The following is a 144179-nucleotide window of genomic DNA, read 5'->3' on the forward strand; positions in this document are numbered from 1 at the left end:
TATGCCAGCATGATTGTTGGGAAATCTGAAGCTCACACTCTCTCAAACTTGCTAGCCAAGCTACGCCCCTGGGTGCAATCAACGATGTGCCCACCATGAGTTGAGACCTGATGGGTGCAGCTATGTGGCAGGAGCATAATCTGAGCCAGAATATTCAACTTCTAACTGTCCCGAACCACATCCTATAGCATCACATGTGTGTGCCATGTGTGTTCAAACTCCACATCTAGGGTGGCGCAAGATGGCTTTAAACACTGACTGCAGCAGTGCTCGTTCAGCTGTGCCTTCCATGGGCAAGTATCATCTGCTTTCAGCTCTGAGTGGATCATCTCCAGCTGCAGCACATGTAAGGTGGGAAGCGGCCTCCTTGGAGGCCTCTTTTTACTCCATCCCTGTTTCCACTCAGTCTGATCCAGTTGTCCTTAGGAGGGGTCGGTCATCTGGCCTGGTTGTGAACAACAGCACGCAAGCTTCCACGAAAAGAGGAAAAAAATGGTGTACTAATTTGAGCATCTGGACAAATACTAAGGTAAGTTCTGTTTTCTTATAAATTTTCAAAGATAAGCAAATACAAGCCATGCACTCCCATGGGAGGAAAAAGCAGGTAGAAAAGCTCACAGTGTACTTGCATGCACGTCCAAGAGCTCCCACATAGATGCTGGAGTCACCAGGCCTTAGGGATATGGGGCACAGCCAGTTCGTCACTACGCCGGGTGTTGGTACTGCATAGCTCTGAATGGTCCTGATGCCTACACAGTCAATTGGCAAGTAGATCTGACCTCCCATAACACAGGTACCTCTTCCTGGTTGATAACTGTGCCGGTTGGGCTGGGGAGCTGCAAGTCGGTGTACCGGACTATGCAGTGTTGGTGCCTGTGAACTGCAGGGCAGTAGCTCCTCTACTTCAAGGGAATTCTTGGGAGAAAGGTGAAGGCTGGCAGTCCTCTTGGTTTCTTTGAGCCCACACAGCAGCAGGACGAGACAGTTCACCTCACTGTCAAGTTTTAAAGCGGAAAGCAGGGTTTCACGCCACAAGTCTGCAGCAAACACTCAGTTCTCAGGTTCAGCAGCTCTTCTTTGCTCTCTTCTTCTTTAGGTCCATTGAATCCAAAGTGCTGGGTTGAGGGGTGCCACCTAAATACTCAATTTAGTGGTGTTAAGGGGAGTACCAGGTACTAGACAATGGGCTACCTACCTTTAAGGTGATTACACTCTCTATGAGACGACTTTCTGTGGAAAGTGGTCATAACCCTGACCTTAATAGGCTAATTCTCTCCTACACAAGATGGATGATTCTGAAAACTGGGATCGACATCAGCTGCCCCACCTTAGGGTTTGTGCTGGCTGGGTGTGGACACACCTCCAAATCTTAATAATTTACCTGCTTATCCTCCTGCCAAAAAATGGGGTTAGGACAGGGGGTTGGCATGTTCCACTAACTTGAGAGTCCTAAGCCGCGTTTCAGAGGCAGCATGGCATTTAAAGTGTCCTGTCCTGGAAGTCAATTCTTGCTTGGAAGAGTTGTGAACACCTCAGCCGAGAGCAGGCTTTGTAACTGGCTTCTGAGAGCTAAGGATCTCACCCCAGGAGGGACCAGAAACATGTCTAGGGGTGTCAGGTTGCTGACACCAGTCGATAACCACACTAATAGTCAGTATGTTTTCAGGGGGCACCTTGTAGTTGCTCTCTGGGTGCATTTATTAATAAATCCTACACTGTAAGTTGGCAGGGTATGCCCCCCAGACATGGGTCCCGGGCTCACTTTGCCACTGGATTCAAGCTAGCCTGCCTGATGAGGGGTGTTACCCCGAAACCGGTCCCAGGATTCTTCTTTCCGGTCTAGGGAAGACCTGGCTTGGCAGTTCAGGCTGGACTGTTCCTATGAGGCACAGGGTCAAGACTGATTTGTGATAGAATTGAAATGTAACATTGTCATCTTACTCATATTTTACTCAATATTATGTTAGCATTTATATGGCTAATACATTATATTTGCATATTGTGTGTAGACGCAACCAGTAGATGCAGATGTTGCGCTAGTTAGGTTGACATCTGTGCCACCATTTTAGTTCTCGGAGATGCCATTTTGTATTATAATCGAAACTGTTACTTGCTCATTTACGAGAAATTGCCCTCTGTAAGTTTCATTTCTTCAATATTGAAACTTGCTCATTAACAATGCCTTTCCTGATACATATAGTCCTTCTCCCACCTGTCTAGAAGAGAGGATAGGCCAGACAACCTTGGCTAGTAGATAGCTTGTACTAGGCCGCGGAATCGAAACTTATGTTCTGTGCGCCCATTGTATTACGACAGCTACGAGTACTTTTTCATAATAGGTGGGTCTTTGTGGGCTCCGCCACCTACATAATGTAACTTTATGCTTTTTAGAGTCAGTCCCTCGTCAGCCATCATGGGAGGCTGGTCAGACTGGACTCCACTGCAGTGTACTTTGTGAATAAACAAGTTTGGTTGTATTCTCTACTGCGTCATTGATTCTTCATTACTGTAAGGCGAGAGGAGGTCGAGAGTGACCCGGGTGACCCTAGTTGGGTAATTGCCTTCAGTTAGCGCACAAACAGGGAATCCACCGGTTGACCCATCCTGCCCGTCATCGGGTCGAGGGGGTCGGGATTGCGTCCAGTCGGATAGGCGGTTCGGGGATCCCCATATAATAAAGCTTAGTTCTCGTGGCTGCCCCGCCTGTGTGATCGAGTGGCTCCTCGTCTGGTGGTTATCTCGGCTGGGGTCCTAAAAGGCAAAACCCTTGGATCTGACCGTTTGGTCCGAAGAGTCAGCAGTGGAGAATAATCTTGTTTGACCTGTGTACACTGGGTGAGTTTATTTTGATTTTTTGGTAAGTGCAGCACTGTCTTAATTAACCTGGTGGGTCTGTGGACCCTTGTGATACGGAGCATTTTTGAACATTCTGCCAGGCCACTTGTTGAATTTGGTTTGACATTGAAAGGCCTGGGGATAGAGCCTATCTTGTCTTCGTGCAGTCTGAGGACTGACTTGTAGAGCTGTTTTGTTTGTGTGTTCCTATTGTGTATGTGTGTGTTGATTTAGGTAGAGAGTGAATGTGTCTGATGCTAGAATGCCTTGTTGGAGTAAAGTATTGTGCTTGGGGTGCCTATGTTGTTCTGCTGAGCATCGGCAGGAGGAAAGGCAGCCTGCGCCACCAGAAGGCACTCTGAGTTTTGAGATGTATGTGAAACACAGTATTGGCCCTATTATGTTTCGTACATTGTGGTACAAGTATACGAGGGACAATACCGAGCCTTTGTGGCCACTGGATGGTACCTTTGATGAACAAAAATTGAAATATTTACAGGCTGCATTATTTCCTAGAAGAAGTAGGCCGTCGATGTTTGATACTTTGCACGTATGGCCGAAGAAAGCTAAGCAGAGGCGTATATGTGCAGAGAGGGAGTCTAGGAAAAAGGCAATGCAAACAGTGGTTTAGAAAGCAGTCGTTTATGATAAGGAGCCAACTGGAAAAGGTATTGAGTGTGCAGATAGGAAGTTTTGATTGGAATGTAATGAGTCCTATGTTGTTTGGGAGGATGAGAGTGCCTTTGTGGAGGATTTGTTGGATACTAGTCCGCCACCTCCCTATGCCCGCAGAGAATATATACTGCTGTCCCATCGTCTCAGTCTTCTGTTGCTTCACTGCTTTCCTCTGATTTTTCTGCAGATTCAACAGCTTTGGCTCCAGTCCTATCTGTCTCCCCTCCAGTTTTGCAACCTGCGTGTGTGGTGACTGCAGGCACCCCGCATTGTCTGTTGTTTCCCCTCATGTTTCTCCTCCTTCCCTTACACAGTCATTGTTGAAACTGTCTCCTGCGTCCGTACCTTTTGTGTCTTTCCTGGGCACTTCATCAGTGATGTTGGATAGTGTTAGATTACCGATATGGGGGTCGGATGTAGGGGATTGGGCGGCGGCACAAGAGTAAATGGGGCAGGCAATGATTCGGTCTGATGTGGGTGAAGAGGAGAAGAAGATGGTTGCAAATCAGGCAACACAATGTGTTTGGAATCCGATTTATAGTGTGGAAGATATTTGGAGTGTGATGAAAGATTTTGACCCGTTTATACAACAGCATGCCCTTCAGCATATGTCGGCTACATTGATTGACTTGTGGGAACAGTGTATTGGAGGTATAGCTCCTCAAGTTATTTATGATATTCAAGAATGTGTATATTCAGTTGGTATGGCCCCTACAGTAGTTTTTGGTAATGTTGGGATGCTCCTCGGTTTTTAAGAAAGATTACATCACCGTATTCTAACTAAAGTGGCCCATGCTCCAATGAGAGAGGTGCATCCTATTTTTAACCCTGAGATCCCAGAACACCGTAACCAGAGTGGAGATGTGGTTCAGCAGCGGGTAGAGGCTCATTTTCAGGAACAGTGGGTCCATACCCCATGGAAGAGAAGTGAGGGGCATGCTCTTAAGAGTCAATTACCAGACCCTAGGAAAAATCCTACCTCATACTATAAAGAATTAACATAGGCTGTCTCCTCATCAGTTATGACTTTAGCAGACATTGAGATGTTTTTTGATCTTTTAGTTCCAGTGGACATTTGGCGGCAGGTGCATATTGAAGATCATGTAGCGGAGCTGGGTGGTACTTGGAATGAGATTAGGGCAAGGGACAATGAGAGAAAGGCTATTGAAAAGCCCAAAGCTGAAATTTTGGATTTGCCAAGCCGCATTATTACCTATATGCATTCTCTTATCCCACCTAGACGGTTGGATTGGAACAAGTTAAAGGCATGTCACCAGAAGAAAGAGAAGACTGTGTCAGATTTTTTCACTCGTTTTGAAGGGGTGTTTTTAGATTTCAGTGGGCAGTATTTGTCAGTTGAAGGTGGGGTTCGTTTGTTTGTTAATAGGTTTGTTACAAATTTGCTTCCTGAAATTACGGCTTGGCTGCAAGCTTCTGAGAGTACTTGGACTACTTCCTCCCCTTCAGCGATATTGAGTATGGCTCAGTATTATGAGCATTGAGAAAATGAGGAAAAAGATAAGGTGGAGAAAAAGAGTAAGTATTTGGACAGAAGGGTGTTGCTACAGCAAGCTGCAAGGGGGTCCGGGAAGGGTTGAGGCACTGGTCCAGCTCAAACGTCACTGGGTGCTGGTTGAGGTGGTGTGCCCTTGTGGCCAAATCAGTGTGCATATTGTAAAAAGGAGGGACATTGGCAAATCAATTGTCCAGAATTGTTACAGAAACTTGTAGGACCCAGGGGTCGGGGGCCAGGTGGATGGGGCTGTGGACAGGTTGGTCAGAATGAGGATCAAGTCGATACAGGAGGTTGTACAGATCAGAATTATTTTGATGACCTCCCAGGGAAGGCTGTACCATCATGACAATTATGATATGGATGAAGTTACAGGGATGTCCTATAGCTAGGACAGCAAGGGACAGGGTGAAAAACATAAACAATTCATGTAGATCAGTGTGGTCCTTATGTCACGGCAGATTTGCATGGTTCGGCACAGAAATTTTGGGTGGATACAGGTGCAATGAATAACTATGTTTCTCATTCACTGGTCCCCAGAGCAGCCCTGTCTGGCCGTAATAATATATCAGTAGGTTTATTTCCAGGGGTACCGGTTCTGTGCCCCATTTCCCAACCTCTTGCTTATGCTGTTGGTCCTTTTACCGTGTTTGTTGATGGCAAATTGTGGGGAACATTTTATTAGGATTGGATTTGTTGAAGAAGTTACATGCTACCATTTATTGTTCCCGGATTGTGTTTATCTGACTTTCGGACCTAATGTGGTAGTGCAAAACAGTGTTTGGCGAAAGATGCACCGCTTCCTGTTGAATTTAAAGATGTGCCGTCCTCCTTGTGGGCCACAGAGGATACAGATGTGGAGTTGTTGCAGATACAGCCGGTTTCAATTGAAGTCAAGGATAATCTTGTGCTCCCTCGTATTCCCCCAAACAAAATACCACAGCCTGGTGAACAGGCTTTTATGCAGCTCATACAGGACCTGATTAAATTGGGGGTGGTTGAGGAGACAGTAGTAAACGTGTGTAATAGCCCCATTCTCCCTATTCTTAAAAAGGTACCTGTGGATTCCCCTGATGCACATCCTGATGTTTATCTTTTTGTGATTGATCCGCAGGAAATAAACAAAATAGTTATCCCTCAGTTTCCAATAGTCCCTGATATTACCGTCTTTTAACAATGATTCCTTCCACAGCTAAATCCTTTTCTGTTATTGATTTCAAAAATGTTTTTTAGCATTCCTGTCCATCCTGACAGCTGATATTTATTTGGCTTTGCTTTAGCCGGCAGAACTTTTCAATTCAGTAGAGTTCCTCAGGGGTATACTGAAATTCCTAGTATTTATAGCCAAGCTTTGAAACTTCAATTGAACTCTCTCTTTCCGCAGGTAATGTATTATTGCAGAACGTGGATGATCTTTTAACAGCCTCGGATACCGAAGAATGTTATTGGGATGCCATGGTACAATTGTTAATGCATTTGGTGAAAAATGGACATAAAGTGTCTCTTTCTAAATTCCAATATTGTCAATAGGAGGTTACTTATTTAGATCAATATAAACAAAGAATGTTGAGGGGGGCCTAAGGGAAATTTAAAGACCATGCAAAGACACGTCCCCTACACTGGAATACAAAACACAAGTGTCGATGGGTCTAGAGGGGGGAGTCTATGTGTGAAACATTAAACCTGTGCTGTCTATATCATCCTACAATTAATTAAATACACAGTAAAAATTACTAAGAGGTACCTTAAATTATAATGTGATAAACAAGGGATACCCATCAGTCACCACACGGAACCGCCCTTCATCATTTGGGATACCTTGTAGACCAATTGCTTGGAACACTACCGGTAGACATGGAAGGTTAGATGTTATAACCTCCAAACCTGGTAGTGACCAGAGTGGTCTCAGTATAGGTAGTATTATTATATAAATACATGTGTGACTGGGTTGCATTGCAAAAAATAATAGTGAATAATAGTGGGGATAAAGATAAAATTGGGTGAGGGAGCAAATATGAAGTTTTATTCTGTGTATTGCTCGCTCCACCAATGTTAAAAGAGCAGCAAAAGTAGTTTTAACAAATAACTACCTAGATCGATAAAGTGGTCAACATGTTTTGGCAAAGTTGGACCATTGTGTCCATTGCCTTCATCAGGACCTAAACATATAGAGTGCTACTGCAATTCGGAGGTGAGACACAAAAAGTGAAGAATTTTAAATAATGACTGTGTATGTGACATCTTGTAACAAGGAAAAAAGTTCACCAGATGATATAGGTGTAGTCTAGACCCGTTGTGGTCGTCCTTGTGATGTCTCCTAGTCATAGGAGTTCGAGACCTCGCCTCGCCTGGCAACGGCTCAGGGTACAAGGGAAGCACCGCTCTCTCCGTCGGTACTTCTCTGCCGGCTTCTGAGTCACTGAGCTCTTACTTAATGTGCGTATGTAGCGTAAATGGTTCCCATCTGTAGAAGAGCTGTTGGGGTGTCGCATGTGTAAGCATCTGGTGTTCCGGTAAATACAGATCGCCTATTTCGGGTGTAGGTTGCAGATGTTATCTAATGTTATGTTATGTTATGTTACATCTGCTTATATAGCGCGGCGGCTGCCCCAGCGAAGGGGCGTCCCGGCGCTTGACTAGACAGGAGAGTACACAACATACAGACAGGTTATCAGGTCAGTTTAGCAGAACAGGTGGGTTTTTAATGCCTTTCTAAAGGTAAGAAGGTCATTTATACTCCGAATCCGCAGAGGTAGTGCGTTCCATAGTTTGGCAGCCATGTATTGAAAGGAACGCCCTCCTGTGCGGGCTAGCCTAAAACGGGGAATTGTGACCAGGTTTTTTCCTTCGGATCTGAGCGCTCTATTGGGAGTATACTGCGTCATAAGATGACATAGCATGGGAGGTAGAGATTTTTTTTGGATCTTAAAGGCCAAGCACAGGGCCTTAAAAGCGATTCTCTTTTCCACCGGCAACCAGTGCAGTTTTACCAGGGTCTTGGTTGCAGACTCGAATCGGGGTAGCCCTGTTAGGGCCCGCGCTGCCGCGTTTTGGACGCGCTGAAAACGTTTTTTTTCCGCTTGATTGGCTCCCAGGAGTAAGGAGTTAGCATAATCTAAGCGGGAAAGAATTGTGGCTTGGATGATTACCTGACGTGTGGAGGGGTCGAAGAATTTTAGTATCGGTCGTAAATTGCGCAGGATACCGAAGCTTGTGGCAGCTACTTTTTTTGTGTGGCTAGTAAAACTCAAAGTTGAGTCGAACCACACCCCCAGGTTTTTTACCTCTGTATTGGGGTTGGGGGGGGGCCAAGATTGTCTGGCCACCAGTCTTTTCCCCAGGTTTCGGTATTTTTTCCTACTATTAACACCTCCGTTTTACCGGCGTTGAGTTGTAGGTAATTGGCCGTCAGCCACTCAGTTACTGCAGTGAGGCCATGTTTAAAATTCGGTGCTCCTGATCCGTTGTCATCACTCAATGTTACCACTAGCTGAGTGTCGTCAGCGTATGATACGATGGAAAGGTCCCACCTTTTGGCGACCTCAGCTAGTGGTTGAACATATAGGTTAAAGAGTGTTGGGCTAAGCGCTGAACCCTGAGGTACTCCCTGCCTTATGTTGCACTTTTTAGAGACAAAAGGAGGAGTAGCTACCTGGAAAGATCTGTCTGATAGAAATGCTTTAAACCAAGCCAGAGCTGTGTTCTTCACTCCTGCTGCCTCCAGTCTGTACAGAAGCACCTCATGAGAGACCGTATCAAAGGCAGCGCTGAGATCGAGCAGGATCAGCGCTGCCGTTTGACCGGAATCTCTGATGGATCTGAGATGTTCTGTGACACTAAGAAGTGCCGTCTCCGTGCTGTGGTCTGCACGGAAACCATGCTGGGAGGCGTCCAAGATATTGTTGGCATGGAGGTGTGCCGTAAGGGTGGTATTCACGTGGGATTCCACAATCTTGGCAGGCCATGGCAGTAAGGATATGGGCCTATAGTTATCAGGTTTTGTCGGATCTAAGTGAGGTTTTTTAATTATGGGATTAACCCATGCCTGCTTCCATTCTAAGGGGATTTCTGATGTTGCCAGTGAAGTATTAATGATGTCTTTTAGTGGATCAAGTACTGTGGTGCCTGCTTTCCTGAATTGCTCGGGCTTTAAAGGGTCGAGGGGAGAGCCTGACTTAATTTTTTGACAGAGTCCGACAAAAACCTCCTGATTTAGCTCCGGGATGCTGGTAAGTTCGGATATAATTTCTATTTTAGAGGGGGTGAGCACAGGCTTTGCGGGAAAGACATTGTAGATTTTTTCAATTTTATCCACAAAGTGCAGAGCCAATTTATCGCAGAACACCTGTGATGTAGAGATGTTAGCTTCTGCTTTTTTTGTGCTCAGATCTTTTAGAATTTTAAAGATTATCTTGGAAGGATTGGAACTTACATTGATTTCATTGGCATAAAAGGTTGCACGGGTTTTACAGATCTGTCTATGATATTTTTTCTGAATTATATTATATTGAGCTTTTAGCTCGGAGTCATAGTGTTTCCTCCATTTTCGCTCTGCTTTTTTACAGCTTTTTTTCAAAGCTAATAGCTCTTCGTCAAACCAAGGGCTTGACTCCTTGGCCCGTGTTTGAACCCAGGAGGTAGGAATCAGTATATCCAGGGCCTGGGTTATCCAGTTACAGTAGTTTTCGTAACATAGGTTAGAGTTGTCAGAGTGGGATAGCGGTAGTTCTTTGAGCAAGTCTACAGTGGCAGCTTTACGGGACATCACCACTCAGTTGGAAAGTATGTGCATATACTACGAACAGACGAGATATGCAGTCGATTTTGGTTTAGCCAAGAAAAGAATGGTAGTGCATGAGCAATAATAAGAGAGCACTGTGTGGTCGGTATCATGAATATGGAAAAGAATATTACACAACACACTTTAGACTTTTTGGGAAATGTTAAAGGGATGGAGAGCGGAAAATGAAGGCGGATATAGCTGGGTCTGAACTGGGGTGGTGAAGTGAGATAAATAACAATGATGGATTTAACTGTGATCTGTGACTGAGAGTGAGTGTCTGAAACGTTTCAGCACTCTGTACCTCATCTTCTTCTGTTTGCTTTGTATCTCATGGATATGGTGAATTCCTGCTCTTTTCTTTTACCATAGGGCAGGGCAGTAGGGACACGCTGCCCTACGGTAAAACCTCATAAATGAGGCCTGGAGTGTCCTTATTAATTTGTATCTTATTAACATTTCTCCTCACTTAGAATAGTCAGATTGCTCATTAGAAACACTAAATCCGCATGTAGGAAAGTAGAATCATTGTTTAAGCGTGTTTGTCACTTTATCTTTGTTACTCTGGTTACTTAGGGATGTGGGGGCATATTATCAAGAAAGGCATTAAAAATTATCGGTGGTTTAGCAGCATAAAACTGCTGCTAAAGCGGCGATAATGGGCTTGCTAATATGCTCTTGAGAATTCCAATAGAAGTCCATGTTCTGGTGTGAACATGGGCTTCTATTCGAATTCCCCAGGGCATATTACCAAGCTCATTAGCGTCGCTCTAGCGACATCTTTCTGCCGCTAAACTGGTTCTTGATAATATGCCCCCCCTGTTTCCAATTTCAGGTCAGTGATGCACAGAGAGATCTAGCAGATTGATGTCCAGTCTTCCACTTGGGGACGAATGGTCTATAGATCTGTTTGTGCCTTTATCTGTATTTTTGATACACAAATCCAGATAGCACATTTTTGTGTCTAGAGATGAATAATGGCTGAACACATTTCTGCTCAGGTACAAACCTCTGCATTCCTTCCTTTTAGAGACAGACTACGGTCAAGGCTACATTATTGTAGATTTTTTACAGAGTAGTGCCACCCTTCCATAACCTCTGTGCTTTAATATTCTATTTACTGACAGTGAAATGCTCTTCTCTTTGAACCCAGTGTTTGGGTTCAGGAGAAGCCACATCTGTGCCAAGTGCTTTGCTTCTCAGCTGATACTGCTTGCAAGTGACAGTGCAACACTACAACCATGCATGCGTTTACTTCTACATCCGTACACTCACCCATTTACATTTTCACCCCATTCACCCCTTCTTCCACTCAGCACTCGACACTGCCTTTTCATTCATGCACTCATCAGTCAATCAATACATCCATCCATCCCCTCATTCACTATTCACTATCTATCATTAATTTATCCAAACATTCATTAATAACTCTACTGCTTCCACACAGGTCCCCACTTGCTGGAAGCATGCCTTAGATGTGCTGCTCTTGAAGACAACTTCTCTGGCCCCTTCTATACCTGAGAACTTCAGGCCCATTTCATTGCTTTCTTTATTTCACAAAAGTTACAGAAAAATTGTTAACCAGAAACTTTCAATGTTCTTTGAGACTAAGGGTCTACTGTATAGAGCACAGTCTGGCTTTCGCCCTCGGTACAACATAGAATCGGTTCTGTTGCTTGCCTCTGAGACTGTGCACCAGATTCTGGACAGAGGTGACACAGCAGTGTTATTGCTGCTGGACCTGAATGGTGCCTTTGACACCATGTCCCGCAACATTCTATTAGAGCGGTTGTGGAGCTACAGTGTCAGTAACAAGGACCTGCAGTGGCTTGTGCCCTTTCTGCAGGGCTGCACTTTTCAGGTCCTGCTGAAACCTTTTCAATCTGAGGTTTTGCCACTAAAGCAGAGAGTAACATATGGCTCATCCTTGAGCCTTACCTCATTCAATATCTATATTCGCCCTCTGGTGGATATCATCAAGCGGCACGGGTTTGACATCATATCATATGCCAGTGATACTTAGATCACTCGCCTTGTCGCAGAACTCGGAGGTGGCTACGGCCTCTCTGAGGATTTGCCTGTCTGCGGTGGCACTCTGGATGGACATTAACTGCCTAAAAATAAATGCAGGCAAGTCTGAGGTCCTCATCCTGCGAGGGCAGATCTCTATATGGACCCCGAATAGTGGACACCATCACTTGGTCCCCTCCCGGTACCAAAGCCCAAGGTCAAATATCTAGGTACCCTGTTTGATAGCCAGATCAATGCCTAAGCATGCAGGTGCTTTGGGATGCTAAAATCCCTCAAAAAGATAATCAGGCTTCTGTCTGAAGCTGCTAGGAAAACAGTAGTCTAGGCTTTAGTCATCTCGTGGATAGAATGCTGCAGCATCCTATATATGGGAGTCTCTCAGTTTTGGCTGAAGAGGCTTCAACCCATATAGAACACTGCGGCTCTCCTACTGCTGAACCTTCCCAGATGGGGTTTGATGGGCTCTGAAGAAATTCCACTGGCTTCTCTAAAGAAGTGTCTTTCCTTCAAGACTTTCTGCTATTATTGCAGGGCCTTTAACAAATTAGGTTCCAGCTATCTTCTCAGTTTCATCAAACCCTACGTCTCTTCGGGGTGCTTGAGCTCTTCAGGGGCTCTGTTAATTGAAGTCCCATAGTTAAGAAAGCCAGTATTGGGGGCTGTTTAGCTTTCCACTCCCTAGCTATGGAACTCCCTTTGGCTGGCCAGAATGTCCGCACCCGGACCATACTCTCCGGCTAAGGCCTCACTCTCCGGCTCAAGCCGCAATCTCTGGCTCGGGCAGGATAAAGTGTAATCAATGGGCTGGAATGCAATTTTTACAAAAGGGAACATTAGGATTATGTGATAATTGGTAGAAGAGGTCATGAAAAACAGTTTCGGCAGGGAAAAGAATATTTACAGACACTACATTATAACCCAGAATAGTTTGCTCCTTTGTATCTCGGTACCATTTGCTCCCCCTTCATTGTTGACTGCAGTATCAACACTATAGTCAACACTAAGGGCACTCCCCTTAGTGTTGACTGTAGTGTTGATACCACAGTCAACACTGTGGGGAGTGCAAATTGTGCACTAACTGTACCATGATGCAAAGAAGAAAATGTTTCACCCCTTTTCCAGCCCAAACTTATTTTCATGTCCTCCTCTACCACTTATTACATGTTCCTAATGTTTCCTTATGTAAAAATAGCATTCTGGACCATTGATTACAATTTATCTGACCCAAGCCGGAGATTACGGCTCGAGCTGGAGAGTACAGCCCTAGCGGATGAGTACGGCCCGGGTTCGGAGAGTACGGTCCAGGTGAGGAAATACCAGCATGAGTGCAGACATAAAGATATGACTCGTACATGACCTCTGTGAATATTAAAAGCCGTAATGACTTCTGTGAATACCAGAAGTTGTAAAGTTAGACTTTTGTCTCAGGTTACCTTTGTGATCAGGCCCAGGGATTTTATTCCGGAATAATCTCAAAAAGTGGTTGTTTAGATAGTTCCCCGGTTGCCTTCAGGCTTTCTGCGTCTCTTTTCAGTAGCAAAACCTTTCCAGCGCTGGGGCACTTCTTCTGAAGTGACCATGTGCTTTATAAATTGTTGTATTATTATTATTAAGCACTTGCTCATCGTTCATCTGCACTCGCCATAGAGGTGTCAAATATACTGGTCCTGCCAAAGCTTGTTTATATGTTAATATCACAAAGACATATGACCTTCAATAAAGTTCATATATTCATTCTTTCAAAGAATACATCTCACAGTAGAATATAATTGATAAGGCTGAAGAAACTAGAATGAAGTGACAAAATAGGGAAAAGAAAGGCAATTGTGGTACTCTTGACACCAGGTAATATTATCATTCTGTAACCTGAATATAGATATGAATATTATTTAAAAAATTGAGAAAATTATAGGGATATGCTCTATAATCTTCACCTTACAGAAAATAATGTACATTGGTATTATCTAAATTATGGTTATTATCCAACAGCTGAAGGCGTGCATAACTGTTCACTGCTTCCCTCCTGCTCATCCCCATGGACTCTCTAGCTCTATAAAACACTGAAATTACTTCAGCAGAGTAGAAAAATTAAGAAAAAGGAATGATTGACCACTCAATACACCACATGACCTACAACAGATTATGCCTCCTCTACACTAAACAAAATGTGGAAAAGATGGCGCTGTTAAAAACAGCTAACAATCTGAATGTTAGAGACTGCCCCTTCAATCCATCAGTAGATTTGCAAAGCGTTTCTTGTCACCCATGAGGGCATCCAGGTTCCTTACTCTCAGTTCCATGCTTCGGTTTCTTGTTTGGGTTCGAGAGGCACGGTGTATGGCCGATGCTGAAAAGGGTGAATTCTACATCTGTGTTATGTCTGGCTGGTCTCGTTGGTGAATTAGGAATCCACTTGATCATCTATGGCTCTGTGGATCTGGCCAGCTTTTCTCCTGACCTCTATTATTGGAGGAGGGTGGGGCTTGCAGTCGGGGTGTAGAGTCCAAGGCTGGACACTGGACTCCTACTCCTCGGACGGAGACATTCTGATTGGGGCAGTCTGTGTGGTGCACTCAGGATTCGCTGTACCTCAACAGACCCTCGAAGACGAGCCGAAGCAGATCACATGTGAAGGGTAGGTGTGCTACTTGTTACTTTAGATCAAAGGCAACTGTCAGTTATCTGCCAAGGTAGGAAAAACTGTGTCAATAATTAAAGAACACTCAAAAATGGGAAACAACAGCTTATTATAGGACTCACATGTTACTGTTATCGTTTGTTGATATGTATAATTAACCGTAGTATGTTCTTTTCCTTCTCCTTTTTGTTATCCTAGTTTTCACCTTTCTCTGCTCTTGAGTTTGTGACACTCTGTAATAGCATTGGTGTCTGTGTCCACCTTTCATAGTTTCCATGTTTGTATCTCCTTGTCCAACTGCCTACTAGGTTTGCATCATAGAAAGACCCAGATGAATACATGCATATATACGTGCATACATACATACTATACACATACATACATACCCACATACATACAAACCCACATACATACATACCCACATACCTACATAGATACATACATGCATAGATACTACATTAAAACATGCATGCACACATACCAACATACATACATTCCCACATACATACATAGATACCCACATGCATACAGGGCTCATTAGCAGTTCTGCTTTCCTTCCTGGTCCCCAGGATCACCGCCTTCTAAGCACATTTCTCCTCCTCGCCCCTGGTGCCAGCATTACTCCCTCCTAAGCACATCTCTCCTCCCCGCCCCTGGCCCCCAGCATCACACCCTTCTAAGCACATCTCTCCTTCTGGCCCCTGGCCCCCTGCATTACTCCCTCTTAAGCACATCTGTTCTTCTCGCCCCTGGCCCCAACATTACACCCTTCTGAGCACATCTCTCCTTCCTCACCCCTGCCCCAGCATTACTCTCTCCTAAGCACATCTCTCCTCCTGGCCACAGCATTACTCCCTCTCAAGCACAACTCTCCTCCTCGCCCCTGGCCCCCAGCATCACACCCTTCTAAGCACATCTCTCCTCCTCGCCCCTGACCTCCAGCATTACTCCCTTCTAAGCACATCTCTCCTCCTAGCCCGTGACCCCTAGCATCACACCCTTCTAAGCACATCTCTCTTCCTTACCCCTGGCCCACAGCATCACACCCTTCTAAGCACATCTCTCTTCCTTACCCCTGGCCCCCTGCATCACACCCTTCTAAGCACATCTCTCTTCCTTACCCCTGGCCCCCAGCATCACTCCCTTCTAAGCACATCTCTCCGCCTCACCCCTGACCTCCAGCATTACTCCCTTCTAAGCACATCTCTCCTCCTAGCCCGTGACCCCTAGCATCACACCCTTCTAAGCACATCTCTCCTCCTTACCCCTGGCCCCCAGCATCACTCCCTTCTAAGCACATCTCTTCGCCTCACCCCTGGCCCCCAGCATCACACCCTTCTAAGCACATCTCTCCTCCTCGCCCCTGACCTCCAGCATCACACCCTTCTAAGCACATCTCTCCTCCTAGCCCGTGACCCCTAGCATCACACCCTTCTAAGCACATCTCTCTTCCTTACCCCTGGCCCACAGCATCACACCCTTCTAAGCACATCTCTTCGCCTCACCCCTGACCTCCAGCATTACTCCCTTCTAAGCACATCTCTCCTCCTCACCCCTGGCCCCCAGCATCACACCCTTCTATGCACGTCTCTCCTACTGGCCCCTGGCTCCTAGCATCACTCCCTTCTAAGCACATCTCTCCTCCTTACCCCTGTCCCCCAGCATCACATCCTTCTAAGCACATCTCTCTTCCTTACCCCTGGCCCCCAGCATCACTCCCTTCTAAGCACATCTCTCCTCCTTACCCCTGGCCCCCAGCATCACACCCTTCTAAGCACATCTCTCCTTCTGGCCCCTGGCCCCCTGCATTACTCCCTCTTAAGCACATCTGTTCTTCTCGCCCCTGGCCCCAACATTACACCCTTCTGAGCACATCTCTCCGCCTCACCCCTGACCTCCAGCATTACTCCCTTCTGAGCACATCTCTCCTCCTAGCCCGTGACCCCTAGCATCACTCCCTTCTTAGCACATCTCTCCGCCTCACCCCTGACCTCCAGCATTACTCCCTTCTGAGCACATCTCTCCTCCTTACCCCTGGCCCCCAGCATTACTCCCTCCTAAGCACATCTCTCCTCCTTGCCCCTGGCTCCCAGCATTGCTCCCTCATAAGCACCTCTCTTTGAACCTTAAATCCCTGTTTTGATGCAGCCACAAGGTCCTGCTGGGGACAGTCACACCTGGAGTAGAGACCAGTGAAATGTGTGCAGCTCAAGCATACTCAGTCTCTTTCCTTTACAATAATCAGCTGCTCAATGACACCGCCCTGGTTACCATCCCTTGCTATTATATGTATATTAATATCACCAGCCCTCCCGTCCTTACTCACGGTGTGCAGAGCTGTTCAAGGGTTTGTGGGAGGGTTTCTGATTCCAGGAATGGATGCATTTCTGGGCTCCCTCACACTCAAGTGAACTAAAACAAAGGAACTGACCCGAAGCAAGGCTCAGTCATCTGAGGTCTAGAGATCTAAAGACCCCCATGGGCCATACTCAATACATAAGTATAATATCCTGATATTCGCGATATACTGTGTTTACCATTTTACAGGCTCTTGCTGTCCGTCAAGCATCTTTAGTATAGTACATAAATGTCTGAGCCGCTACCAGCCGACACGTGTTTCGCCCTCTGCAGGGCACAACTCTGGTGACTTTTTCAGGGCTGTGTATACAATATGTGCAATGATATGCACAAATCAATTTCTGATTAATGAACCACGTATTCAATGATTGAACCAAAAATAGATATTTTAACATACATAATACATCCACATTGTTAAAATACAGACCAAGAAAAAAAGATAAAGAAAAAAACAAAAGGCCTAAGAAATTTTACATAGAAAATAAAATCCCAGGTAGTTAGTGACGTTCCAGGTCAGCCATACAATAGATAAACAAGTACATTTTTTAAAGAAAATGAAAAAAAAAAAAAATTTGCAAGCATAGAATGCCTACAAAATCTTATTTTTCTTTTACATTTATAGAAAGTATTGAGTCTAGTGGGTATATTCAATTGATGTCAAAGTATGTCACAAAAATGTGGGCACTACACACATGTGAATGGTCTTACCAGTGTAATGGTGCAAATGGACGTGAGGCCATAGAACACATGCATGTGGGGCCACAGAAGACATACAAGCAGGGCATAGGAAACATGCATGTGAAGTCACAGAAAACATTCATGTGGGGCTACCGAAAACAGGTGTGTGGGCCATAGAAAACATGCATGCAAACCTTTTATTGAAAAGAAATGCCATGAGGTGCTGGAAGCAGCTATGCTTAAAATGGATTGGTATCCGGGTGATAAAGAAGGGTTAGAGATAAAAAATGGATAAGTGTGAGGTAATGCTAAAATACTTGTCTCTACAGTGCATAAACACGTGGTCAAGTTAAGGCAGCCAACGAGAAATCGGTCTTGTTAGAAGCCAAATTACCGTCTGAAATGCAAATAAGAATAATAGTGGTCCCCTAATTTTACTACTCCCAAATGCCCTTTGTGAATACCGAAAGTTGTAAAGTTTGGATTTTGTCTGAGATTACTTTTGTGAATCGGGCCATAGACTGCGAATTTAAGGACTGTAATACGGAGGTTCAAATGTCAGTGGAATACCTCACTCAGAAGATGACACTGTCCCCAAGGCCTTGTAGTGAATGGTGGTGTAAAGTAAAAGAATGGAGGCTTTACTTTATTTGTGACCAGACACGAAAGGAGGAGGAGCCCGGGCTCATCTTATGCACAAGTGCCGAGCAGCTCATACATCTCTGTACAATACTAATGATGCCTGAAAGACACCAAGAGTCTGCAAAACAATAAACGCAATATAAAACAAATATCAGTATATTACATTTATGTACGAAATAACCCATTTGGATCTTAACCACTTATGACTAACCTTTATTTCTGGTCACTTCATATTGTTGCATTGTGGGCTTTCAGGAGTGCACATCTGAACCATGAGCAGGTCTCCCCATGCCTGGACCACGAGCAGCTCTCCCCATGCCTGGACCACGAGCAGCTCTCCCCATGCCTTGACCATGAGCAGCTCTCCTCATGTCTGGACCATGAGCAGCTCTCTTCATGTCTGGACCACAGGCAGTTCTCCCCATGCCTGGACCATGAGCAGCTCTCCCCATGCCTGGACCACAGGCAGCTCTCCCCATGTCCGAACAATGAGCAGCATTGTACAATTGTTCGCTTCTAGGGAGAGACTGAGGTTTTTAAAGTAGGGCCTCTATCCTATTGTGCCATAATTGATACCAATCTGATTTTGAGGTTTGACCAACAGCCATCTCTTTGTCCCACAGGTTCAATAATCGGTATTATCGGGATGTGTTGGTCATGGTTTTTGCCATAAGAGAAATCAACGAGACCCCAGATCTGTTGTCAAACACCACCCTGGGCTTCCGGATTCTTGATTCCTGCACGTCAGAGATCAGAGCCCTTCAAGGGGTGCTGGATCTACTCTCTGGGGAACAGAGCCAGGTTCCGGGGTACCAGTGTCCCCCACGCCCTCTGTTGGCTGGCATCATTGGCGACCAGTTGTCATCACTGAGTGTCCCAATGGCCCGGATCATGGGAGTTCTTCACTACCCGCAGGTAAGGTACAGAAAAGACCACAAAACAGATCTTACTTAGATTTCAGATAGATCTTTAGTACCGAGAATCTGTGGCAAAACTATTGAACCTTCCTCATGTAGTAATGTAGCTCATTTTGTTTCAAGCTGTTGGAAATGCCCCTTTCTGCTGGGTCACCCCTAACCTTTTCCTTCCTCCTCCCCTTTTTGCTGAATTTGTTTTTGTTGGCACTTTACTAATGCAACCAGTGCTAAAGTGCATGTGCTCTCTCCTTTAAACATGGTGACATTGGTTTATCCACAATTGGCATATTTAAGTTAATTATAGGTCCTAGTAGAGTGTTTTTCATCTGCCCAGGGCCTGCAAATTAAATGCTACTAGTGGGCCTGCAGCACTGAATATGCCTCCCACTTAAGTAGCCCTTTAAACATGTCTCAGGCCTGACACTGCAGAGCCTATGTGATCAGTTTTACTCCCACATGAGCTTGCCATTTAAAAACCGATGCCAATCCTTTCATTGCATATAAGTCACCCCTACGGTAGGCCCTCAGTAGCCCCTGGGGCAGGGAGCTGTGTAATCAAAAGGTAGGACATTTACTTTTAAGTTTTGCATGTCCTGGTAATGAAACATAACCAAATTCGTTTTTCACTACTGTGAGACAAACCTCTCCTGTAGGTTAACATTGGAGATTCCTTGTTACATCTAATAATCTAAAAGCACTGTCATGTTTTGGAATTGTCATGATAAATCCTCGTAAAGTTGAATTTATCATTAAGCTTCAAAAAATGTCACTTTTGGAAAGTTGGCATTTTTCTTCTCTATGTTCAGTGTGTCTGCTGACCACCTCAAATATAGATCTGGGGTGGGTGGCAGCTGGGCTTGGTGCATTCTCTCTAGAAAGTCACACACAATGGATAATCAGGTGTGACTTGATAGGCATTAATGGGCCTTAATGGGCCATTAACTGGCTTAATAGGGGCAGAGGTGAGCACTGACTCACTTACACCTGAATAGGCTGCGCCTTTCCCCACACAAAGGGTTGCATGCCCCCTTGTAGTGAGTTTGGAGCCATAGCAGGAAGTCTCCCCCACTTCAAAGTTACAACTGGGCATAGGTACTGGACCTCTGACACCACCAACTCAGTACACTTCTGGACCTGTGAAGATTCTGCCAGGAAGAAGGATTGCCATGCTGCTAAAGAACTGCCACCCTGCTGGACTTCTGCTGTGGTAGAACTGATGTTTAGCTGTGCTGTGGATTTTCTCCACTTGCCTGATTGGACAGGACCTATGTCACTTGAATACTGAGTTGTTTAAAGGGTTGGTCTGCTTGCCTCCTATTGGAAGTTTCAGGGACATCAAAGACTTCACTCTACTACCAACAGCGCCTGGACTCTGCTATAATTGAGTTCTGTCCTGCCAAGTTGAATCCATCAAGCTAAAATACTGGAAGTGGGCCTAAAGTGCTGCATCTGTCAAAATCCACGCATTAATGACGTAGCGCAGGTCAGATTAACACATCTCCCTCGACGCAATGTATTGCTGCTACCACAAGGTCTGAGGACCGTTTGCATGCCTCTTTGCCTCCAGACCCGATGCTACAGTCTACGACTTGACGATGACACATCCCTGCTTTGCATAGCTCAATGTTGACATATTGCCTCCGAATCCTGTACTGCAGCATAGATTCATCCCCTCCTGCTTCACGCATCTCAGCTCCGTTAACAGTGCAACCAAGGTACAGTTAAGCGGGTCCAACTTGGCTCCTGCATCCGACCCGCGCTTCATCGCAGTCGGCATGAACTTTTGGAGTTGACCGAGGCTAGGACTACCAGATAGCCTCGGTTCGCACTTTATTCTTTTAAGCACCGTATTTTGAAATATTTCTTAAAAATGTATAACTCGGATTCTACTTATTGTTTTTTTTTTTCATTTTTGGTCTTGTTTTGTTACTAAAAATATACTGTAGAGTCTTTTTTTGGTGATTTCATTGTGTTACTGTTTGAAGTGTTTTACAAATAATTTAAACATTGCCTCTCAAGTTAAGCCTGACTGTTCTGTGCCAAGGTACCAGAGGGTGAGCACAGGTTAATTTAAGGTGTGCATCTGACTTACCGTGACTAGGAATGTGGTTCATGCTTGGACAAGGTGCATACCTCTGCCAGCCAAAACTCAATTTCTAACTGAAGCTCAAACACAACAACAGCATTTTAGCCACACAAAAATGTTATTTAAAAATTAGAGGCTTCCTGGGACCCTTCACTGCTGTTAAAATGACACAAATACACAAATCAGACATGGGTTCTCAGTGCTCACATTGAGCTTTGGCCAGCAAACTCCTTACTAAGTCTGTATGATGGTTGTTGTCAAGAGAAAGTAATAGACAAAAGTACAAAATACATACACAAAATGATCCCTACAGCGCAGATTTGGTCTGGACACCGGGGCAGAAGCAGGACCCAGAGCAATGGAGGCAAGTGTTGAGGATACAGCTAGAGCTGCAGTCATACATGAAGATCATGACATGTTCAGGATACAGCTAGAGCTGCAGTCACACATGAAGATCATGACATGTTCAGGATACAGCTAGAGCTGCAGTCATACATGAAGATCATGACATGTTCAGGATACAGCTAGAGCTGCAGTCAGACATGAAGATCATGACATGTTCAGGATACAGCTAGAGCTGCAGTCATACATGAAGATCATGACATGTTTAGGATACAGCTAGAGCTGCAGTCACACATGAAGATCATGACATGTTCAGGATACAGCTAGAGCTGCAGTCATACATGAAGATCATGACATGTTCAGGATACAGCTAGAGCTGCAGTCACACATGAAGATCATGACATGTTCAGGATACAGCTAGAGCTGCAGTCACACATGAAGATCATGACATGTTCAGGATACAGCTAGAGCTGCAGTCATACATGAAGATCATGACATGTTCAGGATACAGCTAGAGCTGCAGTCACACATGAAGATCATGACATGTTCAGGATACAGCTAGAGCTGCAGTCATACATGAAGATCATGACATGTTCAGGATACAGCTAGAGGGGCATATATAGATGAAGCTGTTTGTAATATCACAGCATGTTGGTACCACACATCCAATCAGAACTGGGAATGGCATAAGTGCCACCCTAGGAAGGGTTGGCAGGGGTTGTGACACTGATATGGCCTTAGCACTCAAAATTACCAATGTATTGAATTAACGTGCTGGACGCTTTACATTGATGGTCCAATCTATGTACCCATACTCCAAATACATGCTCTGCTGGGGGCGGCGAACCTACAGACAATCCCGTTACCTTCTAAAGGAGAGAAAATGATGTCCACAGCTCCACCCACCTCAACACAAGCATGGGCAGCGGGGGGTGGGAACCAGGGACCAGATTTGAAGAGCGTCTCTTTAAGACCTGGCAGGTCAGGAATGAAGAGAACAGCAGCCCCCGTCCACGGCTCTGCGGAATATCATGAACAAAATGGGCCCCTTCTTTTCATTTTTATCGACAAAATTGAGTAACTCTCTTACCCTATATAGCATTGGGGATTTACTATTAATTCACAAACTATGTTTACTATTAATTCACGAGCACCTTGTGCTACTATGCATTTAGGAAACCATGCAAAGCCTTGCATAAAATGCCAACTATTATGTTGTGTCAGAGCTGTGCCACAAAACTGATACAGCCCTGACGCATAATCATGGTAAATGTGGGCCTGAAGGAGCAGCACTGTGCCGCTTAAAACGGGCCACCTGGGGATGCAGGATACGAGAGGAAGCTAGTTAACCCAAGGGCTGGAAAAGTAATAGACTATTGGGGAGCACCCTGTGTCGGGGAGCGAGAACAGGGATGGTATTGCTTAGGTAAACGTTTACAGCACCTTGCCAGTTTGAGGAGTTAGGCGAGATCATGTATCTACTACACAAATGTAACAAACATTTCAAGATGAGCAACACAGGCCAAACTTGAAAGATCAACTGTAACATTTTCTTCCAAATATTGCTTTTTCTACCCACAAATGAAGAGTAGTTTGCACATTTCCAGTTCCAATAAGGAATATTAGAATATTGTGGGTCAGGGAGATATCATTTACTAAAAAGACACAACAGAAGTCTTTAGAAAAGTCCATCAAGGATGTTGCTTCAGTTCCCACATCCTACTCTCGCCCTGCTGTGCTCGCTGTTATGTCCTGCGAGACACGTTCTAGTGTCTTGGCAGGCATGGAGTTTATAGCCACTCCCCTATGAGAGTGGGCACACTGGCACCCCCACAAGTCATCCCTCACAGGCATCACGAGTGATGTAAGCATGTTAATAAAAGGGGCGGGTGCACATGCTTGTGGCCAGTTCCATTAACCATATACACTGTGTGCATCTGTGTCCTCCTTCGTTATCATGTGGGCCTAGGGCCCACGACACAACACTCGCCTTAGGGGTTCTCGCCTTAGGGGTGCTCGCCTCAGCTCCACCCAGTATCAGGGGTTGTTGGATCCTGAAAGGACCCGTCAAAGAAGAGAAGGGAAGCCTTGATCCCCAGAGAAGCCTTGTTGAAAAAACTTCAGTCAGCGACACCACGGTCGTCCACATCCGAGAACTGCTCCAAAGAATGCGCATTATAGAAGCGTAAACTGGAATTATGGAAATAGTGCTCAGATCTATCAAGATTTGATCTAAAGCAGCATGAAAACTTGCTGCGCTAAACTGCATCACAGGGATAGAGCATGAATGTGCCATATTTACTAAGCTGTAAGGCAATGCTGCTCTCTGCACTGGCACATTTGTGGCTGCCAAGCACCAACGCGCATCCACTACCCTTGGCATCGGGGGACACTCTTTGACACAGGGAGAGGTACACTGTGAGGTGGTGAATGCCCTGTGTGAGGGTGGCCTATGTCAGTGGCATTACACTCACTGACCCGAGGTCCTGAATGACCTGTGAGTGGCACCCCTCATGGTGACCCACCACACCTGTGAACTCTGTAAACCAATCAAATCTGCCTTTGTGAGGTGGGATGTCTGCAATCGACTGTGACCACCACAGTCTGCAAGAAGGCCCCATGCCCTCCTGCCTGTGACTGTCCTCGTGGTTAGTGCGACTCCGACTGTAGCCTTCTTATGTGACCATACCCTCCACCCTATTCAGCTCATGCGTCTTCCACACACCAACACAGGCCATCTGACACCGAACTATCCACTTTTAACCGCTGACATATGCATCTCCTGCCTCTGAAGACCCAGAGAACTTCAAACACCACAGACAGCTTGAACATCTGGGAGGTCGCCAAAGTTCTGCAAGAGATTACAAACAGTGAGAGATGCACCAACAGTGCAACCTGAGACTGAGCACTTGGCTAATCAAACATTGCATTTTTTAAATTATAACTTTACATCCTTACAAGTCTTCTCCACACTGCTTAGTAAAAAATGTAGTAGTTCCTTTTTGTGTATAACTACCGTGGGGTCTCTGTCCTCCATAGTCTTTATATCAGGAGTTCTTATATTGCAGGTAAGTTCCAAGTCCTTTACTACATTTGTATTTACTTCACAGGTTAAATTAGTTGTATGTCTGAAACTTAGCAATATGTCTATAGACACTGATGTTCAAGTGACATTATATATTTAGGTGAAAATATCAATTAAAGAAAACCATTTTAACCTAAAAACACCGAGATTTGCCAGATACTGAGCTCAGCAAACTATAAATTTCACCCCTGACATGCACTGCTTATGACCTCACACATTATATCCCTCATGACATATTGAATGACATCCCTGATGACATGTCAAATGATATCATTGATGACATAGCTGATGACATCATTCAATGAGTGGGACAGTTTCTATACACTGTTGACACTGAAAGTTATTTAGTGAGCTACATCTAGAGCAATTTTTATATAGATCTTGTACTGTTCTATATGTTCTAAAGATCCTGTTTCTGCAACTTCTGTACTGCTAATGAGTACTGGATTTTGCACTGTGCTCGGCCTCCCAAGGCGGTACGATTGTGTGGAAAGTGTGACCGCTCCCTGAAAAGATGTTCACAGGATAAACTCTGTGGGCCTGATTCAGAAAGGACCTCCACATTCATGGAGGAGACCCTGCAAGCGTGGTGGGGGCCTGGCACTATTTGGGGAGGCCCCGCAATTGTTGCGGAGGCCGAGCTCTCGTGGTGGCGGATTGCACTCATAGTGGGGGCCTCTCACTCATGGTGGAATCACAGCACTGCAGTTTCTCATTGTAGAGGCCCTGCCACAAGTGCAGGCCCCCCACCATGACTACGGGGCAGACTCCACAAGTGTGGAGGCTCTTTGTGAATTGGGCCCTGTGTGCAGTAGAACATTCAGCATCTAACGGTTTGAGAGTCTGTAGTCAGTCGACTCTCTGAGAAACATTATGTCCAGGGCTGAGGCTGTGCCTAGTAGGAGTTTGCAACTAAATTGGGCTTGGGTGGCTGGAAGGAGTGGTCTGGTCTCTCCACAATGAGATGCGCACAGGGTGAAGGCTATGTGTAGTTGGGGTTTGGCAACCTAACAGGCGTGGGTGTTTTTGGAGGGAGTGGTCTCTTCATGAAGAGCTGCGCCCAGCCTGAAGGCTGTGTGTAGTAGTGGTTTGGCAACCTAATGGGGATGTATGACGTTTCAACGCATGCTTTTACAACGCATGCCATTACGATACACAGGTTTTACAACGCAAGTCGTTACAACGACTTGCGTTGGGGTCGCTGGATAGTGAATAGTTTAATTTACTATTCCAACTCCAGTCCCTGTGGATAGTAGGGAAGGAGTTGGATAGTAATGAAACTATTCCCTATCCTAGAGCGCCCCCCAGCGCAAGGCATTGTAATAACTTGCGTTGTAAAAGTTGCGTCGTAATGGTAGTGCGTTGTAAAAGTTGCGTTGTAAAGGATGTTCCCCACCTAATGGGCGTGCGTGTTTTTGGAGGGAGTGGGCTCTCCATGAAGAGCTGTGCCCAGCCTGAAGGCTGTGAGTAACAGGGGTTTGCCAACTTAACTGGGCATGGGTGGTCTGAGGGAGTGGGCTCTCCATGAAGAGGTGTGCACAGGCTGAAAGCTGTGTGTAGTAGGGTCTGGATGTGCATGGTAAGGGGTTTGTGTGTCAAGAGGGACATATATGTATGCTTTACATTATTTTCAGCCATTTAGCTAACATTTTCACCTATCTGTAATCCCACTTTAATGTGTGTGATTCTTTTTTACTGAATCGTAGTTTTTTACTTTGTTGAGGGGGACATTTTTACATATTTTTTAGGTGAAGATTATGACCTCTGACAGTTCTGTTTATATGTGGATTTAAGTCAAAGTTCTGACTGCACTTTTTCAGAATATACAAACATTTTGTTGCACTTTAAACTCTTCTTTTGATTGATTCATGGAAAAAAAATCCATTCCTCCATGGAGACACCCATTCCCAAATTGCAACACATTTTGGGGGAGTTTCCCTCCCCGTTCCCTTCCTGGTATGGACCTACACCTCCCATGATCACAAGCAAACCTTTAACATCACTAGGTTGGGCTTTTCCCTGTCAGAGATTTGGGTTTTCACCGACTTAGCTCCCTGCACTGGTGGATTTTCAAGCATGAGCTTATCCATTCAAGAGCATTAATCCACATTTTGTGAATGCCTAGTGTGAATTTGTATATGTAAGTTATAGTATTTTACTCCTAAGTAAAAGTTGTAGGTGCACATGCACCTGTGAACCATAGTAAGAGACAAGAGATGTTTGTGGTGATACATTTACTCCACTTCAATTGTCGTCTTCAATATTTTCTGTCCCAAACAAGTGCTTGCAAGGGCTGGAAAATATGTGAGACTCTTGGACAATCTGTTTTTACCCCCTCCTGTCCTTCCCTTCCAGTTCCTCCTCCCCAAAAACTTATCACAGACTTTTTTGCCCCCTGTCCTAGTATCCCTGTACCAAATTATTGTATCCTTGGCTCTGGAAACCAGTCACGTGATTATAATAGTAACTACAAAACTGCCTCGCCAGTAATATGTATATGAACTTAAATTTGATGGTTTTCATTGTTTCTGCTTTTAACGTGGTAACAGTGCTATGATTACATTTTACGGCAATGGTTTTAATTAACTGTGCTAATTTAATAAATAAACTGTCCCAAACAGATCAGCCAGGGCTCGGTGCTCTCCGCCCTCAGCGACAAGATCCAGTTCCCATCGTTCCTGCGGACGGTGCCAGCCTCTACCTTCCAGAACGTGGTCCTAGGTCAGCTAGTAAGGCACTTCAATTGGACTTGGGTGGGGATGGTCGTGACCAACGATGAGTTGGGATTACAGGGAGGACAGGGTATAAAGAGAGGGATCGAAGACGTAGGCGGCTGCGTGGCCTTCATGGAGCAGGTCAACCTTCGGTTCTCCAAGGAGAAGGTCCTCCTTCTGGCTGAAATGATCCAGAGACACACAGTGAAGGTGGTCATTTTTCACAGCCCATCAGTGCATCTTAAGGCCCTTCTACAAACCCTTTACACACTTAACGTCAGCAGAAAGGTCTGGGTCTTCTCTGCCTCCTTTGAAATAACCCCAGGATTGCTGGGCAGCCAGGCCTGGAGAATACTCAACGGAGCTCTGGGAATTGTACCTCACTCGGATCGCATGCTGGACTTTGCAGAGTTCTTGAGCAATTTGCAGCCATCAAGGTATCCTAAAGATATATTTATAAAACTCCTGTGGGAGAAGGCCTTTCATTGTCATTTTCTTCTCACCAATGGGACAGAAGATGTGTCTGTGGATGGTCAAGTCGGCAGAGGGCTGCCTTGTTCAGGAGCAGAGACACTGCATGAACAGGCCATGACTTTATTTGAGCTGAATGACCTGAGCTACACTTACCACGGTTACACCGCAATGTACGCCTTCGCTCACGCCTTGAACAGCCTAGTAACCTGCACTCCGGGCCAAGGACCCTTCGTAAATGACTCTTGTGCTGATATCAAGGACATCCGGCCCTGGCAGGTAAGTGGGTCCTTGCTTATTCTGTAGCATCAGAGCCGAACAAGTCATGCCCCTTAGGGACCAGATCACATACACCACATGGTATCCCCCTTGGGGACCAGATTACAAACACCACATGGTATCCCCCTTGGAGACCAGATTACAAACACCACATGGTGATGTGCCCCCTGGGGACCAGATCACATACACCACATGGTGACGTGCCCCGTAGGGACCAGATCACACACACCACAAGATGATGTGCCCCCTAGAGAGCAGATCACATTCACCATATGGTGATGTGTCCCTTTGGGACCAGATCACATCCACCAGATGGGATAGTAGTATTGTTCATTTTGTGGTTCTCAGTGTTATGTTGCTATATTTCATTTGTCAATAGTATTGTTTTGAGGAAGTAAATACTAATGTTAATTCAGTCTGGCTTGGCAATGCAGATGTTGTCAGACCTTATATGTAAAAGAAAAAAAACTTTCAAGAGTTCCACAGGAGGGACTGTGGCCCTGCACAGATCTTAGCTCATCTGAGGACCGCTTTTGATTTGAAAAAGCAGTGTGTTCCACAGAAAGAGGGCCTTCCCTACAAACTGCTGTGGTCATGTGCTTATCAGGGTGTTTGAGCAAGGCTCTTAAGCACGCAACACTTTTTCCCTTGACACTTTCATCACGCATGTCACTGTGATGGATGGAGGTTCATGAAATTAACTGTATTTTATCCCCTGTCTTCTGATGGGCTGTGAACCCTGTAATGCTGCTACATTTATGAAATATTTTTATCATTTGTACATTTACGGCCATAATTGGCCGAAAAAAGTTTTGTGATTGACTCAAAATAAATATAATGCCCAAGTAGTGTATTATTTGTGCATGGGAATTTAGGCAGTGATTCTCACCAGACTATGTTCCGAGGAAAAGTAACAATCAGGTGGAATAGACTTATTCGCAGGTCATGTTAAATAAAAGCTGAGGTTTCCATTTGGAAACCAGGTGAGGTAAGGCTCACGCCCATGTGTCAGACTAACTGGAAAGTAAGAGCGGTTTACAAGCAGATTATCAAGGGCCGTCTGGTGGGCTCTGCCTTGTCTGTACCAAAAATCCTCCTTTACCCATGAGATAGCCCTGGAGTCAATACTTGCAAGGATTATTGGCGTAATCCTGCAGACACAGCTCTAGCTATTCTTTCATTATATTTCTGATCCTTGGTATGGTGAGAGCATTGTCCAGAGAAAGACAATCCTTCAGTGCATCTTTTGAGAGTTGGGTGTCAGGATTCCCCAAATCCTCATGCATAAGAGTAGTAGTGCCAGCTTAATTTTGTCACCTACAGATGTTAAGCCCAGCTCTGATAGGCACATAAAAGCAGGGCATGATGGGGGAGCTGCCAGCGGCCAATGAACATACGTATTTTCTACCTGCTGAATTGACCCGGGCCTTTATAGCCACTGAACCCTGCACCATACATAGGTCGCCACACAGGCACATTTACTCCAATAAATCACCATCAGTTGTTTGACCTGTTTGTGACCGAAACTTCAGCAGCCCTGCATTGAAGTAGGCTCTGCCAGGCTAGGGTTTGATCAAAAGAGAGACCCATATAATTAAAACACTTTACAATATGGATTTCTGTTCCCCCCAAAATAAAACTTTCTTTTTTGTATTTCTATGGCCTAAGCCTATTACAAATGATGTTTGTAAGTTTGTGTTAAGATTGAGATCCCCATAAAATTATAAAATCCATCTAAGAGAAGCTGGAGACCATTAGTGGTCCTTGCCATTAATACAGCGTCGTCTGCATACAACAGCAAGGGCAGGGCCCTTGTTTTAATGCTAGGGAGATCCTTCCCTATCCTTGTTAGGAGGGGTTCAAAATCATTGATGTAGATGAGAAACAGGAGCAAGGCCAAGACACACCCATGTGTCACCTCTAAGTGTGACCTAATGTCTCCTTTAAGTCCCAGATTTTTACCAAATCTAACTGAAATTTGCGGCCCAATGCATTCTTTGTAGGAGCATCCACCTTGGGAATCCCAGTGTGTGGCTCTTCCATCCCCTCCCCCTCCGAGGCGATGTAGCAACTTCTCTTTTGGAGAGAGAGCTGCTATCACGCTGCCGTTTTTGTTTTTGCCAGTGTGCTCCTTGAAGGTGAATTTGGTTTAGGGAGAATAACAGTGACTTTGCATTCAAGGAAATTTGGAGTTTGAAGCCATCAATTGTCATGTCATTGAGCCCGGTTTGCACTGTATCTTCTCTATTGTTCTTGGCAAATCTTGGTTTTGTTTAGCTTCAGACAGGCGCTGATCACCAAGGTCTGTATGTTGTGCAGCAGGCGTTTGAAGTGTGGGTACTTGATACAGAGGAAACTTTCAACTAGAATTGTGTATCATCAACATATTTCTGGATCTTGATGCTGTTCTCTCTGAATAGAGCAGTACACAGCTCTACCTAGAGGCTGAAGATGATAGGAGAATGAACAGAACGCTGGGGGACTCCGCAGGTGATAGGGATCTTTTGTGACCTGAAGGTGCTCATGCCAACAAATTGACGTTGGTTGGAAAAGTAGAAGGAGAACCAGTGAAGGACATTGCCCGCCAATCTCATTTGAGATTCCAGGGTGAGTATCAGGGTGGAATGTCTGACTTTGTCGGAGGCAGCTGAGAGGTCCAGCAGCATCAGTAGGTAGATATCATCTTCATCTGTGTTCAGGTGTCTACTGTGTGTAAGGTGGCAGTATACGTGCAGCAACGGGGACTGAAGTAGGGCTGGACGTAGTTTGCGAAGTAGTGCTACGCGAAGCTACACAAAGTGCACTTCGTACTACGTGTGGTACGCGTGGCACTACACGAACTGCGTAGTACCCTGTTCGCACTGTGCAAGATGCCGTTTTCAATGAGTGCACAGTGCGGACAAGCATCCGGCACTGTGCAATCATTGAAAACGGCATCTTGCACAGTGCGAGCTGTAGTTTTCTGCCGCTCGAGTATAATTGTACTCGAGCGGCAGCTTTCTCAACGCGGACTGGTAGTTTCTCATCTCGAGCGGTCGTGAGCATACGTGACCACTCACAATGAGAAACCTGACCTCCCCGCGTTGAGAATCTCGCCGGGAGTTTTATTTTCCACGCTCGCAATCGGCAACTTGATGTTGCTGATCGCGAACGAGGAAAAAGTCTCGCCAGGATGTCATTTTGCTTGCTCGCGGTCGCCAACTTGACATTGAGGACCGCGAGAAAGCAAAAAATGACCGCTGCACTACGCTACGCGTGCTTTCGCTGTGCTACGTGCAGTTCGCATAGTGCGAAGCAGCGCAAACTTCTCAAACTACGCGAGCGTAGCGTAGTGCTTTGCCCAGGATTAGTCTGAAGCCAAACTGGTAGTCATGTAAAATATCTCCTTGGACATAAGGTGATAGTGACATGACACAGCTCTTTTTACTAACTTGCATTGTGTGCTTTGTAGCTGTTGTAGAAAGCATAGATGGTGGTGCATTCACCCCTGTTGCAATTCTGTGCACCTGCTGTTATTCGTTCTTGTGCTACAGGTCCCAGGAGTGGTTTCTAAAATGCAATTATAATCATTAGAAACTATGAAAAGTAGAAAATAAATTGAATGTAACCAACTAAGAGTTTATATTCTATTTACTAAGAGTATTGTTGGGGTCATCCTTTGCATTGTATTGCTATATGTGATTATTTTATTGATGATTTTAATTGAATACATCTATCTAAATGGAGTCCCTTGGTGAAACACAGGAAAGGAAACAAGTATGTGGAACTGAGGATCTCAGGGGCGGAGCCTGTGTCCTTTCTGCTGATATTCTATGGATTCATAAGATAGTTTAGATGTCAACTCCTGGGTCTAATAATATTTTCTCATTCCAGATCCTTCACTACCTGAAAAACCTTCGCTTTAAGACTCGCACTGGGGAAGAAATATTCTTCGATGCAAATGGAGATGCCCCCGCCACCTACGACATCCTGAATGTGCAGATATTCCAGGACGAGGAATTTCGGGTAGTAAAAGTGGGCAGGGTAGACCCAACAGCAGCTGAAGGCAGAGACATCATTGTTGATGCTGGTGCGATCCTGTGGAGTAGTGGGCAGTCTCAGGTACGAGGAGGTTTAGTAAACTAAACAGAACAAAGGCAGCACTTGTTCATTATAGGCTTATTTTTTATGACCTGTAAAAATCCCCACAGGACAGCACAGCGTCCTTTCATCAGTTGAAAGAACAGAGAGTTGCATCCTCTTAGGATTCTCAGTAAAAGAAAAGTGGTGGGTGGAATGCTTGACTGCATCTTTGCTACTCGTGCTTCTTTCCCATTCAAGTTTTGTGCTTACTCTGGGATCAAGCATGTTCAAATCAGTTTTGTTATCACACAGAAATGGCTCGGTCCAGTCTGAACATTAGGCTATGTCCACCCTAGAAGGGAACACACATTACACAAGCGTCAGCTCTGTTAGGGCCTCATTTGGGAGGTGAAGCTTGAGGTCTATATTAAGTGACCACAAGGTAGATTGTGTTCCCTACGTTGGATGTAGGGGGTGAGGGTTAGAGAAAGGGAAGTGGAGTGGAGGTGTCTGCTGGGCTGATGGAAATTCAGGTGCTGTTCAAGAAGATGGATCCACAGTTGCGTAGTGCCTTAAATGTGTGGGTCGCAAGCTTGACTGGAATAGTTTCTGTACAATGAGTCAGTGGAGTTCCCTGAGATAGGGGGTGATGTGGGTTCCTCGAGGGAGATCCAGGACGATGCTGGATTTGGCATTCTGTATGGTCTGTAGTCTTTGGAAGAGATGAGCTGCGATCCCTGCAATGAGAGCATTGCCATAGTCCAATGGGCTAGAGATGAGGGTGTGGGTGATGGTATGTCTCGAGTGTTGGGATAGCCATATGAATATAATAGGAATCATGTGGAGGATGAAGAAGCAGAAGAAGGAGACAGAGTTGACCTGAGTCATGATGTTTAACTTGTTGTCCAGAATGCTGCCTAGGTTTCTAGCATGATCAGTGGGGATAGGAGTAGGTTCAAGTTCTGAGGGCCACCAGGATGCATTCAATGGGGAGCTTTTGTTTCTGAAAATCAGTACCTCTGTCTTGTCTGAGTTGAGCTTTAGGCAGTTGTCTTACATCCAGTTGGCAATGTCTGTCATGCAGTTATGGAATCTTGTCTTGGTGTTGGGCGTGTCTTTAAAGAGTGAGAGGGTGAGTTGTTTGCCATCGTAGTAGGGAAAGAGGATGAGTTTGTGGGTTTTGGCAATGCTGGCCAGAGGTGTCATATGAGAGTTGAAGAGGGTGGGGCTGAGTGAGGAACCTTGGGGTACTACATACATTATTTCCTTGGGTTTGGAGGTGAATGGGAAAGGCACACCTTTTGCATTCAGCAAGTGAGGAAATATGTGATTTTTCTGAGAGTGGCTCCTTGGATGCCTATTTTGTGCAGCTTTGTGAGAAATGTGTGGGGGGAGACCGTATTGAAGCCAAGGCTGCCAAGAGTTCTAGGAGGATCAGTCCTTCAGTCTCTCCTCAGGCAAGTAGGGTTTAGCTGTCAGCGGTAGCTGTAATGAGGGCTGTCTCGGTGCTGTGGTTGGCGCAGAATCCGGGTTATGAGGATTCGAGTAAGAGGTCCATTCTAGATGTGAGGATAGTTGTTGGTTAATTAAGTTTTCTAATCCTTTGGCCGGTAATGGGAGCAGGGATATTGCTCAATAGTTGTTGAGTTTGCTTAGGTCTCCCGATGGTTTCTTTAGTTTGTGCTGAATTCTGCATGTTTTCAGTGTCGTATACTTTCCCTAAATCAGTCCAAACTGCGCATCTGCGGACAACATAAACTTAGAATGGTGCCAGACTGATTCCATGGACCCCTGCTGGAAATGTTGTCCCTTGGACCAGCTAGCTCACAGTGTCACCGTTAGCCCCCATAGAACTGGACAGGGAGCGTACAGTTCTGGCGATTACGAACATGACAAACCTGTTCTCTTAGGAATCGTGGTGACAGACTAAGGATGTTTGGCTCAGTTGCTCATGCTCTCCTTTGTTCAGAAAATATACAAAGAATGCAGAAAGGGATATTTTCAATATATTTTTAACCATAGTGATTCTTGTATAGTATAGTATAGTATAGTATTCTTGTATATGTGCTGCAATGATTAATAGGCAGAAGCAGACAAAGGTTAAGATGAGTGTCAAAACTGTGAATAAAACAATGAGGTTCACCATCTTGTTGAGACAGCTTATATATGCATACATATACAGTATTATAACAATGTAACATACTCCTACGATGCAAACCCTAACCTACATGTCTAGGGTGTGAATGTATTGTCAGCTAAGAAATCCCCCTTTGGATGATCGAACCCCTTTACCTGGTGGGTAAGAATGTAGGACCCCGACTTGGTTACGAACTGGACACTCCTCCTGGAGATGACAGTCAAGTGCTTAGGCGAAAGCTTCAACATGCACGTACCCTTCACAGTCAGCAAAAGTGTCTCCTCCGATTGTATTCAGAAACAAAAGGTTATATATAGAAAAGGGCATCCTTGCCTTGGGCCGTGATTGTGATCAAGCTGCCTATTGTTTGTTTTCCACAGATATCTGCGCCACCATAACGTAATAATACACATATTTGTATCAAGCATGTGAAGATCTTGCAAATAATGGCAAGGCCATATGATAGTGTTCTCATAAAGTTATAGCAAGGTTGGTGTTTCTTAGAACCTTACCCAAGCATAGTAAATGCAAATGTGTGTCAAAGGTCGATGTGACAAAGGAAAGGCAACTTTAGGAAAGAGCCATGTACACGTAAATTGGCATTATTTCCTACCAGGCCTAACTCTGGCACATGACACCAGTCCTCAGGAAAGGTGGTCATGGCAATTGAGTTGTTGGACAAGGTGGTGAATACGTGGTTGATTCGGACATTTTCTAGGTTGAGGATGTGGTGGCGGCATGGGTCATTTGAGGCCACGTTCATGATGGAGGCAGTGTTCGGTTAGTCAGATGTCTATGGTAGTAGTGGGATCATGTTGCTTGAGGAAGTCGGTGGTCTTGGGCTGAGGTTTGAAGTTTCTGTAGATGTTGGTGATCTTGCCCTGAAAGAAGTTTGCGAGGTTTTCACAAAGTTCCTGTGAGGGGGAAATGTTGTTTGTTGCAGCTGAGGGGTTGGAGAATTCTTTGACAATGTTGAAGAGTTCTTTGCTGTTAATGAAGCATGATTCGATGCATGAGGCTGAAGCCTGTTTCTTTGATTCTCTCAACTGTATGTGGTAGAGGTCGAGGGTTGTCTTCAAGGCGATCTTGCCGATCATGTACTTGCTGGCACACTACCTTGTTTCCAGTTGTTTTGAGTGTCGTTTAGCAGTTCTGAGGTCTTCAGTGTACCAGCTAGACTGCTTGGTGGAGCTTCTGTGGGTGTTGTTGCCGATGGGAGCTACTCTGTTGCACAGTTGCTGATCAAGCTGTTAAAGTTTCTTACAATCTGGTCTAGGTTGTTGGTACAGATGGGGTAGGAGATGTTGAGGGCATTTATCCATGTGTCCTTTGAGTCTTCGGTCCAGTTGTGGTGGGGGGTTTAGAGCAAACTGGGGGCAGAGGTCCGTGAGTTGGTAATGTAGTAGTTGACGAAGGAGGCATCAGTCCAGGTGAGTCACATGGTTTGGCTGTACCTGATGCATTCGCTGGAGGTGATGGTTGGGTCTAGCATTGGGCCTGTGGTGTGTGTGGGCACGTGGATGAGTTGGATGAGTCCGATTTTCTTCATGATGTTGAGGAGGTTAAGTACTGATGTCATTGTGGTCGTCGAGATGGAATTTGAGTTCGCCGAGGTAAATCTAGTTGTTGGAGTCTAGGGCAATGGAGGGGGGGCGATGAAGTCAGCAATGAAGTTGCAGAAGGCTGGTTGTGGCCCTGGACGATGGTATGTGAGGGTGCCCCTGATGGGGATTTTGCTATCTGTTTGAAGCCGGATGTTGAAGTGTTCCATGACTAGGGGGATGTTGTCATTTATGGTGGTGCTTGGATGTATTCTTTGTGTACTATGGGGATTCCTCCGCCAGGCTTGTTGATGCGGTCACGATGGGTGATCTTGTATCCTTCGGGTATAACAGCGGTAATGTCACACCACTTGCTATGGATTGAATGGTGGGATGCACCGTTAAAAATTATACATTGTATGTGAAAAAAACAACACTGTTCCACTCTTAAAATTCGGAAAAAAGTTAAAGGCAATTTCTTTAATATTTACCATATCACCCTCTTATGAGACTCTCTAATGGTCTGTGGCCTTCAAACTATCAAAGAGAGAAGCCTCTCATTATCCCTTTCCTTCCGTTGAATAGTTCACAGACTCTCTTTAAGGACAACCATTTATGCATTTCATGCTTGCGAGTCACCACCTAAATGCCCCTCCAAGGACTTTGGAATTAAAGGAGTGGTCCTTTACCGTTCCCATCTCTCCCAGCCCCTTACCCCTGCAGGTGCGGGTTCTGCTATTTCCTAATCTGTGTTGACTTTTGTGAGACACCGGGTATTGATGACATGAATGGTCTTCTTATTTCGTAGCTATCACCATCCCACATACTGAGGCATTGAAGAAACAAGGGCATATAATCTCCACAGGAACATCAATTAAATAAGATAATAATGCACATTCTACCCTATCACTGTGCCCTCACCTTCTGACTAATGCTAACCAGAAGCCCTGAACCTAACCATGTTATGAACCTCAAGCCTAAGGCCAATCCTAGACCTGAGTCTGAGACCAATGATAACCCTAACTGTAACCCAACTGCAGTGCCATGGCCTTATGACTGAAGCTAACTCTATGCCCTAAACCTAAGCATAATATAAACCTCATGCCTAAGGCCATCTTCAGACCTGAGTCTAATACTAAATCTACACTTGAAACTATCTGTGTGCCATGACCTTATGACTTTCACTAACCATGAGCTCTGGACCTAGCATAATACAAAACTCAGCCTAAGGCCAATCCTAGACCTGAGTCTGAGACCAATGATAACCCTAACTGTAACCCTATGACTGTGCCATGACCTTATGACTAACGCTAACCCTGAGCCCTGAACCTAGCATAATACAAAACTCAGCCTAAGGCAAACCCTAGACCTGAGCCTAACACTAATGCAAACACTAAATGTAACAATGTGTCCGTGGCCTGAACTTATGACTAAAATGTACACGAATCCCTATACCTAAGCATAATATTACCCTCAAGCATGAGAACAACCCGACTTGAGCCTAAATTAAACTCTATCCCTGTGCTATGCCCTTATAGCTAAAGCTAATCGCAAGCCTTGAACAAAAATCTAACCCAAAACGTAGGCCTAAACTCCACACTAGACCTGAGCCTACAACTAATGTTAAGCTTAAAATTATTACTAGCCCTTGAACTTACCTTCAAAATGACTGTAAATCAAAAACCTAAACATAAGGTTAATCTTCTCTGTAGGTTCTGTCCTCTCTCTTTACATTAATATTTACACTTTGCTCCTCCTGCAGTGACAGCACGCTACCTTACTTTAATAGTGTCTTGCTGATTCTCCTGCAGCTTCCCTGCTCACTTCTTTCATTAACCCATTTGGTGCTCAGGACTGCCCCCGGCCTTCATGCATCACGGTGGGCATGTGCTAATGACGGCCGGGGGCGTCCGAATCCCGCCCACTCGTTAATTCTCCTGCACAGCGGGAGAATTAACACCACGCTAAGGGGTTAATATTCACAATTGGCTTCTTCTGCAGGTTCCATTTTGTACCTCCTGAAGGTTGTGTGCCCTCTCTTCTATTCATAGTTTATTTGTGCTCCCCCTGCAGGTGCCACGCTTCATCTTCTATTAATAGTGGCATATTTTTAAGAAAGTCACGCAGTGCAGCAAGTCACCTTGCTGTGCTACGTGACAGGAACAGGGCAGGAATATGCTGTAATTAAAAGAATACAGCACATTACAGCCTTTGTCCCTGGGTTGGTGCTGTTTTGGCTGCCTAGCACCAAGGCAGCCACCATTGCACCATGGTACAAGGGTACCTGTTTTGCCTTCAGCATTGTTTTTGTGCAGGAAAGAGAACCTTCCAGCACAAAAACAATCCCCTGAGGTATACTCCTCCGCAGCACACATAGAAAGAGGAAGGAGCAAGGAGAAATAAAGATATATCTCCTTGTTAAGCTTCCTCTGAGAAGGCTTATCTTTCTCTCAGTAGGTTGCTTCCTACACCCCACAGCAATGCCTGGTAGCTGTTGCTCCCTAACTCTTCCATATCCTGAGTAACCACAGGCAGACAACTCCCCTCCGCCAGCTAAGTGTGCAGAGATTTGCCTTCTCTGCGTACCACGAAGGCAAATCTCTGCACACTCCACAGGGGAGCGGAGTTGGTCAGCCCCCGCATCCACCCCCCATCACCAAGTAATTAAACATTAATTAAAAATACATTTAAAACCACTTGCCTGTACTGAGGCATCCCCTGGCTGCCCTCCTTCTCTTCCTTGCCGTCTCGCTAATCCGTCAGAGAACTTGCGCTGTGTTGCATTACTCTGTATTTGATTTGGCCTTGCATGGCTTCATAAATTGTGTTTTGGGCTTGCATCTCACATGCACCGCCTTGCATGGTGCAAGGGTCATCCAACCTCACTCATAAACATGCCCCTTAATTTTTGTTCCACATACAGGTTCTCCGCTGTGTTCCATTGCCAGTTTATTTTTGCTCTTCCTGCAGGTTCTGTGTGCTGTCTTCCATTAGTTAATTTTCGCTTCCCCAGCAGGTTCGACGCTCTGTCTTCCAATAATAGTTTCTTTTTGCTCCTCCCACAGGTATTGCGCTCTGTCTTCCATTATTAGTGTCTTTTTGCTCCTCCTGGAGTTTCTACGCTATGTGTTCTATTTGCTCCTCGTACAGGTTCCAAGCACCGTCTTCCTTTAGTAGATTCTTTTTGCTCCTCCCACAGGTTCCTCAATCTGACTTCTATTAATAGTTTATTTTTTCTCTTCCTGCTTGTTCCACACTTTGCCTTCCATTAATAGTCTATTTTTGCTCCTCCCACAAGTTCCGCATCCTATCTTCCATTAATAGCTCTTTGTGCTCCCCTCGCAGGTTCCGCCCTCCATATGCAGTGAGAGTTGCCGTCCTGGGTACAGAAGGGCCACCAGAGAAGGGGAGCCCGTGTGCTGCTTTGACTGTATTCCCTGTTCACAAGGAGAGGTCAGCAATGACACAGGTAAGGGCTGCTGCTGGAAATTTCTTCAGATGTCTAATATCCAATTTCAAGAAGGACACACGCATGTAAAATACCTTATAAGCTATAATATATAACAAAAATAACTCCCTTTGGGTTAAACTCAATTGAACACTCTCAAACCTAGACATTCAATGTCAGCCAAATGTGATATAGTAACCTAAACCCCGGTCTCACTTATAGTAAGTATCACAAAACAAAGTATATTATAAAAAAAAGATTTGTTAAAATGGATGACAATAGTGATTTTCTTAACCAATTAGAGAACAAACAATAAATATAAGTGTATTGTCGTATGTCTTTTCGCTCTCTTTTTCTTTTGTATTCCTTCATCTTTCACCTAGGAATTATTACTGTTACAATGTTGTAAGAAACCTATTGATGATTTATTTAAAAGTGGTTGAGTCATTGTAAGGGGGATGTGTTATTTCTTCTCTTTATTATGTTCTCCCCACAAATATGCCGGTTACTAAAGAAGCCTCTTGAATATCACATTTTCTGATATGTTTTGCTCTCTTTTATACATGGTGTTTTTTAGGTGAAACCTAGCGGCAGCATTCATTCACTGCTCGCTCTGCGAGACTGCTGTAGTAGTGTATGGGAGAGAACCCAGTGCCGATATTTTTTATTGACTTGTGTCATTGTCTTTCGTAAATTCTGCAGTCGGATTCGTTAATAGTCTTGTTAGTTCCTTCTTAGTACAGCCTTGTCTTCATTTGTAACCTCCCATGGCTACTGGGCCCTTTACTTCGTTTGGTACATGGGATCTGTTAGTTAGTCTGTAAGCACTATTTACTTTATTGAGTTTCTCTTACTGCAGGTCGGACATATGCAGCTTCAGCTGAAACCGCTTGTGTTTTTTAAGAAACACGGCCGCCCCATAACACGGGCACCTGCTTTAAATCACTTTAACCCAGCATTATCTTGTGTCTCTTTCAACCCCACAAGTAAAATGGGTTTGGAAATGATTAGAAAAGTAATTCATGTGAATTCCAGGTAGCACATAATCCTGTGCTAATGGGCTGAAGCTGACAACAGCACATCTGTGTTACATGTCATCTGTACTAAAGCCAACTGACAGGTTGTTTTGAAAAGCCGGTTTATTAACAACAACCCCACCACTACCAATACCACCACCACCAATACCACCACCACCAATACCACCACCACCAATACCACCACCACCACCAATACCACCATCGCCACCACCAATACCATCACCACCAATACCAATACCACTACAACCATCACAATACCTCCACCACCAATACCACCAATGCATTCACCACCACCAATACCACCACCACCAATACCATCACCACCAATAACACCACCACCACCAATACCATCACCACCACCAATACCACTGCCAGTAATAATACCACAACCAATACCCCCACCACTAATACCACCACCCCCACCAATACCACCAATACAACCACCACCTCCAATCACACCACCACCAATACCACCACCACCTCCATCTCCACCAATACCACCCCCACCACCACCAACCCCACCAATGCCTCCACCACCAATACCAATACCACCACCACCAATACCAATACCACCACCGCAAATACCAATACCACCAATACCAATACCACCACCAACACCACCACCGATGCCACAACCACCACCAGCAATACCTGCACCACCAAAATCTGCACCACCAATACCACCACCACCACCAATACCACCAACAATACCAATACCAATACCAATGCCACCACCACCAATACCACCAAGACCACCACCAATACTAATACCACCCCCACCAATACCACCACCACAACCAATATCACCACCACCAACACCACGGCCACCAATACCACCACCACCACCAATACCGCCACCACCAATACCACCACCACCAATACCACCACCTTCACCACCAATACCACCACCAATACCACCACCAATACCACCACCATCACCACCACCACCAATACCACCACCCCACCAATACTACTACCACCAATACCACCAACAATACCAATACCACCACCACAACCAACGCTACCATCACAAATACAACCAAAACCAATACCACCACCACTAATTCCACCACCAATACCACCACCACCTATACCACCACCAATACTACCACCACTACCACCACCACCAACATCACCACCACCTATAGCATCAATACCACCATCACCAATACCACCACCACCAATACCACCATCACCACCAAAGCAACCACCATCACCCCCAATACCACCACCAATACCACCATCACCACCACCAATACAATCACCACCAATACCACTACCACCATCACCAATACCACCACCACCACAAATACCACCAATGCATCCACCACCACCAATACCACAACCACCAATACCATCACCACCAATAACACCACCACCACCAATACCACCACCACCAATAGGACCACCACCAATCCCATCACCACCAACAATACCAATACCACCGCCAATACTAATACCACCACAAATACCACCACCACCAATACCACCACCCACAACAATACCACCAATACAACCATCACCGCCAATCGCATCACCACCAATACCACCACCTCCACGAATACCACCACCACCACCAACCCCACCAATGCCACCAACACCACAATACCACCACCAATACCACCACTGCAAATACCAGTACCACCAATACCATCACCACCAACACTACCGATGCCACAACCACCACCAGCAATACCCGCTCCAGCACTACCCGCACCACGAATACCACCACCACCAATACCACCACCAATACCAATGCCACCACCACCAATACCACCACCACAGCCAATACCACCACCACCAATACCACCAACACCACATCCACCAATACCACCACCAATACCCTCACCACCAATACCACCACCACCAATACAACCACCACCACCAATACAAACACCACCACCAATACCACCACCTTCAGCACCAATACAACCACCAATACCATCACCAATACCACCACCAATACCACCACCATCACCACCACCACCGCCAGTACCACAACCACCAACACCACCACCCCACCAATACTACCACCACCAATACCACCAACAAAAATACCAATACCACACCAATACCAATACCACCACCAATACCACCACCACCAAAACCACCACCACCAATACAACCAAAACCAATACCACCAGCACTAATTCCACCACCAATATCCCCACCACCTATACCACCACCAATAATACCACCACTACCACCACCACCACAAACACCACCACCACCAATAGTATCAATACCACCATCACCAATACCACCACCAATACCACCATCACCACCAAAACAACCACCATCACCACCAATGCCACCACCACCACCACCAATACTATCTCCAATACCACCACCAATGACACCAGCACCATTACCACCACCACCATCACCACCACCAATACCACCACCACCAATACCACCACTCCACCAATACCATCAATACTACCACCACCAATACCACAGCCACCACCAATACCAATGCCAATATCACCACCAATAATACCACCACAGCCAATACCACCACCACCAAAACCAATAACACCACCACTAAAACCACCACCAATATCACCATTACCACCACAACTACCAAATCTCACCACCAATACCGCCACCACTACCACCACCGCCACCAATACCACCAATACCACCACCAAGACAATACCACCACCACCAATACCACCACCAATACCACTAATACCAATACCACCACTAATACCAATACCACCACCACCAATACCACCGCCACCAATACCAGTACCACCACCACCAATACCAATACCAATGCCTATACCACCACCAATACCACCACCACAGCCAATACCACCACTATATTGGTGGTATTGGTGACTATCATCACCAATACCACCAATGCCACCAACCCTGCCACTAATACCACTGCAATCACCAAAACCACCACCATCACCACCAATACCACTACCGATCCCACCAATACCACCAACAGCATCAATACAATCAATACCACCACCACCATCACCACCACCACCAATACCACCACCTCCACCAATGCCACTAATACTACCACCACCAATACCATGACCACCACCAATACCACCCCCAATGCCACCACCACCAATACCACCACCACCACTAATACCACCACCAATATCACCAATCGTACCATCACCATACCACCATCACCAATACCACCAATACTGCTACCAACACAATACCACTAATACCAATAGCCCCACTACCAATACTAATACCATCATCACTAATACCACCACCGCCAATATACCACCACCACCAATACCAATACCTCCACCAATACCACCACCACCACCACCAATACCAGCACCACGAATACCAGCACCACCAATACCACCACCACCAATACCAATACCTCCACCAATACCACCACCACCACCAATACCACCACCACCAATACCAGCACCACCAATACCAGCACCACCAATACAACCACCACCAATACCCATACCACCACCAATACCACCACCACCACCAATACAAATACCACCACCACCAATACCAATATCAACACCACCAATACCAATACCACCACCTCAGCGCCTCTCGCTCACTAGTAATAGGAGCACTGTCCGAGGCCGGAGCTGCAGCCGAGACCATCTTTTCCTCCCTCCATGCCTGACAAAAGCACAGCCTGCCATGCACCAGGAGGTGAAGCCAGGGCACTACTACAGCTGGAGTGTTTTTTATTAGGCCAAAGGTAGCAAGGACATTACGCAATGCCACACTGCACAAACAAATAATGGAGCGGGCAGGAAATAGCCCCCCGCCATCTCTTCCTACTTATCTGCAACAGTGTAATCATAAAGCAAAGGGTGTTGGAGGGCGTTGTTAGTGTTTATAGCTCAGTTTATATGTAACTCTCACTTCACACTTTGTGTCTGTGTAATTTACAACACTGAGACATCTTCTTCATGGCACTATTTATCACTACCTTGAAGACGTCACAGGCTGGCTCTTTCTCTAAAATGTACCACCACCACCTATACCACCACCAATACTACCACCACTACCACCAACATCACCAATAGTATCAATACCACCATCACCAATACCACCACCAATACCACCATCACCACCAAAACAACCACCATCACCACCAATACCTCCACCGCCACCACCAATACTATCACCAATACCAGCACCAATGATACCAGCACCAATACCACCACCACCAATACCACCACCACCAATACCACCACTCCACCAATACCATCAATACTACCACGACCAATACCACAGCCATCACCAATACCAATGCCAATACCACCACCAATACCACCACCACAGCCAATACCACCACCACCACAGCCAATACCACCACCACCAAAACCAATAACACCACCACTAAAACCACCACCAATATCACCAATACCACCACAACTACCAAATCTCACCAACAATACCGCCACCACTACCACCACCACCAATACCACCACCACCATACCACCACCACCAATACCACCAATATCACCACCAACACAATACCACCACCACCAATACCATCACCATTACCACCACCACCAATACCACTAATACCAATACCACCACTAATACCAATACCACCACCACCAATACCAGTACCACCACCACCAATACCAATACCAATGCCTATACCACCACCAATACCAACACCACAGCCAATACCACCACTATATTGGTGATATTGGTGACTATCATCACCAATACCACCAATGCCACCATCACTGCCACTAATACCACTGCAATCACCAATACCACCACCATCACCACCAATACCACTACCAATCCCACCAATACCACCACCAGCACCAATACAATCAATACCACCACCACCATCACCACCGCCAATACCACCACCTCCACCAATGCCACTAATACTACTACCACCAATACCATGACCACCACCAATACCACCCCCAATACCACCACCAATACCACCACCAATACCACCACCACAACTAATACCACCACTAATATCACCAATCTTACCACCACCATACCACCACCACCAATACCACCAATACTGCCACCAACACAATACCACCAATACCACTAATACCAATACCCCCACTACCAATACTAATACCAGCATCACTAATACCACCACCGCCAATATACCACCACCACCAATACCAATACCTCCACCAATACCACCACCACCACCAATACCACCACCACCAATACCAGCACCACCAATACCAGCACCGCCAATACAACCACCACCAATACCCATACCACCACCAATACCATCACAATACAAATACCACCGCCACCAATACCAACACCACCAATACCAATACCACCACCTCAGCGCCTCTCGCTCACTAGTAATAGGAGCACTGTATGAGGCCGGAGCTGCAGCCAAGACCATCTTTTCCTCCCTTCATGCCTGACAAAAGCACAGCCTGCCATGCACCAGGAGGTGAAGCCAGGGCACTACTACAGCTGGAGTGTTTTTTATTAGGCCAAAGGTAGCAAGGACATTACGCAATGCCACACTGCACAAACAAATAATTGAGAGGGCAGGAAATAGCCCCCCTCCTTCTCTTCCTACTTATCTGCAACAGTGTAATCATAAAGCAAAGGTTGTTGGAGGGCTTTGGTAGTGTTTATAGCTCAGATTATATGTAACTCTCACTTCACGCTTTGTGTCTGTATAATTTACAACACTTAGACATCTTCTTCATGGCTCTATTTATCACTACTTTGAAGACGTCACAGGCTGACTCTTTCCCTAAAATTTACAATCTAACAAGTGGTAGAGAAAGCCCTTTTTTGCAATGCAATAGGTCTCGCATTTGCAGGAGTTTAAGCTATTAGCATTGTAAATGACAATGACTTTGATTTATGTTTTAAAAACCAAAACATAAATAAAAGCCATTGTCATTTACAATGGCAATAACTCACGTGAATGCGAGACCTAGTGAACTGCAAATGCTTGTTGTGAGTTGACGTGCTTTCGTATTGCTGATGACCGTCTCACTTCTCTTAGTCTGGGCTGGTTTTGGAACTGTACGAGTTTTTGAGAGAGAACGGGTTTGCGTTGAGAGAGAAGGAAGCAGTGGCGCTCTGAGCAGTGTGATCTTGCTGCTGAGATGGTTGTGCGGTAGGCACGCGGTGCAGAACAGGACAGGGGAACACAAACCCAATAGGAAAAAACAACCCCTGAGAACATGTAGGGAGGCCTACACCAAAGGGAAATAGAACAAATCCTGTGCACACGCAAATGAAGAGGCCTATTAGGATGGCGGACGGAAACGTGTTCCGTCCTCCATGGTTGCGGCAAAAATACTCCCGACCGCACCGCGGATAATCCGCGGTTGAGATTATGATATTACTGTCAACAAACACCGACCGCGGCGGACGGATCACATGAAACACCGTCCGCGGCGGACGGATCACACCAAAGACCGCCGTAAGCGGATGGTACCACTGAAACACCCTCCGCCGCGGACGAATTGACCGCAGAAACAGGCCCAACTGCCGCAATACCTGTGGAGGTTCCGGCCGCACGATTAGGATAACCCCGCCATCTCAACGGAACTCACCACCTTCCTCGACCGCCGCGGAAACAATGCTTCGACAAGCGGAGCATGACTGCGGAAGGACCAAACGAACATCATCCCTGCCGTCAAACCGATTCCAAAATGGCGGACGGAAGTAAATAGAAAACACACTAAACAGGACACACACACACCTGAAACACCCACCCCCAATACCTACACGCCCCAATGACACCCCCCCAGCACAAATAAAAGCACCCAAGTCACCACACCCACAGAACACCTGACTGCCAACAACCATTGGGACCCAACAACTACACACATTATAAAAAGAATCCCTCCCATTACCACAATCCTTTGCATCACAGCATAGCTGCAAGAAAGAGGCAGAATAGCACCAACAGCAGACACACACAAACACACATACAACCTGCACCCCAACACACCCACCACACAAACCCCCACAACACCATCCCTACATACCACACGCCTGCACACCCCACCCCCCCCCCACACCAACACCTTGCAAATCACGCACCATGGCACCCAGGAAAAACCCCAAGTTCACAGACAGTGAGTTGATGGTCATGGTGGATGAAATCATCCGTGTTGAACCCCATCTGTTCGGTACCCTAGTCCAGCAGACCACCTTGGCAACCAAACCAACATGTGGGACAGGATAGTGACCAGAGTGAATGCGTCAGGGACCGTGCCACGCACCAAACATGAGATCCAGAGGTGGTGGCACGACCTCAAGGCAAGGGTGAAAGGCATCAGGGCCAACAACCACCTGCGGGCACAACACACTGGCGGCGGCACTCCCCCGGAGCCTATACCATTTGCCGAATGGGAGGAGAAGGTGCTGGGCATACTGCACCCTGAGAGCCTGGAAGGAATATAAGAGGGACTTGAGGCTGGTAAGTACAAACCAATGACCACTATCACACTGTCATGGTCTGCCTTGCACAACTGCCAAGACACATCTTCCAGGCTCCAATCGATGCATGTGGACCACACAGTCACCCAAATGTTAAGTCCTGGCCTCAAATGCACCCACCATGAACAACCACAAATGTTGCCTCCTACGTTCACAGGCTTGCATGTTGTCAAAGCAGCCAACACCACAACTCCCAACAGGCCCCCATGTCTACAGGGAGGGTGGTGGTCGGTGGGGGGGTGAGAGACCAGCACTACAACTCCCAACAGGCCCCCATGTCTACAGGCAGGGTGGTGGTGGGTGGGGGGGTGAGAGACCAGCACTACAACTCCCAACAGGCCCCCATGTCTACAGGGAGGGTGGTGGTGGGTGGGGGGAGGTGAGAGACCAGCACTTCAACTCCAAACAGGCCCCCATGTCTACAGGGAGGGTGGTGGTGGGTGGGGGGGTGTGAGAGACCGGCACTACAACTCCCAAAAGGCCCCCATGTCTACAGGGAGGGTGGTGGTGGGTGGGGGGGTGAGAGACCAGCACTACAACTCCCAACAGGCCCCCATGTCCACAGGGACGGTGGGGGTGGGTGGGGGGTGAGAGACCAGCAACACAACTCCCAACAGGTCCCCATGTCTACAGGGAGGGTGTTGGTGGGTGGGGGGGGTGAGAGACCATCACTACAACTCCCAACAGGCCCCCATGTCTACAGGGAGGGTGGTGGTGGATGGGGGGTGAGAGACCACCACTACAACTCCCAACAGGCCCCCATTTCTACAGGGAGGGTGGTGGTGGGTGGGGGTGAGAGACCAGCACTACAACTCCCAACATGCCCCCATGTCTACAGGGAGGGTGGTGGTGGGTGGGGGGGTGAGAGACCAGCACTACAACTCCCAACAGGCCCCCATGTCTCATCCCAGAGCAAGATAGAGTCCGCCCACCATTTGAAGACCAGTGCATCTCCTCCTTCAAACCTACAGGTAGGTAGCCATCTTCACAGGGGCACCATCCAATAGCAGGACCGGACCACACATATCCAAGTATTGTCTCCCCACCTCCACACCACCATAATGCCCAGTACTGTCTACCACACCAACATGATGACACCAACAACCATGTCCTGATTCCATAGTCATTTGTAATGTAACAACCAAAAACGTGTCATGTCCACAGGATTGATTCTGAAATTCTTGTCCCTCAGGTGATCGCAACTTGACAGGCGAAACCAGCAACCGCCAGCACCCCTCACATCCAGGACTCTCTGGTGAAGATCCCATGGACACCTCGGGTGCAGAGGACAATGCTGGCCCAAGCACACTCCCAGGGCCATCAGGCTCCCAGGACATCCCTGCCTCCACCACCTTGACAAGTGTCACAACACCAATACCTGCCATTGGGAGCTATGCAGCTACCACCAGCTGCCACCACCACCACCACCACCACTCCTGCCTGTGCCACCCTGCCTGACCCATCGTGATGGGCCATCGACATCTCAGGCTAGCAGGGAGAGTGGACGGGGGAGGACACAGGTGAGGCCAGAGCTCACAAACAGGAGTGCAGGTGCTAGGCGAGGTCGGGAACAAGACCCACCCCATCCTGGGGCCGAGACCCTGGATGCCATCGCCAGAGTCATTGCCTCCTATGAGCGGTCGCAGGCACAGGCGGATCGGGCACACCCAGACTCGCTACAGAAGTGGCAGCTGTTGCGGTCCATGGACACCCGCATGGGCCAAATTGTTGACCTCATGGGCCAGCAAACATCTCTTTGGAGGGAGTGGTTATCCCGCGCCACACCACCTCCTCCTCCCCCAAGTGCCCAGCGGGACAGGGCACCAACACCACCGCCACCATCACCTGAGGACACTGACAGGGAGCCCGTCCCTGAACAACCTGCCCCCACAGCTGGCTCCGCTCCGGCTCCAAGACGGAGGGGTCGTCCAAGACTGGATCCAGCTGAGAGCAGTGGCAATGCACCATCCACCCGCTCGAAGAGAGGCCGCCACTGACTTCACCCTTCCCTGAGCTTGCCATTCACTATGCGAACTATCTTGCCCCACAATTCCAAGCATTGGCACACGTCTGTTGGACTAGGTGTACATCACACAATGTGGTGTCCACACGGTGTTTTCATCTGCCATGACCTTCAACTCTCACTTCCCCCAACACCTATTTGTAAATATGCACTAACAGTAATCCACACCCTGTAAATAAACACCACGTAAACACTCAATGCTGTGTGACCTCCATGTTTTAAACACAGGTTTGTCTTAGTAGTTGTCATTACCAGGTGCAGGGATCAATGTTCTTGAGAATCATGCCTCTGTGGGAGTGACCTAGGGATAATGAGAGAACAACAAGCACAGGTCAGGAAACAGAATCACACCTATCACACCACACCGTACTGCAACATCCCACAAACCACACTCATCACTAATTAAGTGGATCACAGGACACACATCAGAGAGCATTGCATGTACACCATCTCACACACCCATTTGCCAACAGGACATACCAGAACAGGCAGCATTCACACACCACATCCACACATCACCAGCAAACATACATCACGCATTGATCAGCAGCACAAGAGGTAGTTACTCACATTCAAGGAAAGTAGCGAGCAATGAGCTGACGCCTCTGGTCCACACCTTCTTCCTCCCCACTATCCTCATCACTGGACATGGGTGGGATGGGAGGCGGAGCAACCTGTTGGTCTGCAGGGTCCATGATCAGTTCAATATTATTGCATAAGGCCAGGTTGTGGAGCATGCAGCAGGCAATCACTATTTTGCATACTTTGCCTGGTGAGTATGGCAGGGCCCCTCCGGTTTTATCCAGGCAGCGAAACTTAGACTTCAGCAGTCCAAATGTACGTTCCACCACACGACGTGTCCTCCCATGGGCCTCATTATAACGCATTTCACCAGGGGTAGTAGGATTCCGTAGGGGGCTTAGCAGCCACGGGCGGTTTGGGTACGCAGAGTCGCCTAGGTGGGGGGATGACAGACACATACATCATTACCAGGATTGTTGGGAACAGCATGGCACACATACAGCACAGTAGTCATCACAGCACACTCACCTACAAGCCACGCACGTTCTTGACGCAGATTAGCCAAAAGTTGGGGCACAATGCTGCTCCGCAAGATGTGGGAGTCATGTGCGGACCCGGGAAATCTGGCACACACATGGGAGATGATGTTGTCAGCCAGGTGCACCACTTGCACGTTGATAGAATGGTAGTGCTTCCGATTGCGGTAGTCGGGTTCACGTGCCTGGGGTGGAATCAGACCAATATGTGTGCCATCAATGGAACCCACTACGTGTGGGATCTGGCCCAGGGCACAGAAGTCACCTTTCACTGCAGCCAGCTCTCCCTGACGTGGGAAATGGATGTAATCATCATTGTAATGCATCATGGCATCCAGCACATGCCGCAGTACCATGCTGAACATGGATTGGGACACCCCCCCGGCATGACCAACTGTGTACTGGAAAGTGCCTGTTGCGAAGAAGTGAAGTGCCGCCATCACCTTTGCTGTGGGTGTAATAGCTCCTGGATATGGCCTGCGTGGCTGCAATCTCCGTCGGTCAAGCCGGAATTTGCGGATCACCTCCTCGTCAACCATGTCCTCCAGCAGTGTATGGTCGATGCACATTTGGAGCCCTCCTGTGTGGGGGTAGATGGGAGCAGATGTCAATTGACCAACACCGCACAGCTGTGCCACACTATCACATCTTGACCAACACAATACAAATAATACATGTTGCGGACACTGATTGTATGTGTGACGTGACAGAAATATAAGGCACTACAGCTAACTACACACACAATGTTCACCCACAAACAACATCCTGTGTGCAAACATGTCCAATGTAACGTGCACACATGTTGAAAGAACAGCCAACATCACATGACTGAGGGCCCAAGTGTGGACAAGCGTCTCCACAGACACACATGGGCGTGCACACACAACACGAACATGGAACACACCCTCCTTGTCTTCATGCACCCATGACCCCACCTACAATGCTGGGCATCCTCACATGACATGCATGGGCATACAACAGGCGACACACATACACATACACAGAATGCATGTATACCCCCATCATTGCTACTTGCACACACAAACCACACACTCACAACAGCTTCTGAATGTGGGTACACAGCCGTGATGTACTGTGTAGATGTGTTCAAATAGAAACGTCTGACCTCAAAACCAAGACGTCAACACATAGCCATGCACATCTGACGCAACTTGGGTTCACATCACTGGCCTGTGTTAACCACTGGCAAGGTCAATAGTATGACCACACATGCAACTAATGGACATAAATGACACACGTGGACATGGGCCATTGACATGACATAATGATTCTTGATGCATTCCGGACATGTCCTGACACACATGTACAACTATGAACATTACATGTGTGCGGAGACATGCAGTGTTTGTACACACGCCATCCGGGTACGCCTTCCCCCATCACAGAAGCTGATCCTTGATCCTGCAATTGTGCATAACATTTGCTGCATGGTCAAGCACCATCACCGTCACACCCCGCCTATTGCATGTGCGCACTACCGCGACGGTGCATCTTTTGAAAATCATCACTCACTGGCATCGCAATGGCGGAGCACGCATTCCGTGGGGGCGGGGCAGGCTAACACATACATTTGAATGTGCAAGTTGAAATGGCAGTTGGTATCCCCCCTTTCAGTCACATAGCAGCACCCACCGCAGGCCGCCGGGTTTGGGCGGTCACCCACCGCCGGGTGCTCTCGGTGGGTGACCGCCCTGTAAATTGATGTCACCCTGGCATGGATGGCCCTGTCTGGTCACCCACCGCCGGCCCTGGCTGGTCACCCACTGCCAGCACCCGGCAGTGGGTGACCACCCTGTAAATTGATGTCACCCTGGCATGGATGGCCCTGGCCGGTCACCCTCTGCCGGGTGCGGGCGGTCACCCACTGCCGGCCCTGGCCGGTCACCCACCGCCGGGTGCGGGCGGTGGGTGACCGCCCTGTGTATTGATGTCACCCTGACATGGATGGCCCTGGCCGGTCACCCACCGCCGGCCCTGGCCGGTCACCCTCTGCCGGGTGCGGGCGGTCACCCACTGCCGGCCCTGGCCGGTCACCCACCGCCGGGTGCGGGCGGTGGGTGACCGCCCTGTGTATTGATGTCACCCTGACATGGATGGCCCTGGCCGGTCACCCACCGCCGGCCCTGGCCGGTCACCCACCACCAGGTGCGGGCGGTCACCCACCGCCGGACATGGCCGGTCACCCACCGCTGGGTGCGGGTGGTCACCCACTGCCGGCCATGGCTGGTCACCCACCGCTGGGTACGGGCGGTCACCCACCGCCGGGAGCTGGCGGTGGGTGACCGTCCAGGGCCATCCATGCCAGGGTGACATCAATACACAGGGCGGTCACCCACCGCCCGCACCCGGCGGTGAGTGAGTGGCCAGGGCCATCCATGCCAGGGTGACATCAATACACAGGGCGGTCACCCACCACCAGCACCCGGCGGTAGGTGAGCGGCCAGGGCCGCCGGTGGGTGACCGCCCGCACCCGGCGGTGGGTGAGCAGCCAGGGCCGTCGGTGGGTGACCGGCCAGGGCCATCCATGCCAGGGTGACATCAATTTACAGGGCAGTCACCCACCGCCCGCACCCGACGGTGGGTGACCGGCCAGGGCCGGCGGTGTGTGACTGCCCGCACCCAGCGGTGGGTGACCGGCCAGGGCCGGCAGTGGGTGACCAGCCAGGGCCATCCATGCCAGGGTGACATCAATACACAGGGTGGTCACTGACCGCCAGCACCCGGCGGTGGGTGACCGGCCAGGGCCACCGGTGGGTGACCTCCCGAACTCGGCGGTCTGCGGTGGGTGCTGCAATGTGACTGTAAGGGGGGTACCAACTGCCATTTCCACTTGCACATTCAAATGTATGTGTTAGCCTGCCCCGCCCCCGCGGAATGCGTGCTCCGCCATTGCGGCGCCAATGAGCACCATCGCGGTAGCGCACACATGCGGTTGCCGGTGTGTGACCGTGACGGTCCTTGCACATGTAGCCAATGGAAACAAGTAACGCGGGGTGCGTAAGTGATTTCAAAAATAGCGGAAGCCGTGCACCGCCACAGCAGGGCCAGTCATTGGCTCATTTCGAATGAGGCAGCCCAGGAAAACCAATTGCTGCAGACGTGTGCCACTGATATCAGCTCAGTGCCCAATAAATGTGTGAATTTCAGCAGCACACATCCACTGCTTCCAGCCACTGCTGCCTGCACCCATCACCCCTACCCGCTGCTGCTGAGCTATACAACATCTGCTGCCTGCACCCATCACCTCTACCTGCTGCTGCTGAGCTATCCAACAACTGCTGCCTGCACCCATCACCTCTACCTGCTGCTGCTGAGCTATCCAACAACTGCTGCTGTTGTGCCACAGTCCTGGACCTTGCCATGCCGAGAGTGCGAGAGATCCGGTCTCGTCCCTTCACCGCAGCGGAGCTGGATGTCCTTGTGGACGGTGTGCTCCGCCACTATGAACGGCTCTACGGTGCCCCCAGACAGGTGGTAAGTGCAGTGGGGGACATGTTGGTGTGCATGAGGTGGTCACTGACTCCTGGCTTCTGCTATCTTGGCGGTGTGCTGTGGGACCTTCACATGTGTTGTACTGTGCATGGCTGCTGAAAGATACGTGTTGCTACTATGTTTGTGAATGTTCAACTGTCCACTGACATTCCCCTCTTGTCTCCCATCATGGTAGGTCAAGCTGCACCTTCGCAAGGCCATGTGGAGGACCATAGCACGTGATGTACGGGCAGTGGGGGTGTGCAATAGACGACACACACTCTGCCACAAGCGCTGGGACGACATCTCCAGGCTCAGCAAGAATGTGGCGGAGATGACACTGGGGCTGATTCCAAGATCAACCCGGCTTGCACGATGCACCATGACCCCTCTAATGCACCGTATCATAGCTGTGACGCATCCTGACCTGTCCGCCCGGCTTAGAGGGGAGCAGCAGCAAACTAGCGGTAAGCAGACTGAATGTGTTTGTGACTTGTGAGTGCATGCATGTATTGCTGCTCAGACACAGTAGTGACATCCGTGGTGTGTATGTTGTGCTGCAATTGCATGTTGGTGCCATTAGCGGTGTGAGCGTTAGCAACCATGTCAGCCAGGTGGACATACCAGTTGCATTGTAGTGCAGGGGCCCAGGACATGCTGTTGAGGTCTGTGGTCCCATGGCATCACATGTGTGGTGGTCTGCATGCACTTGCCCTGTTTGTTTGATGTACATGTTAGACAGGCACCCTCGGTTCTTTGACATGAGGATGTCTGGTAGGGGGGGTTCGTGTGCAGGATGGGTGCTACATGTTGGTCAACAGTCAAGGAAGTTGTGATTTTCTAACCTTCTGTACGTGAGTGTGGCACTTAGGTAAACCTTTTTTCTCTCTCTTTCAGCTTTGGCCGAGGGCACTGACCCACAGACGACGGAGATGAGTGGTGGAAATGCATCCGGATCCGAGATCACACACACGCAGACTGAGACTGAAGAGAGCAGCCCTGGAGAGGGGGACAGAACTGTCCCTGAGGACTCACATGTGGAGACACCATCGTCCTCATCTTCAGACAGTGGTGGTGAGTCTGCACTGTTGGGAGACACAGGGAGTGGGCAATCAACACCTTCAGTCGGTACACAGCACACAGGGCCCACACTGCCACCAACTGCAACAAGTACTACTCGTGCCGACACCGCTGCCCCTGCCCCTGTGACACAAAGTGCCCTTTGTGCTGAGGCGGTTGATCTGCTGCGACAGCTGTGTGTAGGGCAGACAAACATGATCAATGCATTCCTAGACCACGATAAGAAGTTGGGGCAGGTGGTAGCATTCATGGAGGGGATGCATGGCGATGTTGCTGGTCTCCACAGAACAGTTCAGTCATTATCCAACACAGTGTCTGCAGCCATTCAACAGTCGCGTGGACAAGGTTCTACTTCAGTTCCCACATCCACACCACTTGATGTCTCAGGGGAGAGTGACATTTCAGACCAGGCGTCATTTTCTGAGTATTGCACTAGAAGCAGCCACAGTCAGGAAGGCAGGGCACGGAGGGCACAGACACCATCTCCTAGGACAAGCACATCTTTCACAGAACACGACATCAGCTACCCTGGAGTTGACACACAGGATCCTCAAGGGGTGTTGGGGGACAGGGATTCACATGTAACACAGGCATCCCCCTCAAAAGGTACTCCCAAGGCGAGGGACACTCCCAAGGACAAGGACACTTCAAAGGAAAGGGCACCTCCCAAGGCCAGGGACACTCCCAAGGACAAGGACACTTCAAAGGAAAGGGCACCTCCCAAGGCCAGGGACACTCCCAAGGACAAGGACACTACAAAGGAAAGGGCACCTCCCAAGGGCAGGGACACTCCCAAGGACAAGGACACTACAAAGGAAAGGGCACCTCCCAAGGCCAGGGACACTCCCAAGGACAAGGACACTACAAAGGAAAGGGCACCTCCCAAGGGCAGGGACACTCCCAAGGACAAGGACACTACAAAGGAAAGGGCACCTCCCAAGGCCAGAGACACTCCCAAGGACAAGGACACTACAAAGGAAAGGGCACCTCCCAAGGGCAGGGACACTCCCAAGGACAAGGAAACCTCAAAGGACAGGTACACTACAATGGACAGGGACACTACAAAGGACAAGCCAACTCCCAGGGCCAGAGCACCGCCCACGGATAAGGCACATTCCATAGACAGGACACCTCCTACGGCCAAGGCACCTCCCAGGGCCAAGGGTTCTCCAATGGACACGAGCTTCACCAAGGACAGACATACATCACCCCTGCGTCCCCTGAGGCTGGTGTTGGTGAAGGAACGTAAAACACATGTGTCAGCGGTGGAGTCCCCCCATACCTCTACTCCCATCCACACCCCGCTGAAGCAGAGGAAGGAGTACACTGTTGTTGCATCTCCCATTACACATGATGCAGAGGGCAGAAGGCAGGGCCACAGCAAACGTCGGGCAGGGTCCAGCACGTCCCCAGAGAGCAGACCCCCACCAGCACATGATCCACCTTTGATGGGTGATGTTTCAGATGAGCCCGCACCACTTACCAGTCCACTCATGTCCAGGGTGCCCTTACATATCCCTAAGAAACGTAGACACACACCATTGACACCTAACCACCCCAATGTCGCTCCAGTACAGCTGTCCCCAGCTCCCAGAGCCACCCTGCCTCCTGGCCCATACAGCCCTGTGGCCCATCATTTCAGTGGTCCTAGTGGGTCAGCTGCAGTTCACTCTCATGTGTCAGATAGTGGCACTGTGTCTGTTGTTTGCTGTCATGCCTCATGTAGTAGCACTGTGTCAGTTGTGCCCTCTCCTGTTTCATGTACTGCCACTGTGTGTGTCCCACACTCTCATGTCTCAGATGCTGGCATGGTATTTGTTGGTCACTGTACAGGGACATGTCCTGGCAGTGTGTCTGGGTCTATGGCTCATGTGTCAGTCAGTAGAGCTGTGGCTGTGTCTCACACTCCTGTATCTGGGTCTATGGCTCATGTGTCAGTCACTAGAGCTGTGGCTGTGTCTCACACTCCTGTATCTGGGTCTATGGGTCATGTGTCAGTCACTAGAGCTGTGGCTGTGTCTCACACTCCTGTATCTGGTGCCGGCAGTGTGTCTGGGTCTATGGCTCATGTGTCAGTCACTAGAGCTGTGGCTTTGTCTCAAACTCCTGTTTCTGGTGCTGCCAGTGTGTCTGGGTCCATGGCTCATGTGTCAGTCACTAGAGCTGTGGCTGTGTCTCACACTCCTGTTTCTGGTGCTGCCAGTGTGTCTGGGTCCATGGCTCATGTGTCAGTCACTAGAGCTGTGGCTTTGTCTCCAACTCCTGTTTCTGGTGCTGCCAGTGTGTCTGGGTCCATGGCTCATGTGTCAGTCACTAGAGCTGTGGCTTTGTCTCACACTCCTGTTTCTGGTGCTGCCAGTGTGTCTGGGTCCATGGCTCATCTGTCAGTCACTAGAGCTGTGGCTTTGTCTCCAACTCCTGTTTCTGGTGCTGCCAGTGTGTCTGGGTCCATGGCTCATCTGTCAGTCACTAGAGCTGTGGCTGTGTCTCACACTCCTGTTCCTGGTGCTGCCAGTGTGTCCGAGGCGACTAGGTCAAGCAGTCCACCATATTCTGTGCTGTGAGGTGTAGCTCCCATCACTCTGATGTACCTGCTCTGTTATGAACACTCCCCTGTTGCTGTTATGTTATCTTATGATACTGCATTGTGCCCTCTCATGTGCTGCCTCAGATGTACCTGTGCCTTGCCATGGACTGTTGATGCACTTAGCCCCTCTCATGTGCTGCCTCAGATGTACCTGCTTTGTTGTGAACACTGCCCTGTTGCTGTTAGGATGCTGCATTGTGCCCTCATGTGCTGCCTCAGATGTACCTGCTCTGTGCCTTGCCATGGACTGTTGATGCACTTAGCCCCTCTCATGTGCTGCCTCTGATGTACCTGCTCTGTGCCATTTATTTATTTATTTATTTAAGGAATTTATTAAGCGCACTACCACCATTGCAGGCATCTTGGCGCTGAGTAGATCAGATGAGAGTGGAAGTGATCACAGGGGCGAGAATTATCAGTCTGCTCAGTTCCAGAAGATCAGACAGGAAAGGGATTTTATTCAAGAGTTTTCCTGGTCCGAACATCTTCAGGGGGTTACAAATAATGGTCAATTGGATGGTGAATATGTTTCTTAGTAAGACATGCATTCTGCAGCACACATACAAAGATGAAAATGACTTTCAGAATAGTTTTTGTGCACAAAAGTGTTCCTTCTTGCACAAGAATAATTCTGCCAGTATCGCAGGTACCCTTGCATCCGTCTGCGTTGGAGCTAGATAGCAACAAGTGCGCCAGGCCTATGAAACAGCAGAATTGTGCCTTATCTTTGTATATATGTCACATTTCTTCTTTCTCCCCTTCACGTAACACAGTGCAACAAGTTGTTTTGCTGCTCTGCATTACATGAAGAATAGTGAAGCTGCCCCAAGGTGGGTGGGCGTAAGCACTCTTTCTTGCCATAATGGAAGGATGGAGGGTGTCTTTATTTTTCTTTGATTTGATTGGCTCCAGCTAGGTAAAATGGTGCCTGGATAAATATGACACCTCATGGAATCAGTATTGATATGAGAAAAAGGGTTTTCTGAGTAATGAATATTACTGGTAAGTAACTCGACCATTTTTCGATCTCATTTCCTAATGCTGAGAAGTGTTTTGTTGGACATGTTTACCTCTATATGATAAATTAAATAAATAAATAAATAGGGCGATTGGAAGCCAAAAGTCAAAAGAGTAATGCTATTTTGTATCAGTTGAGTATTTTTCTAATCGTAAAATGCCTTTTGACTTTGTGGTTATCTTGTACAAAATGCCCCATTGTTCTTTAGAAAATAATCCCCAAAAGGAACTCTTGCCTTTTTGAATCTTCAAGAACAATAAACTCCTAGAAAATATAACCTTTTGAGTATCTAGATAAGTCTCCAAAAACCTAAAACATTATGAAACATTACCCTTAACTTATCCAAGGATCTTCTTTCTTTTTCAGACACACTTGTGTGCTTAAAATGTCCTGACAGCCAATGGCCCAATGAAAGGCGTGATCAATGTGTCCACAAAGTGATTGAGTATCTAAGTTATGACGAACCCCTGGGGCAAACTCTTACCTCCTCTGCCACCATCCTAACCTTCTTCACTGCTTCTGTCTTGGGAATCTTTATCAAGTACAGACACACTCCTGTTGTGAAAGCCAACAACCGAGGCCTCAGTTACCTGCTCCTCCTTGCACTCATATTCTGCTTCCTCTGTACTTTCCTCTTTATCGGCAGTCCCAGGACACTCACCTGCATGCTTCGACAAATTATGTTTGGGGTAATTTTTTCCATTAGTGTCTCTTGCGTTCTTGCAAAGACTGTTCTTGTTGTTCTTGTCTTCAAGGCAACTAATCCATGCAGCTCTGCGAGGAAGTGGCTGGGATCAAAGACCCCAATCTGCATTGTTTTCTTCTGCTCACTGGTCCAGACTGTAATCTGTACTGCTTGGCTGGTGACATCTCCTCCATTTCCAGAACTGAACATGAAGTCTTACAATGAGAAGATCATCTTTGAGTGCAATGAAGGAAACACCATTTTCTTCTTCTGCATGCTGGGATACATGGGCCTCCTGGCCACAGTCAGCTTCATAGTGGCCTTTCTCTCAAGGAATCTGCCTGGAAGCTTCAACGAGGCCAAGCTGATCACATTCAGTATGCTGGTGTTTGTCAGTGTGTGGCTCTCCTTCATCCCGGCGTACCTGAGCACACGGGGCAAATACATGGTGGCCGTGGAGTTGTTTGCCATCCTGTGCTCCAGTGCTGGACTGCTTGGGTGCATATTCTTTCCAAAGTGCTATATCATTCTAGTGAGGCCTGAGAGTAATACCAGGCAACATCTGGTAGGAAAGACACATCACACTGATAATAAAAAAGAATGTTAATAAGACTGCACTTACAACTCTCCCCTATTGGTTTCAATCAGAGAAAAATGGTAAACGAGTATGAGGAAGCAGCCACTATAAGCCCTTTGTCAGGGAATCATCCTGAACACAATTCTAATTAGGTTTTACTCAGCACTCTAAACCATATCACTGAAGCCAAATTATATTGTAGACTATGCAATGCCAATCAATGACCATCTCTGAATAAATGTGAAAAAGGATCTTGCATGCCGCGTATTTTTGATTCTTTATTGTCTCATTCTTCTCCTAAAACATCTCAATTGTAGCCAGGGCGATATCCAGAATGGAAAGCCAACACGTTTCATCCCACTTGGTACTTCTTCAGGACCTGGAGGTTCCAATTAAATGCATTAATGAAAATAAAGTATTCAACATGTTATCCATATATTCAACAGCCTGTTGGCATCCCAAAACCTTATTCTAGTTTGGAGAGGTAATGTCAAAGCAGTATTCCTCTGTTTCCAATTAAAGCCAAAATGGCAGCAGGCGGGCTCCCCGGAATGGTGCCAAGGTTCTTTTGAACAGTACCGTGCAACAATGTCTCAATGGGAGTCATTGAGGGAGGTTACAATTTGTTGATAGTAAAGTGTTGTTGTGTATTAGGTGTAAAGTGAACACATTGTGCTCGTGCAAGGTTTAAACAGTGCAAAGGAAAGGTGATAAAGGTAAAACAGCGTAATCTTGGAGGTATTTGAGAAGCAATCTTATACATGAACATTTTCTTTATATCACAAATAAAAAATCATGTTATAATTAACAATCCCAATTTAGCTGATGCAAGTCAACAGCATTTTGACCTTCATGCCCTGAGGTCATCATCAGCACAAGGGAACACAAAAAGGATGACTGCTTCCTAAATTAATTTTTAAACACGTGGGAGCAGGTGGAACATATGTGCTTGGACCTGGGCCAGTCCAGCTGGTCACCGGCAAAGAGGCTCATCTGGAATTTGAATTGAAATTGAAGGTCATAAAGCGATCCTGGATGAATCTGCTCTTCTTGCGGTTTTCATTTATACCCAAAATGGTGCAGCTGAGCCAAGCATGTTCCTCGCTCATGTTGAGCCTTGCACAAGCACAATGTGTTTACTTTGCACTTAATACATAACCTAAAAAGCATAGGTGTTGCTGCATTATATCCCTTGCAAGTCTAAATCTATGTTTTTTTCTGATAATATTTATCTTTTTTTAATGGAGTTTTATATAGTGCAAACTGGACCTGAAGGTTTCAGAGCGCTTTACATAAGCACCTGTTACGTAACAGATGGACACATTCATTTTTGTTAGGCACGTGGAGATTAAGTGATTTGCCCAGAATCACAGAATTTGAGCGTCCCTGCCGAGGCTCAAACCTGTAATATGAGGAAGGGGTCCCAATGAAATGGAGAACATAAAGTGAAACTGGATAAAGACAATAATCACGGAAACAATAAATTCAACCTCATTGTTTTAATCACAATGGGTGCCGCATAATCAAATAACATCAATCGTTGAATAATTGGTGAAGGTGGAGCAGGGCCCCGGAGGGAGGAAAGGGGGGAGGTGCGTGATGTGGTGAGGATACAGTGATAGGAAAGGGTTGATAGGTGACCCAGAATCACAGAATTTGAGCGTCCCTGCCGAGGCTGAAACCTGGTTCCCCAACTCCGAGGTTGACCGCCCTAGCCTTTAGGCCACATTCTCTCCCCTACATGGAAACAAAATGTTGAGATTGCGTTTGTTTTTTAAATTAATTTACTATCAAAAAGTTGTACCCTCCCATTGAGACATTGTTGCATGATACTGTACCCACCCATCTCTCAACTGGGGATACAGGTTTCTCCTGTAGCTTTGAACAAGGTTCTCTTGAAGGCATCTAGTGCATGGTGCTCATAGCATACAGCTGTAAACTATGAGCATGCTGCACAGAACCCCTTCCAGAGAACGTTGAATCTATGGACAACATGATGAAAACTTTATTTTCACTAACACATTTGAATGGAACCTCCAAGCCCTTCAGAAGTCCCATGAAGGACAAAACACATTGGCTTTCCGTTTCCCTTCCTGCGTCCATACGCTGCTTGAAAGCCATCTCTGGTTAATGTGAAACTGATCATTATAAGGCACCAGGAATGTTTAGTTAGGGGTAAGGGTCTCCTTTCAAATGTAATCTTCTACTAGTGACAACTATAAACGCTTTGCTAATGGAGATGGAATAAAGGTTCATTTGAGACACTTTGCAGCTTAAAGGTGGGGAGTGAAGGGGTTGGGTAGCAAAGGGACCACATGAGCAGCTGGTCATTAAGGTTGGTTAAGGCCAGAATTCAGACAGTCCTAGCTTAACCAGCCACAATTTAACGTGGGCTATCCACTGGATCCTAATGGCCAGGTGGTGAGCTGAAATTTCCTCAAGACACGCTCTGTACGGCTCTAGTTGCTTGTATTTCCATATCCTTGCGCACAATAAAACAGGATTGAGATGGGCTGCATCTAAAAGTTGTCTGAAATTTAAGTCAGAACCTAAGGAAAGTAGTGGTTTGCCTTTTGATAACTTCAATAGAGATCTTAAAAATGTAGTTTCTCCTTTATCTAGCACATCAAGATTACAACATCCCAAAGAATCAAAGCCATGTAGGGCGGCACTGCATGCTTGGGCCCTATAAATTTTGTGTGCCGGTGAGATGGGACAAGTAGAGGCTTCATTTGTGAATCTAAACAAAGATCCAACTTTATGTTTAAGGGACAGAGAGCGTTTGTCCATATGCAATGACCAGCTAGTGGAGTCTGTCAACCTCACCCCTAAATAATCAAATTCAGTCACCTTGTTCATCTTGGTTCAATTTAGGACCACATTCCCTTTCGCTTTCTTAGTGTGTGTGAATATCATATATTTTTTGGGGACTCATTCTCTTGAAGGCCTTGGTCTTTGCCAAATTTGTTGAACTTCCCCTGGAGGGCAGTAAGACAACAGCAGTTCTGGATATGAGTAGTGCATTGTCTGCGAATAGCAGACTTGGAATTTTAGAACCGTCAATTTTGGGAGCATCATTCACTCATGTATAGGATAGAATATGATCTCATTAATGGATAATAAGAATAATGTGTCAGCAATGACACATCATTGCTGAACACCACGCTGTATTGGAAAGTGCTTTGTCGCCCCCCCCCCCCAGGCCCCATCTGACTGGCAAAGTTATCAGTATATGGACCCTGAATCATCATTACAAGCCCTGGGAGTACCCAATTTTCATGAGGACCTCCAAAGATTTTCCCCTGGGACAAGGTCAAATGCTGCACAAAGTTCAACGAAGGCGACAAAGAGCGTCCCCCGTTCAAAGTCGACAACTTTTCATCTCAGGGTCAAGAGCCGAAAAATGTGCTCCACCCAGAGTCTTACCAGAAGTTGTTTGGTGTATACTTTTTGGATGTTATCATGTAGCGATTTTAGGCGAAAATTGCCAGGTTCTTGACTTGAGCCCTTTTTATAGATGGATATTATTTTGGCCCCTCTCCATGAGCTGGTGATCGGGGAATAACTACAATTACATGGGTCTGGATATTAATTTAGGGATCCCCGCCAATGCCTGGAGCTTTCCCCACTTTCTGCTCCTCCAGTGCATTCATAGATTTTTCCGTGGTAAAATGCACTACTTCCTCAATTTTGGTCCTTCTAGTGGGAAGTGTCTCGCTCAATTAGGGGAGGATTATGATAGGTTTGCATAGAGAGTCATAAGATGCACCAACCAGTCAGCCTCAGGGAGGTGGCATTCAGAGACGGCATTAGCTTTACGACCATTATGAGTAACCAGATGCCAGAACAACCTGGGGTCCCTCTACTTACCTTCTTCCAACAGATCCTCCCAAACCCTGTCTTCCCAATGGGACTTACTGGATTTGATAATTGGGCATAATTCCATCTGTCTTGTACAATATCTGGCCTTGTGTTGGATTTTAAGGCTTCAATCAGGGCTGTTTTGGCCCCTCTAAATTGTTTGTCAAACCATTCTTGTATTCTAGGTACCACTTTGCAATGTGGGATTTTTTTCGCAAAAAAGGGTTTAAATTTTCCAAACAATGATTCGTGTGTGTCGAATGTCTGGGCAGGAGAGCATGCATGAGCTATACAATTACTAATGCGAAATAAACAGCACCATACAACTCCTCCAATATAGCCTTGTTGCTTATAATATCCACCCACTTTACTTTCCATCTATTACTGCTCAGCACTATGGAGTTATGGGATGATATCCCCAAGCAAGCTTGATCCTTAATGTGGGTCCCTTTTAGTGTCAGGGCAAGAAGAAAGTAGTCCCTCTCTAGGCAATCGATAATCTCTCTATCAACCATCTCGTACCAGATCGCGAGGCTGAGTACTATGTAGTCAATGCTAATAAAATCATTTCCCCTCTTAAAGGTTGGTGTGGCAGGGAGCTCCAAGGAGGTATACCCATTACAAGCTCTTAGGCCATGATTGATGGGGATGTCGCGATCTGGTTGGCAGTTGCACTCATCTTTGTACTCTTTTTGGTTGGAGATTAAATGGGAACCCCCCAACATTCATCCTCCAGCCGTATAAAATCTAGCAAGGGTTGTTAAGGCTCAAAACAGCAATATCCATTGTTTGTGACAACTTATTGAAGGTATAGGACCTATTTTACACATTCACCAAGAGGAAGAGGATACCAGGCTTTGCGGGCAGCTCAATTGAATGGAGGTTGGGAGAATCAAGATCAATGACCTTGATTGAACATTCAAGGGAAGTTTATTCCAAATGAGAGGACCACCCGACGGTCTATCTGCTATAGAAGGAAGAGTGTCAATACTGGATGTGGAATAGCCATACTTGTAATGCTTTTCTACTGCCCAGGTTTCTTGGAACATGCACATTTGAAATTCCTCCAGAAAATGGCCCCAATTTGCATCTGACAGATGGATTTGATGCCTGCTATATTCCAACTCACAAGCCGGATACCCACAGGACCACTGTGAGGGATCATGGTTGCAGAAATGGGAGTGCTCAAGTCGCTGAGGGTGCTGAAGGCTTTTATCAATTTGCAAGATGCACGGTCATCTGGAGGAGAAAACACATCAAGTCGTGGGACCCAAGTGGTAGGGCTCAGAAATCTCAAGATATTGGAGTGTAGGATCTGGTTGTGACACTGTTGGAGGAGTAATTGAAAGACTAACAGTAGGCTCACAATGTGGGTTAATTTGGGCCCTTGTTTTAACAATCTGGATGGTGAGGTTTGCCCTGCTCCCTCCCCCTGTGAAAGAGACCCTTTCACAATGAAGCAGAGAGCAGTAGCCTCTATAGGAGGACTACTGCTCCGGAGGCCCACTCCATCAGTTAGTCAACCGACTCTATCCAGGGCATCGAAATGATTAAAAACTGGTAGATTATAAATCCTATTCAAGCTGTACTAGTCATTGGGAAAGACTGTGGGGGGAGGACGCAAGGGCAGAGGCAGTGGCCTATGGTATTCATATCTTAGGTAGGGGCTGGGATTGTAGAAATAACCCAGGGGTAGAAGGACAATGTTTGCCTCCCCTACATATTGTTGTAAATCTTTAGATAATAGTCAATGAACCACATTGGGATTTTTAAAGTTGATAATAATACAATCCCCTGGACGATCTACCCGGCCCTGCCCAATCCACCCACCTATGCGTGTTAGAAGAATGTTACATACCAATGGCATCAGAAAGTTCATATTTTCCCCAAGCCAGTTCAGACATTTGCTGGCCAGCTCCTCGTGAGTCTCCCTCTGACCTTGCTCCAAACCCAGAAGGCCATTATGTCTTGCCGATCAGGAGCCCCGACGGACTCCTGCCCCCCTGCTATCTTCCACCTCTTCATCGAGGCCGTCAACCCTCTTATCAATTCCATTGTTAACCAATCCCTCAGCTCAGGCACCGTCCCCGCAGAATGGAAGAAGGCCATCGTAAAGCCGCTAATGAAAAAACAAAATAAATCCCCGACAGACCTTTCCAACATGCGCCCAATCTCCCTACTCCCGGCACTAGGCAAAATTACTGAGCAAATAGTACAAGAGGAGTTAAAAGCCTTTGTGGAAAATAACCACATCCTCCACCCACAGCAATCTGGTTTCCGCCCCGGCCACTCCACTGAAACTGCCTTGATCGAGCTATCCGACACCATTAAGTTCTTGCAGGATGAGGGGAAACACGCTGTACTCATCCTGCTCGACTTAACTGCCGCATTTGATACCATCTCCCATGACATCCTCATTCACAGAATGCGCGAGATCGGTGTGACAGGTACTGCACTAAAATGGATAACGTCATTCCTTTCCCAAAGGTCTCAAACCGTCTCACTTGGCCCCTTTCTCTCCGGCGAAAGAACCATTATATCAGGGGTGCCCCAGGGGTCTATTCTCAGTCCCCTTTTTTTTAATATCTACATGGCCCCACTGCTTGCCCTGATTGAATCCCATGGCATCCTAGTAACATCTTATGCTGACGACACCCAACTTGTCGTCACCTTGGATAAAAAAACACCCGATGCCGCTCTTAGATTCCAGAATTGCCTCTCCCAAGTATTTGCTTGGCTCAACAACATCCATCTTAAGTGCAATAGCGCCAAAACCGAAATTATACCCTTAGGCAAAGACACCCGTTTTTCTCCAAAAGATTGGTGGCCTCAACATTCGGAAGCTCCTCCCAGTGCAGTCTCCTCGGCCCGCAATCTGGGCGTCCAATTCGACTCTTCCCTCAGTTTTGACGATCATGTGCGCATCACTGCAGGGTGCTGTTTTAACCTTATTAGACAACTAAAGAAATTCTTCGACTTTCTCCCTATCTCTGCCAGGAAATCAGTTGCCGTTGCCCTGATCCTATCCAGGCTAGACTATTGCAACGGTCTCCTGGCAGGCATAAAGAAGTCTACCCTCAAGAAGCTACAGAGCGTACAGCACGCAGCGGCCAGGCTCGTCCTTAAACTCCCTAGAAGGTCTTCTGCCTCCGCAGCCCTCAACACTCTCCATTGGCTCCCCCTCCCTAAAAGAATCCTTTTTAAACTTCTTGTCACTGTTTTTAAAGCTACCAAGAACACAGGCCCCTCCTATCTCATTAAGCGCTTCCCACATTATATTCCATTACGTCCCCTCAGGTCATCAGGAGCCAACCTGGTCACCATACCCAGGTTTAAGCTCAAAACGAAGGGTGGGAAAACATTCTCACTCCTGGCAGCAAAGGCATGGAATGGCCTCCCCTTCAACCTCAGGCACGCCCCCTCAGAAAGCCTTTTCAGGAAACTCCTGAAGACATGGATATTCTCTCAGCCCGACTCTTTGGTCCTCGCAGCCATCTGATTCTTGTTCACGCCAAGTTGGTTTCTTCTGTCTGCTCAGCGCCAAGATGCTCCTTCCGGAGCGATAGACGCGCTTTACAAAAACTAATAAATATCAAATATCTGACCTTCTCGTAGTTCTCGTGCTCCTTACAGTATTGTCACATTGGGGCAGCACACTGGTGGGGCAGGTCACTGACAGAGGCTTAGGTCTGTGGGTGGAGGTAGCAGACTCATGATTTTTCATGCCACTTCTCTGCAGGCCGGGATGGACTACTTGTTGCACCATGTGTTGGCCAGAGGGCTGACTACTAAGTGGTGGAATTGCACAGGGAGAAGAGGGACCAGCTGAGCTGTTTAAGGCAGAGGAATGGAATAACCATTGTTATGGTTGGAGTCAGTGGGTGTGAGAGACAGAGCAAGATTGATTGGACCCTTCTTGTTACCCCCAATGCCTGACAATCTTTGGGAATGGTTCTCCTAAGGATCCATGCAAGTGTCTTTACAAACTTGTTCAATAACTACGGGGCACAATAGTAGAGGGAAGAGTTCCAAGCTCAATGCGGCCTCAATTATCTCCACCACCAACTGGGCAGCCCAGCTTGGATAATGATCACGGTCAAGGCCCCTTTCAACTGAAGCACAGGGTTGCTGTATCGGTTTTCCGATCTGCTCTCTGCGCTTTATACTCTCCGTGTTCTTTTAGCTGGTTGCTGGGGTTCCACATAAGCAACCTCAAAGCCCACCAAGCTCCACCTCAGAGGTGAAGAGTAGGGGTTGAGGCATAGAGTAGGGTGGGATATCAGTGGTGCCCCTAAACTCATCCTCAGATGAGACAGTACCACCCGCAGCTTTGGTTTGAGTAAATTGTGGCTGAAGCAGGGTCATACCTCTGACGCCCAGGAGAGCCTCCTCTAAGTCATTTCAAACTCAGTGGACACCACCCCTATCACCCTCTGCAACATCAAATCAACCGATGTGGGTTTGGAGAGAGCAGAGGCTGTGTGGGGGCCACAAGCACACTTTTACTTCCCCATCTTGGCAGAAGGAGAAGAGGATTGCCATGAACAGGTGAAAGTCAAAACATTTGAAAAACAACCATGGCAATAGCAGGGCCCAGGCAGCTCATCAGCTCATGTTAGGATATCAGGCGATGAAACACGCAGATTATCAAAAGAACACAGACAGTTGTCCACTTACCTCCTCCCCCAAATCTTGCAAGAGTCGCCGTCACCACATGCACACAAAAGGAGTCAAGAGAGACCAGCCAGGCTCAATAAAAGTCTTTGGTCCCAGAGATGGCAATCCACCTTGCCATCAAACTTCCCAGTATTGCTTGGTTAGATGGCTAGTCTGCGGGTTGGTTAGTTCACCATCTAGCCTCCTTGGCTGTGAGCCCAATGGAAGATGCCAGGAGAGTTGCACCGCAGCCCTACTGTAACTCAGAGCAGCACAACCACCACCCCACAACGCCCTGCCCTGCCATACACCTCTACCCACCCATCTCCACAAGTGGGCCATCTGCAGTAGCAGTAGGCAGGAGTGGCAGCGATGCTGGTAGCTTTTGCCTGCACCTTCCAGTATGCAGAAAATCACGAGGAGGCTGGGCCGAGTGCAGGGGAAAATAGCTCTGAAGGCTTAGGTCACAATCCAGTTGTGTGCCCAATCGAGGCTCGGGAAAGTTTTAGGGGAACTTGAGGAGCTTGGAGAGCGGAATCCTGAATTGCCTTCTTACATCAATGCTCATGGTACATGTGACTTGTGAGGGCATGCACAAGCATGGCTAAGTTAGGGAGGGACAGTACCCATACAGTCAATTATGTACCCTGCCACTCTCCCATACTGGCATTTATGTACCTGCTGAGTAGTTATAATTAGGACCTAGTTTCCATAGGAAAAGCATTTTTTGACTTACCTTTAACATTGATGTCATTTGTTATATTCTACATCTTGTTAAATTGTACTGTGTCCCTTTAAGTTGCTTGTCATACTCAGCATCTAGTTTGTGATGTCATGTGCATCTTGTGCATGGTGGAATGTTATGTTTTGAGACTGGAGAACTGTTAAACCTGAAGATGCTGGCAGATGATGAGCTGTGTAGTTCTTCTCAAATAAACTACTTTTAACTCAAGTTCCTGTCTCCTGGATTACTGGACTGCTACATATTTTTGGCGACGCGGTCCTACACAGCTGAACCCACGCATCCAGCCTCAAAGACATTTTTTTTTCTCTCAAACCATCTGCCAACTTTTTACTTCAACCTCTCAATCATCAATCTACCTTCAAGATGCCTCTCAACCTCGATCCCAGATAAGTGACTTTTCATTTCCCTCAAATAACTTTAGCAGCGCTATTAACCTTGACTTTTCACCACGTTTCAAAGCGTCTGCAATCTCTATTTGAGAGCCAAGGCATCATTTCCTTTTGAAAGGATTTACTGCTAAGCGAGATTATTTACTGCCTCAAAAACGACACTGCATAACGCATTTTCCCACTCTCTAAAAGCTGTTGGAGGTGTTTTCATTTCTAAAATGATTTAAGCACTAAATGCTTTCACGCGCGTGTCTGTTAGCAGCACTTTTATGCAACCTTAATCAAGCAGTACTAAGCAGTACTTCCGCTTATATTCCAGTCCAGGCCAACAGTTTAAAACAACTCATTGTTTGTTTACCTTAAGGCCCCTCGGCTAACGCTTTTATCAGCGAGCGTTAATCTCCTCGAGCAGTGCCTCGCTCCTCTTGTTAACTTTTGAAGTGTGTTTGTTTTTCTTCAACACATGCACGAGGAGAACACTCCGTCATACACGGAAGGGAAAACATTTCCTCCTGCTATTGCCTAGCGACCTGCTGACAACACAAAGGTTCCATCCCTGCATTCCTCGTGTCACCACTAGGCAACCTGCTCACAGTTCGAAGAGTCTTTATCGCCTAGCAATGCAGCCTTGCCTGGATTGCCCATTGTTTTGAACATTCTCAAAGATTTCTCTTCTTCTTTTGACAATCACTTGTTCTTCAACAATCAACTGCAGATTCTTTTCACAATGTTTTTTTTTCCCACGCTTTCTCCTCAGTAGTGTGAAATCAAGATTTTTTTTTCTTCTCTACTGTGGGGCAGGGCAAATGGGCATTTGAAGAAGACATTTTATCGCTATAATTTTTTTTCTCTACAGTGGAACAGTGCAAAAGGGGATTTGAAAAAGACATTCTGTTCATACAGAAAAGCACTTCATTCATAATATAATTTTTTTTTCTCTACAGTGGAACAGTGCAAATGGGGATTTGAAAAAGACATTTTGTTCATACAGAAAAGCAATTAATTCATATTTACATTCTCTCCAACGTGTTGTTCAACTTTATCTCACAGGTCCTCGTTTATTACTCCATTTTCAGGATGTCCTCTTTACAATCTATTAATGCTCCTCCTGCTTTTCTTGATTGTCCTGGTGATCCTCCTGTAAAGTGGGATATTTTGTTTGATGCTTTTGAAACCTATTTAGGTGCCATTGGAGCTTCAAGGTTTCGTCCTGAGCGAAAGAAATGTCTTTTATTGCATTCTCTTGGATTTGAAGGGAGAACTATATTCAAGCACTTACCTGAGCTTCCTGTAGATAATGAAGTCGTTGCTGATGAATATCAAGCTACTGTCACAAGACTTAAATTAAGGTTTGATAAGAAACCTAATTTAATTGTACTTAGGCACAAATTCTTTATGAGGAAACAGTCTGATTGTGAAGATGTCGATGCTTATTTTTCCACCCTTAGGAAATTAGCTTCTGTCTGCTTGTTTGAAAACTTTACTGAGCAGTTGATTCGTGATCAATTTGTTGGTCATTGTAAAGACAAACAAACTAGACAAAAGTTACTCACTATGGACAATCCCACTCTTGATGAAACTATCAAGATTGCGAAAAGTATTGAAACTTCTCATATTTCTCTGAAGGAATTAGAGGATAAGCCTGTAGACTGTGTCAATTTTGTTGGGGGTTCGAAAAAGAGCAAAAATAGATCTTTTAGACCTGTTAACAATTTTACTCCTAAACCCAAAGATAGTTCTTCTACAAGGTTCAAGGATGGTGGGTCTGTGCCAAACAACATGTGTTTGCGTTGTGGGGCTTCCATTCACAACAAAGGTTCAAAGTGTCCTGCAATGAGTTCTACATGCAATTATTGCAAGAAAGTGGGACATTACGCTACTGTTTGCCTAAAGAAAAAGTTTCAAAAGAAGACTATAGCGTGTGTTTTAGAATCAGATGAAGATTCAGACACAAAGACTATTTCTATTGTTACTGATGATTTAGAGTCTGGTGAGACGCCTATCCCACTCACTGGTGATCCTTCGACTTGTGTAGACCCCATTGTTGAAATTCTTGTGGGTGATAAGAACCTTAATCTTTTAGTAGATTCTGGTGCAAGAATTACCATAATTACCAATGAGTTGTTCCGCGAAACATGGGGTGAGAGAACTCTGTTTCCTCCTGATAGAAAACCTATTTCCTTTCAAAAACGCAAAATAGCTCTCTCAGGATTCTTCGAAGATTATCTAGAATTCAAGGGTAGGAGAATCAGAGGTAAAGTGTATGTGGCTGTTGATGGACTCAATATCCTAGGATGGTTTCATCAAGGGCTTTTTGGTATGCAACTGAGACCAGGAATGAGAGAGCAGGTTTTACTTGTTTCTTGTGAAGAGGAAAACACAAGGTGGGTTAATGAATTTCCTTCAGTTTTTGGTAACCAACTTGGCAAGATCACAGGGTTCAAACATAAAATAATTGTAAAGGATGGTGCAACTCCCATTAAACACAAACTCAGAAGTGTCCCTTTTAGCATAAGGGAGGACCTTGATAAGGAAATAACCATGCTTTGTGAAAAGGAAATTATTGAACCTACAGAATCTTCACTATGGTTATCTCCTCTTGTAGTCGCACGTAAGAGGGATGGAAAACTCAGAGTTTGTGTGGATCTCAGGTCCTTAAACAAGGAGATCTGGGTTGACTCCCCTCCTCTGCCCAAGATTACTGATCTTTTTACTGATATCAAAGGTGCTAAAGTTTTTTCAAAGTTAGACTTGGCCAGCGCCTATCATCAAATAGAACTTCACCCTGACTCACGATCTCTGACTGCTTTTGTTTCACCACTTGGTACCTTCCGTTACAAGAGGATGCCTTTTGGGTTGGCCTCTGCAGCCTCTGTCTTTCAACGGGTAATGCAAAACTTATTGAGAGATGTTGAGGGGGTTCTTGTTTTTCAAGATGATGTCTTAATTCATGCTAAGGATGATGTGACACACGATAACATTGTCAGGAAGGTTTTGGAGATTTTTAAGGAAAGTGGTGTTGTCTTAAAAACTGAAAAGTGCAAGTTCAGTTGCAGTGAAATTGAATACCTTGGTCATTTATTGTCTTCCGAGGGGATCAAGCCTAGGGAAGGGTTGATTGATGCCATTATGAAGGCACCGGTACCAAGGGACAGGTCAGGAGTTAAATCTTTGTTGGGGCTTTTGGAGTACTACTCGAGATTTGTACCGGGGTATGCGTCTATTGTTAGACCCATCAGTAGTCTACTAAAGCTTTCCACGAAGTTCTCATGGACTAGTGATTGTGATAATGCTTTTACTAAAGTTAAAGACATTCTTAAGAAGGGTGATGCCCTTACTCCATTCCATCCAGATTTGCCTTGTTATATTACTGTGGATGCGAGCAAAGTGGGTTTGGGAGCCATTCTCACTCAACGTTCTGGCGAGAGAGAGTTTACGGTTGCTTTCGCTTCCAGAGTACTTAGGAGTGCTGAGGTTCAATATTCTGTTATAGAGAAAGAGTTGCTGGCATGTGTGTGGACTATTGACAAGTATCGGCCTTATATTTGGGGTAGACGTTTTAATTTGATTACTGACCACAAGCCATTGGTCTCTATTTTGTCAGCTGGTCCCAGCAAATGTTGTACGCCCAGAATCACAAGAATGGTGACCAATTTACTCCAATATCAGTTCGATATCACGCACATTTCTGGTGGGAAAAACACACGTGCAGATTTTTTGTCACGTTTTCCTCAGAGTGATGGTGTGAAAGAAGGTACAGGTTTTCATGATTTGAATGATGAGGACGAGGAGGATTGTTTTGTGGCTTCGATAGATGTGCCTGTTTTAGCTGTTGGGTCTGAGGAAGATTGGAAAGAGTCTTTGTCAAGGGACAAAGTGTTGCGGGAAGTGTTCGATTATGTCAGAAATGGGTGGCCCAAGGAGAAGTCTCTATCTCCTGTTTTACAGCCATATTGGAAGATTGAATCAGAAATTTCTATTGAGGATGGTCTTTTAGTGAGATGTGACAAACTAATACCACCTCATAATCTCAGGCCTACTATCATGAGGGAATCCCATGAGGGACATTTGGGAATTTCTCTAACTATACGTCGAGTGCGACAAGATTTTTGGTGGCCGAGTATGGACAATGAGATTCGCACTTTTGTTGAGAACTGTCGAGTATGCTCTATGTCTGAGAAATCATTCAAAATTACTGTCCCACCCCTATCTCCCATCGAGTGTCCCAGCAGTCCTTGGGTTAAGGTGGGCATTGATATTATGGGTCCTTTTGATGTTTTGCCATTAGGTTTGAGATTCATTATTGTTTTAATGGACTATACGTCGAAGTGGCCCGAAATTAAGGTTGTAAAGGAGGTTAGTGCTTCCACTGTGGTTAAGTTCCTCAAGGAGGTGTTTGTGAGAGAAGGTTTTCCTGAATCGATTGTCTCAGACAATGGGACTCAGTTTGTTAGTTTGGAGTTTCAATCATTTCTCAAGTCGTGTGGAATTAAGCACTTTAAGAGTTCACTTTATTATCCGCAAACGAATGGTCTTGTTGAAAGGATGAACCGTGTTGTGGGTGATTGTGTCAAGTGGGCTGTAGAGGGGAGGCATAATGTTCTTGCTTCTTTAGAAAGTATGGTTTGGTCTTACAGGACAACACCTCACTCTTCCACGAAGGTCTCTCCCTTTGAAGTTTTAAGGGGGAGGAAAGCTAATACCAGTTTTAGACCCAGTTGGATGTCGAAATGGTCTTCTCCTACTGTTAATCTTGAGTCTGTCTTAGAAACGGTCAAGTCTAATTCTACCGTGGCTCAAGATAAGGAGAAAAGTTGGTTTGATCAAAGAAAGAAAACTAAAATGGTCAATTTGTGTGTGGGGGATTTTATAAGAATAAAGAACTCTACACACACAAAGAAAGGAAGAAGTAAGTACAGTGAACCTATCAAAATAGTGAGAATTGGTGGTAATGCTGTTCAGGTTGAGGGTGGGTGTTGGTGGAATATTTCGAAAGTTGTGAAAGCTAAAGAGGTTTCTGTTGCTCCTCAGCAAGGTGACATACTTGCCAACAGTACGAATTTTCCCAGTAGGAAAAGTTCTAGATCTATCACTCTGCCTCGTAGGTTTCGCGAGTAGTAGTAGACCCTTTGTTCTTTCTTGTAATAATTGATCTCTGTTGTTAAGTTTCCTTTTAAGTTTTCTTGATTTATATTTTTCCTTCCTCTGGAAGAAAGGGAGGTATGTTATATTCTACATCTTGTTAAATTGTACTGTGTCCCTTTAAGTTGCTTGTCATACTCAGCATCTAGTTTGTGATGTCATGTGCATCTTGTGCATGGTGGAATGTTATGTTTTGAGACTGGAGAACTGTTAAACCTGAAGATGCTGGCAGATGATGAGCTGTGTAGTTCTTCTCAAATAAACTACTTTTAACTCAAGTTCCTGTCTCCTGGATTACTGGACTGCTACACCTATCCTCATGAAATTTTCTCAAAAAAGTGTCAAAGTAGGTTCTCTGTCTCATGGACAGTTTGGGGGTGATCCGTGCAGTGGTAAACAAGAAATAGGGGCATGAAATAAGGGTGCATTTGTGATGTTTTATTTGTTGTTTTTTTAAAATATTTATTTTTTGATTTTTTGAAGAAGTGAGGTATTTATGGCAGACTGAAACTTACAATTTGTTTGTGCTTTAATGTAAAACAAAGAGCAATAACAGCGATGGACATGTACAGTGATAAATTGTGCTAGTGAGGAGAGGATGTGGGGAAGGAAGCTGACCAATGACACGGGGAACACACAGCACCCACACAAGAGGGGCAAACATCCAGAAAGTAAAACTCATTTGAGGGGGCTGTTTCAATGGGTCTCATGCCAAACATACTATTGTGGGATTATGTAGCCATTTTGTGTGATTAGGAGTATGCGTCTTGGATCCGAGTGTGCCTCAGGCATGGGCAAGCACCCCATCAACAGCCGAGTAAAGCGATAAGTAGTTACAAAGTGGTTGCCATACATTTTTAAGCCTGGAAGTGGGAGAGTGTAAAGTGCTGTACGTATCACTCAAAGTAACGCAGCCCACTAGGTATTGGATCCATCCCTTGACCATTAGAATTGATGTGTCACCCCAGTTTAGGTACCTGGGGCTTCGTCAACAAAAGTGCGTAGTGGCATAACACTGAACTCCAGGAGGGAGTGGTTTAAAATATCCCAACAGTGGCATAAGCGTAGATGGAACAAGTTACATTTAGACAATTGTGAAAAAGTATGGCAACCTCTTCCCAAAAGGAAAGTATTGGCGCAGAGTTCCATGCTAGATGTGAGAAATCAGCATGTTCTATGGTGCATCTGGTGCAGCAGTGTGATTTACAATAAATGGAAGGGTGGGCAACCCAATATACCCTTGTGGGCTTGGGCAAATGATAAGTTTAAGGAGATGGGCCAGCAAGGGACTTTATTCAGTTTGTTGATGGCAGCACATGGGGGACTCTGATTAATTAAGAACCCACACTACTAAACATTAGTGGCTGAGAATAAACATATTGCTAAAACAACAAGAAAATGTTACCACACTAACAAAGTAAATGAATACAATAACCAGGTTTTTAATCAAAAAGATTTGTTATTTTCTGGAAGACAAAGAAGTAAACATTTAATTTAACAGGGTACAAAAAAATGCATTTCAAATATACAAGGGGTATTTCATACAATCCTATAATATATACGAAAGGAGGTCCAAACTGCTGAAATAAAGCAACACAATGACTTCAGCTCCAAGATTAAATGAAAATCAATCGTGGTTGGTGATTAACGTGCAGAATTGGACTCAGAAGTCGACGTTTCGGTCTTTGCAAGATTATTCTATAAGACCATCAGTAGGACATAGACTTTATGCATCTAAGTGATAACCCTCCGAAAAAATGTAATAAAACAACATAGTATTATAACCGGGTTACATTAATCTTGATCAATAAAATCTGTGATATACATGACCATTATTACAAGGATAAGATTAAAAAAACTGTTAATTTTATAGACATGCTTAGTAAATACAGTCAACAGATCGTGGCTAGAGCTCAAAGAAATCGGTGTGGCGACTCAATAACGATCTTAGGGTTGGTTCGAGAACACAAGAAATTATGGATAAAGCACACTTACTACACATCATGTAGAGTCCACTTCCTAAATAGGTCAGTGGTATTGGCTGATGTAAATCAGATGGTGGGGACACTGTCAATATTGGAATCAGAAGCATAAATGTAGACAGTACTGAAAAATAAATCAAACACGTTTTTTCTAGATGTTGTTACAGAATGATATGCTAGAAAAGAAATGATCGTATGATCGATCATTATTATTACCTTGAGATGTATATGTAAAAGAGACAGCCAACTTTCAATTTCATGGGATTAATTACTTCAATTGTAGCTGATGTGACGTCATAATCTATAATAAAGATAGATAAATCACATAAAATGTCTGGTTGTTGGTCCATAATGAGCTGTTCCAAGACATTAGGGTTATGTTACTCATCTAAATACATAATAACTAACACAGCTTCCTGAAGTCTAAAGCAGCTGCATCAGTAAGAGGCAATTAATCTATCTAGCAAATCAACTGAAAACTGAAAAATGACCATGAAAAACCATGTCGAAGGTTGGTCATGTCAATACGGACGTATGTAGGTCAGAAGTTCAAAAAATATTCTGTGTTAAGATTCGTTAATCACGGCCAACCAAATCACAAGGCAAGGGGTTTGATATTACAAAAATTGGAAACTGTTGATGGTGGTGTCAATTAAGGATTAAAGCAAGGGTCGTTACTCTCTCTACAGCTAAGATTATGGAAGTGGCCACGGAAATACGTGAACCGCATGGTCTGCAGTAGTAAAAATCGCCAGTGCGTTATTCGGATAACCGCGGTTCAAAGAAGGCATACAAGGCACATTCTATTTTAACTTATGTAGTTGGCAGATGTAATCCATGCACTCTACGTGACATGCATTAATACCGTTGTGGAGACACTCTCTAGCCGCGAACACATTTTGATGGGCAAAGCTAAAGAGAGGGTGCACTTGTAACTAAGGCGAACCGGGCGAGGCAGCAATGTTGTCAGCGACCACGGCGAACAGCGTATTTTGGCAATAGCAGCTGAGAGCTCGATAAGAGACGTCTGCTATTTAAAGTAATTTGCAAAATCACGAGACATCAGTTCTCGCGAGAGTACGGCTTAAACCAAAAGTCGAAAGCCATTTTGGTTGATGTTAATATAGAGGCCATATTTGAATAGGCTTCGTTATTCAATCCCCAGCTTAAGTTGGATTGAATATGTATTCCTATATAGGGTAAACTTAGTTAAAAGCGCTGATATTGAACCAAAGATCAATTGCGCTATCAAAGTAAATCAAACAAAATCAGAACGTTTAAAAAAAAAATTAAACTAGAAAACAATTATCTCTGAGTCGAGGAAACTTCTTGAAATTCACATAGCGATAGATCGGCCAAAATTTTTATGTTGTTGAGTAAACTCAAGGTTTAAACGGAATTTTAGATATTAAAGTTGTGTTATTGATCACAAGCCAGGCTATGAAGTGACCTGTAAGGAGGTTATCGTTTCAAGTATTGGGTGTTTAATTAGATATTGCCACACAGTGATCCTGGTCGTTCGAAATATGTGCTGGGTGCTAAGGCACCATGATAAATATAAATTGAATACAATAATTATACATACTGTGACCTAAGTAGTAAATTCTGTCGCAATTGAAAAGCGCGCACAATCTCTGTATTTACGATAGACAATACAGAATTAGTCTACATCAAATTGGTTTAAAACAAGAGATGTTAAACAGGTAATATACAGAAGCTTGACTAGAGATTACAGCCATAATAAATGGAGTAAATACAGTATAGCAGTTCAATAACTGAACATCATTAGGCTTATGATCATGGTTAGGGTGCGTGCATCGCACGTCAAACATCAGAAGTTACAAAAGTTACAAAAAGGGTTCATGTCAAGTGAGACATGCGAGCGTGGGTAAACAACCTTTACAACGCAACTTTTACATCGCAGAGCCTTTACAACGCAACCATTACAACGCAAACTATTACAACGCATTGCTCTGTGGGGCGCTCTAGGATAGGGAATAGGTTAATTTACTATCCAATGACCTTCCCTAGTGTCCACGGGGACTGGAGTTGGAATAGTAAATTAAACTATTCACTATCCAGCACCCCAAAGCACTTTGCGTTGTAATGGACTGCGTTGTAAAGGCATGCGATGTAAAAGCATGCGTTGTAATGTCATACATCCGCGAGCGTGTGCCACTCTGTGGATGAGTTCATATCATTGTTTATACTGTCTGCGATTTCAATCCAACGATTCTCTTTCAAGGTCAAAATTATGTCGACACTCTTGTGTCTAATCGTGGGTTTTACCACCCCGATTACCCACCAGGTAATTTCTTTTGCAGAATGATTGTGTTGTAGATAACGTTCGACAACCGGAGCATTCTCTACTTTACAGCAAATTCGAGATTGATGTTGGAGAATTCTCTGCTTCACCATTTGTGTAGTTTTGCCAATGTAGAGTTGACTACATGGGCAACGAATACAGTAAATAACATTGGTGGTTCTGCAATTTGAAATGTGTTTAATGGAGGTCTTTCTGCTATTGATATCAAAGACTTTGATGTTGTTGATAGTGTTACACGCAGCACAAATGTTGCACTTAAAATTACCTTGCACAGATACTAGTTGTCTCATGTTGTCAACAACATTTGAGTCTTGGCGGTCATACGCATGTACAAGCTGATCTCGTAAATTAGGGCCACGTTTAAATGCGAACAATGGCTTTTCACGTAATTCTGGGAGCTCATAAAGCAAAGGCCAATGTTTAATGACGATCTTTTTGACCTGTTGACTGATGGTACCAAAAGTGGTAACACAGACAAGAGGGCCCTCTGTCTTTTTTGGTTTTGTTTCTAATAGAGAGTCACGGTTGTTGTACCATGCTCATTTTAGAGAGTTCTTGAGAAGCCTGTTGGGATAACCTCTCTCTGATAGTTTCTTCTTTAGAATTTTGGCTTCAGGAAAATAATCAGAACGTTTTCAACAGTTTCTTGGAAGTCAAAGAAACTGGCCAAATGGAAGCCCATCACGTAGCGCTTTAGGGTGATGGCTATTGTACTTCAGAAGGGTATTCCTTGCTGAGGGTTTTGTGTAGAGGGTCGTATAGATGGTATTGTCATCATTGATTTTGATAGTGATGTCAAGAAAATTCATCTCATGGGTATTACAGTCAAGCGTAAACTGCAAATGCGGGTTTTTGTTGTTAAGCCACACATGAAATTGTGTTAGGAGTTCTTTGGTCCCTTTCCAAATTAGGAAGACATCATCTATATACCCAAGTCAACAGGAAATGTAGTAGGCACAAATGACAAACCAGAGGTTAGCACAGAGATTTCAGCAAGAGTTAGAGTATGTTTAGACAAATTAAAGATTGGAATCACAGACTCATCATTCACCAATTGTAATGTTGGTTGTGAGTCTGACGTTGGCCCGGGGTATACTGGTTTCGGTACCACTCTCGTCTTGATCCCCTTGCTCTCCGTGGAGGGCCCGATCCCCTCCTCTCTTGCCCTAAAAAAACCTGGCGTGAGGTGGATGGCTGTTGGTCATAAACAGGTCTGTATTGGCCAACTGATGTCTGCTCACTGTCGGTATCAGAACCTGTATCAGTAAAGGTTGTCCTTTTTTGTTGGTATTGTTGGTTCTGATTAGGACCTTTTGAGATATTTTGGGGTTGGTAAAAGTCTTTGTGTAGGTAAGGATAGGTTTTTTCTTTATTGTACCTACGAATGTCTTTTTGTAGTTTGTCAGTTTTTTTTTGTGAGTTGAATTCTTCAAAATCCTTGATTGTTTGACCAATCTTATCAAGGAGGGTTTTGGCGTTGGAAATGCTAGAGTCACTGTTGATCTTGTTTTCAAGTGTCTCTATTTCTTTCAGCAGCAATTTAATTTGTTTAAAAGCAGTTTCGATGCTCAGCACCATCCAGGTGCGTGAGAATTTGTTAGCTGCGTGGCTAAACCCGATTTTGAACTCTCCGTCGTCAGTGAATATAATAGGGATGTTGCGTATTTGAAGACCAGTTGGAATAATATTAGCACTGAGACAATAGGTTAGAAGTCGTTCAAGTTGGTTTCAGTCGGATTCAACCGGAAGGCTGACCACTGCACTTCTGTTACCAAGCAAAGAGGGTCCAGTCGCTATCTTAAGGATGTAGTCATCAGTATAAGACAGGGTCTCTGCTGCAGACATCCAAGCAGAGCTTGATGTAGATGTTAGAAATATGAAAACTGCTAATTAACAGTTTTTACCACTATAATAATGGCTCACAGCAGAGACTTTCTGCGCGAATAACAGTAAAAGGAAGGGTGAGCAACCCAATATACCCTTGCGGGCTTGGGCAAACGATAAGTTTAAGGAGATGGGCCAGCAAGGGACTTTATTCAGTTTGTTGATGGCAATTTGTGATTTAGTCGGATCAAATGTGGATAATAAATGAGGGGTAGTGTAGACACGTTGTATGTATTTGAAATGAAGGAGTTTATGCCAGTGATTGTTTGAAAGTAGTCTGGTCTGTTCACAGCAGAAGTATCATGTCACATCAGGTATTGGGCTACTCAGGACTCTTTCCCATACCACACACGTGGCCCTATCTGCTACAGGTTGCAGTGAGAGAGCAGCATTATATAGCCAGGAGACTAAATGAGAACTATTCGTAGTTGTGATGACCAGTGACAATAATGGGAAATCAGGATCCGTGGTGAGTACTGTATTGTAAAGGCAATGTAGTATGAATCTGTCTATGTACGACACATTATGCCCTTCCACTAGTGATGTGACAGAGCGTATTTGTGTATTGACAAAGAGGTTGCCCAGCCATAGTAATCGACAACCGGATAAGGTGTGTTTGGTTAGAGCTTCAGTTGTTATCAGTAGCCTGGGATTGTCAGCAAGAAGGACATGTGGGGAATATAAGATAACCTAGATAACGTTGGAGTCTAGTCCAAGCCCAGCACGTGCTTGGGAGTGTTTGTATTTCAGAAGCGTTTGTGGGTAGGCCCCGTGTTATGATTGTGGAAGGTAGGTACGGATGGGTCTGCGACCATTCCGGCTTCAGAAATTGCAGGCGTGCATCATCATGAAACCAGTGGTATGCAAAGTGTGCTTGCACCACTAAATAATAGAGGTAAAAATCAGGGGCGCCAAACCCACTGCTTTCATATGGTAAAGTCAGTGTTTGCCAAATGACCCTGGGTTTTTTGCCGCCCTTACCAATGCCATTAGCATGCCTCGTAGAGGGTCAAAAAAGGAATTAGTCAACTATCAGAATGTTGAGGGATAAGTATAAAACTTGGGGCAGTACCACAATCTTAATGATTGCGATTAGGCCCTCAATGGATAGTGGAAATTGAATTCATTGATGTACTTGGGTTGTTATTCTATCCATTGCGGGACCATAGTTCAAGTGTACAACCTCGGTACTTTGACGATGGAGATAGATGCTGAGATATATGGGTGGGTCAGTACACCATTTTAAGGAGGATTCCAGGGGATAAGAGACTGTGGCGTCTGTCAAGGGAAAGATTTTAGACTTGTTCCAATTCAGCGCAAGGCCACAGAGCACTCCAAAATGGACTACCTCACAGAGTAAGGTTGGTAGATTGGTATCTGGGTCCCTGACAAGTAGCATTATGTCATCTGCGTATAGGGAGGCAAAGAGGGGGCCGCAGTGGAACTGGAGGCGCCTCGTTAATCGATGCTCCTGGAAATGTTGTACAAGGGGGTCCAAGAGATAATAAATAGAATGGGGGACAGAGGACATCACTGCCTGGTGCCTCAGTCAGTATAAATTGGTCAGTTAAGGTACCATTTACTTTTTAAAACTTTATAAAAATTATCTTTTTTTACACATATAGGGCCAGATGTAGGTAGAGAAATACCGGTCGGTAGCGGCCGATTTTGGCCGTTACCGACCGGTATTTGGCTTTTGAGATGTAGGTGGGTCTGAATTTACAGAATCGGTATATTTACTGATTCGGTAAATTTACCACTTCAGTATTTTACCGAATCGGTAAATATACATATTCTGCATATCCATATGAAGGTGACACTCCAAAGAGTGCCACAGGCTCTTCAGAGTCGGTATTTTACCACCCAATGTATTGGGTGGTAAAATACCGAATTCAGGTGTGCATGCACACCTGTGCAATGTGACACACAGACATGCCCTTAGGGCATGTATGTGTGCCACATGTCACACATGCCTGTACTTGGGGTGCTAGAGGGTGTCAAAGTAACACCCCCTGCACCCTTGCAGGATTCGGTATCAATCAATGTGAAATACCGATTCGGTATTTACAGAATCGGTAAATACCGACTCTTACAGAATCAGTAATTTTTTACCTACATCTGCCTTCTTCCAGTTTACCGACTCTTAAATACCGATTCGGTATGAGTCGGTATTTAAGAGTCGGTAAATCGGAATTACCTACATCTGGCCCATAGTTCCACATCACACAAATAAACTCAACACATTTTAATTACACCACATAATTCAACAAAAGTACACATAACACTAATCAACACAATTACATAAAACACCACAGACATACAATCCACACCACATAATTAACATGACACCACAAAATTACAACTGCACACCACATGATAAAACTCCAATACATAACAACTCCATAGTACAAAATAACACACCACATAATTACTCTGCATGACACACAATCACATTCCACATAATTTCTATACACTAAATACCATCACATTTCTATTTACATGATTCATCTGCACAACATTCCACATATTTCCATAACACACTACATACATCCAATCCACTCCAAAACACATAAAGAAAAACTATTACATTTACAACGTCAATAGCTCTAACTCTTGTGAGACATATTGCATTGCAAATGCTTGCTTGAGTAGTAGTCATGCATGCAAAGTGGCAGAGAAAGGGGACTGGGTCTCCGACCAGATCTCAGGAATTCCGCTCTATAGGACTTACTGGGGGTACCAAGAGAGGGTACCCCTCCTGTTACCTCCAGCAAGTCCCACACAGTGGGTTTGCTGAGAGGTTTTCTGTGACCATGCCCCCTTTTTCCTCCACTTTGCAAATGCACCTCCTGGTGCACTACTAGTTGGGGGCTGACGTTTCCTTGGCTTTTGAGGGTCCTTGGGGCCCAACTAGCCCTCCTATTAGCTCCGGTAAGGCCCACACAGCTGGAATGCTTAGAGGTGGTAAGAGGCCACACCCCTTTCACCACCTCTGATCACCTCTCAGCAATCCTGCTGTGTCATACCTACTGGAGGTACCAGGAGGAGTAGTTGGGCCTCAAGGACGTCCTTGGGGGCCAACTATTCCTCCTGTTACCTCCAGTAAGTCCCACACAGTGGGATTGGTAAGAAGTGTTTGGAGGACACGCCCCTTTTTTCTACTATTTTGCAAACATGGCTCATGGTGCACTACTGAATGGGGATGAAATCCACTTTACTCCTGTGGACCTTGGGGCCAAATAGACCTTCTGGTACCTCTGGTAAGTAGTATACAGTGGCATTCCCAAAAGCTGGTTCGAGGCCCAGTCCCCTTTCTTTACCATTCTACAAATGCAATTACTAGTTAAACAAGCATTTGCAATGCAATGGGTCTCGCATTACTGAAAGTTTGAGCTATTGGCACTGCATTATTATTTTCAACACCAATAGCTCAAACTTTCAGTAGTGCAAGACCTATTGCATTGCAAATGCTTGTTTTTTATTGGTATCAACACATACATTTAGAGCAAAATACAGGCTACACAGCATCAACTACAGCAAAAATGTATGAATAGAAAAAGCATTTACGTTTGTATAGAAACTCTGCACTCTTCCAGAACATGTCTTCACCCCATTTTATATATATCCTAACAACAACGAAATGGGTAAACCTGGTAGGTCTCATAAGTTACTCCATTGTTGATTTAGCTCCAATAGTTTCAGTCTATGATACTCTTGAATAGACTTGGATTCCCCTAGCGAACCCAGGGACTTACATCAACAGCATTTGATGTATATAATACTGTCCATCCTTATTTGTTAGTGCACGTTTTCTTCCAACCACCATACACCAATTCAGCAACACAATGCAGCTCACCCCCTCATAGTTCATGTAGGTAGGGCAAATGGAATTTTGCACTCCATGTATTTTTTCAAATATATGAGTTTACCATGTTTTCCACATAATCTGCCTTCCGCTTTATATTGTGCAGATTTGAGCAAATGGTTCAAAAGTTACTAAAATGGCACAAATTATGAAGTTGTACAGTAATAGGGCTTTTGTTAAAGTTAACTTGGTCACATTTCAGATTCTAGGAAAAGGCCTGCTCCCAGACAGTATCAATATGCATTAAAATGACAAAATAGTGAAATGATACTGCTTCAGACTGTATGACATTATGCAACATAATTTCCCTTTTTCGCCAGTAGGAAGTTATAGTTAGAACCTAGTTTCCACAGCAAAAGCATTTTTTGATTTGCTAATAACTTTGGTTTTGTTTGGCGAATCTTCCTGAAATTCTCCAAAGAAAAATCTATCCAGGTCAGCTCCTATCCTCAGAATTTAGGGTTGATTCATCAAGCGGCGGCTGAGAAAAAAGGGGGGTCTCAAAAGTAATTTTCTCCATGTTAATTTCCATAGGAAATTTTGCTACGAGCTACAGCTTGAACTGCAGAACGGAATTACCCCAAGTTTGGCAGAAAGGTCGAGCTTGGTTCAGAAAGTGACCTTTTTTTAAAATGGTGTAAATCTGTTCAGCAGTTTTTCAGAAATTAAAAAAATAAGAGTCAAAAAATCAATTTCCCATAGGAAACTTTATGCAAGGATACAGCCAAAACTACTGAACGGAATTACTCCAAATTTAGTAGAAAAGTAGTGCTTAGGTCAGAAAGCGACCTTTTTCAAAAGGGTGTAACTCCGTTTGGTAGTTGCTGAGAAATTAGAAAAATAAAAGTTTTGATATCTGGGCGGAGCCTAAGTCCTGTGCGCGAGCTTCATTGTATTGGCCGCCAGCACTCTAAACCAGGAAGTGTTGGCAGCCATCTTATGACTTGGTAGAAGTGAGTCACACAAAAACAGAGAAACAAAGGTATAAAACAAGAGAAGGGGGCATGGTAGAAACACCCTGAACCCCTATGCCTGCTTAGGGGGTCCCAGAAAGACCACCAGGGCCCAAAAAAGACTAAAAACTGGTGGGTGCAATTGCCACAGGGGTCGCGGGTTCCTGCGTTTCATTTTAATGAGGCCCCTTGGTGGGCTAGGTCTCGGGGGTATTTGTTAAAAAAATAATAGTGGGAGCTCACTGGGGCCCCCGCAGTCCCGGGGTTTTAATTATGTTTGGAGGAGCATTCAGTAGGCTGTGGAAATAGGTCCAAGGGGTATTTGTTAAAAAAAAATAACGGGGGCTCGCTGGGGCCCTCGCAATCCTGGGGCTTCACTGATGTTGGAAGTGGGGTGCAGGAGGCTGTGGAAATTATATTGGGAAACAACAATTTGCCTTATTGCAGCATTTCTTTAATGTAATGTGGAATAATTTTTATTTATTATGCAGTGTTCACTTTTGTTACAGATAGAGTCACTTTGTTACAGGAATTTTATTAATATGTGGGAGTGCGTGTTCTGTATGTGTGCGTGGAAAATTAACGTTTAATTGGCTGAGGTGTTCAAACAACAAGCTCAATGTTCATTGGTTGCGAACCATCAAAAGTAAAAGAGTTTTCTGCCATTCACTTCTCCTCCGCAGAGTAGCAAGGACATCTAATTGGCTCACATATAGTAAGGAGGACCTTCCTGAGCTTAATGTTGATTGGTTGCGAGCTATTAAAAGTAGAAGTGTTGCTAGGTATTCCCTTTTCCTCCGCAGAGTAGGAGGGACATCTGATTCGCTGATGTGTTCGTAGGAGGAGCTTCCAGAGCTTGATGTTGGTTGGTTGCGAAATATTGAAAGTAGAAGTGTTGCCAGCCATTCACTTGCTCTCCGCGGAGCAGAAGGACATCTGATTGGCTGACGTGCTCTAAGGAGGAGCTTCTACAGCTTAATGTTGATTGGTTGCGAACTCTTAAAGTAGAAATGTTGGCAGACATTCACGTTCGCTACGCGGAGTAGGAGGTACATCTGAGTGGCTGACGCGTTCCAAGGAGGACTTTCCCAAGCTTAATGTTGATTGGCTGTAAACCATTGAAAGTAGAAATGTTGTAAGTGATTCCTTCCCTCTCTGCGGAGTGTTAGGGACATTTCATTGGGTAAAGTGTTCCAAGCGGGACCTTCCGAAGCTTAATTTTCATTGGCTTTCAAGCATTAAAAGTGGAAGCGTCGGCAGCCATTCCCTCCTCCTCTGTGGAACAGCATGGACATTTTATTGGCTAATGTGTTCCGAGCGCAAGTTTGCTCCTTATTGGGTGGGAACGGTTCACTGTTGTCAGCCATTTTGTGACGCACTTCCAAAGGAGTAAGGGAAAACAAAGTAGTACAGGGGAGGGTAGGAACACTTTTAACTCTGTACAGTGGTCACAAGGTGGTGGACAGGGATTGTGAAGGTAAAAATTGTTTTTAATATATTTTATGGGCCATTTATATAATTGCAGTGTGGTGTACAAATCAAGACGGAAACATAACAGTGTCTTGCAGTGTTCCTTTTATCAAGTTTGAGGGTGGGATGATTCCCAGGAGCACTATTTACTTATAATGTGGTGTTTTCTTTTCTGATGGGGAGGTGTGGTTGTGCAGCAAAAATTTAAGTCTAGGTTTGAAAAAGTTTTTATTTAGCAATTACAAATAAACTTTCTTCGAAAACTGACGCTGTATATATCAAAGTGGGTAGAGAGACAAAATATCGAAATTAAAATATTGACATACAATAATATCGATGTTTTAATTTCGATGGTATAGAATATCGATGAGCAAAATATCGATAAACAGAATATCATTTTTACGGTATGTATGTTACTGATATCGAAAATTACTAATATCGAAATTTTGTTTAGTGTTATGTATTTTATTATGTTGTTTATATGTTTGTTAAATATGTGTTTTTAATGTATGTTTTGAAATTAGTAATTTTGTTTACATTTGCGTTTTAGTATCAGAGCGGGTTGTGGGTTTATAGGGGAATAGGGTGGGAAGTAATTTAATAATTAATTAATTACTATTTTTTATATTTATAATTAATAATTAATTGGTAATTAATTATTATTAATTAGTTAATTGCATTAATTAGACTTAATGTAGTAGTATTTACTATTTTCTGTTATTGTTAATTAATAATTAATTGGTAATTAATTATTATTAATTAGTCAATTAAATTAATTAGAGCTAATGTGCTAATATATTTAATTTTTAGTTATTGTTAATAAATAAATAATTGGTAATTAATTATTATTAAGTGAATAAATGATGTGATTTATTTATGTGTAGAGGGTTGTGTGTTTATAGGGGAATATGGTGTGTTATAATTAAATTATATTAATTAAAGAGATTGTATTTATTTATTGGTATTTATTGTTAATTAATTGGTAAATAATATGTGTTAATTAGTTCATTTATAATTACATCAATTTAATAATATTATTTTTTATTAATTGATTAATTGATATTTATATTAATGGTGTTTTTTGTTATGTGTAGTGTGTTGTGTGTTAAAGGGGGAGTAGTGTGGGAAGTAGTTTTTACCTCCATGCTATCCAACGCTTTCCCTACTGTTGCACTCTCTGGAGTGGGAATAGTAGTTTGGACCCCTACGCTATCCAACGCTTTCCCTACTGTTGCACTCTCTGGAGTGGGAATAGTAATTTTTATCCCTACGCTATCCAACGCTTTCCCTACTGTTACACTCTCTGGAGTGGGAATAGTAATTTTTACCCCTACGCTATCCAACGCTTTCCCTACTGTTGCACCCTCTGGAGTGGGAATAGTAATTTTTACCCCTACGCTATCCAACGTTTTCCCTACTTTAGCACCCTCTGGAGTGGGATTAGTAAATTTTACCCCTAAGCTATCCAACGCTTTTCCTACTGTCGCAATATGTGGAGTAAGTATATATATTAATTTATATGTAGAGTTTTAAATTTATTTTAAATGTATATTTATTAGTTATTATTTTTTAAATATGTTTTAATGTTTATATTTAATATTTGTAAATTTATATGTATTTTTAAATTATTTTTACATTATTATTAATACATTTAAAAAAACGATATATTTAATTTCGATATTTTTGTACTACGATATTTTTTTTTCGATATTTTTGTACTTACCTTTATGAAGATATAACTCCGATATTTTTGATGTCGATATTTTTGTGTCGATTATTTTGTATGTAGATATTCTGTCTGTTGATATAATGTCAGTGATCCATCAAAGTGGTGACAAATAAAAATGGAATTTCATAAAATATCAGTTAATTGTGGCGACACCCTCTTTTTTCTGCTATAGTTTGTAAAAGTGTTGCCTCATATTCTTGTTAATATAAGAGGGCATCAGTTACTTTTAGATAAAGTAAAATAGAAGTGCTACAACAAACACTCCAACACTACATTATCCGAGGTCAGAAGAACAAGTAAAAAACAGTTAAACACAAATGACTTCATATTAGATAGAAATGTATGCATTATCATTTTTCAAATTTGTATCTTGTAGAATTCGCGAACGTTCTGTCATAGTGCTTAGAGGTCGCACACTGTTCCGCTAACAAATCACATATTAATTTAAGAATATACAGGATAATACTAATATAATATACAGTACTGGTCCTCTATATTCTTTAGGGAGAACGTGAATAGGATCCGTAACTAAGAAGAATAGAAATTAGAAAATAACATTCATAAATGTAGGGTTTATCAAATATTTAAAGTAACAAAGTATGTATGAAAGCTACATTTTTTCATACTGCAATTTTGTAAAATGTGCGCACTGAAAAAATATCTGATCAAGTACGTCCTAATGTTTCGTAAAATGTATTACAGATGGCGCCGAAAAATCTCCAATTCCTCTTCTGTAACAATAGGACAGTCTATTACAATATAACAAATGACACTATTGTTACACAAAAAAGAAAAGGACGATAAAGTTATCTATAGAACAGAAGATCCATAACGAAATGTTTTCGAGCGGTAATTATTTTCTGAGCTTTTCTCTGGGACTTCGAAAAGTTTGATCTTCATGGCGACAGGTCATAAACTCCTCTGAGATCATTATACTGTGAAAATTATTATATACATATTAATAGTATATGATCAAAAGGGGGGAACAGACTAAAAACCAGAAGCAGGTGACGTTGGTTATATATCTTTACTCTTTGTGCCGACGGGTCATGAACTCCTCTGAGATCAACATGACTGTTCATATTATGATATACATATTAACAGTGTGTGTTCCCTAGGGAAAAACAGACTAACAACTGCAAGGTGGTGACGTACATTGTAAATGTTTAGGGTTTGCGCCGACGGGTCACCATCACCTCTGAGGTCAAGTACAGTGTCAATATTATAATATACAAAGTCACAGTATATGAGCTCAAAGGAGCCAGAGAACGTTTGCTGTAATCTGTCTGTTTCTGAAAACAAGCTGATGAAGTTACAGAAAAAAAAAGGCAAAAACATGGAATAACACTTTTTTCTACCAATAAATGTTTAAATATTGACAAATAGCTATGTATTATAAATATCTACTGTGCCATAATCAAACAACTTACAACTCCAGAATATGTTTTGTTGACGCAAAACAAGACTCCTATGCTGGAAAACGGAACCTGCATCATAGAATGGGCATGGAGAAATAACTTGCGAGAACGAAACTAATCGCACAACGGTGTGGTTTATATAGTTTGTGGGTATTGAGTAGTCAATGGAAGGAAGATGTGGCTCTGCCCATCAGTGATGTTATCAGTGATGTCACTGACCATGTCATGAGTGATGAAATATGTGACGTCATCAGCAATGCATTGCGGGCGCGCGAGTTATAGTTAGCTCAACTAACTATAACTGGCAAATTTCTCTGGTTTTATATGAGTTAAATGTCCAACTAACTATAAAGTCCCTGATACCTATGGTTTTTTCAGTGAATTTCAAAGGTTTTTTAAATGTCAGTTTCAAATTTTAATATTTATAAAATCTATATTTTTTCTAATTGTTTTGTAATATTTTGCAACTCTATTATCCTTTTTTTTAACCTTAAAAACTTATATAATGTTTTATATCTTCCCCCAAAAATATGTATATTATTTTTTTGTGGGCGAAAACTACAGTCCTGTACCGCTAGTCTACCAAGCTCGATCAGCACGTGAATCCTATCCACCTCATTTAAATGATCCGCATTTCGTATCCGACAGGTTTGTGACACTGCATCCCGCGTAACAACATATATGTATGAGGTCGCGCCAGTTGCTACTGTGGGATGCAACCGGTACGCACTACCAAGCGGAGCATTACCTCATGTATGTATGGGGTGGCACCCGCTGCACATTCCAAATGTGATGAATGCACACTGCCACGCCCTTTGTTACATCATAGACATACAATATCATTACGCATACGCCATTCCCTCATTTTTTTGTCTCAAAACTATATCTAAATGACTTTAAAGTGTACTTGAGAGCAAGCAAAACATTAAAAATATTTTAAACAGTTATATATTTCTAACTGTAATAAACTTATATTATAGTAAATATATTTTCTCAAAATCACAACATCGGGTGCAATCTCATTGCGCACTAGCTATGCGATTGCCATGTCACCATGAAAAAAACATTTCATTAGTTCATAACATTTCCCATTGTAACAGTTCGAAAACGCCACCCATTGTAGTCAATATCTGTACTGCATTTCATGAAACACACCTCTTCTGCTTAGAGAGCTTTGTTCTAAACTTTTTGCAATATACACATATCTTACACTACACACAACATGCAACCATCATTTTCATCAATATTCATGCTCTGTAAAGTAGCCTTCCATCTGTTATAGCCATACACCTAAAAGTTACATTACCAACATTTTCTCCAATACCAGAGGTAACATGGTTGCATACATTTTCCACAGCGTAACTTAATATAGTATGGCCCAGAGACAGTATCATGCATACATATTGAACACACATACACAGATAGGTAGTGCAAATGGGTATGGCCACGTGCGCTCGACTCCTTTTTATTACCAGGGTCACATATCCAGTGACGTCTGTGCTGGATTCGTGTGGGGTGAGTGTAAACCAGCCCTCAGGGAATAGATGCTGCTAGCATCATCTACAACAGTAATCATTGCATCACACACAGATATTCAATATTAAAAAATCAATAAATTGTGCTGCAGTAAGGTAGGGACAGTACATGTGAAATAATATAGAAATAATTCTATCGTAAAAGAACCACAACTTGTGGTATACTGACACACAATTAATAGATCTAAAATAATACACAAAAAGATTATATCATAAACACTCCATCAGTTCTAGTGCACTCACATAGCCACATTAAAAGCATTCAGCATGTGCACAGCCAGCAATAATACGTGCTGTAGACAGACCATACTAGGTGCAATATGTGTTGCCATCAACACTGCATCATCTACAATAGCAACTCAATCTGAATTGTGAGCACTGCTGTCTGCAGTGTTGGCATCAGAGAATGGTCAGCAACGACCCACACCTACATAAGGTGACTTGAGCTGCCCAGTGTGTCGTAAGGAAGCAACAAAAAAGCGTGTGCGGAGCCTGCAATGATACATATGCATAGTGCAGACAGTACCCACTGGTGCAATGTCTTTTCCTACAGGACTACCTCATCTACAATAAGGACTCAATCTCCATTGTGAACACTGCTGTCTGCAGAGTAGGCCACAGAGAGCAGTCAGCAAGGGCCCACAGCCATGTGGCATTGACTTGAGCTATACAGTTTGCAATACACAAAGCAAACAAAGCGTGTGCCGAGCCTGCAATGATGCGTATAAGTTATGCATACAGAGCAAACTACAGCAATCTCTTCTCTTACAGGACTCCATCATCTACAATAGCGACTCAATCTGAATTGCGAACACTACTGTCGTTCATTATTAACTGAAGGCAGTACTCACACACACAACCATCAATACTATTTCTCACTCACTCTTTACAAAATACAACAACATAAATTATATATAACTCTTTAATAAATAAATTAAAACAATTCTTATTGGGATTTCATCTGTCCATAGACTACTCTATTCACTGTTCCTTTTGACTTGCAAGATGAATTTGGTCATTGTACTAAACCTATAACTCAGCTAAAAGTTTTACAACCAAGTATACTATACCCTTATTGCCCGCCGCAGCGGGCTATACCAGCTAATTAAGGCCTTCTCCAGCATTAAAGGTCCAAGCTGAAGGTGAGGTCCTTTAACAAGGCAGATAAACTTGAATAGCCACTATAGCCCAGCTACAAAGACCTATAAGGCTATTTGAACATTCTGCCACTAGAGGATACAACCTTCTAACAAATAAAGCAAAGCCTTAAGAGAGTGCAAGGGTATTGAAATACCTTCAGCCTCCCTGAAGAATTTGTTCACAGATAGAGCTGTGAACAAAAAAACTTTGCAATGTTGCAGCTCCTGGCTTATACAAGACATTATAAGAACGGAGCTACCCCATTGTTTTCAATGGACCTCCCAACATTCCAATGTTCTAATAAAACAATATTGTGTATGTTTCAATAGACTTTCTAAATACTTAACTACTGTATTCTGTAATTAAACAATCACCACTCAATCTAAATTGTGAACCCTGCGAACCGCAGTCTAGAACTGATGCACTGGTCATTAACACCTCACAGCCACATACCGTTCGATTCAAAAGCACGGAGTTGGTTACACTTGATCACAGAGAGTACACAGAAATCATCACAAGCTGTAACTTATGACATCCTCAATCATACAATCAAGACCCCATTTCACTGTTCGCACCTGCTGTACCACAGTATACGCCACCAACCACTATCAACCAAGCCCAATGATCAAGTCCAGCAGTTAGCTATGGAAGCACAGAGTGTGATGCACCTCAACACACAAACTTCTGAGAAAAGCAACCAGCAAGTAATATCGGACATCGTCCATTGTGGAATCAAGACATCGTTCCACTGTTGGGACCTAGAGTTATTTGCAGCTGGTCGAACGGACTACCGTCGTCTCCACTCTCAGACGCAGTTCTAACATCATCCATTGGGGGATCAAGACACCGTTCCACTGTTAGGACCTACATCTGATTGCACCTGGTCAAAGGGAGTATCTCCATCTCCACTCTCAGCTACAATTCTATTATCGTCCATTGTGGGATCAAGACACCATTCCACTGTTGGGACCTAGAGTTGGTTGCAGCTGGTCAAAGGGAGTACCTCCATCTCCACTCTCAGATACAGTTCTAACATCGTCCATTGTGGGATCAAGACATGGTTCCACTGTTGGGATCTAGAGTTGGTTGCAGCTGGTCGAAGGGAGTACCTCCATCTCCACTCTCAGATACAGTACTAACATCGCCCATTGTTGGATCAAGACACCGTTCAACTTTTGGGACCTAGAGTTTCTTACACCTAGTCAAAGGGAGTACCTTCATCTTCAGTCTCAGATGTACTTCTAACATCAGCCTTTGTAGGATCAAGACACCATTCCACTGTTAAGACCTACAGCTGTTATCACCTGGTCGAAGGGACTACCTCCATTTCCACTCTCAGATACAGTTCTAACATCGTCCATTATAGGATCAAGACACTGTTCCACTGTTGGGACCTAGAGTTGGCTGCAGCTAGTCGAAGGGAGTACCTTCATCTCCACTCTCAGATACAGTTCTAACATCCTCCATTATGGGATCAAGACAGCGTTCCACTGTTGGGACCTACAGTTGCTGGCACCTCATCGGACAGGGTACACATAAATAATCACAAAATGTAACCTCTGACATCCTCATTCATATATTTAAGACCACGTTTCACTGTTTGGACCTGCTGTACCACGGTGTAGTCCAGCAACTGCAGTCAACCAAGCCCAATAATCATATTCAACTGTTAACTACGGAATCACAGAGTCTGATGCACCTCATCGGAGGGAGCTCTGTGAAAAGCAACCACCAGGTACTATCGGACATTGTCCATTGTGGGATCAAGACACCATTCCACTTTTGGGACGTAGAGTTGGTTGCGATTGTTGAAGGGAGTACCTTTATCTCCACTCTCAGATACAGTTCTAGCATTGCCCACTATGGTCTCAAAAACACGTTCCAGTGTCGGTACCTGTCGGACTACTGTGTTAGTAGTATACAGAGCACTCCACGTTCATGGGCCTCAGGCTGGGCACTGTGTGCCTGTGTTGCAGTAGCCAGTGTTTAATCACAGGAGCCTTCCGAGCTCGCCGACCTCAGCCCAGGACCTTCCACCGGCACGTGGTGAGCCCTCTTTCACATACGGCGGTTTTGAAAGGTGAACTGTGGAGCATATATGCATCACGGCGGCCATTACGCTTTCTAGATATCAGCACACTAAAAGCATCATTCATGCAGCCACCTTCGCTCATGGCGTCAGCCTTGGCGGCGGTGTAAACTGTGCAGACCTGGCAGACACGTTCACCAACCCGGAAGAGAACCACACCTAGAGAAACATGCCTCTTCTTCAAAACTCTACGCTAGCCTTGGGTACGTCGAGCTAGCCCACTACCCTAAACATTAAGGGGGTGGAAGGCACGTACGCGCTACCTTTCCGTAATCTTCCCTACTGACTGTAGTATCATGGTGGCATCCACTATCCACTTCACTCAATAGACCATCAGTGTATGTTGACATGTACATGTCTGTGCTCTGCATACTCAACTGTGTCTGGGACAACCCATTAAGACTTTACATTATATACTTTTATAATCGATAATTACTTACCACCTTTGCACATACTTTCCTTCCATCTCTCCTTGCATTCTGCATTGTGAAGCAGAGGTGCCATGCCATGTTTTGTTTGTGTACATGGCTAGCCAGGTTTACCACAGTAGGTAGTGTTGTTGTGTCTGCTAGGTGCACATGTTGTTTTCAATGTTGTATGTGATTATATAAGGTAGCGCCTTTATCCCCATCGCCCTGGGTCTAAGTTCCCAGCGGCGCGGGGGGAGGGCAGCCGTGTGCGCGGCGCCGCGGTGCTGATGACGAGCTCGGCTCGTCATGCAGCACGGTGCCGTGTGATGATGACGAGCTGAGCTCGTCATGGCCACGCCCACTCAATGGAACGCCCAGCACAGCGGGGTAATTATCCCCGCTTGGGCGTTCCACGGAGGACATGACGAGCTCAGCTTGTCACCAGCACACGGCCACCGTGCTGCATGACGAGCTGAGCTCATCATCAGCATGCAAGGAGTTAATCACGAGCAGTGGTTTCTCCCATTTACGTATCGCTGTCTTAAAGAGCATACAGAAATTTTTCCCACAGGTGAAAAGTGCAACCACAATGACACTCATTCATTGCTATCCACGAATGTCCAACTACACAGCACTTCTAAGCTTACAGCCCCCAGCCTTACGTCCTTTCTTAAAAGCACTTCAACTCCCACAATCCGACTACCATTCACACAGCTTTCTAACGGCAGTTATCTGCTTCTCAATAACAAGCACTCCTATGGAATGTGAGCTGGCAAACCGCATGTCCTTACTGTTTCAAACAGAGTAACTTCCTGTGGCAATGTCTATTCCCAACCACACAAAGTAACTCCCAAACTTCAACTTGGCCTTTAATTCTTAGTTTGAAAACAGATTTCAAGAAACAAATCAAACTAAAAGCGCTGTTGTTCAGAACAGTAGTCGCCTTCAAGTCTGCAAAAGAAAATTATCGACTACAGATACCACAAGCTTCAAGTAAAATACACTCCCTTTTAAATACGAACCCCCGTTACATTTTGAGAATTATTACACAATTTACAACACATGTCACACTCAAGGTCTGGCACACTTTTTTAACATGCTCTCCTACAGCCTTCAAACATGCTTTCAAACTGTTCTTCCTTTAATAGCAGACTACATTAATTCGATCATCTCTGGAATAACAGGAACAGTGCCCACAATTCTCGCTCTCTTTGCGGCCATCCTACTACTAATTCTACTTCTAGAAATGGCTACGCTCTCTGTGGTAACAACTATGTCCAACAGAATACGTCTCTACGCCAAGCTACATCAATAATGTAAAAAAATGTAAACATTTTCCGGCTACCTGCCTCTATCTATTATCGGAGCTAGCTACAGCATAACATTTATCTACACTTATGCATTATGCGTACAACCATCGTTTAATTGCAAAACTTGCCCATTTGACTGGCAAATGATGTATGCCGTGCCAACATCTCAACAATCGCTCCCAATATCCAGCAGGTAATGCATTATCTTGAAAATCATGAACGGGATTGCTCTGGCAGTGGAGCAATGCCAAACGCATTGCAAAAAGGAATTGTAGTGGAACGGGTTTTCATGCAAAGCCGCGAAAGATCTCCTGCAATGTGCGACCTTTCACAACATCTCAGATTGCCTGCCAATTCAAATTGCCGCTCCAAGATATGAATTGGATTGCTTCACTTTTCTCAGACGATAGCAACAATTGCCTCTTGGAACATTATGCATCTCAAGCCGCTGAACAACTTCTGGACTGGAATATCCAAGACTTGTAAGAAACTCAGGTTATTCTTGAATGGATTTTTTTCCACATTTTTTTTACTTTTTCCTTTAAATTTTTTATAATGCACTTCAATCCTACTACTTTGATATAACAACTTTCTAAGTATATTCAGACATTTGAACTCTATCTTCATTATTGCCCCTTACGTATCCTTTTCAACCATGGATCGGTGATGTATGGTCTATGCAAATACGCTATTTACTTCCTAAATTAGCCTAAACCCGACACCCATTTTGAAACCACGTCTATTCTTTGTGCACCCACCTCTCTGCCTCCCTGTTATTTACAAAGCCCTTTCACACAAATTTACTGAAAGTCAACTTCTGCTCAGAACCTCACAATAAAAATGAAAAAAGACGACTTTGTTTAGCAACTGGTTGGCACAATGTAGTAATCATAAACTACCTTTATTTTCATTATACAACCTATTCATCCATGTCTAATAGCTATTGTGTAGGTCACATAGAACTCTAACATATAATGTGCAATTCACTGATGCAGGAGCTTCAATTTGACTACAGCAGAAGCGTTTGGAGTTTGTCTTACCTCGATGCCTTAGCACAAGATTGTTTTTTTGAAACAGCTGAAGACAATAATGTATAGTTTCACTACAAAGGTACCAAATGTGCTGCTCCAAAGCGCAATGTTTGTATTCATCCTCAAAGTTCCAAGGTGGGTAGAACTAGTACCGATTCTGACACGCACCACATTGAATCTACTGTACAACAGATTGCTGACTATTCTACTGTTGATAATTTTGTGTTAGAAAAAAGCACTGCCAAGGTACCTAAAAAGTTTGTTGATTACATTTTGCAATTTATTATTTTTTTTTCTTAACCGCTTCCGTGCGGCGCGTTAGCCGCGCCCTGTGCTGGACATTCCAGAACAGGGCGCGGTCGTGACGGAACCGTTCCGTCATCAGCACAGCTCAGCCGTAACTGATGACGGAACGGTTCCGTCACCAGCATCAAAGGGGTTAAAGGATACATGTGGTAATCGTATCTTACCTTTATTTTCCTTATAGAATGTACAGTCATTCACGTGTAATAGCTATTGTATATGTCACATGCAACTGTAACATGTAATATACAATTCACTGATGCAGCACTCAGCTCACAGTTTAAGCACACGCTTTCATCCCCAACTTTACCGATACCTCACCTCAACACCATCTCACTCTAGGCAAAACAGCACTTTCACACCGATAATAGTAAATACTTTGCTTCTGCCAGGATGCTACAGAGCACTAAGCTCACAGTTTAGGCCCTCACTTTCATCGCCGAGTTCACCGGCTCCTCACATCTGCACCATCTCACAGTCTGCGAAACAGCACTTTCACACCGGTAGGGGTAAATACTTCGCTTCGGCCAGTATGCTACAGCACCCAGAGCACATCAGTTTACAGCACTCAGCTTACAGTTTAAGCACACGCTTTCATCCCCAACTTTACTGATTACTGTTTACACTCAAGCTTTCATCCCGGAGTGTACCGGCACCTCACCTCAGCACCAGCTTACAGTGGGCAAAGCAGCACTTAAACACCAGTAGGGGTGAATACTTTGCATCACACTCCCTCTACAGCACACTCTAACCACCCTACAGACTCACAGCCCTCCTACCCTCCTCTTTCCCACTTTTTTCTGAACTTTTCCCCCTACTCACTTTAACAGAATCACAAAATGGCAGCCAAAACTTCCTAGTTGCAACCGCTCGCAACACTCGCAGCCAATAAGCAGCAAGCTCATGTTCGTAACGCCTCAGCCAATCAGATGGCCGAATTCCCAAATATCGATATCTGTAAATTTCGATATTTCTCAAAAACTACTGAACAGATTTACACCAAAAAAATGAAAGCGTGCTTTACAGACCAAGACCCATCTCCCTGGCAAATTTGGGGTAATTCCGTTCACCCGTTCGACCTGAATAGAGAGAGAGAGAGAGAGAGAGAGAGAGAGAGAGAGCAAGAGAGAGAGGGAGAGAAAGAGAGAGCAAGCAAGAGATGGAGAAAGAGAGAGAGAGATAGAGATAGATAGATAGATAGATAGATAGATAGATAGATAGATAGATAGATAGATAGATAGATAGATAGATAGATAGATAGATAGATAGATAGATAGATAGATAGATAGATAGATAGATAGATAGATAGATAGATAGATAGATAGATAGATAGATAGATAGATAGATAGATAGATAGATAGATAGATAGATAGATAGATAGATAGATAGATAGATGGATATATTAGTCCCATAACTGGTGTGTATGGTTAGATGGTCCACATCATGGGTGTAAACAAAGTTTACGCAAGACAGCTTGTCGGGCTCTGCAGGTGTTTGTTCCATCAGTCTCTCTGCCGGAACAAGTCACAGCTTAAAGGACAATAATTATTGTGTTTGAAGACTGCAGCTGTACTATAGTGATTTTGTGTATTTTTCATGATCTTCTTACTTCTACAAGATACATTCCCAAATCCAAACATGACTGAAGAAGCTGAGTCTGAAGGCTCAGTCAGTAACCAGAGTTAGGACGTTGTGGGCTCTGGACGCAGCATCAGAATCCCAGGTGTTATCCTAACACTATGCTCAACCCCTTGAGAACAAAAGAGGATACGACATTAATGAGGAGTTCTACAGCCCGTCTAGTTCTTATCGTGTACACTATGATTATCTTGTTATTCATCCACCACCGGGGGTGGGTGTCCTGAGAGATTTTGGTTCTCCCAGCACCATCCTTGGGGGGCCGTCCTGACACTATTGCAGCTGAAGTTAGAGGAGGCAGGGGATGAGTTATTGGCCCGTTGGACATATAATTTATATTAGGCAGCGAGCGACCTGCCACAGGGTCAATACTCTGAACTTTGGGGACTCCATACACATCTCTTGGGTTTCTTCTGACGGGGCCTCCTGCCAGGGGCTCAGCTTGCATTGGTGCAGCGGGTGCAGTGGCACCAGGGTCCGTAACCCCAGATTATTGCTGTATTTTATAAATCAAAGAGCAGCCAGTGGACCATTTTCTTCCTTGCACTAAGTCCCAGGACAAAGTGCTCACACTACTGCCTCCTGTGGTGGAAGCCAGGGACTGACTGGACCCTTCATGGCTCGATGGATGTCTGTGGCGTCTCTCCTGACCTCTGTTGTGGTCCTCGGCAGAGAAGCGGGGGGCCTGCAGCCGGGGTGTGACCTTCAAGGCCAGACACAACACTCCTACTTCTCGGAGGGAGACCTCCTCATTGGCGGGATCTTTGTGGTGCATTTAGGATTCTTGTCCCCCGCACTCCCCCTTGAAGAAGCGCCAGCACAGATCTCATGCGAGGTGTACGTGACCAGTTCTTGTGTTTTATTGCTGTTTGTAAAGTACAGCCTCTACACATGTCTTGCGCATTCTTTGTGAGAGCTCTCTGGTTGTGGTGTACTAGGTGGCGTGCTCCCGTGCTTTAAGTGGGCCGGTACGCGCCGGTACGGAGCAGTAGCGCTTCAAATATGTACCTTTGAAGTGCCAGTCAAGTTCAGGACAACAGGGGCACAGCTGAAAACCTAAGGGACTGGGGACATTTCTGAAGCCTGAAATCTCACTGATATGTGGGCACTACTCACTGCAGCTGAGAAGGGTATGACTGAAATACTTTGCAACGGACAAAGACCACTCTTACTTCCTTCTTGGTGGAGTAAAATCCAGCCAATCATATTTCACCATATAGGTGTTCAGAGCAGAAGGACAATTCTACTTTTAGCCAAAATCCAGTCAGGCTTAATTTAATTCAACTGCCTCCTTGGACCCACTTATATAAAAGTAGGAATATCTTAATACCAGAATTGAACCATTTTTAATCGCTCACAGGTTTCACAGATTAGTGAGGTGAAGGGTGTGCAGATAAGACATGTTGTTCAAGATCACACAAAATGATCAACCAGGAAAGTGACAGTTAGTTTCAAGGTATCACAGATCTGCAGTCAACACTTTTCCATATGGCTCCTTTTCCTGCTCATAAGCAGCATCACATGTTATTCTGAGGCTCATAGAGCACAACTGGCCAATGCTTAATCCATTCTTCAGTCTTTTGTCACCAGAAGGATCTCAGGCTCAACAAATCCTGCTAATTTCACTACAGTTCTTGAAGAGATCAGTATTTGGACAATTAAGGGGAAGGTTTAGGTCCCAAACTACTTCTTAAAAAACAATGTATTTATTAACAGTTTGGAAAGGTCTTCATGCACAGCAAATTGTAGACCATCTTTTGCATCTCACAGGCCATATCTTTAGTAGTTAACGTCCAATTTCTCAGTAAGCTTGAGGTTTGGAGGCAGATATGCAGCACCAATAGATACAAGACCTGGGCAGTGCACCCTACCCACTACATTTAAACATCACTAGCTGCTTTGGTTCCATATCAAGGAAAGTTAGATTCTATTAAAGGCCCACTTCCAAACCACACCTTAAACCTGCCAACTCCCTCCACCCCACTCAGTTTGGTGAGTACCCATTTAAATAACTTGTGTGTTCACAAACTATTCTGTCTTTTGCCCCCACTTCTCTATATGATTTCAGTATACCTGCCTCTTTGTCCATGACTTTTTGCCCTTCCACATTATTGTTCCTGTCAGATTCTCTTTGCTTCAGTCCCCATGAGCGAGTCTCCTTGTCTACCTGTACTTCTCAGTTTTTAGGTCATTGATTTCTGGACTATTTATAATTTAATCGTCTATATTTTCAAGGGCCTTTATTCTTACTTTCTTTTTAATGTGTTTTTGTTTTTTGTTTCAGTGTGTGTATTTCTGGCTTCAGTGTGTGTGGTTCTTGTTTCAGAATCTGTGTTGCTTGTTTCAGCATCTGTGTTTGCTGGCTTCAGTGTCTGTGTTTCTTGTTTCAGAGATGTGTGTTTATTGTTTCAGCACCTGTGTTTCTGGCTTCAATATTCGTGTTTCTTGCTTCAGCGTCTGTGTTTCTGGCTTCATTGTTTGTGTTTCTTCTTTCAGTGTGTGTGTTTCTTGTTTCAGTGTGTGTGTTTCCTGTTTCAGTGTGTGTGTCTTCCTTCATTGTGTGTGCTTCTTGCTTCAGTGTCTGTGTTTTTTGTTTTAGTGTCTGTGTTTCCTGTTTTAATGTTTGTGTTCCTTTTTTTAGTGTGTGTGTTTCTTGTTTCAGTGTCTGTGTTTCTTGTTTCAGCGTCTGTGTTTCTGTCTTCAGTGTTTGTATTTCCTGTTTCAGTGGTTGTGTTCCTTATGTTAGTGCCTGTGTTTCTGTTTTCATGTATTTGTTTCTTGCTCATTGTTTTAATCTTGTTTTGTCTGTTTTCGTTGTCCTGGTGTCAGTGTATCTGTGTTCTCATCTTCTTGTTTCCTTTTTTTCTTTTCCCTGTCTAGTGCCATCCAGTGCCATGTATCCGTGTTCCAATGTCCTTATTTCTCTATTACTTTGTATCTTTCCCTGCACCCACGCATAAATATCTGTGTTCCATTATTCTTGTTTCCTTGCCCGTTTGTCTCTTTTTCCTGACCTAATGTCCTTGTATTTGTATTCCAGTGTCCTTGTTTTGCTGTCCCTTCTCCTTGACCATCTGTCCCTGTCTCTGTATTTCAATGTCCTTGTTCCCTTTAGCTTTGCTTCGTTTCCCTGTGTATCCCTATCTGTGTTCCAACTATCTTGTTTCTTTGCCTCTTTTTCCGGTGTCTGTGTATCTGTGTTCTAATTATCTTGTTTATTTGTTTCTTTTCCCTGTGTCTGTGTATCTGTGTTCCAATTAACTTCTTTCCCTTGTTTCTTTGCCGCTTTTCCCTGAATCTTTGAATCTGTGTTCCACTGTCTTTGTTTCCCTTTAGATTTGCCACATTTCCCTTGTTTGTTTGTCTCTTTTCCCTGTCCCAGTGTACCTGTTTGTCTTTCTCCACATCTGTGCCAAATGACCCAGTGACAGTGCCTCTCTGTCCCAGTGCCTGTGTCAATGAACTCTTGCCCCCATTTTCATGCATTGCGGTGATTCCTTCTTCATCCTCTTCCCAATCCTATGCTTCTGTGTCTTCCGGTCCCAGGGCCCGATTCACAGAACTAACTTAAGACAAAATCCTAAACTTGCTACTTTTGGTATTCACAGAAGTTAGGATTTTGTCCTAAGACAGACTTAAGACAGACTTTAGACAGACTGAAGTTAGGATTCTGTCTTAAGTCTGTCTCAAGACAAACTTAAGACAAAATCCTAACTTCTGTGAATACCAAAAGTAGTAAGTTTAGGATTTTGTCTTAAGTTAGTTCTGTGAATCGGGCCCCCAGTGTCTGCAGCTTGTTCTTCCTATCTCCCTGCCCAGGGTTTAGTCTCTCAATCTCTCTCTGTCCCAGTGTTAATTTGTATCTTTACTAGTTTTCATATCACTGTGTGTTCATCCTTTTTATCCTATTCTCCTAACTCCCTCTTGGCTGGTGTCTTTCCCTGTTGTGGTCTCTTTGCCTCCTTCTCCATGTTCTCCTACCCTACTCTGCATCCTTTCCTGTCAATATCTCCTTGTCTGGCCTCCTTGCCCCTATGCTGTCTTTTCCTGCCCTAGTCTAGTTGCCTCCTTGTCATTGCTTCTTTTGTAGTTGAAGGCAGGGTGTTCATACAAGAGTCTGGAGTCATTCAAGAAGGAGGAAAGTGTTTTTTTTTATTCCGCGTTAGGCCCCTGGGTTACACACCATCTTCCCTCCAACTGTACCTGTCTCCAAGTTTCCCCTCTACATCCCACCCACACATTCTAGTACATCAATCACTCTCAGCATTCCAGACATCAGATCAGACACAGAGGGGATGGAACACACAGGATACTACAACCCCCTTCTTACAAAACAAACCAAAAATCAACTGTTGCCTTGTATATAAAGTACAGTTGCTCAATCTCTAACATGTCAAGTTTACACAGTCACTCAACAGAAACGTATTAAATTGTAATGCCTACACAAATAGACAAAGACAACAAATAGCAGTAACAGAAACTTGGGGAAAGGTCACGATTTAAGGTCGAACAAAGAGACCAGACGACAACTAGTTATGACCAACGCTGAACAATGATTCAAAATGTACAAATTATGTCACTTCATCTGACATGAGGCCCTAGCACCACGTCTGCACACTCACAATGACACAATACAACATTTATCCACGCATGACATTTAGTCACAGATGCAGGGTCACGCAACAGTCAGGGCACAGAACCCACTGACTTCCTTCAACATCAGATTTCATCATAAAAAGTGGGTTGGGAGCACACTGCCTCACATCCCAGCACAGTTCGCCCCTTTGCATCCTGATAAATTAAGAACAAAATTAGTGCTTACTTAACCCCATGGCTGCTCAGCATATTCCCCTGCTGTGCTGAGAAATTGGAAATCCCACACATCATGACGAGCTGGGCTCGTCATGAGCGTGCGAGGAGGCTACTTCATGACGAGCCCAGCTCGTCATGAGTGTGGAAGGGGTTAAAATGTAACAGCACTTCCGGCTCCAACTTTGGAGGCTAGCCATTGGGAGACAGAGACTGTCAATCACGCTTTCCCCTGAAAACGCGATTCGGGGGCGTTTCCGTGTGTTTTTTAAGTCCCGCCCTCTCCTCTTCCCATTGGCTGGAATTTTACCTTCCAGCCAATGGGAAGGGAAGAGCACGAAAAACACGCCCCCGAATCTGCCGGCCGGGACACCCCCGTGACGTCATTCCCCGGGCCGCGCTGTGATTGGCTGCCGGCCCGGGACCTGACTTGTTTCTGTTTGTATCTTTTATGTAGCTCATGGAATCCAAAGTCTTTATGTATCGCAAGTGGTTCTTTTGTAAAGTGCTCTGACCCCTTCGGGTAATGTGAGCGCTATAGAAAATCGCATTACATAAATAACATAAATAAATATGTGCGTGAATGAGGCGCTCATAAACCCGAATGGACGGAGACTACAGCTCCCAGGTGCCCCAACGTGCGGCCGCGCCACGGCGCACGTTTTCACTGGGAGCCGAGCGCTTCCTCACCCAGAGAAACATGGTCATTTGGAGCGCTTCTCTCTCACCCAAGCACGGACGCGGTACTGGCTGAAGGCTGCAGGTGAGTCACGCTGCTTCCAGCAGCTCTTTGTGTCGCCCTCCCCCCGCCCCCTCCTTTCTTCTCGCCTACAGCAGCCTCGACATGTCTCCCCTTGGGATTGTCCCCGACATGTCTCCCCAGTCGGGCGGCGCCTCGCCTCATCACCGTCTTTGCTCTATAATAGGTTTAGGTCAGAGCAGGCAGTAGAGTCCCGCGTGCCTGCGAGGAGTGTGTGTGAGAGGTCGCGCAGGGAGGGTCTGAGGCTGCGGTGAGACACGGCGCCCGAGCAGCAGCGGCAGCTGGGAGAGGAGCCCGAGCAGCGCCCCCTGCCATGCACCCAGGACTCCGAAACACAGCTCCAGACCGTGCAGGACTCGCAGCCAGAGCTCTCTGGGGAGGCTGCTTCCTTCACCGTGTATTTTCCGTCTATTTTTACCCCGGCCCTATTCATATTTATCTTTTCTTTGCCCACTTCGGCACGTGGCAGACGGTCACCCCACATCAGCCATTGCCATCACTGTGAGTGACTGGGTAATAGAAATAGGCACCACCCGTAGGCACGGAGGGGGCCCCGTGCCAGCTCCCAGCTCCCGCCTTTCACAGCCTACAACAGTGTGGGCCGTGGTGGCAGCTCAGCCCCTGTCATTCGTAGCATCTAACATCGGGGCCCTGGCGGCACCTCGCAGCGCTGGCATTCTCCTAGTCTCCTGGTGTAATTCACAATTTCTAGCGTTTCCAGCATGCACCCGTGACATGCCGGGTTGTAGACAGCTCAAACTTCTTTGATTGCGCATACTCAGTGCCAGGGGTCCTTGTGGCAGCTCACAGGTCTGGGTATTCCCGTACCTGCACTAGTGGCAATCCAGTAGGAAGATAACACTTTCTGTATTCTTTTCTCGTGGCGCCCCTTGCGGCAGCGCACGATTCCTGCATTCTTTTCTACTTGTGCCAGCTCACGATTGTTAATAATTCCAGTCAAAATGTACATAAATTACCACACCAATAACATTATTTTTACAATACAAGACTTTACCCATGCAGCATATGTTCCCATTCAGTCCATGGCCTCTCTATAGAGGTAGCTAGCACCTCAGTGGTTCACTGCTACCTTTAAAGCTCTTCACCGGGGTTTAGGTGGACAGGTTCGGTATTCATGCATGGGGTTAAGAGAAGTTCAACTTTCATTTTCCTCACGTCTTGGCCTCAGTGCTTAACGATGACATATGCCCTCTACAGGAAGTGCCGTGATGGTTTCTGCCCACACTCCAGTGCTCGATCATGAGAAGTCCAAACAGGATGCCCTCAGAGGGGAAGGCGCGATACATCTGTGATCCACGTGCGCCTTGCTTGGCATGCACTCTGCTGTATGGAAATAGTCTTAAGCACAAATGAATGTGTAGCAGAGATGGCATGCTGATCACAGTAACAGCGCGCTGTGCTCCCCTGTCCCACATACAGACCGTGCTTTGTGCTTTTGTGCTGTGCCCTGCTGTGGTTCGACAGGACATTCCAGGGAGTGCCTCAAGGATCCAGCTGTTTATCTGGCATGATCGAAAGGCATTTACACAGTTTTCATCGTAGTGCAAAATGATAACTGAAATAGTTGCAATACAAATCGCATTTGCGAGAGATTAAGCTATTGCCATTGTAAATGACAATGCCATTTATTTATCTGTTTTCAAAACCAACACATAAATAAAAAGTTTGTCATTCACAATGCCAATAGCTAAAACTTTTCCAAAGGCGAAACCGTTGCACTGTAAATGCTTGTTTCTTTATTCTCTCCCACTCCGATGCACAACGTACTTATTTTTCAGGCTGTATTCTTTTCTCCTGTTATCTCTGGTTTTGCTCCCCTGCCTGCCTACTATGTAATGCAATCTCCTGTGTGTTTTTAACTGTGTGAATGTAAAGTTCTCTGATACCTACGGGTCAAGCTAGCGCTATATAAAACTTTTAAAATAAATAAATAAATAAATAAAAGTAAACATTCCAGGCTTGGAATACACTCTGAGTTGGATAGCCGGTACCTGGATGGGTTTACGTCCCTGTGAAAGGGGGTTAATGCATGATCTGGTTAAAATAAGCCAGATAAGTATTTTTACTTTTGTACAGAAAGCAAGCTGTGAACTTTTGCAGTAGCCTACAGTTTTACGAGCTTAGCATCCTGCTGTTTGCTGATTTGCTGCACATCAAAAGATTACAATCTTTACTACAAAGCTTATTTGCACTTAATTAGCTTGTCTTGGTTTCATTTTGCAAGTGGTGAAAACATGCTAAAGTTTATCCTATTGCAGACTTTTAGGCTCCGTTTTTTTTCTAAACAAATGTTACCACGTTACAAATTTAACTATTTCTAAACAAATGTTACACAGTTCCAAATCCAAACAGGAAGCATTTTTTTAAACAAAGTTTAAAGCGGACTCACAAAAATACATTGTTTTCCTTTTAACACTACTAACTGTATGTGTGTGTAGCTTTGAACACGTAAGGCCCCTCCTCTTCAGCTCGGCTCTAGCTCAGCAAGTGGCAGGCAGGGTAGGGTGACAGTTTATGGGTTTCTAGCAAGGACGGACTGCTCTACCGCTGGGCTGGACTGGCATGGTGGAGGCTGTTTATGCAGCTAGTGGGGGCCGGTTTTATTACTGGGGGATGGGCTGGCCACATTTCCTGCTTGTTCTTTCTTCTCAACGCAGTGTTGTGTGGTATGTTAGTGTCCCTCGAATGCACCAGCCAGACTGTGCAGAAAGGACACAGCATCATTACAACAACCAAAAATATCCCCTGTACAACTAGATCTGTGCAACTGGTATCAATAAATGGGTTTTCTAAAAGTGTCCCACTCCATAATTGTCAGCTGTGGCTTTTGCAAGTCGAGTGATCGCCATTCAGGTGCCGGGAGGAGCCATCCTGTGCTCGTGCATTTTGTATGGACATCTTTATGTTGCAAGTGCCTTATGCTGCTAACATAATGTAAAAGTTTTTTTGCAAGCTGAAGAGAAGCTGTTATATTGGCTGGATGTTAGCATCTTTATTGCTGCCTTTATTGAAGAGATACCTGGGGGCTTATTCATGAGGCCATGCGTCACTTTTACGCCACTGGTGCGTCACTTTTTGTGACACACCAGCAGCGTAAATAATGTGCCTTGTTGCACCATATTTACAAAGTGACGCATCTAGGTAGATGCGTCACTTTGTAAACCCCTGCGCCACATTATACCTGCTCCAGGTATAATGTATGCAGGGAGGGCGTTCCCCCGCAAAAAGCCTCGTAGAAGTGACGCAGTGAAATCTATGAGATTTCACTGCGTCACTTCTAGGACGCCGTTGCGTCAAAATCTTGCGCCTGCCTCACAGCAGGCGTAAGACTGACGCAGGCCGTTTCACATGGGGCTTGCCCCATGTGAAAGGATGCATTGCTGGAGTTGCGTCACTTTTGTGACACACTCCAGCAATGCGTCACTTTTGCGCTTACAGATACGTCAGAAATACTGACGTATCTGTAACTCCTTGCGACATGATGCGTCATACTGTAAATATGACGCATCAGGTATGTCGCAAGGAGTGCGCACTGAGAAGTGACGCATCGCTGCTTTCACGTAGCGATGCGTCAGTTTCCATAAATGAGGCCCCTGATGTCTGTTTGATCCACCATTCCTTTCAGATCTGCCAGAACTCTGAACAGAAATACTCAAAGCTAGCCCGTACTTGCTTCTTATGTTGCTGTTAGACGTTTCAGCAGCAAACTAGTTTTCTGGTCTTACCTTTGTCTTTTAAAGAAACAGGGGGACCGTAATTTAAAAAAAACAACAACAAAAAGCAAGGGAAAGGTGAATGGCTGCCATCTTCAATGACTTTTGAATATTGTTTTCTTTTTCTTACTATTTTAAAGAGAACAAATATGGAGTGTTTTCTTTATTCTATACTAGCAGCCCGTCCCGACGTTGTCCGGGTATGATTGCTGCCTGCCAGTAGTATATTGTTTTGTAGGATTTCGTTTTGATAGTATTTCTTATCTGTGACAGGCCTGTGAAATGCTCCGATTCACAGTGCACTGCTTATGCACTTAAGAGTGCGCATTCAGTAGTGTGTGAACTCGAGTTTCCCTACTTTATTTTTCCTTGCAATATTATATAGCGCGAACTCGACAACATGGCATGAGCACAATTTACATTACAGAAGAACACATTCATTTGTGGTAGGCACGGGGAGACAAAGCGATTTGCCTGGAATCACAGGATGTTGAGCTGATGCCGAGATTCGAACGTAGCTCCCCAGCTCTAAAGTTCGCAATTCTAGAACTTGTGGCGGGAGGTGTGCCTAATGTGTATGTCTGTGCTGGCCATCAATGAGAGAGACCTGTGCATTTTTCAAATCGGTGGTGAAAAAATATGAGTATGTTGCTGGAGATGTGAGCCGCCGTGCCACCAATGTACTTACCGGGGGAGGGTAAACACCCATTATTCCGCAACTTTCTTTCCGCATACCATCACTCCGCATACTTTCATTACGAAAGTACCATGACTCCGCAATGCCATTATAACGCATGGCATTACATTTTATATGTTTTCAATGTTTTTAATGTTTGGATAAGGTAAGTATGGGTATAGGGGTATATGTCTTAGGGTACTGAGGTATATGTTTTGGGGTGTTTGGGTATTTTTAAGGTTCAGGGCTAGGTTTGGGTTTTGGGGTATAGGGGTATTTTTAGGGTTCAGGGGTAGGTTTTTGTTTTGGGGTATACGGATATTTTAAGGGTTTAGGGATAGTTATGGGTTTTGGGGTACAGGGGTATTTTTAGGGTTCAGGGCTAGGTTTGGGTTTTGGGGTACAGAGGTATTTGTAGGGTTCAGGTGTAGGTTGGGTTTTGAGGTACAGGGGTATTTATAGGGTTCAGGGCTAGGTTAGGTTTTGGGGCGCAGGGGTATTTTTAGGGTTTAGAGATAGGTTTGGGTTTTGGGGTACAGGGTATATTTATAGGGTTAAGATGGGTTAGGGTTTAAAGGTGTTGGGGTATTTTAAGGAGTAAGGGTGGGTTATGATTATGGGGTGCAGGGGTATTTAAAGGGAGCAGGGTGGACACCCGGAGCTGGAATGTACAGAACCTGGGAAGAAAAAACAATAAAATATTGGGCACATCGCTTGCTTTTTTTTCCGTAATCCCACGCCCCGCACACGCACACGCCCCCAGCACACGCCCACAGCACACGATATGAGACATGGCATGGAGAGCGGAACGTACCACCCGCCCCCAGCGTTTGACACGGCCCCAGCACACACCCACAGCACAATGCAGACACGCCACAAGGGACTACTTTGCTGGCACGGTTCTTTTACCTTTTAAATGTATATGGTGGGCGTCTGCATAGCCTATGTCCATCTGCTTCAGCTGCCCTTTCCAACGCTGTATTGGGTGTTGTGATTGGTGCTGTGGTTCCTGAGATTACCAGCCTCATAGGTTTGGGCTCTCTCTTTATTATATTAGTATAGATGTCTGCAGCTAGTTGTTTTACTTACTTATACATGTTATGCTATGTTGTATTTGAATCCATTTCGAAGTGAAGCTTCTTTTACCTGAGGTCCTTTGCTGGAGTATATATGCACTGCCTCACTTTTTCCCTCACTCTCCTTCCTTCTGCCTCACACTTCTCTCCTCCTCACTCTCCGTCCTAGTGCCTCACACTGCCCTTCACTTCCTCACTTTCCATTCTTGTGCCTCACACTTCTTTCCTCCTCACTCTTCTTCCTTGTGCCTCACGCTGCTCTTCTCCTCACTCTCCTTCCGCATGCCTCACACTTCTCTCCTCCTCAATCCCTGTCCTTGTGCCTCACACTGCTCTTCTCTTCCACACTTTCCATTCTTGTGCCTCATGTTTCTCTTTTCCTTACTCTCCTTCCTTCTGCCTCGTGCTGCGATTACCCTCACTTTCCTTCCTTGGGCCTCACATTGCTCTTCTCCTCACTCTCCTTCCTTGTGCTTTGCGCTGCAATTATATTCGCTCTGTCCTTCTGCCTCGATCTGTTCTTCTCCTCAGCCTCATTCTCTGTCCTTCTGCCTCACACTGCTTTTCTTCTCACTCTCTGTTGTTCTGCCTTACGCTGCTCTTCTCCTCCTCACTCTCTGTCCTTGTGCCTCATTCTGTTCTTCTCCTCCTCACTCTCCGTCCTTGTGCCTCATTCTGTTCTTCTCCTCCTCACTCTCTGTCCTTGTGCCTCATTCTGTTCTTCTCCTCCTCACTCTCCGTCCTTGTGCCAGATTCTGTTCTTCTCCTCCTCACCCTCCTTCCTTGTGCCACACGCTGCTATTTTCCTCACTTTCTGTCCTTGTGCCTCCTGCTGCTCTCCTTCTCACTCTCCTTCCTTGTGCCTCACTCTTCTCCTCACTCGCCTTACTTTTGCGTCATACTGCTCTTCTCCTCCTCTCCTTCCTAGTGCTCCACCAAAAAGAATTCTAATCCAACCCAAAATATCCCCCTACTCACCACATACATACACTCCATAACAAATGGGTACAAAATATTGCCATTTACAACGTGAAAAGCTCGAAATCAAACAAATGCGAGACTTATTGCATGTCCAATGCTTGTTCAAATTGCCCATACAATGGGGTACTTCCCCTTGCAACCTCATGCAACAGTGTGCTCTTTTTCCCTAATTTTGTCCCCCACAGGGTACACCTGCATGTACCCTCTTGTGAGGATATTTATATTTCCCCAGTTTGAACCCACACACAGGGGTGTGCTGCACTCACATCAACAAGACTTGGACATGCACAATCTGTGCGTGTCCAGACAGCAACACGAAGAAGGGTACTACATTAATCTCACCCGATTTGCTAACACATGGAGTGAAAAGTAAATGCTCTGATTTTTCTCCTAACGCATTCTACAGAAGGTAAATGTCCTTCCTGCCTCAAAAAATATTGAGCATCACCATTCCCATACGATTTATCAAATGCTGAAACTCGCAAACCATTAGAACTCGGATTTACACAAAAACGTACTGAGCATGTCACATGCCTTCCTAATGAGAGTTGTGGCACATAACAACAAAGGAAAATAACAAACAAAACTGCTCCTTCTGCTTATGAATCACGGAGTCAGTGGGAAACAAGGCACATTTTAACAGAAACACATTCCATAATTTAAACATTTTGAATGCCAGATATCCCCTTGGCGGTGAGTGGATTCCAGTTGAGAGATCCAGCGTGGCTCTCTTCGTTGGAATGCCGCATTGCTCTCGTACGACACGCCGACTGCATGTTCATTGCGTGTGGTGTCTGATTCACAGGGTACAACCCACAGAGGGGAGGGCGTACTTTTAATAGTGCTTCATTCTACCTCATTCAACTCTGCTGAACTTGGGTCTGTGTGTGTTACTGGAATTGTCTGGTGTGACCCGTATCAACGTGCACTAGGAGTTGTGCCTCATCTCCAGGAAAGTACGAATTTGCAACTCTCCATTGTCTACGACCGGCATTGTCTCAGCTCAGTGAACATCAGACGTTGTGCCTCCTTTCCAGAGAGGCAATGAGAGTGCATTGTGTGTGATCGGAATTTTCTAGTGAGGCTGGAATCCATGTGCACTACACGTTGTGCCTCATATGAAGAGGGGGTACTGATTGCGAGTCTTCAGTGTGTGAATCCGGAATTGTCTAGTGTGATTTGTATTACCGCACACCAGACATTGTGCCTGGATTGCCTGCGTGTGAATGATTGACGTGTATCTGACGAGGTGCCTCATTCTTCTGAGAGGCTCCCCTGCTTCATTTCCCATTCTTCAATTGCTCCTTTTGGGTCCTCATTGCAGACGGCCAACTGTCCTCTCCTCATCCAGCCCTCAATTACATCAGTTCAGTTCAGTAAATCTTTATTTCGATGATCAAAGGTCACCATAAAAATACATTTATACAAAAGACATTATTTACATTTACATTTCTGAACCGATCCACTTTAAAAAACAGTTTAAAAACAGTTTAAAAAGAATAAAAACAAATCCCAATTCATGCATCATTACTCAGTCTCTAGTTTTTCTCAGTCTTGCTGTTACTTTCAAGAAATTTACAATAGAGCACAGGGTACTCATATCAGTAGCATTTTGTAAAAAGATTAGGGCGGTCTTGGCTTGGCGGATTTTAGCCTCTTTTAAAATACCAACAAGGAATCTGCGACGGGGAGTTCGATAAAAAGGGCAGAGTAGTACAAAATGAAGGGTGTCCTGCGGAGACCTATTGTCGCAGCCGCAGGCACCCTTCTGCTCAATTGTCACCGTAAAACCTGAAGGATAAGCTAAAATATGATGTAACAAATTGAGTCTAAAACGACAGAGTAAAAACCTATCTTGATGGTTGTACATTAAAAATAGATAGGGCTCCATGCCAGTTCCATTACTTACTAGGCGATGAGCCGCCACTGATTTTTTTACTGAGTCAGAGTTTGATCTTTGTGACTCAAATGTATCTACAAGTTCTCTTTTGATTTGATATCTGCTTGTGGTGGTTATAGAGATCGGGTCACTAAAGAGTAATGTCTGATCGATGGATTCTAATGTCTCTTTGATGTATTTCAGCAACGGAATTTGAATATGATTTTCTTTTTGCAAACAGTCGCTGACTATTTGCCTACTTAATTCCGCCTCCGGGTTCACCCATATCCTAAACCATGTTGTTATGGGTCTCACCTTCACCAGGTCCGAAATATATGGGATCCCCCGCTCAGTGTGTGTTATTCCTGCTGGGGTAGCCTGGGGTATCTTCAGAATCCTCCGTAAGAATTTATCTTCCTCCAGTTGCAGGAGCCTGACATCCCTAAAGCCCCAAACCTCTGCGCCGTATAGAGCTTTAGCAGTACTTACAGCTTTGTATACATTCATCACTTGCTCTGGAGACCACCGACCCAGTCTACGAGCAAAATTTAAAATTGCCCCATTTGCACACACCAACTTTCTACATCTTTCCTCAATTAAAAGGTCGAACTTTATGTCCTTGTCAAACAGAAGGCCCAGGTAGGAAAAGGAACTTACAGTTTCTAATTTGTGGGACCCTATTTTAAATACAAATTTCCTGCTGGGTTTCTTGCCTGTTACCATCTCGTAGGATTTGCTCAGGTTCACAGAAAGATCTAATTTGTCCATGAAATCCACAAACCCATCTACTAGGTGTTGTAGCTCAGGGCTGTGCGGGCAAGCAGGACCGCGTCATCCGCATACAGCAGAACCGGTATGTGACGCTTTCCTACTTTGGGACAGTCCACACCTAGGGCAACCAGACTTTTCTCCAAATCGTTAATATAAAGGGAGAACAGAAATGGTGCAAGGATACATCCCTGCCTCACTCCGTCAGTACAAGGGAAGGGATCAGTACTCCCCCCGTGTTATAGCGGACCTTGGCAGTGGTGTTCCAATGCAACTCTTTGAGGATGTTAATGAGTCCAGGGTCAATTCTCAGGTTGCTCATCAACTCCCAGAGTTTACTCCTATTTACATTATCGAAGGCTGCTGCCAAGTCCATGAAGCCCATATAGAGCGTTCCTTTACTAACCCTTGTATATTTTTCAGCTAGAAGGTAAAGATTTAAGCATTGATCGCTTGTTGATTTGCCTGATCTGAACCCGTATTGGGTGTCTGCTATTATATTGTGCTCTTCAGTCCACAGCATCAGACGATTCAAAATCGCTCTACCCAGCAATTTCGCTGACACATCTATCAGCGATATTGGTCTATAGCATTGAGGATTGTCCCTACTGCCTTTTTTAAAGATAGGGACAATCAATGCTGTAGACCAAGATCGCGGAAGACCAGATCTAATAGCAGCATTTAATACCCTGGTCATGATAGGGGCCCAGAGGTCTATATTGCTTAAGTAGAGGTCAGGTGGAGTGCCATCAGGCCCTGGTGCTTTATTTCGAGTTAGCCCTCTAATTGCTTGGGTGATTTCTTGAAATGAAAATTCTACATCACCAGACCGAACTTCGTCCCAGATCCCTTCAGGCACGATGTCACTTTCATGGTTATAAAGACTCTTGAAGTGTGCTACCCATTGTTCGGGAAGGATATTGTTACTAATCACCGGGGCGTTTCTATCTTGGAAACAGGGTCTGTTAACAATCCTCCAAAATTCATTGAAGTCTCTGTGTTCTCCAGCCTCCCTTAGGTCCGCCCAAACTTCAACTTGAAGCGTAAGTTTCCTCTGCTTGACCTTTGCTTTGTATAGACTTCTGCATAAGGCTACTTCCTGCTAGTCCCTAGGTTGCTTTTTGAGACTTGATTTTAGCACTCTCAATGCCCTGGAACATTCGGAGCCAAACCAACATGGCTGTGTTTCCACTTTCTTTGGCCCATTTATTTTCAGGAGTTCACTGACCAGATTGGTTAGTGACTCAAACACAGAGAACAGCACCCCACCTTCTACTGAGAGGTCAAGACAGCCTTCTATCTGTTTTTTACCTTTTTTTACAAGGGTTCCGTAAAACTCCTCAGCGTTAATTTTGGCCCATCTAAGACGCCTCCCCTGATCCGTTGGTCGCAGCTCAGTGGTTGCTCGTTGACTACTAACAGGGCAGCAACTATATACTAATTCCATAGTCAACGGATTGTGATCACTAAATGGGTTCCACTCTATTCTTGCCTCCTTAACCCTATCCTTTGCAAATGAGGATATCAACATAAAATCTATAATTGAATTGCATCCTTTTCCCTTAAAAGTCGGTGTAAGATTGCCATCCCTCCCCGGGGCCACCAAATCTATTGTGTGCGATAAGGCATGGTTGCCTAGCAACCTCATGATGGTTTTACCCTCCATGTTATGCTCAAGGTGAGGGCCACTCTATCAGGCATGAGGACCAGTCTGCTTTTACAGGGAGTAGTTTTGGACAGAGATGACAATTTAAATCGCCCATGATCAGAACTACTGGTTCTCCACCTCCTTTCCGTTTTTTGGTTTCATAATAGAGTCTATCATCTAATTCATGGATAACTGATTGATTCCCTTCACCTGTTCCTGAATTATAAATGTTGAATATTAGTAGCCTTAGCCATTTGCCCTGGAATTCCGCCGCCTGCAAGGTGTGCGATGACCATGAGGTTGCTAGCCATGAGCCTTCTAGCTCTAAATTTACATATAAAGCAAGCCCTCCCTTGGCTCTACCAGATCTGCCTTCCAGCGCTGGTGTAAAAAAACACTTGTAGCCCTCTATTTGGTAGGGAGACGGATCCACCGCCCAGGTCTCCTGAAAGGCTAGGACATGAAAGTCATGAATATTATTTTTCCATTCTACATTATCAAATTTCCCCGCCAGGCCGGCAATATTCCAGGACAGTATCTTTAGACCTTCTTTCAGGGCTCCCCCCCTGTCTTTGCCCTGTATATATATATTTTCGGATCCGCCTCACTTCCCAAGATCACTCCCTGAAACTTGTTAGCTATGGGTAATTGTTGTATATCTACCCTCTTTGCTAGGTCACTTTCTAAACCCTTCTGTGCACTAGGGTTATTTCCTCCCTTTACAGCCACCTTTTGTTTGGGGTAGTCAGTCTAGTTCGTCGAGAGATTGTAGTGGGCTGAATCTATTAATCCATTGTGTATGGTTCTGCCCTCTCTGCTCTTCCATTCTTGGCCGATGTCTTGCTCCTGAGATCCCTGGTCTGTCTTGGGCATGGTACAGAGGATTTACATCACTTCTCCTTGGGTAAAAATATCCTAGTGATAATGGGCATATAGTGCTGGTATAATTTTTGTTATGTCCACATAGTATGTATTTCACTAGGTCAGTGTTCCTAAAGTTTACCACTATACAGTCTCCTGTGATATCTTTCCTCCTACTGCCTACCCAATTTGTTCTTCTTACAAGAAGTATCTCTCCTCGTTCTCCGCCCCTCAGGGGCCTATGTATATTTAGCCACCTAGTTATTTTGGTTTTTAAATCAGCATGTGACTCTCTCTCCCCATCCCTCAAAGCAGGGACCCCAGTAAAAACAACAGCATAGGGGCATGCTTCAGGTGGTAAATTAATGCATGTTGGGACATAGTGTGAAGATGTGTCCATCACCTCATATCTAGACTGGTCCTTCTCCAAACAGCCATGGGTTGTTTCATTTTCTGGTTGTGCTTTCGGGGTATTGGTTCTCTGTTGGACCTTTTCTTGATTCTTATTTCCCCCTGTGTTGGTATTGCCCCTTTCTCTCTGTACTAGGGCCATTGGTGTTTCGTGTACTTGAGCTATGGTGCAATGTTCATTGCTCACGCAGTTATTATTATTCCCCCCTACTTGTTCCCCTGACCTGGTCCCAGCCAGAGGGCGGTTTGCTGTTAGATTGCAGTCAGAAGAGCCCTTACATTTCCCTAACTTCGTTAGCTCATTTATTGCTTTATCTAACTTGCTGATTATTGGTTTTAGTTGGTTCATAATAAAAGTTTCCATACGTTTTTGGAAATCTTCCATTACTTCATTCAACCACCTCGGTGGGAGTACCTGACCTACTTCCCGTTCTTCAATTTCTACAATCACTGTTTCCCCCCGATATTTGGTCCCAGATATTGCCCCGCTTCGTGTGTTATTCTTCCGTTTACTCTTCCTGCTACTCCCTTGTTTAGTTTTCCTAGTTGTTCTTTTTACTGCTTCTTTTAACACCTGTGCACAAGGGATGCAATCGGCAGAATTTTCTGAAGTACCGTTATCAGACATTTCTGAGACATTTAGAACAGTAGGTTGTGAGGGAGTGTTTGGGGTAGATAAACTTCTTTCAGTGCGTTCGATCTCCCTATTGACCTTTTGCAACATCAGATCAATTGCGGTTGGCTGTAAGACCACATTTTGTGCCACACCTAAGGTGTTGGGGGGGCGAGATGCAAGAGTTTTGCTTGTGGCAGAGCGTGTTTTAGTTGTGTTTGACATAGTCAATTTAAATGAACAGGGGGATGTAAACTAGATCAAGAATTAGCCGCCTCTTGTGTTCCCAGTTTATCAGATTAGTCGGTGAATAACACCTCCCCTTTTAGGAGTTCGTAAATGATAATGTCTCAACTCTCCCAGTTACACGATGTCCTGTAATCCACAGATACAGATTGTTTTGTGGGTTCGTGAGTGGAGACAGTCACTGTTTCATTTTACTGGTTAAGGGAATGTTCAAAGGTACCTATGGTTCAGATGCAAAGGGGGTGGCCCAGCCCAACCTCCTCTGGCCGCTGATGGTCGCAGATGGTCCCGCCCTTGACCCGCGGGACGGAGGTTACCACTTGTTATTATACTCCTGGTGGTGAAGGGAGGGGCTGCCTCGACACTCCGAGCCCAGCTGGTACCTGGGGCGAGTAGTCCTTGCCTGCAATCAGCCCCCTGCAGCCTTTCGTCAGTGATGAAGCGTGTCCCGCGAAGCGGGACTCGCAGAAAGCTTTTGAACACCTGGCAGTGGAGGGAGGGGCTGCCTTGACTCTCCGAGCCCCGCTGGTACCTGGGGCGAGTAGTCCTTGCCTGCAATCAGCCCCCTGGAGCCTTTCGTCAGTGATGAAGCGTGTCCCGCGAAGCGGGACTCGCAGAAAGCTTTTGAACACCTGGCAGTGGAGGGAGAGGCTGCCTCGACGCTTCGAGCCCCGCTGGTACCTGGGGCGAGTAGTCCTTGCCAGCAATCAGCCCCCTGCAGCCTTTCGTCAGTGATGAAGCGTGTCCCGCGAAGCGGGACTCGCAGAAAGCTTTTGAACACCTGGCAGTGGAGGGAGGGGCTGCCTCGACACTCCGAGCCCCGCTGGTACCTGGGGCGAGTAGTCCTTGCCTGCAATCAGCCCCCTGCAGCCTTTCGTCAGTGATGAAGCGTGTCCCGCGAAGCGGGACTCACAGAAAGCTTTTGAACACCTGGCCGTGGAGGGAGGGGCTGCATCGACACTCCGAGCCCCGCTGGTCCCTGGGGCGAGTAGTCCTTGCCTGCAATCAGCCCCCTGCAGCCTTTCGTCAGTGATGAAGCATGTCAATGACATTGTGATGCCAGTTAGTGTTGCCCAGATCAGGCCTGGGGAGTGAGAGTTATTGACTGAGTTAAAGGAACGATTCAGAGAGCAATCAGAAGCAGGCCAAGAGACTGCGTGACCCCCACTCTGTGCTTTGCAGAACTGGACTGGTGCCAACCCTGTTGAGTGCCCGATAGTTGCCCTCAGACTGCTTCTACAACTCATCCTGTGGGTGAACTTCCTGGGTGGTGGCCAAACCTGTATTTGAAGACTGACACCTAATTAGTCCCGCTATGTACCCCTACCTTCTTAACTGGGACCCTGACTAAGGGCCTCATTAGGATGGAGGATTTTCCGCATCCTCCGGGCCGGCAGAAGCCACCGCCGGCCCGAAGGATGCGGAAAATCCTCTGCGGACCCACCAAAGACCCACCGCCACATTAGGATGGCTGGTGGGTCCCGGTTTCCGTCCGCAGCTTTTCCGCCGCGGTTGGCTCACAACCGCGGCAGAAAAGCACTAATATGGCACCGTCAGCCAGATTAGGATGGGCTCTGAAACATGCTTTTACGCTGCGGCTTTTCCGCCGTGGAAAAGCATGTGTAACTTCACTGCGGGGGCTCGTTGCGGGCCCCCTAGGTGAAGCGGGGTTGGGGGGTGCACATGGGGGGTACCTATGGTACCCCCCTGCATTTGTATGCAGAAAGCGGCAGGCACCGCGCGGTGCCTGCCACTTTCTACATACAAATGCAATGAGTGCATTTTTAACATTGCTGCGGGTGCAGCTTGAAGCCGCACCCGCAGCAATGTTAAAAATAGAGGATGTGACCGCCAGGGTGGCGGTCACATCCTAATTGCACTGGAGGGACCTCGGCAGGCCATGCGGAGGTTCCCTCCTACTCTATGGTGGCGGACGGACTCAGGTCCGTCCGCCATCATAATGTGCCCCTATGTGTGACTTTGGCAGTAAGCGTCCTAGTATCGGGGGGAGCTAGTAATCTCCACCCTTTGGGTGTAGGGTAGTCGGTGATTTGTAGGGTAGATGGAGGCTTGGGCCACGGGGTCTGCATCGTGTTATCAATTTATCTGCCAGATTTCAATTGCATTGCATTCCGTTGCTGTGTGCACATGTGTGTAAGTGCATGCTATGAGAGCCTGGCTGATATCCATTGCACCGCATAGTGGTGCTGAGTGACTGTGTGTGTGCGGGAGTGACTGCCTGCAGAACGCAGGTGATTCATCACATGACTAAGTTGCTTGTTTTGGCTGAGAACTTTTTCTGGAAAGGCTTATTTTGGATATAATTGCCCAGTCCTTATTTTGATTGATGGTCTGGTCATTCTTTGGCTTTTCACTCACACAACTATTTTTGTCTTGATGAGGACCTTTTGACTCTTGGGGCGAAACACCGTTGGCCCTTTACTGGCATTTAGGAGCAGATTGATACACATACGTTTTCCATTTATATTTAAGGAGTATATGATTAAGCTGTAGACAGATTGCTATCTCTCGCTCCCTACAACGGAGACTCTGTAAGGCTGATCATCCTACCCTAGGACACCCTTCTCTAACGCATTCTGTCCAGCCCTTGATCCTTGGCCCGCTCCCTGGCACTCTTGGAATGCCCTGCTCGGCTGCAGACTTCCTGTTTAGTCCCAGGAGCGTTTTCCTCACAGCCGGAGCCCGGCATTTCTGTGGACCTCGTTGGCGGTCCCCCTAAGTAGGCATCAATGCTGCTCGAACCACTCCTGCAACCTCCCTCAGCTCCTTCTTGTCCCTAAGTTTCCCCACTCTTGCTAGCATGGCAGGGCCCTGCCTGACCTCTACTGGCGACAATTCCTATACTGTTGCCTATCTCCTAATCTCTCCAAACCACCACTAAATCCTTTAAGCGCTCCATCCTGAAAAGTCATCCCGAGACCCTAATCTCTGACCTACGATTCAGCACAGACTAGGGCACAGTAATCACTGACCTCATCTTCATCTCTAAGGCGTAAAGCCATCTCGAACCTCCTTAACATACACAACACCAGGAATGTCCCGTACGGCACTAAGCTCACAATCGCACCATCCTCAAACCTGCGAGCTGACCTCACCATCACATTATACAAAAATGGCATTGTCCTGATCCAAGCTCCAACCGAAGACCTCAATACATTTGTGGATCTCTTTACCCTCCTCAAAAAATATGTGCACAACCCTCTTTCGTCTACGCTCCCCTCGCACCATCCTTGACCTCTCCGCCAAGGTGCCTAGCCACTCACAAACCACCCTTTCAAGGGCTCATGACTCAGGTCGGCCTAGCCCCACTACCAAGCCACCAGTGCAGGTCAACAGAATCATGCCCAAACCACTGACCTCTGGCCTACAAGCTCTTCCCACCTACATGGCTATTGAATCTCTTGTAAGGACTCACGACACTGGTCGAACAAGCCTTCTTCCATGCTACCAGCACATGCCAACAGAATCACCCCCAAACGTTTGACCATCATGGCTATTGACTCCTATCTACAGGCTCACGACACTGGTCGACAGAGCCCTTCATTCACACTACCAGCACATATCAACAGAATCGTCCCCAAACCTTTGACCTCCTGCCCGCTAACTCTTCCCTCCCATTTAGATATTGAAACTCCTCCAAGGGTTCACAACACCGGTTGACCTAGCCTCACTACCTTGCTACCAGCGCATGCTACTTCAGGATTGTTCCCAAACCATCGGCCTCCTGCCAGCAAGAGCATCCCTCCTCTAGGAATATTGAAACCCTCCACCATAGACCAACCAAACTAACTCAGAGCATGCATAACTCTATCCTGGACCTAAAGAATCTCCTTCATCTCACGAACACTCCGTCTAAAAACTCAAGCTCCCGCAAGACTCTGCTCCCTTCCCTTCCAGCAAGCCCCTCCTTTACCCTCTACTGCTATCCCTGAGACACCTGCGCTCTCGCAATCAGCCTTGCCACCTCTCGGAGGAGGAAATTCTGGCCCTCCTCCTTACTGACAAATCTGCACCTCTAACTCCTAGTCCACTAGACCTCACGGAGCGAGAAGTTCTAGACCTCCTCATTAGCTACAAATCTGCCCTGGTAACCCCATGCCCTTCAGTCTTGAGTGACAAACAATCTATCCACATGATAGCAATCAACCTAAACAGGTCAGCTACCCTCCGCAACAGAGGAGTCGTTGATAGCAACCTAGTGCTAGTACCCATCTCTGCCCCTTCTCACGACACTCACTCCGACCTCCCACTCTCCGGCCTCCGAATTAACTGCCGCTCTACAGCAAAGCATGCCATGGATGTCGCTGATCTCATCCTGAGCCTAAAATCTGACTTAGTGAGTCCTCATCGCCATGTGAGGAATTTTACTCCTTCTTCTACAACAAAATCACTGCCCCAGGAAACAATCTTAGATCCGCCATTTACTCCCAAACCCCTCCGGCTCTGCTTCATCTTTCCACGCTGCCCCCCAGACATCACCCAAAACCCAAACGAACTGGCCCAACTTCAAAGTCTATGACAAACATTCCCTTTAGAAAATTCCATACTCCTTAAACCCGAACAACCACTTTAATGACCCTCTCCCCTCTAACTGCCTAGCCGCTGCCTCTCAGGCTATCATCCCTAGTTCAACTGCAATAATCAATGCCTCCCTCCTACAGGAATTGATACCAGACTCTCTTAAAGCGGGCCAAGTCATCCTCATCTTCAAAAAACCTATGCTGGATCCTGCTTCCCCTGACAACTACAAACCTATTTCTAATATCCCACTCCTAGCTAAAGTTCTGGAGAAACGTTTGCAACATCAGCTGAGCCAACACATCACCAACTTCCATCTACTTTACGACTTCCAATCTGGGTTCAGACCTGGGCACAGCACAGAAACTACCCTCTTCCACATTGTGGATGATGCCCTCTAAGCCCTTGACCAAGGCAAAGCGTGTCTCCTAATCCTCCTAGATCTATCCTCAGCTTTCAATACAGTCAACCATGAAAAACTCCTTGAACGCCTCAAATTAAGGATGTGACTGGATAGCCCCGTTCTTGAATCCTTTAGGTCCTTCCTCCAGAACCGCTCACAGAGATTCCTAATCAACAGTACCTTGTCCATTCCCTCTCCGATCACAGTTGAAGTCCCCCAAGGATCAATCCTGTCCCCTACCCTCTTCAACCTTTACCTTGAACCGCTCGCAGAAGTGCTTCGCACCGCCAATATCTCCTACCACTTGTATGCCGACGACACCCAGATCTACATCAACATCTCTTCTTCTGAGGAAATTCTATCCCTAAATGAGGCCTTGAAGCTGACTGCACATTGCCTTACCTCTAACCAGCTCAAACTTAACGCAAAAAAACTGAATTTCTTCTAATCTCCCAATCGAAAACCAACCCTGACATTTAGGAATGGATCAAGTCGGTCACAGCGTTAAGCTGCCCACCAACCATTGTGGACTCTGCTAAATCCCTTGGAATAACCCTAGATTGCAGCTTGAATATGCGTGGCGACATCAACTCGATGGCAAAAACAGCAAGATTTCACCTGAGCTATGCAAGAGACCTGAAACCTTTCCTTGGCACTCCAGACCTAAAAATGGCAATCCAGGCACTGGTCATCTCCAGACTGGAATATGGATGCTCTACCCTCGCAGGTCTAACCAAGATCTCCCTGACTCCATTAAAAGCCTGCCTCAATGCTGCCGCCTGACTCCTAACAGGTTCAAAGAAACTCAACCACATGTCTCCACACCTTAAAGCTCTGGATTTGCTTCCCCTCGAGGCCAGAATCCAACTTAAGCTGGCTTGCATCACTCAAAAAGCTTTATACTCCAATTCCCCTGCACTTCTCAGCCAGAATCTCATGATATCCAGAAGAGCCAGAAACTCCTGGTCCACCTCTTGCTCCAACCAGCACGCTTGCGGGAAAAAAATGTACAATCTGGCCTTCTCTGGTGCTGTATCAAGAATTTAAATTCACTCCGCCTGCCATTAGAAGATTGCAAACAACACAGTTGATGGACAGAATGTAGAACAATGTCATACATTCACCCCAGTACAAGGATCTGGGCCTAAATCCATCTTTTTTTGCACTCCACACCACGCTGGGGTAGACACTGGCTATATGCAAATCAGCTCTGACCCTATGCCTCATGGGAACAGTCCAGTCCGAACTACCAAGCCATGTCTTTCCCAGACCGGAATCAAGCATCCAAGGACCGGTTTCTGGCCATCAGCCTTCATCAGCCTGGATAGCTTGACTCCAGTGGTGTGGAGAGCCTGGGACTCACGTCTGAGCATACCCAGCCCACTCGGGGTGAAAATTGCAAAAAACACAGTTGATGGACAGAATGTAGAACAATGTCATACATTCACCCCAGTACAAGGATCTGGGCCTAAATCCATCGTTTTTTTGCACTCCACACCACCCTGGGGTAGACACTGGCTATATGCAAATCAGCTCTGACCCTGTGCCTCATGGGAACAGTCCAGTCCGAACTACCAAGCCATGTCTTTCCCAGACCGGAATCAAGCATCCAAGGACCGGTTTCTGGCTATCAGCCTTCATCAGCCTGGATAGCTTGACTCCAGTGGTGTGGAGAGCCTGGGACTCACGTCTGAGCATACCCAGCCCACTCGGGGTGAAAATTGCAAAAAACACAGTTGATGGACAGAATGTAGAACAATGTCATACATTCACCCCAGTACAAGGATCTGGGCCTAAATCCATCGTTTTTTTGCACTCCACACCACCCTGGGATAGACACTGGCTATATGCAAATCAGCTCTGACCCTGTGCCTCATGGGAACAGTCCAGTCCGAACTACCAAGCCATGTCTTTCCCAGACCGGAATCAAGCATCCAAGGAACGGTTTCTGGCTATCAGCCTTCATCAGCCTGGATAGCTTGACTCCAGTGGTGTGGAGAGCCTGGGACTCACGTCTGAGCATACCCAGCCCACTCGGGGTGAAAATTGCAAAAAACACAGTTGATGGACAGAATTTAGAACAATGTCATACATTCAACCCAGTACAAGGATCTGGGCCTAAATCCATCGTTTTTTTGCACTCCACACCACCCTGGGGTAGACACTGGCTATATGCAAATCAGCTCTGACCCTGTGCCTCATGGGAACAGTCCAGTCGAACTACCAAGCCATGTCTTTCCCAGACCGGACTCAAGCATCCAAGGAACGGTTTCTGGCTATCAGCCTTCATCAGCCTGGATAGCTTGACTCCAGTGGTGTGGAGAGCCTGGGACTCACGTCTGACCATACCCAGCCCACTCGGGGTGAAAATTGCAAAAAACACAGTTGATGGACAGAATGTAGAACAATGTCATACATTCACCCCAGTACAAGGATCTGGGCCTAAATCCATCGTTTTTTTGCACTCCACACCACCCTGGGGTAGACACTGGCTATATGCAAATCAGCTCTGACCCTGTGCCTCATGGGAACAGTCCAGTCCGAACTACCAAGCCATGTCTTTCCCAGACCGGAATCAAGCATCCAAGCACCGGTTTCTGGCTATCAGCCTTCATCAGCCTGGATAGCTTGACTCTAGTGGTGTGGAGAGCCTGGGACTCACGTCTGAGCATACCCAGCCCACTCGGGGTGAAAATTGCAAAAAACACAGTTGATGGACAGAATGTAGAACAATGTCATACATTCACCCCAGTACAAGGATCTGGGCCTAAATCCATCGTTTTTTTGCACTCCACACCACCCTGGGGTAGAGACTGGCTATATGCAAATCAGCTCTGACCCTGTGCCTCATGGGAACAGTCCAGTCCGAACTACCAAGCCATGTCTTTCCGAGACCGGAATCAAGCATCCAAGGACCGGTTTCTGGCTATCAGCCTTCATCAGCCTGGATAGCTTGACTCCAGTGGTGTGGAGAGCCTGGGACTCACGTCTGAGCATACCCAGCTCACTCGGGGTGAACATTGCAAAAAACACAGTTGATGGACAGAATGTAGAACAATGTCAAACATTCACCCCAGTACAAGGATCTGGGCCTAAATCCATCGTTTTTTTGCACTCCACACCACCCTGGGGTAGACACTGGCTTTATGCAAATCAGCTCTGACCCTGTTCCTCATGGGAACAGTCCTGTCCGAACTACCAAGCCATGTCTTTCCCAGACCGCAATCAAGCATCCAAGGACCGGTTTCTGGCTATCAGCCTTCATCAGCCTGGATAGCTTGACTCCAGTGGTGTGGAGAGCCTGGGACTCACGTCTGAGCATACCTAGCCCACTCGGGGTGAAAATTGCAAAAAACACAGTTGATGGACAGAATGTAGGCCCAGATCCTTGTACTGGGGTGAATGTATGACAGTGTTCTACATTCTGTCCATCATCTGTGTTTTTTACAATTAGAAGAGTCCGTCTCTGGCAGGCTTCAAAAAGGAGGCTAAAACCTTCCTAATGGAAAAATTCCTCTCCTAACTCTTGCATAACAGTCACCTCAGCAGTTTTGTTCTGCCACTTATTACGGCCTCACAATCGTTTCTCCAGATGATATCCACCCAGCACCTCTGGGCATCCCACCCTGGGATCTGAGACCGCTTGTTGTTTCGTGTAAAGTGTATCTACCTGTTTTCTTTCCAAATGTATTCACTCTGGGACCTGACACCGCTTGTTTCTTGTAAAAAGTATCTATCCATTTTATCCCTAATGTATCCACCCCTCCAAGTTCCTTTGTATACCACTTGCCAATCCTGTAAAGCACTCTGATACCCTTGAGGGTCTAATTTGTGCTCTATAAAACACTAAATAAATAAATAAATAAATAAAATAGTCTGCACAAATGCTCACTCTTCCCTAATGTAGACATATAATCAGAGATTGAGATCTCCATCTGACTGCAACGTAATTGATGACATGCTGTCTTCAACAGTTTATCATTTGTTATCTACCTTGTCTTACAGGTTTCTTATCCGATATTATCGAGAAATGCTGGCTATGGTTTTTGCCATAAAAGAAATAAATGAAACGCCTGATTTGTTGCCAAACATCACCCTAGGGTTCCGGATATTTGATTCCTGCATGTCTGAAAGTCGAGCCGTTCAAGGAGTGTTGGATCTTCTCTCTGGTACTAGGAGCCAGGTTCCAGGGTACCGCTGCCCAAAACAGCCTCTGCTGGCTGTCATTGTTGGGGAAACAATATCATCTTTGAGCGTCTCCATTGCCAGGATTATGGGAGTTCTTCACTACCCACAGGTAAGATGTAACTAAGTGAAAAAAAATTGCATAGACTTTCTTTAAAATTACATAAATGGAAATTAAAAAATGTGTTTCAACATGATAAACAAATGTAAACACTGAAATACAGAAACTACATTTTAAATAGTTATTCATTACTAACTAAAATCAGGGCGCTGTTGATGCCAGTTTAAATTTGCTGCAGGAGTCTGCAGTTCATGAAACCTTACACTAAACTCAGGACTTACATTTTCAGAGCCGAAGAGATGAGGTACAGAATTGTGCCCAACTTCTAATAACCATGTTTACTCTCCACGGACCCCCAAAATGTGGACAGACAACTACACACACCAGCTGGCTTCACTTTTACCCAATCACCCACATCAATCAAATGCTTCCCCCCACATGTTCCTGCCATCCCCTTTACAACTTTTATGTCACCATCTTGCAAATATGAAGGAACCAATTTGGTTCCTGGCTGACTACCACACAATATTTCGAATTGTGTATTACCTGTAACAGAGTTCACTGTCGTACTGTGTACCAAAAACACATCTTTGACTGCATTTTGAACATCTAAATCAGCTTTCCCGGCAAACTGTGTAGTGCCCTTTACTAACCGATTCATCCCCTCAACCTGTCCATTACCTTGAGGGTTATATAATGAGGTACACACATATTTAACTCCAACATTGGTCACACACATTTGTATCTCATTGCAAAGGAGTTGTGTGGCTTTGTCTGTCATTTCCTTAGAAGGTATTCCCTCTCTCCTGAATATCTCCACCAAGACAACAATGGTGTCTTTAGTATTGATACATCTCATGAAAACTACTTCCACTCATCGGGATTTGGCATCAATCAAAACTGCTGCAAACATCCCATGTTCTAGACGACACATAAATGTTTCTATAAGATCTAAACATACTTTCTCCCACACAACGTCACCTCAATACATGCTGATCATGCTCTATCATCCCCAGAGCAACCCTTAATCTCTTTGCAGAATTCTTGCATACCTCCCATTTTATAATCCGCTCTTTTATTTGGCTAGCCATCTTTGGGTACTAAAATGTCTCTTTAAGCCTTTTGAGTAAGAGCATTTGTCCCAAAGCCCCCCCAGGGCCAACCGCACGATTTCCTCTATAACGGGCAGACAATTGCACAAACATTTAATTCTTCATCACCTGCCTATTTCCTATCAAGGACAACTCTCCAATAACCTTATAATGGCTTAACTTCATTGGGAAATGTACTTCCCCTTCTCACACCACCCATGAGCATTCCCTTTTCTGTTTTAAGGTCTAAATAATTCTCCTTGGCACACATCCACGCAATCATGGACCCACATCTCTGCAATCCTTCTGTGGTATTGTGAGAAGTTGGCCTGATGTGCAGTGTTCACTATTCTAGTGATCACTATATATCAGTCCAAACAACCCTTATTGATGATTGGTTGTAAGTCAACCTTATAGACCAGCTATCCTAGTAGCATGGATACGAGCAGTCTAAGGCTAAGACTCTAGAGCAGAGGTCTTCAAACTTTTGGATGCCGAGACCCCCCTTTCAACATTTTCAGGTGTGAGGACCCCTTCCTGACAAAAATGTCTAAACCTGTAGGCCGGGCTACTGGAATTATTGGGCAGGTGAGGACCAAATTACGCGACAGGTTTGACTAAATTGTGTGGGAAGAAAACGTAAATAATATTATGTTATTCTGCGTATTTTGGGATAGCATTGCTTCATTATTTTGACATTTTTTACACACAGTAACACTGAGGAACGATTTCACCACATCAGTACCAGTTTATAACCAAAATACAGCAATTAACATCAGAATGAGGTCTAGTCAAACTTTGTGAAGGCCACTCCACTCTGCAGGAATACATGCTGCTACATTAGAAGCCCACTTGGCCCTGGCCATGAGCAGCAGGGGTAACTTAAAACCCTGGCGGTCTTGTGCAGAGTTAAGCGGTTTACCAATGCTGCTTTCCTCTCACCCCCTCCCTTCCATCCCTCTCTTCTCTCGTCTCCCAACCCTGGATCCCTTTCTCACTTAGCAGGCCATTTTCTTTCACCCCTTTTTACAACTTCTGAACTCTCCCCATGTAACCTCTCACTTCACCTTTAATCACCCCTTGCCATTCTGTATTTTCACTGCCCTCATCTCTAGCAGACTCTCGCATTTATCGCATTTATCTCATCGCCTCTCTGGCCCCGTCACTTCTTGTGCTCCTCAGCACTTCCCATTCACCTCAAGTCTCTTAATTCAAATGTTTGTCTGTTTGTATCTTACAACTCTCCAGTCCCCCATTCATCTTTCACATCTCCCCTTTGTTCTTCCACACCTTCTTGAACCAACGTCCCTCTCCCCTGTTACCTCAGCACCAGTGCCTAATTTGAGCAGGTGGTTTCCGGTGCTCCGTACTGGCACCTAACTATCTCATCCTCTCATCTCTCCTCACGGAGCTTACAGGTCGGACTGGTATGCTCCTCCCGGCCTGTGCCATTCTGCTTATTGTTCCCTAGTTCAGGAAGGCATGAATTGTCTGTCTCACTGCTTTGGTGCAGGCCGCACAGTTATGGAACTTGCACCCTCCTTTGCTTCGCTCCACCAAGAATATATAACTAAATCTGCATATTCATCAAACTCCAGCTCTGGTCCAGGCAGCAGAACAAGTTTTGGTCCCAGAGCAGGAGTGGGCAAAAAGCATGGATTCATGGCTCTGCCAATGCCGCAGGTTAACAAACAGTTCCCTAAGCCTACATACTCAGTGCTTTAAAATTTTTACAACTCCAGCACATCCACCGGCAGGGGCGGCTGGTGACATTTGAAAGTGGTGGGCGTAAACTAATTTGCATATTGCAGCGCAGCGAGCGAGCGCAGCGAGCGAGCGCAGCGAGCGAGCCCGAACCACCTTGCATCCATCCATACATCATTCATGCATCCACCCATCCATCCACCCACCCACCATCCTGCATCCATACATCATTCATCCATGCATCCACCCATCCATCCATCATGCATCCACCCATCCACCCAACCACCCTGCATCCATACATCATTCATTCATGCATCCACCCATCCATTCATCCACCCTTCCATCCTGCATCCATCATTCATTCATGCATCCACCCATCCATCCATCCATCCTGCATCCATCCTGCATCCATCATTCATTCCGGCATCCACCCATCCTGCATCCATCATTCATTCATGCATCCACCCATCCATCCATCCACCCATCCATCCATCCATCTACCCATCCATCCATCCACCCACCCATCCTGCATCCATACATCATTCATTCATGCATCCACCCATCCATCACCCACCCTGCATCCATACATCATTCATTCATGCATCCATCCATCCATCCACCCATCCATCCTGCATCCATCCTGCATCCATCATTCATTAATGCATCCACCCATCCATCCACCCATCCATCCTGCATCCATCATTCATTCATGCATCCACCTATCCACCCATCCACCCTGTATCCATCATTCATTCATGCATCCGCCCATCCATCCACCCATCCATCCATCCACCCATCCTCCATCCATCCTGCATCCATCCATCATTCATTCATGCATCCACCCATCCATCCATCCACCCATCCATCCACCCTGCATCCATCATTCATTCATCTGCCCATCCATCCATCCACCCATCCATCCACCCTCAATCCATCCTGCATCCATCATTCATTCATGCATCCACCCATCCATCCAACAATCATTAATGCACCCACCCTGCATCCATCATTCATGCATTTTTATGTATATATTTCTACAACTTCACACCAAAATCGGAACATACATATTGAGCCCAAAGTCATGTATACATTTCTACAACTACACACCAAAATGGGAATCCCCGCTTTCTCCCATGCGAGCTCATTTTGTAATGCTCTGATAGTCACTAAAGAGGGCAGCGTCTGATGCTGCTTGGGAGGCAGAAGTGAACCCCCCTCCCCCCCCCCCCCCCCACTGGACCAAATTCTCACAAGTTGGAGTGCCGAGATGCAATGGGACTTGCATATAATGTTTTTATAAGATACATTATTCTTATAATAGAAATTGGCAAAAGTGGAAAACACTTTGTGTACAGAAAAAAACCTTTTAAGATATATGAACCCCAGGGAATTAGATGAAAGGTGGGATATTGGTGTTTACAAATACACAGATAAATTGTTTCATTAAGGGACAACTTGCTTATGTGCTGTTTTCAGACAAGCACTATCAATAAACACCATGTAAAATAAGTGTTACTGCACACGATCCCTGCTAAATGCCTCTCTCTTTAATGACCTCAGATAAAGGAAAGGTTGTGCAATCCCTCAATGATTTGTTCACGAGACTTGAAGTCTGTATGAACATTTATTCACTTATTTGTACAGCGCTATTTCACCCTTCTGTCACTTCTGAGCGCTAGGGCGTTAAACAATTTTTTTGTTCTTGGTAAATTTAATTTGTTGTTGAAGTGTGACATTCTTAACTTCCTGGAGTTTTATTCACAGCTGCGTTTCATAGAACTGTTTGAATGTAAGGAATAGGCAGAGTGGGGGCTCAGGGAGTGCTGGAACCTGAAGAAAAAAAACGAAGCCTTCGTAAGCATTAGAAAGGCAAGTAAATATGCAAATGGTCTTTAACGACCTGTCAAAAACTCGGAAGTGTCGGAGATAAGACTCCAGACACTGCCCAGCCAAGCCCACAGCTGCAGCAGCCCGGCTGAGACACACGAAGGGAGCAGGGGGGCTGAAGCCATTAAAGTTCGATGGGCCTGGGCAGAAGTGTGAATGTGAGTGCGCGACCCCCTTTGTATTACTCCACGCCCCCCCTGGGGGTCGCGCCCCACAGTTTGAAGACCCCTGCTCTAGAGGGCATGTTAAGCCAGCTGTTTTACCATCACATTACTCCTTGAACACCCAGTGAAAGGATACCACACAAGTGTTTATGAAAATAAACAATGTATTTATTAGAATCACAACAGCCCTGTACTCTTTATGAGGACAGGGTGCTAAGCACACAACAAAACTCTTATGAAAATACTTAAGTTAGCACGTTATACACAAATGCCCGAGGGGCACGAAAAACCATATACTTTAAAAGTGGAATGCGAAATTACTAGCAGGTAAGTACAGTACTACTAGGCTTTGGAATCGCTAGGACTTGACTATAGAATCGTTAGATTACTTCTAGGAGACCTAGGGGACTCGGGTGCAGAGTGTGCACTCTCACGCGGGATGCGGGACAAAGTCTATGGAAGCTAGTAAAGGCAAAGTTAGTGTTCACGGGCGAACCCGACCTGGTAGTAAGAAAACGACAGTGGATCCTGACCCTAGGATAGTGAGGCTATGCTGGGACACCGAAGTGCCGAAGTTACCTAGCCCAGGGGCTGCAGCTGCATAGGTCTGAAAAGACGTCGGGAATCTCGTTGCCGGACCAGGAGCCTGGGAGAAGGAAGTTGCTGGCAGGCGACCAGTGAAGGAAAGTTCGATGGATCCAAGCCTGGATCAAGGAAGAAGAAAACCTGAAAGCAGAGGGGACCAAGTTCTTGAATCACTAGCCAGTGATTAAGTGGGCACCAGGATGGCACCGGGCGAAGTCACCTCGACTAGGTGAGTGGGCGACGCTGGCTCTGCAGATCTCACGGACCAGGAGGCGTTGTCGGCGACCAGGATGGAGAGGCGAGCTGTCCCACGATGGATGAAGCTGTCGGCGTCGAAGTCACCCCGGATTGGGCAACAAGCCTTGGCTAATTCAAGCCCACGCGGTGGACTCAAAATGGCGTCTTGAGTGGACCAGGAGGGTCCGGAGTGCTCCTCTTCTGGAAGGGAGCAAGGGCCAGTCTGGAGCAACCAGACTAGCAGCAGTGATGTCGTCGGGCGTCGTTCAGGAGGCCACAAGCCAGCGGGCTAGTAGCCAAACAACGCGGTGAGCAGCAAAAAGCAGAAGGGCCCCACGCCGATCGTGGAGATGCTGGGGGGCTACTCTTCGGTGCTGGAGCTGCTCAGGGTCGGGGCTGTGGAAAAGTAAATTTTGCCATGTTCTGTGTCCCTACGCCTCATCCATCATATGTTATGTGTGCATGACCAATATGCATATGTTATTCCCCATGTCCGATTAATGACGCAATTACAGTTGTGTCCACCTCTGGTATGTTATTTTCCAGTCCTCGTGAATACTACGAATATCAGGCCTATGTAAAGTTATGTTGCCACGTTTCTCAGTGTGCACGTTATTCCATTATAAAATCCCCGTTTCCAGGCCTCAAAAGGGCCCGGACCCTGGATTCAGCTCCTGTCTCCTGAAAGCCTCGCTGAGGAGCGATACAGCCCCCACCTGTATCCTCGACCCTTCACTTACTTCCTGCCTCGCAGTGCCCGGTGCAGCTTGGCTCTGCCTCTGAGTCTGCCAAAAGTATGTTATAGTTCCAGTTATCAGTTCAGTCCTCCTCTTCTGCATTCCTAAGCTACTGAACTGCATCAATAGTTTCCGTCATTGTCTAGCCTACTCGGCTCCACGTTAGAGAAATACTGTATTTAATGGTCATTTAGTATTCTTCATCACGCACTACATGTAGAATAATGCATGGTCCAGTCTTAGAATCAAGTTAGCTTTTCCCCTCATGACTTCTAGTTTATAGCAACATGTTCCCTAAACATTAGATACCAGATAGGGTTTAGGTACATGTCGCTCCGACCCTCCAGACTTTAGTCTCTGCTCCTAGCACAGAGTTCATAGCCCCAGCTTCTCCTAGTAACACGTCATTGCCAGTTTTCGCGCACCATTAGGTTAGAGGTCCCGGCTCCTTAGGTAGCCCCCTCCTATGTTTCCGCCCATTCATGACATATTCTGTTACGTTCGCATCACATGTCTATGTATACTCCCAGTTACACCCACTTTTACTGTTATCTTTCGCGACTGCTACGCGTCACGCCTTCTGCTCCACCCACTGCTACGCCTACTGCAATGTAATGCTATGTGTTCGCGCTATGTATATATGCCTGTGTTTTGTTATTGAAAGTTAGCGCGCTCATCCCAGACCTAGCCCCAGCAGCTGCTGGGCCTCTTTTCCCCTGCTGGGCCCCAGTTGTCCTGCTGGGCCCTGTCATTCTGTTCCTATGCAGGTTGTCCTGATCCTGTCCTTATGCTGTAATAAACCTGCAGAAACTCCTACTACCTCGAATCTTGACTCTTATTTATTGAGCTATCTGTTATGCTATAAGTCTAGTCAAAAATAGGGTATTATTTATTTATTTACCACATAATGGCGCCCGAATAGGGACTTGCCCTTTCCCCACGCGTCGGTGAAGCCACGCCGACCCCCTGACCCTCTGCAGTCGTGACGGAACTCTTCTGCGCAGTGGCAGATATTTCTGCTCAAGTATCCCTCAGGCCCACGGAGGAGACGGAGGAGGCGGTCCAGCATCCGAACGAGACGGTGGAGGAACGCGGCGAGTCCCGACCAGAGCCCAAGCCGAGAGTTCAAGGTCCGAGGTATCCGGAGGCCCACCCGTAACTGAAGTCCGAAGTCCGAAGTTCGTCGTCGTAGCAGTCCAGTCCAGTTCAAGGCCTTCCGTTCCGTGCTGCCCGGTGAGTACCATTGCCGGGGTAGTATCTAGACAGGACCAATCTAAATTGACTCCTGGTCCGTGGGTTGGTGGTGCCCAGACTCACAAACGAAGTGTTCACCTAGGTGGATACGGGTCTTGATGTGTCCCTTTATGGGACCGGTATGTTCCGTACTGTTATAGCAGTGCATCCAGTAACTCTAGTCTGTTCCGTTCTCGAGAAAATGCTTGTATTTCTGTTCTCAGTATTTCAGGTAATATTCTGCTCGAACTGTTATTTATAAATGTTCTTCATGTATTTTCCTGTTGTGGTATGAGTGCGATGTGATTTCGTGTTTTTATTGTGTATTGTATTGTGTCCAGATTACAGTTCAGTCATGCCGCTCTTTTCCAAGTTACGTCAGTTAAAAACTAGAAAGGGTCTGTTAGAGGAAGCGGTTCCTGTCCCGCCTAGGGACAGTCCAGGTCACTTTATGTATCAGAAACATGGCATAAGCGCCATAATGTATCTAGATTTATGGGTAGAGTATACCAAACAGTTAGAAGAAAAGTATAGATGGCCCGTATCGGGTACATGGGATGCCGAATGTATCATGCGAGTAGAAGAAGCATTATGGAGAAAGAAAGCCAGACAGTCACAGAAAGATGCCATCGAGTTATGGCGTAAAGAAGCGCATAGAAGAACCGAGAAAGAAGTCAGAAAGTCAGAGTTAAGTAGAGAATCCCAAGAACGAGCCCAAGAAAGAGAATTAATCGAGATAGGTGAACAAGTCAAAGCCGAACAGTCAGACAGACAGAGGCATGCCCTTATTAAGGGTATGTATCCTCTTCTTGCCGAAGGTGTGCCAAAAGAGACCCCAGAGGCATCCAGTAATTTCCCGCCACCATTAGTTCCGACCAAGCTACGTCACAAACCGACCGCAGCTGATATTTTTATTTCGTCCTATTTGGACGACACAGTTCCCGAATATGCAAATCCTGTTCGCGCTCCGCTAGTCCCTGTAAATCAGGCACTTCCCGCTCCTCCAGACACCGGAGTACCTGTTACGGTACCCCCGGTCCAGCCTACAGTTCCATTACCGACCCTGCCAGGACGAAGAATGTCAGTCGACGATTCTAGTCTAGGGACCGCAGGAGGAGGTCCTCCTCATACCCCGCCGCCACACAAGCGTTTATCGGCACTCGAATTACATGCTCAAGCATCACAGCGTCATCCTAAAAGTAATAAGTCTGTCACAGAAATCAGGCAAGCCCTTAACGAATGTGTCTATGATCCAGTTCCAGGCGAATATACTATGGTTTTATATTCCTTACGTGTAAGGAGAGTGACCGAGTATCTAGTCACCTTACCGAATATGAAAGAAGATCTAGACAGAATATATCGTTTCATCCGTACAGGGGATGATCCAGAAAGTATTGGCGAGATTATGTCTCAAAGGAAAGCCGAGATTCAGCTCATGATATTAAAGTTCCTGATCAATTGCCTAATAAGAGAACAAGATTACCCGTCTAAAGATCCCGCCGAAATGAGAATCCTGACAAGGTGGAGTGATAATATAGCCGAGGGTAAGCACAAGACCGTCAGTGCCATGGAGAGTATGTACAAGAAAATTCGTAAAGAAATAATAAGGTTACACGAACAGCGTAAAGCAGCACAAGTAAGCGAGAAAGAAAGTATCTCTGATCCTGAAGAGGAAGACGAGAATCCCGCCAGAATAGCGTATGTAGGAAAATCTAGATTCCCAGATCGCCATTTACGCCTAGAACCCAAGTCTGTTTTTCATCATCCAGCACCAGAACAAGGTTCTCTAGAACAAGTATTTCAAGCTACCGATCACATTCTGAAATCACGAATCGGTTACAGTGAATTAAGTACCATGCATGAACAAGAACTAGCCCGATCAGCAGTCCGATGGATTACTGATTCTACCACTTTTCCAGACGAAATAGTGGCACAAATGTTTCTGAAACTGCCCCCAGCCGAGCAACGACTGGTGGGTATGTATATGATCCAGTACCTCATTACTCTGTATGAGGGTCAACATTCTGATCCAGGCCCGTTACACGATATCCTGAACGAGTTACTCCAGTATAGATGGAGAGGTCTAGGTACCGATTTAATTAGTGTCATTCTAGAACAGCGCCACAAATATAGAACGTTCCTGAACCCGCATTTTGTTCATGTCTCACCCCCAGAAAGTAAGCCATTCTACATAGACAGACAGAATCCGTTACGAGAAGTCCACCCAGTCCAAGGGGCGGGTGGCGTAATGCAACGAGTGTTTGTATACACTCCAATTTCAAAGATGGAACTTCTTGAAATGAAGAAATTAATTCCCTGTCATGACAAAGATCCAGCAGGGTTCCATAGAGAATTAAAAGACATGCTCCGTATGGGAGAATACACTTACCCAGATATCATTAAAATGTTAAAGGTCCTGTTACCCGCAGGGGTGTATGAAAAGTTAAAGGAAAAAGAATGGGAGGTGGGAGAGAAAAAGATCGATTGGACAGCTCTAGAAGCTGAAGACAAGGCACGAGTACCAGGTACCGGTCTTGGAGATAAATGTAAAGAATTACCAGAATTATTGATTCAAGTTTTACCCAGATTATTGACAACGAGAAAAGAAGACTGGGATGCAATCTCAGCCTGTAAACAGAAACAAGATGAGGATATTAGTGATTTTTATTCTAGATTTGAGAAATGTTTTAGTATCAACAGTGGTCTCAAGACAAGTAGTGAGTCATACCCTCATCTTTTCGTTACCAAATTAGTCGAGAATTCAAGTCCACAAATTAAAAATCGAGTTTTGAAAGTCGAAAGCACCTGGCAAGCAAATACTCCGTCCCAGATGCTCCAGATGCTTCAGTACCACCAGAATAGAATCAGAGAAGAGCAAGAACACGAGAGAAAACGTATGAAAGACACGAAAATGAAAGTGCTAGTTGCACAATCTGTTCCTCAAGACAGTCAGAAGAGGGGTCCGAATCAAGCCAGTCATCCTGCAGCTCCCGTTAAAGGGAACTGCAATTATTGTAAACAGCCAGGTCATTTTATAAACGAGTGTGCAGTTCTGAAACATAACATAGCTACTGGTAAGACTAAAGAAAGACCACGTCCGCCTAGACAAGAACAAGTTTCACAGATTCCTCAGCCACAGAATGCACAACAGACAGTTTCCGCACCGCAGCCTATAGCTGCAACACAGCATGTTACATCGCAGATGTACCAGTATGCACAGTCCGAGTATCCAGAGTACCAGTCATATTCATGAAACAGCCTAGAGAGGGAGGTAGGCTTGCCTCTCATCGAGATACCTGTAGATCAAGAAGGTCCTTATGTTCACAGTCAAGTATTAGGGAAAGACAGAAAATTTTTGATCGATACAGGGGCAAGTAGGACCACAATTAGTCATACCGAAGTTCCAGGGGCTCCGCTCTCAGGCTCAAGAAATGTTTCCCTTGGATTTTCAGGAAAGCCAATAGTTAATGAGATATCAAAGCCAGTCACTCTAGAAGTAGGTCCATTGTCCCGTATTACTGATCTGTTACTTACTAAGTCATGTCCAGAAAATCTATTAGGCATTAAGACACTGAAAGAGTTAGGTGCAGTTATTTGCTGTTCCCCAGAGGGAATACGTCTGTTCCTACGTGACTTTAAGGGTCACTATGTATTACGAGATTTTGATTCAAGATTGTCTAATGTTCCGCAGCATTTATGGGCGCAAGGTCCAACTGATGTAGGTTACATGCAAATCACACCTCATCGTGTGACTCTCAAACCAGGTGTAGTGTTACCACGAATCAGGCAGTATAGATTGCCACCTGAGGCTGTAGCAGCCTTATCCAAAATTATTGACGAGCTCATGGCTCAAGGAGTAGTTGTAGAAACTGACTCCAATGTATGTAATTCTCCGATCATTCCAGTCATGAAACGTACTGATCCAAATGCACCCCCAGTATATCGATTAGTGATTGATTTACGAGAGCTTAACAAATGTATTATTCCTCAGTACCCAGTTGTCCCAGATATTTCTTCCCTGTTAACAGCCATTGATTCCGAAGCCATGTTTTTCACTGTCATAGACCTCAAGAATGCATTTTTCAGTGTTCCAATTCATCCAGACAGCCAGTTTCTTTTCGGATTTTGTTTAAATGGAAGGAGCTATATGTTTACACGCGCTCCTCAAGGTTTCACAGAAAGTCCTAGTATTTATAGTCAAGCACTTAAGAGACAACTAGACAACATTCATATGCCAACTGACACTGCCCTGCTCCAGTATGTCGATGATCTACTGATCACAGCCCGTTCTGAACGTGACTGCGAACGAGCGTCACTTACAGTCTTGTATTTCCTTGCCGAGATGGGGCACAAGGTGTCACCTTCGAAGCTTCAATTCTGTGTCCAGCAAGTGGTATACTTAGGACACTTGCTGTCCAAGAGGGGTAGGCAGTTGACACCCGACCGTATCCAGTTAATAGCGAGTCTTCCCCAGCCCAGAACCCAGAAGGAGGTACGTGCTTTTATCGGCCTTACTTCTTATTGTAGACAATGGATTCCCCAGTATGCATTTCTAGCCAAGCCACTGATACAGTTAACGACACAGGAGGCAGCCGTATCGACTGTCCTCCCTTGGACATCTGAACATACACTTAGTTTTAACGAGTTAAAGAAAGCCCTATGTCAAGCTCCAGTTTTAGCTACACCGAACTACAGTAAGCCTTTTACACTTTTCGTTACTGAACGGGAAGGTACAGCATTATCTGTTCTCACACAAGATCAAGCAGGTCAATACAAGCCCTGTGCTTATTTTTCGAGCACACTAGATCCAGTCGCCCAGGCGTTGCCTGCGTGCCTCAAGTCAGTTGCAGCCACAGCACTAGCTATCAGACAAAGTGATTCCATAGTTTTAGGACACTCCCTGACAGTACAAGTCCCACATTCAGTAGAAGTTCTTTTAAACCGAACACAAACTCAGCACTTGACAATTGCACGTTTAACAGGTTATGAATTGACACTGTTCCAGCCACACATAGAAATTAGACGCTGCAACGTTCTGAATCCTGCTACACTGTTACCATCAGTTAATTCAAATCCAGACCCACATGATTGTGTGGAAGTAGTTAACATTACGACGAAGCCAAGACAAGACCTGACAGATATTCCGTTACCAGATCCTGACCTGACACTTTATGTGGATGGTTCATGTATGAGAACTAGTACAGGAGAACTAGTCGCCGCGTATGCAGTGACTACTGACACTGAAGTTATCAAGACACACCGTATTGATACCCTGTCCGCTCAAGCAGCAGAGCTAGTTGCTCTGACACAAGCCTGTATACACGCCAAGAACCTGAAAGTTAATGTTTACACAGATTCACGTTACGCATTCGGAGTTGTACACGACTTCGGAGTACTCTGGCAGGAGAGAGGTTTCATGACTTCTCATGGAACCAAGATTCAGCATGGTCTCCTTATTCAAGCCCTGTTAGATGCCATACATTTACCGACATCTATTGCTATCATGAAATGCAAAGCACATACGAAAGTCACAGACATTATTTCCCAAGGTAATGATCTAGCGGACCGCACAGCTAAGCTTACAGCACAGACTCCAGACATTCCAGTTAATCAGACACATACTCCAGATTCGATTACATGTATGACAGTTAAGGACCCTACACAAGACGTCATAGATATACAGTTACATGCTACTCCCGATGAAATCAAGAAATGGTCTGAACAAGGAGGGGTCCAGACAGATCAAGGATGGTTAACGAAGGGTAGAGCCACATGGTTTCTCCCTGATTCTATGGTTCAAGTCATTATCAATACCGCACATAGTCCAGCACATTTAGGAGAAAAAGCTATGTTAGACAGTATCCAGAACATTTGGTTCAACAAGCATTTACGAGCTGCAGCCAAGCAGAAAGTCCGTACCTGTATGATATGTTGTCAGTTTAATCCAGGTAAAAGTGTCCCGGTGGAACAAGGTGGTTTCCAGCCCCCTGACCACCCTTTTGAGGTCCTCCAGATGGATTATATTCAAATGGAGCGATGTCGAGGTTTCAAGTATGTCCTTGTAGTTGTATGCGCTTTGTCCAGGTGGACAGAAGCATATCCAGTCCCAGATTACACAGCCGCGACCACTGCCAAGCAGTTGGTTCGTGAATTTTTCCCTAGATACGGACTCCCTAGAGTCGTATATTCTGATAACGGCCAGCCATTCTCATCTGAACTCATGAAACACGTTTCCCTTTTGTTAGGGTACCAGTGGAAGTTCCATTGTGTACGCCATCCTGAAGCAGCCGGTCTCGTAGAGAGACATAATCAGACTCTGAAAATCCGCATTGCAAAAGTCTGTAAAGACAAAGGTGTGGACTGGCTAGTAGCTCTGCCAGTCGCTTTGTTTTATATGCGCATGGTCGCGCATTCCAGATCAGGTCTGTCCCCGTATGAGGTCGTATTCGGCCGCCCCCCTAACATGTGGGGTACTCCTAGACCCCGAAGTATTACCGATGTTTCATGTAATATGCTGACAGATTACCTAGCTTCCTTGATGTCTGCCCTCAACTCATGTCGTTCACAGGTTGCCGCCGCATTTCCAGACAATACCGAGGTGGCACCGCACGAGATCGTTCCAGGCTCCCTTGTGATGGTCCGAAATTTCGACAGATCAAGTCCGCTGGAACCACGTTGGAAGGAGCCACGCCAGGTCCTCTTGACCACCCGTACTGCCGTCAAGTTGGAAGGCAGGAAAGGGTGGGTCCACCTTTCTCATGTAAAACTTTTCAATCCATTGAAATCAGTCTCCAAAAACATTTCCAAGGATTTCCAGGATTCGAAGGACTGCCAAAACATTGTTTTAAAGGACTGTCCCGCACAAGACATTATTACAACCCCTCCCTTGTTAGAGAAAACTCCGCAGCAGGAGTATAAGCTCAAATTAAGGTCTAGTAAAATAAGTCAGTCAGTTTGATTGTATAAGTCCTCCCCTAGGTGAAACGGTTAGACTGTTTCTGACATGTATAAAATAGACCCCCATAGTGAGAGAGTCAGTCAAAGTTCAATCAAATGTATCGTTTTTCTGAGTTTCATATTATTTCTCAGCATTTTGATTTCCTGCACCAGCTATGCGTTCTATCTGTATTGTCTAGTTCCTCATGTAAATATGTCTGCTAATGCTACAGTAGAGCACACGTTTAGTGATCTGCCTCCTCACGAATATTCTTACCGCCTCGCTATGCGCAACAACACATTTATCCGTATGTTACATTATTCACACCAGACCAGCAATGCCACTAATTGTTGGGTGTGTGGTCGACTCCCCCCTTTCCAGACATCAAAGGGAGTTCTGCCACTCTTTCCTTATCCATTCTCACACAATGGTTCGTGTGGAGCATGGTCCACGTTAACGTCATCCTCAACAGATACGTCTTCTCTTAACAGTACATGTTTTCCAGACAAGCAAGGTCTCCCCCACAGAACAGGTTTAGATCTAGAAAATGAAGTATATAATTTAGGTAATTATTCGTCGAATTTCATGGTCCTGAATGTTCAGTCTGATACTACTCCAGACTTACCTGCTATTTCAGTACTACCAGTCAAAGGCGAATTATGTGTCCGTAGTTATGGTTCCGTACATGTAGGTCATAGTGAATGTACTACTGTTATTCAGTATAGTGACAGTGGGAAATCTATTTTCAAAGCTTCACGTCATTCTTATTTCATTTGTGGTCAAACTGCATATGTTCGTCTGCCCCTCGATTGGGAGGGAACCTGTTACATTGCTTTCCTACTGCCACCTGTTTTCCTAGCCCCATCTGATTATCACAGAAACACACATCTAGTACACATTAGACATAGAAGGGAGTCCCCAATTGTCGATTATACTGAAACTACTCTAGAACAGTATACAGATTTCAATAAAGGTTTCTTCTTCTTCGTAGGACCTGTCCAGAATAGTAAACTGATCCGTAGGTTAACAAGAACCCTTGAAGCTGTAGTAAATGAGACTGCCTCTGCTCTAGGCAACCTAACCGAAGAACAATCTGCTATGAGATTTGTCGTTTTACAAAATCGTCTCGTCCTTGACGTCATACTGGCCGATAGGGGCGGGGCCTGTAGAGTCATCGGATCTAGTTGCTGCATTTTCATTCCAAATAACGCGCCGTCTGTTTATTCAGCTATAACCAGACTCCATAAAATTGCCCATCTGTTACACCAAGATCCAGGCACCTGGACATGGTCCGGTTGGTTCTGGAATATAATTTCCGTCTGGGGATGGAAAGTCCTGTCCTTTCTAGGTATTGCAGTAGCGATTATATTCAGCTGCTGCCTCTGTATACAATGTGGCCCTGCGATTTGCAGCATGTGTGCTACCTCTTGTATTCCTAGTCCCAAGCCCCGTTCTAAATCCCGTTCCAAGACAATTCGAGACGAGCAAATGGTACTGTATGAAATGATAGACGGTATCATGAAAATTGATGTTTCCTGATGGAAACGTAGTGACAAGGAGGGAATGTGGAAAAGTAAATTTTGCCATGTTCTGTGTCCCTACGCCTCATCCATCATATGTTATGTGTGCATGACCAATATGCATATGTTATTCCCCATGTCCGATTAATGACGCAATTACAGTTGTGTCCACCTCTGGTATGTTATTTTCCAGTCCTCGTGAATACTACGAATATCAGGCCTATGTAAAGTTATGTTGCCACGTTTCTCAGTGTGCACGTTATTCCATTATAAAATCCCCGTTTCCAGGCCTCAAAAGGGCCCGGACCCTGGATTCAGCTCCTGTCTCCTGAAAGCCTCGC

General features: G+C 45.4%; 1 protein-coding gene across 1 annotated transcript; it reads left to right on the forward strand.

Annotated features, from left to right (window-relative positions):
* Positions 1–241: 241 nt before the first annotated feature.
* Positions 242–60247, forward strand: LOC144774084 (vomeronasal type-2 receptor 26-like). Its single transcript, XM_078659111.1, has 7 exons — positions 242–529; positions 11251–11792; positions 18774–19065; positions 27202–28044; positions 31918–32145; positions 39130–39253; positions 59322–60247. The coding sequence occupies exons 1-7, from the start codon at positions 242–244 to the stop codon at positions 60245–60247; spliced, it is 3243 nt and encodes a 1080-aa protein (XP_078515237.1).
* Positions 60248–144179: the final 83932 nt, after the last annotated feature.

The sequence above is a fragment of the Lissotriton helveticus genome, chromosome 8 (genome assembly GCF_964261635.1).
Source record: "Lissotriton helveticus chromosome 8, aLisHel1.1, whole genome shotgun sequence".
NCBI lineage: Eukaryota > Metazoa > Chordata > Amphibia > Caudata > Salamandridae > Lissotriton > Lissotriton helveticus.

Bases quoted from the DNA above. Each gene is read 5' to 3' on its own strand.
- LOC144774084 (XM_078659111.1), top strand. From the start codon at position 242: ATGGCTTTAAACACTGACTGCAGCAGTGCTCGTTCAGCTGTGCCTTCC. The intron at 530-11,250 runs GTAAGTTCTGTT...GCTTCCACACAG, and splicing joins GCATCTGGACAAATACTAAG to GTCCCCACTTGCTGGAAGCA. The intron at 32,146-39,129 runs GTACGAGGAGGT...CTCCCCTCGCAG, and splicing joins GGAGTAGTGGGCAGTCTCAG to GTTCCGCCCTCCATATGCAG.